This window comes from Phyllostomus discolor, chromosome 12, assembly GCF_004126475.2.
Source record: "Phyllostomus discolor isolate MPI-MPIP mPhyDis1 chromosome 12, mPhyDis1.pri.v3, whole genome shotgun sequence".
Lineage (NCBI taxonomy): Eukaryota > Metazoa > Chordata > Mammalia > Chiroptera > Phyllostomidae > Phyllostomus > Phyllostomus discolor.
In genome coordinates, this window is record NC_040914.2 from 65,332,170 (window position 1) to 65,463,822 (window position 131,653).

Below are 131,653 nucleotides of genomic sequence, written 5' to 3' on the forward strand. Positions count from 1 at the left end.
TTTAGTGCCCTGGCTGGTGTGGCTCAGTGGATTCAGTGCCAGCCTACAAACCAAAGGGTCACGGGTTCAATTCCCAGTCACAGCACATGCCCGGGTTGTGGGCTGGGCCACCCAGTTAGGAGCGTGCAAAAGGCAACCTATTGATGTATCTTTCTCATATTGATGTCTCTCTCCCTCCTTCTCCCTCCCTAACCCCTCTCTAAAAATAAATAAATAAAATCTTTTAAAAAAAGTTTAGTGAGGTTAAAAATTAAGTCATGTAAGGTGCTGACTGTATGTAATAGGATACACTTGTGCAAAAAATAAAACAAAACAAACTTGCATATTTGCTGGTACCTAGTATACAAAATATTAAGATACAAACCGGAAAATAGTGGCTGCTTCTAGTGAGGGACTCTAGAAATCTGGGGTGGGAGAGATTTCATTTTCGTTATGTACACTTGAGCTTCTGAAATGTATGTTCCATGTGCATGGTTTCCTTTTAAAATTGTGAGTATTTCAGACAAACAAGGAAGGGAATGATATAATATAAACGTCTAGGTTCCCACTTCAAGGTTACGAAATAAAACAAGACTCAATTGAAGTCCCCTGTGTATAGCCATCCCAAGAGACAGCAGCTCTCCTGAACTGGGTGCTCATCCTTCTCTAAAGATTTCTGCATATGTTGCTTGTTCTGTTTAAAAAGAAAACTTAGCCCTGACTGGTGTGGCTCAATGGACTGGAGCGCTGGTCTGCGAACCAAATGGAGGCCAGTTTGATTCCCAGTCAGGGTACTGGGAATCAGTACCCTGGGTTGAGGGCCAGGTCCCTGGTTGGAGGCACATGAGAGGCAACCAGTTGGTATTTCTCTCCCTGTGTTTCTCCATTCCTTCCCCCCTCTCCAAAAATAAATAGGTAAAATATATTTTTTAAAAACTTAAAACTAAGCATCAGGATTCTAGGCTCTCGTACCTCCGTCCATTATACCTGCACAATGTATAGACTCCTGCTAAAGGGAGAATACTCCCTTAGTCCCTACACCTTGGTCTCCAAGGTGTAGTATGGAGGCAGGACTTGGGAACAAAGAACATCAGATATGAATTCAGCCTCCCGCAGTTAATCCCACATGACCTTAGGCAGCCTCTTCTCCTCAGAAATCATAGGAAGTACCCATCTCACAGTCCGTGGACTCAACGAGATCATCGGTCCAGTGCCTGGCGAAGGCTCAATAAATATTAGCTATTATTATAGTGGTGATGCAAGAAAGATACCCAAATGTGTGGGGAAAGGTCACGCTTCTACCCTCAGAGATACTCACGGCGCCCACGGGCAGGGAAGCAGAAAGCACCCCAGGACACGACGTTGGCCTCCGCTGCCAGCAGCCCCAGCCATCACCAGGCAGCATGGCGGTTACCTCCATCAACGGCCTCCGGAGTCTCATTGGCTGAGGCGTGGGAGCCAATCAGGGCGCCCAGGTACCGTGGGGCAAAGGGTACCGGCTCCAGCAGGGGCGCCGTTGTGTAAGTTTTGTTCCTTTTTGCTTGATGTATCGCTGTCTGGCTAGACTGGGGACTCCCTGAGGGCAGGGCAGTATCTACCTTCCTTAATGATGATCTTCAGGTCCTAACACATGATAGACACTCGTTTGGTGAATAGATTAGGAATGCCCACCCCTTGGGTAGATCAAACTTTTTCATCTTTGTCTCTGAACAAAAAGGTGAAAAATTCCATTCTGGAGTTTAGGCCCTTGCTACTCCAAGTGTGACCCCCCCGGAAGCATAGGTATCCCCTGGGAGCCTATTAGAAATATAGAATCTCAGGCTCACTACAGACCTACTAAATCAGGATCTACTTTTTAAGATTCCAGCTTATGCCTGTAGCATCTTATGGTCTGAAAACAACTATTCTGTCACTCCCATTTGACCCGATAGCAAATAAATGGACATTCTAAGTCTACTTTATAGATGCTAATAGTAACTTAGATGCCATGAGAGAGTCAGAATCCAGGACTACTCTTTACAAAACCAAGTATTTCACTTGAACTGTCTCAAGCCCCCATTATCTTTCTCATGTGCCAGGATGAGGGTCCACCAACGTTCTGCTTCAGAGCAAGCCGCGAGTACAGACAGCACTCACTCTCACCCACAGGCCTATTTGCTCAGCCCAGAATAAGAAGTTTCCTAAAATACACACGTATTGAGATAGCTTTCCTTCCATTCGGTAGTTGCCATCTACAAGAGAAAAATATCATAGAGAGCCGGGTAATTATCTGAGTAATTCGTGTACAAATTAGTGTTTAGAAGAATGTGACTCTTGGGTCTTCATTGCAATTTCTCCTTGTTGCCACTAGATGTGATGTGTAGGGCAAGTCCCTGTGGGAGAGTCAAATTCTTAGCCAGAAGTTTTCTTTGCTTTGAGCAGGAAAGAATTCAAGGAGCAGCCAGACAAGAAGTTAAAGCAGGAGCAAGTTTATTGAGCAGAGAAGATAAGCAAGGAAAGCCACTCGGAAAGAGTAGCGGACCCTGCTCACAAGAGAAGGAAGAGAGACCCCAATTGTCTCTAGAGGTTGAGTTTATATTAGTTTGTAGTTTCTGTGGAAAACTGCTGATATGGGGAAACAGAGAGTGGGGGAAAAAAGTTGGGATTAACTTTAACCTTTACAAGGTATATTTTTATTCTTGGGTTTTCCTTTTATGTTATGGCTGAGTAGCTATTAATCAATCTTTGCAGGAATTTTCTTTGTTATGGAGGCCCCTTGTGGTCTGCTTGTATCGCTGGTCAGCCAAGTTCCATGTCAGGCAGCCCGTAGCCGGCCCCTGCCTTAACTTTGTTTGACTTTAGTTAATTTATATAGTTATCATGCCCCTTTTCTATATTAGGTGAATAAAAACATTTTTTAAAAAACCTGTCTCTAATTCTTTCATCAGTGAAGGTGCTACCTTAAAATAACAACTCTGGCAGCATAACAAAGTTATGGAGGCGACAGCCTATATTATTTTATTTTGAAAGTGCAACTTGTAAAGTTTTGTTTTTCCTGTTAATTGTGGTGGCATAGAATTCTGACCTATTTCTCAGATCATTTAGGTTAAACATGATCTTTTTGGGCCCATTTGGCTCAGGACAAACACTTGTCTCTCTTGGTTTTGCCCTCTGCTATCTTATGCTCATAGTGCCTCAGTTTCCCGTTAGTATCACCTGTTAAAAGCAGATACTAATAGTAACTCATTACAAGGTTATGATGATCAAAAGCTTAGATCAGTGCATGCTGCATACTATTGCTCAACAAATGTTAGATCCGATGATTATTGATTACTGTGAAGTGGGAAGTTAAGGTGATTTATTTTTACTTCCTTCTGAGTTTTATCTATTTTTATAGGATGCTATTTTACATAAAAGAGTAAAAGTTTCCTTCAATATCTTTAACCCTATTATAGACAGTAGCACAATTTCATACCTAGGTATTTCGATGGATCAGAAGATGCAGGTTTTAGAGTATGGGTTTTGGAGTTAAATATGGGTTTGGACCCTGGCTCTGCACCTCACTCTTCAATGTGAACTTGTGCCAGGTAGTAACCTCATGGATAAAAAAGGGATGCCAGTTGACCAGCCTCATACAGTTTAAAAATCAAATAATCTCTGTGAAATTTTTAATATACCTCGCATATAAACATTAACTATTGTTTCTCAAAGGCAAATCCATGGCCAGATGCCAAATTAATTGTCCTTCAACGATTAAATTACTTTTTTCACACTAAATCCAAGAAGGTCTGACAACGACAAGTGTATTCACAGGCTCATTATATCAGAATCTTTCAGGTCTGCATATCATTCTGCAACTAAAATAAACAGAACTGTACACAAAGAGCTGTGACTGCTAGCAAACACATTGTCACCGTTTCTTATTAACCGTAACGACCGTTTGTTCTTTCATATGGAAACCAAAATGTCAGCCTCCAGGAGTCCGCATCCTACCCTATCAGGTGACGTACTCCTCCTTTCCACGCCATTGCATCAGCCAATTTAGAGCTGCCTTCCCAGAAACCGACTAAGAAGCTCGGATTGATTGGCATGTTTACTGGCCAATAAAGACTCATAGAGGTAGAGCCCTGTGGGGCACTTTTCCTCCGCGCGCTCTGGTTGGACGGGGTGGTGCGCGCTGCGGCTGGTGCTGGCCGGGACCGGGTACCTCTGCGCGTCTGTGAGAACAGGTAGTCGCAGACTACTGGCCGTGGGCTCTGACCTGGGAGTGCGGGACCTCGACCTTCGGCAGAAGTAGGCGGGTTTCGGAAAAGGACGAGAGCAGCTGGGCCCGGGTCTGAAAGCGCAGCGGCCACAGCGGGTCCTTGGCGCAGGCCTCGCGATATCTTCTAGAAGCGGACTCTGGGCTGGAGCCGGGGCTAAGGCAGCTCCCGGGTGCGTAAGGCTGCGGGGCGCTGGGAGTGGGACGGCCTCGCGTGGCCTTGCAGAGGACTACGATCTTGGGAGGATCACGGTTGTCATTGACTACCACCCAAAACTGAGGTGTTATTTCCCCGGGTTTGAATCCCCTGGGGGTGAGGAACGTGGTCAAGGGTGGAATCTCTGTGAGTCATTCTCTAAATGCTTAAAATTAGCTACATAACCGATACTGGTCCAGGCCCCATCATGTTCAACTATTACTTTCTCAGTTTGCGTTTCCTGTTGTGCTTTAAGTTCATTCAGAGTTTGCTCTTAAAAATGTATTAATGCTACTTATGAAATACTTTATTAGCAACCAGTGTACTAGATGGTGAGGCCATACCTGTACTGGTGAGCAAAAAACAGCCATGAGTTCCACTAATATGGAACTTACAGCCTGATGGGGAGATGGACATTAAACAAGCCTTCAAATTAGGAGGGAAGACACCTGGGGTTTGGAGAATAAAATAGGGAGAATCTGATCAAGAAGAAGGCTTCCTTAAATAAGTCTCTGAAATCGAGGTATCAAAAATGAAAAAGTAACTAGGAAAAGGGAAAGAGTGGGAGTAGGGTAGACAGCTTACCTAGCAAATGAAGAGCTTGTTGAAAAGTCCTTAAATCAAAAGGTCAATGTGACTTAAGGTACTCAAGACTTTTACAGCTTCTGAGCAGTGGAATCTGAGGGCCCTCATTTGTGCTACCTCTAAATCCTATAGAGCCTGCCAGCTTATTTATGCATATATTGAATAGGTGAATCAGTGGTGGTGGTGACACCGTTTTTAATAATCCCAGCCTTTATTTGGCTTATTATTGTCAATATATTGGATTCTTTTACATCATCCTACAGTTAATTTCTGTATACGACTCTCTCATCTTAGTTCCTAGTACCATAGTATGCATTCAGGAAGTTGAGTGAATAAGCAACAACAGAAAGTACATGTGTCTCTGAAGTTAATTGCTTGTTTGTCTCAGGTAGTCCAGGTAGAGGTGGAGCAGTGAACGATGTAAAATAACTAAAATAGTGCTGCTCAGAATTACTACCATAAATTCATTTTTGTCACCATTATTGAGATTGAGAGCCATGATGAGAAGGGATAAGGAAGAATGTGGTGTGACCGAGTTTCTAAAAACTCGAGCCTTGACTCCTCGGCATGGGCACAAAGTCCTTATCTGTGGGAATTTCAGTCAGCTACTTGGCCCCATCAGCCAGTGTTTCACCATCTTTTTGCCCAGAGGGCTTTTGTTTGAATAAAAGTTGATTGAGTTGTGAGTAAATCAATTGAAATTTTGGTTGAAACAAAATCTGAGATCTGGCCAGGTGGCTCAGTTGCATGGAGCTTTGTCCCGTATGCCAAAATGTGGCATACTTGATTCCTGGTCAGGGCACATATGTAGGTTGCAGGTTCGATCCCTGGTCGGGGTGCATACAGGAGGCAGGTGAGATGTTTCTTTCTCACTTCCCCTCTCTCTCTGAAGTCAATAAACATATCCTCAAGTGAGGGTTTTTTAAAAATCTGAGAGAGTTTCATGTTCACTGTGTACATCTTTTTTTATCTTCCTCATGTTAAACAAAAAAAATTAACATCCACGACTGAAGGTCTTTAAAAGAAAGGTTTTGTTGGGCCATTGCTAGCAAGAAAAGCAGACCAGGGAGACATGAGGTCTAAACCACCAGTAGCTGTACCAGGTGGAAAAGGCAACGTGCCTACCATCCCGGAGTTGAGGAGGGAGAAAAGGTAGAAGGAGGAAGATGTAAGTTGTTATGGAAGAGTTCACATTGGCTCTAGGTGAAGGGAGTGGGAGAAGGTGAAGCCGGGCTAGTTCTAGGATAGGGGTAGAGTCTGAAAGGCAGTGTTTGTTCCTTTGGATGGGTGGTAACCAACAGTCCGGAAAGTTCATTTGTAAACAAGAAGCAAAGGCTGCTGGAGTATCAATGGCAACTGGCTATTCTTAGATAATTGTGGAAATCACCCCCAGAAGTTAATTCCAAGTTCCAACATACACTCAGGAACATGGGCGGTTCTTACAGATTTAAGTTAGAACAACTCAGACTTCCTTGTTTTCTTTTCACTCATCAACAGGAAGAAAACTTGGAGCTAAGTGACGTACTAACATCCATTCAGTTTCTTCAGGGCTTTCCAGTTTACAAATTGCATCCTAGTGTAGGATGGCTTTTGAGCTTCATACCCCATCCAGGTGGAGTGCACAGAATAGATGTTATTTTTCTATAACAAAGGAAACAAAGAACAAAGTGACTTATTTAAGGTTTAGAGTTGGGTCAAAAATTCTAGAGACTTTTAAATATGTTGTGAATGAGATGGTTCCCATTTCTTTAGACACCCAGTGCTACGTGGTATGGCAGCCCCATGCTAGTGGTTGGTATCCTCCAGCAAAGCCTGTCACTTCTCCCCAGCCTGCCCCAGAGAAATCGTAATATATATGAAAGGGCTTTGAAATTGTAAAGTTGTTTTACTTCCTATTTTCCATCTCTTCTGATTCCCTCTCTTCCACTGACGCTGTGCTCTACCACCTCAGTGTGGCTGCAACATCCTCACTCACTAGTAATCTGATAGCTGGGAAAACAGCAGTTGACCGGTTGTGATTCTGGGGGTGCTCAGGTTGGGTGGAGGTTGGTCCATGACTGATAAACTCTTCCCCAGGTCCACTGCTGCTGACAGCAGCCTCCCAAAGATATCAGGACTCCCTGAGACATTGGCTTTGGAGATAATGGAACTTTTCACAGAATGTGAATTAGCACGGAGGTTAACATAGAGCTAGAAAGGTCCTTAGACTAAGTTATTCTAGTATGGACCCCTCCTTTGTTGGTGAAGTGAAGTAACTCAAGGACTTGGATCTAGGTATCCTGAAACCCTCCCTTACCCCATCCCCAGAGTGGACATCTCCACTGGACTGTAAATTGTGTTTTTCCCACTTCTTAATTCCTGGCCTAGGGCCTGGCACAGAATGGATACTCCTCACATATTTTGGAATGAATGGATACATGCAGAAGAACCGCCTCCTGCTCTACTTGGTGTGATGGTGTATTGACTCTAGTGAATTTGGCATAGGAAGGAAGAACAAATGGGGCTGCTGTCTGCTGGCGCAGCAGGTTTTGCATGTGCCCCAAGTGGGGACCCAACCCGCAATCCGGACATGTGCCCTGACCAGGAATCGAACCTGTCACCTTTTGGTTTGCGGGATGATGCCCAACCAACTGAGCCACTCCAGCCAGGGCTTGTGCTGCAAGTTTTGCTTTGATGATTATTTTAGCTTTGGACATTACAACATAGAGGTTTTAGGGTTGAACGGCTTACCCATGTCCTGCTGTGACTTGGCCTGAAAAGCCAAGAATATTGTGCAATGTCTGGTTATCTCTGAGTTTCAATTCCCCTACTTTTTCTTCATTTTTTCCCTGTAGTTAGTCCTGTAGAGTTACTTTCACGATGGACTCAACCCTCACAGCAAGTGAAATCCGGCAGCGGTTTATAGATTTCTTCAAGAAAAATGAGCACACCTATGTTCACTCATCTGCCACCATCCCATTGGATGATCCCACTTTGCTCTTTGCCAATGCCGGCATGAACCAGGTAAGGTTTTTTCTTTCCTCTTGGCTGTTTGTTCACACAGGAGGCAGCAGAGCAGTGATAAAAGCCAAGCGCCCAGAGTCAGACACTGAGTCCGGGTCTGCCACTCACTGTGTGGTCGTGTGGAACTTATTGTATGTCATTGAACCTGTTTCATTGTCTGTGAATTGAGGAATGATAACAGTGCTTGGGTTGTAGTGAGGAGCAAATAAAGTTAATGCATTAATGTTTAACACAGTATCAGAGTAGGTCCTCAAACATTAGCTATTACTGTTTTTCGTTGTGGTGAGAGACCCTGATATCCACAGATAAAATCTGTATGCCTCTCAAGAAAAATACAACCTGTGTCTAGTCAGTAAAGATTTTTTCCCCCATGGAAAAAGCTCTGTTTTGTTAGAATCTTGCTGAGCCCTGAAGAGTTTTGTTAACTTAGTTATTGCAATTCTCCTTCATATCTTCACTATCTTTGTTTTTTCTTTATAAAACAAGTCAGTTCTTCAGGATTCTTTCAAAGCTTTGCTTTCATTCTCATTCTAGGACATGCAGTTTTATGTTTTGTTTTGTTTTGTTTTGGCTTCTTTCTTGAAGCTTATTACCATCAATGCTGATCTGGATACACTGCTGAAGAAACTTTATTAAAAGTAGGGTTAGTGTTTGGGGCTGTTGAACTATAAAAGATATTTGAAAGTCTTATTGTTAGAGAAAACAGTTTTTTCTTGAAATAATGGGAGTTTTCACTGTGCCTGTGACGGTGAAAACTGTTCACCAGACCAATACCGACTGTGAGTGGATTCAGGTTTGCGGGCGCCCTCGGGCTGTCCTGCACCTGTTCTCTGGGACCCCTGCTTGTGCCCAGCAGACCCACCAGCCCGTGGGAGGCACCATGCTCTGGGATGAGTTAGTGTTTTTTCTCCTCTCAGGTCTCTTTTCTGGTATGGAAAATGAGAGGCAGTGGGGACATTTTCCATCTTGCAGAACATTGACTGTGGAATTACAAAAATGAAAATGTTTTCAGTTATGTTTATGAGTCCTGAGCATACACCCGGAATTGAGGGGTGCCAATTTTAGGTGGACCCATTCAAGGTGATGGGTTTTTTGGAATACTGGAAGGGCTCTATTCCACATAGGTGTACCTAGGCGCATGTGCGGACCATACAGGGTAGAAGAACCATGGGAGTCTGGTGTTTATAAACACTCTCTGAGTAATGATAGCCATCACTCAGCATGCGCTCGCTCTGTGCCAGGCACTGCTCTGTGTCTTTTACATGTAGTAGGTCATTTAATCCTCGCTCTGTAGCTTCCTCCTGAGACATTGAAAGCTCTTGTAAATTACCCAAGCTCACATACCTGGTGAATGCCGCAGTGTGGATTTGAACCCAGGCCGTCATTTGCTTAACTTTTTTGCTATATTGTCTCTTAATCAGAAACATTTTGACTGTTTTGTTTGCTTTTTAAAAAAATTGTATTTATTAGGCATCTGTTTTTTTTTTTTTTTTTTTTTTTCAGTACTATGCTAGGTGCTGGATATACAGAGATACTTAACACATTGCGTACTGCATAGAAATCTCTTAAGACATATGCCAGGGACCGCATGTGTTTGGGCAAACTGCATGTTATTTAAATCATCATAACTACAGATCATAATGCACTTTAGGTGTTGTTTTTTAATAAGTATAACATTTTTATTTACAAAAGCATTAAACAACTAATTAAACAATTAAAGTTCTTTGTACTTTTTAAATGTATGGTACTGAGTAAAACATCTATGAGGAGGGGCCAAACAAAATTTACGTGAGTATCTAGATTCGCTCCTTTTTCCATGGGCGGCACAAACACTGCAGGCTCTCGTAGGAAATTTTTTCTTTCCACTCGCTGGAATACACATAGGTTCATGATGCTTCATATCACCTGACAACCTTTTGGATGGATCTTTATGGGGTGCTCTCCTTGCACCCCCAGGGAAAGGGCTGGACATATTTGTCTCTGGTTCCAGAGTGCCTATCCAGTCTCACCGATAGCAGAAACTGTTCTTCATTTCCTCTTGGCCCTTGTTGATAGTTTCTATTTCCTTTTTCATGTTGATATCATTTGCAGTGAGCTCATTGTAGCTTCCCTGTAGTTTCTGGTAGCTCATTGTGAGCTCATTGAGCTTCCTGACAATCATTGCTTTGAACTCAGTATCTGATAGTTGAGTTGCCTCTATTTCATTTAGCATTCTTTCTGAGGCTTCCTCCTTTCCTTTCATTTGGGAATTGTTTCTTTGTCTTCCCACTGTTTGTAAGATTCTTCTGATAGCAGAAACTGTTTATACTTCATTTTTGCTTGTGGACTGAGGGGCATGAAACACTAGAAAATTTGTGAGCGGTACGAAATGTGCTAAGATGGCTTTTGCTTTTAAGGAATTCATGGTCTAGCACAGGATCATGCGATGATGGAACTTTCTGCAGTGATGGAAATGTTCTGCACCTGTGCTGCCCAATATGCCAGCCACCAGCCATGTGCAACTATGGAGCTGACTGAGGGACAGAGTTTTTCATTTAAAAAAATTATGATTAATCACTGATTATTTCATTTTAATTAATTTAATTTTTCATATTTACAAGTAGCCAGTGGTTATCAAACAAGACAGGTCTAGTGGGAAAAACAAGGCAGAGTTACATGTATAACAGTGATACATCGAAGCAAGGCAGTATGGTTTCCTTACACACGCAGTCATACTGATTTTACTCTGTTAATGGAGGTCTCAGATTTTTTTCTCCCTTACCACCTCTACTGCCAAAGCGAGCACATCAGTCCTAGAATCAGTTCTTCCAGAAAGATGGCGGAAGCCTCGACTGTCAGATTTGTGAGGAAGGACATCTTTCAGCACAGCCACCTTTGGCTGTTGTCTTAGATCTGGCATGCCCTTCCCCCGTGCAGGTGGTGTCACCAGAGGGGACTGTTAGAGAACTAGGACCAGGGAGAGGCTGCTCTGAGACAGGTTGCCTCTGCTGCAGCCCCCAGGGGCCACCTGCCTTGGAGAAGTTTTGTATGCTGTGCTAATTAAATCGTGAGCTGAATGGTTTGCGTGTGGTCTCTTCCTGCCAGTGTGACCACTTGACACATCCACAGCTCTTTAAAAGTTGAAACGCGCCCTTCCTTTTTCAGTTCAAACCCATCTTCCTGAACACCATTGACCCATCCCACCCGATGGCAAGGCTGAGGAGAGCTGCCAACACCCAGAAGTGCATCCGGGCTGGGGGGAAGCACAACGACCTGGACGACGTGGGCAAGGACGTCTATCATCACACCTTCTTCGAGATGCTGGGCTCCTGGTCTTTCGGGGATTACTTCAAGGTGAGCTCGACGCAGGAGATCCGCAGGAGATCCGCAGGAGATCCGCCGGGGTTTTGAGCGAGACACCATCGCCACTGAGGGAAGCGGGTTCTAGTTCAAAAGGATGAAATAGCCCGTAAGAGCAAACCTCCTAAATGATGGTGTTTTAAGACTTCCTGGAAGCAGTACCTATAATTTGATGATTGCCATTCACATGTGGATTTCTTGCATAAATCGATAATCAGTCCTGAATTCCGCCGGGTGTATAATGAAGATACTGTAGTTTTATATCCCTGTTCCCAGGATCTGGACTTTTTGTCCTCATGCTAAATGGTAGAATAAGCCAAACACTGGTTTGGCTATGTTCCAGATCTTTCTTTTTGTTCCTTTTTGTAGGAATTGGCATGTAAGATGGCTCTGGAACTTCTTACCCAGGAGTTTGGCATTCCAGTTGAAAGACTTTACGTTACTTACTTTGGTGGGGATGAAGCAGCTGGCTTAGAAGCAGACTTGGAGTGCAAACAGATCTGGCAAAACTTGGGGTAAGAATGCAACTCCCATTTGGGGAGCATGGAGGAATAAAATGATATTTAAACTTAGTGCCCGAGTGGGCTCTTACGGCTTGGAGTGCGTTGCCATTTCCCATTTTGCAGTGAAGGCGGGGTGACTGGGAGTAGTTATTCTTTGGTACGCACATGGTTTCTTAGTAGGTTTAATTGGTGATTCTGTTTTGGAAAGCCAACATGAGTCTCTGTCACATTTTTTTATTTTTGTATATTTTTAGAAATTGCGTATAATGCATACAGTAAAAACTCAAAACTGCATAGAAATGTGAAAATAGGAAAGAAACATTGATTGATTGCCTCTGGCGCACCCCCTACTGGGGACCTAGCCCGAAACCCAGGCATGTGCCCTGACCAGGAATTGAAGTGGCGACCTTTTGCTTTGCGGGACAATGCCCAGCCCACTGAGCCAGGCTGGTCAAGGCTAATCTTGACATTCTGAATCCTGTTTTATTTGCTTCATCTGTATCTGTGCTTTGTTTATTATGTAAGCACGGGGTTTTTTTTTTTTTGAGTGCTTTATTATCTAGCAACTTTCAGCAGTCAACTACTTTGATGTGTTTTAATCTTACTAAATTCTGGTATCATCTTAAAGGGCAGATGACTAAATTGGGGTATTGGGTGACTTTGATGAGCAGTTTTTCTAACACATATACTGTCACACTACATAGTCATTTTTTAAAACGAGGACCATTTGTCAAGAAAATTTGGTTAAATTCTGGTCCTATTCAGCATAAACATTTTCATTTTTATGTGTCCCTTTCTAGGCTTTATCCATGTGTTTGTGTACGTTTTTAGTTATGATTGGAGCATATGTATATTTTGAAATTCTATTGTGATCAGTCTTGAGGAATCATGTTCTGCCTCCTTAACAGAATCTGTAAGCAATCTTAGCATTAGTAATGGCCAAAGAGTGGCTGTCTTTTTAGAAATTTATAAGGATCTCTTTTTGTGGTGGATGCAAGTCTGTGTTAAATTCTTGCCAGTGGCTGTAGCTGGGCTTACTGTCCCCTCTGTGTGCAGGCTGGATGACTCCAGAATCCTCCCTGGCAACATGAAGGATAACTTCTGGGAGATGGGTGACACAGGCCCGTGTGGGCCCTGCAGTGAGATCCACTATGACCGGATCGGTGGTCGGGATGCTGCACATCTCGTCAACCAGGACGACCCCAACGTGCTGGAGATCTGGAACCTCGTGTTCATCCAGTATAACAGGTGGCCTTGGGGTCCTGAACCGCTCCTACTAGGGGCAGCACCTATGCTTGAGCTGCATTGAGAAGGAGGAATTCAGAGCATGTAGCTGTCTTCTTGTCCTAGGCTTTGGGGACAGTGAAGCAGTGCTAAAGCAGGCACTAAAGGCATCATGGGATCTTATGTCACATTCTTTAAGTTTTATTTTTCAAGTTTTCCCTCTGGTCTCTGGGTCAGGGCTAGGCTTTTATATATGTGTGTGTGTGTGTGTGTGTGTGTGTGTGTGTGTGTATATATATATATAAAATTTATTTATTTCTCCTCATCCGAGGACATTTAGAGAGGGAGGGAGGGAGAGAGAGAAACATCAGTGCTAGAGGAGCATCAGTTGGTTGCCTCTGCGTACATGCCTGGCTCAGGGATCCTGGACTGGAGACCAAACACACAACCTAGGCATGTGCCCTGACCGGGAATTGAACCTGCAACTTTTCAATTATGGGATGACGCTCCAACTAACTGAGCTATACAGGCCAGGGCTTGCTTGCTTATTTTTGGAGGAAGGGAGAAAGAGGGAGAAACATTGACCAGTGGCCTCTTGTACGCACCCCAGCAAGGGACTGAACCTGCAACCCAGGCATGTAACCCTGGCATATATATGCCTTGACCAGGAATCAAACCAGCAACCCTTCTGTTTGTGGGGTGACACCCAGCCAGCTGAGCCACACCAGTCAGGACCGGGCTTATCCTTTTACAAATTAGTTTTATTCCCCTTGATACCTGCTTAAGAGTTATTTCTGTAATGTCATTTTTTGCTGTGATTTGGACTGTTGTTTTAAAGTTTATTTCCTTCTTTTTTATATATATATTTTATTTATTTTTAGAGAGAGGGGAAGAAAGGGAGAAAGAGAGGGAGAGAAATATCGATGTGTGAGAGAGACATTGATTGGTTGCCTCTCACACGCCCCCAGCCCAGGGACCTGGCCCACAACCCAGGCATGGGCCCTGACTGGGACTCAACCAGAGACCTTTTGGTTTGCAGGCCAGTGCTGAATCCACTGAGCCACACCAGCCAGGGCTAAAGTTTATTTCCCTGAATCTTTGCCTCCTTCCTAAAGAAACCCTAGAGGACATCTCATTACCTTTCTCCCTTCATGCCCCTCCTTCCCCCGAACTAGGTGGGGCAAATGGCAAGAAGTCAGTCCACACGCTGCTGTGTAAATGCATGTTAACCAGCAGGGTGGGGCAGCAGCCTGAGTCCCGTTTCAGCTTCCTTTCTCCCTGGGTCACGCAGGGAAGCGGATGGAGTTCTGAAACCTCTTCCTAAGAAAAGCATTGACACAGGGATGGGCCTGGAGCGACTGGTGTCTGTGCTGCAGAATAAGATGTCCAACTATGACACTGACCTTTTTGTGCCTTACTTTGAAGCCATTCAGAAGGTAGGAGTCCTTTTGCAAACAGTGCCAACCTCTTTGGAAGTCGGACTCTTCGCAGTGCTGTCAGATGTAGAACCAGGTGCTTTGCCAGCTGAGGGCAGCTGTGACCATCCGCCACCTTTACTGTTACTAACACAAAGCTCTGGGCACAAGGCACTGTAGTTTGTGGAGGGCACGGGGCGGCTGGAGGCTCTCCCACTGCTCTCACCTTTCTTGGGGTTGTGTGATCGGGTGGGAGGATCGTTCTTTCTCCAGATGCCCCTCAGTCCTCTCAGAACCTTTTCAGGCAAGGCACCACCAGAAAGGCTGTTCCCTCATACACCGCCTCCTGCGTGTTATCTGTAGGGCACAGGTGCCCGGCCGTACACTGGGAAGGTTGGTGCTGACGATGCTGACGGGATCGACATGGCCTACCGGGTGCTGGCTGACCACGCTCGGACCATCACTGTGGCCCTGGCCGACGGCGGCCGTCCTGACAACACGGGGCGGGGGTGAGTATGTTACTCATGGGGCAGTGTTAGGGCTCCGTGGAACTTTAGCGATGCTTTTCTATTGTTTTCTTTGTCTTCTAGCTAGTTGGAGGGAAGCTTTATTATTTTAGGGCGTTTCAGCCCACACTAGAAAGTTGTCACTGTGTCTGTGCTGCCAGGTACAGGTGAGAAGGACTGATGGAGTACTGGCAGCAGCGGGGGTGGGGGCGGGTCTTGGTCTCGACTAGCTCCAGCAGCTTCATTGCTGACAGGCAGGGCCTGGGATCGCGGACGTCAGGCCCACCATTTGGTCTATTTCTTACCTCCATGTTGGGTCAAGAAAACAAACCAGGATTACCCCAGGTCTTCCTTGATGCATATTTGGCATGTTACTGAGTTTTGTGCCAGAATTCATGTAATTGACCTTGGGGAATTCAAAAAGAAGCAATCACAGGATAAAAGAACGTCTTTGCAAGAGACTGCAATCCCAAAGAACTACAAAACGTTCCGCTGGGAACATGTCTGACTGGGCACCGGGTTCTGCCTCCTGCAGGTACGTGTTGAGACGGATTCTCCGCCGGGCCGTACGGTACTCCCATGAAAAACTCGGTGCCAGCAAGGGTTTCTTTGCGACATTAGTAGATGTTGTTGTCCAGTCCCTGGTAGGTCTCCACTTCCCTGCCTGCTGCTTCTGTACTAAAGCACATACCTTAAGAGGGCCAGGGTGGGAGGTAGCATAATGTTCATGAGACCTTTCAAAGGGGTCCTGGAATAGTCGCTGGCTTCACGGGGCCCACATCTGTTTCCCCTTTGCCAGGGAGATGCATTTCCTGAGCTAAAGAAGGACCCAGATATGGTGAAGGACATCATTAATGAAGAGGAAGTACAATTTCTGAAGACTCTCAGCAGAGGGCGTCGCATCCTAGACAGGAAAATTCAGAGCCTGGGAGACAGCAAGACCATTCCTGGTAAGGACCAGTTTCTTCCATTCTCTGCCTAGGCTGTTTCATCTTTCTGGAAGAGGCTAGCGAGCCCTTTTCCCCCAAACTGACAGTGGGCTCCGATATCTGCAGAGGCTGAGCATAGCTTGGTTAAACTGTTTGTGGTATAAAGTGGGGTTTACATTAAAATTGCAAAGTACATTATTATGGTAAAGTATCCCAACAACACAGAAGTAGAAGGGAAAATTCTCTTTTCCAAATAGATTTCTCAGAGGTAACAGCTCTTAAGAGCTTGCTGTATTCAGGACTTTTCTCTATTTGGGTACAAATTTGTGTGTGTGTGTGTGTTTTCAAGCAAAAATGGGACCATATTGTATATACTGGTTTTTGAAACTTGCTTTAATTTTTATCAGACCGGATAAATTCTAAAAGTACTTTTTCTTTTTTATCCCCCCCCCCTTTTTTTGAAGATTGTATTTATTTATTTTTAGACAGAGGGGAAGGGAGGGAGAAAGAGAGGGAGAGAAGCATCAATGTGTGGTTGCCTCTCAAGTGCCCCCTACTGGGGACCTGGCCCGCAACCCGGGAATGTGCCCTGACTGGGAATCAAACCTGTGACCCTGTGGTTTGCAGGCTGATGCTCAATCCACTGAGCCACACCGGCCAGGGCTCCCTTTTCTTATTTTTTATTTTTTTGTTTTCTGAATGTGTTTTTTTCTTACTGAAATATAATGTACAAGGGGAAACCTGGTAAATTTTTACAAACTGAACACACTTGTTTAAATTAAGAAATGGAGCTTTGCTAGGAGACCTCTTGTACCTCCTCCAAGTGATTTCCAAAAGATTTGATGGATTTTTCAAAAAAAAAAATTATTTATTTATTTATTTATTTTCAGAGAGAGGTGAAGGGGGGGAGAGAGGGAGAGAAACATCAATGTGCAATCAGTTGCCTCTTGTGCGCCCTTCCCTGGGGACCTGGCCCACAACTCAGGCATGTGCCCTGACTGGGAATCCAGCTGGCAACCTTTTGGTCCACAGGCTGGCACTCAATCCCCTGAGCCACACCAGCCAGGGCTCTTTGGGGACTTCTAAAGAAAGCAGGGAGTGGGATAAGTGAATGGTGGCCCAGGGCAAGCCAGAGGGGAGTCTGGACAGCTAGGGGTTTAGCCCTTACTGCCCAGCTCTGCCTCCCAGGGTCAGGGACCTACGGTGCTCTTAGCCAGGGCTTGATGGGTTTTTTGGCAAGTGCGCAGAACCAACACTGACCTATGTTTTCTCTATAATCTCTTCTGTCACTGTCACTGTCCTCCTGCGGAGGACTTGGGGTGGAAAAGAAGGGGCTGTTGATGTTACTTGACAGAGTTCCTTTGTACTCTGTAGGGGACACTGCTTGGCTCCTCTACGACACCTACGGCTTTCCAGTGGATCTCACTGGGCTGATTGCTGAAGAGAAGGGCCTGGTGGTGGATATGGATGGCTTTGAAGAGGAGAGGAAACTGGCCCAGGTGAAGAATTTGGGGAGTGAGCAGGAGGCACAGCGCCTACCAAGGCAGAACTTGGCTGCAAACCAAGCAAGAGTTTCCTTTCATTAAAGTCTTTGAAATTCTGGTTTTCCCTAGACAGTGAGTCTCAACAGGGGCATTTTGGCACCTTGGGACATTTGACGGTAAGGTCTGGAGGTATTTTTGGTTGTCACAGCTGGGAGCACAATGCTCCTGGCATGCAGTGGGCAGAGCTCAGGGATGCTGCTCAGCATCCTGCAGGGCACAGGACAGCCCCAGCAACACAGAATTACCTGGCCCTAAATGTCTATTGGACACAGTGTAGCAGTTTTGAGCACTTCAGGGTTCTTTCTCTTTTACATTGGGGGGGGGGGGTAACTGTGCTTGTTTCTCTTTCTGGCAGCTGAAATCACAGGGCAAGGGAGCTGGTGGTGAAGACCACATCATGCTGGACATTTATGCTATCGAAGAGCTCCGGGAAAAGAGCCTGGAAGCCACAGATGATTCTCCCAAGTACAGTTACCTTTCGGACTCCGGTGGGAGCTATAGTACGTCAGCTGGGCCTGGGTGGGGCCTCTCCTGTAGCGCTGCACAGCCCTGCCGTGTGGGTTTCTACTCGTGGAAACTCTTGGCGGTTGATTTTCCTTGACTCTTTATTTTGAAATAATTATAAATTCAGAGGGAGGTAGTTTTTTTTTTTTTTGGTTTGTTTTGAGGTTTACAGGGAGATTCCTTGTATTCTTCACCCAGTTGCCTCTCATTGTAACATCTTCAGGAAATGGACCTTATACGCATCACAGTGGCTGTTGAATGTTGCATTGGGGTTAGTAACAGTCTAAGGTTGTGAAGAATCAAAAGAAGTAAACAGGCACTACATGTTTTTGCTCTTTTGCTCCAGCAGAAATACCTAAATCTATCCAAGCAAGCCCACAAGAGTATATTCTTTGTGAATTGGACTTGAAGTAGGGATTTTACTACTACTCTTGAAGAACTACTGATCAGATTCCCCAGTTTCTGCTCGGTCGCTCAGATCAGGGTGGCCGACCATCCCATTCTCCCAGATCTGTCCCAGTCTCGACACTGAAAGTCTTGCATCCCGGGAAGCCCTTGGGTCCAAGCGACCCAGGACAGTTTGGATGCCCTGCTGAGTGTTGTATTCCTTGGTGGAAAGCCAGCATGTTAAGCCTTTTTCTGGAATCTAGTGTCTCCTTTCTGGAACGAAGTTAGATAGTTAGGCCCTAAGGAGAGTTTGAGTAACAGAAGGCGGCAAACGCCAGGGAAGAAAGAGTGTGTGCGCAGTCACTGACCTGGTGTCCCCCTCTGTGCAGCGTTCGAGAGCACGGTGGCCACAGTGATGGCTCTGCGCAGGGAGAAGAGGTTCGTGCAAGAGGTGTCCACGGGCCAGGAGTGTGGCGTGGTGCTGGACAAGACCTGCTTCTACGCTGAGCAGGGAGGGCAGATCTACGACGAAGGCTACCTGGTGAAGGTTGACGACAGCATTGAAGACGTGAGCCAGCATTCTTCGTTGTGGGCCAGGGAGGGGGTCTGACCAAGGGCCAGGCCCGGGCCAGGGTGGCTTTGCTCGCTCCTCAGCACTCTTGGCCTTGGGGAGCCGACACAACTGACCTCTGGGTTGTGGTCCGTGGGAACCACGGGTTGTGTTCTGAAGCCGTGGGAGCTGCTCGTGGCACCGTGTTGCTTTCACGGCCGTCAGGTGCCCTGCGGCAGGCTGCTCGCAGCCAGGGTGCGTAGGCTGATCCTCGGCTCCTCCACACTGTCCTCACAGTAAGGAGGGGCAGCTCTCTGAAGGGCAGACATCCTTGTCAAAGTCTCAGCCTCCAGCTCTGCCACCGCTGAGACTCGGGATGAGTCCTGGATGAGCGACCTAGTCAAATATGTGTGAGAGTGTCTGAAGTGGCGTGTGTGTGTAATGGTGAATATGCACATTGTGCTGCATGTGCACATATGACACACATAATGGTGTTAATGGTGTGTGTGTGTGTGTACACGTGCCAGTGAGGAATGTCTTAGAGAATGTCTGTGTGTGTAATTTGAATATGTAAAGAGAATTGATTCTATGCGTGTTTATTGGTTTACTTATCAGTCATCTCCTCGACTCCTTGCAGAAAACTGAGTTCACGGTGAAGAACACGCAGGTGCGAGGAGGGTATGTGCTGCACGTGGGGACGATCTATGGCCACCTGAAAGTGGGGGACCAGGTCCGGCTGTTTATTGATGAGGTGAGTTGCATTATGTTGGTCTGCCTGCCAGAACCCAGGCGGTGGCGCCACCTGCTCACCCGGGCTGCACGGCCTGTCGTCGACAGAAACGCCGCTGTGCCGCACGGGACTGTGCATCCTGGTGATTTGACGGACTCACTGGTCGTCCTGAAAAGAATTCCCCTCCTTGGCTTCAAATTGGTCCATCATTGTTACCACTCCAAAGAAAAATTATACGTAGATCATTATAAGTAAATTTTGTGAGGCATGTATCTGAGAGGTAGATCTCTATGTTCCTATGTCACTCCACGGTGATTTCAGCTGAGATCCCTCAGACTGGTCTCACGGATTGCCTTCCTCCAGGTTAACCTCAGATACTCCTTCAGGGGCCCAGGATCCTACATTCATTAAGAAATTGCTTCTACTGCATGTAACAGAACTCCAAAAAACAGTAGCTTGAAACAAGTTAGGAACGTGTTTCTCCCCTGAAAGCCCAGGGGGATGCGGAGGCTGTGCCCGGCAGAGTCGTCGGGCCCGGCTCGTCCTTGCTTACTGCTCTGATGTCATCCCTGAGGTGCAGCCCTTGCCTTCATGGTCCAAGAAGGGGACTCTCAGATTCATTGTCCAGGTCCGGGATTGGCACTGTTTTGGAAAGGGCCAGATTGTAAATATTTGGGGCATTTTGGGACATACGGTCTCTGTCACTGCCACTCAGCTCTGCTGTTGTGGCACAGAAACACCGTAGACCATGTGTGCACATGTGTGTGGCTGTGTTCTACATGACCTAGTCATGAAAATGGATGATAGGCCAGATTTGGCTCATGGGCCACAGTTGCCAACTCCTGTCCTAGGCAGGGAGGAGGAGGAAGGCAAAAGCATGCCTTTTCCCTTTGAGGGTCTGCTTACAGCACATTGAATAGGCCTTAGTCACACTTAGCTGCAAGGGAAGCTAGGAAATGTAGTCTTTATTCTGGGCAGCAGTGTGTCCAACGAAGACTGCTAGCACTTGGGAAGAAGGGGAGAGCGGGTATTAGGGGACAGCGAGCAGTCTGTTGCAGACCCTCCACCAGCCGGCTCTGCCCTTTCCAGCCCCGGCGGAGACCCGTCATGAGCAACCACACAGCCACGCACATTCTGAACTTCGCCCTGCGCTCTGTGCTTGGGGAAGCGGACCAGAGAGGCTCCCTGGTTGCTCCTGACCGCCTTCGATTCGACTTCACTGCCAAGGGAGCCATGTCCACCCAGCAAATCAAGAAGGCCGAGCAGATTGCTAACGAGATGATCGAGGCAGCGAAGGTAGGTGGGATTACGTGTAAGCTCCAGGGTCCTGAACCTTACTCCTTTCTACTCCATCACTTTCTGTCCACGGAGTTTCGGCAGCCTAGGTGCTCTCACTCCGTCCCACCGTATTCTGTGTGCTGTCCTACTGAATTCTGTGTGGCACACAGGTTTGCCTGAAGCAGTGATTCTCAAACCATACTGCATGGTGGGGGGGGGATGTTCCATGGAGGGGCCTTAGGGCCCCTGGGGAGCAGGCAGACAGAGGCCTTTGCTCTACTCCCTGTTCAGACAACCAGAGCTCTTCTTGTTAGCTGTTTTATGTATAGCACATCCCCAGGAGGTCTGGTTCACGGTTTAGCAAAGCATTTGTGGAAAATCCTATTCTGATCCCCTCGACTACACACGGAGCCACCCTTTGGGAGCAGCAGCGCTGGGGTTAGAAGCCCAGAGGCCTGCCTGCAGGACCACACTCTCCCTAGTGCTTCCGGCGGCTCCTCCAGAGGTGGTGTTTCCAGCTTTAGTTTCTGTCTTCGTTCCCTGCAGCCTGTCTATGCCCAGGACTGTCCCCTGGCAGCAGCGAAGGCCATCCAGGGCCTGCGGGCCGTGTTCGATGAAACCTATCCCGACCCCGTGAGGGTAGTCTCCATCGGGGTCCCAGTGTCCGAGCTGTTGGACGACCCCTCTGGCCCTGCTGGCTCACTCACTTCTGTTGAGTTCTGTGGTGGAACGTGAGTACCTTGGGGTGCAGCAGAGCGGGGTCACTGGCATTACCTCTGGAGGCTGTGGGTCCTAGAGCAGCTCCTGTTTATCTTGAGGTTGAATGAAGTCCTCAGGAACGCAGTTGGCAGACAGCGTTCCCGAGAACCTTCACGTCTTAATGCTTGTGTCTGGCATTAACGTGCCCTGGGCTTGTGACGAAACCTTCCTGGGAGAAGGAAGCACTCACCACACGAGTGTTTGAGCTTGTCCCAGCGAGCGTTGGGACCCTTGGCCTGCGAATTCAGGATTCAGCAAGGTCATGCCATGGTTTTCAAGCTCCGGATCCAGTCCCAGCCCTTTTCCTTTCCTGGGGCCTCACTTGACTCCCTTTGCCAGCTTGAACAGCGTCTGAGCAACGAGCCCCGTGGTCCCAGAGCCCGGGTCAGGCCCCACGGCAGGCCCAGCTCAGTTTGGCTTGGGGCAGCCACTGAATACTGCCCACCTGAATTCCTCCATGGCACTTGGGACCTCCATGGGGTCCTCTGGGATGGTATGGTGGCCTGGAAAATTCCTGCTTCCAAAGGAAGCCTGGTAAAAGCCTTCTTAGGGCCACGGCGAGCCCATCCCGCAGGTCTCAGGAAGGCAGGGAACAGGAGGGTGTGTGGAGGGCAGGGTGGGGACCTGGGGACCAGGTTCCAGGCCTGTTGCTGCCACGACACTGTGCACACAGTCTTCAGAGCACAGGGGCACAGCTTCCGCCGGCCCTGCGCCACGCTCACAGAGCGACTGGGAGACAGTGAGCCTTGGAGATTCTCTAAGCAACTGGGGAACAAAACCTGGTTGTGTAAGGGGTTGTGGTAAGATTTTAAAGGTTCTCTCCTGTATTCTCAGCTAGTGAGCTGGGGTAGAAGAACATACTTACGTTCCACCTGAGAGAGCCAAAAACGTGAGTGAACATAGAGCCCGCCAGCAGCGGTGCTGTGTTCGGTGTCAGGGGCTGCACACACGTTCATTTATCTCAGTTGGTTTTTGCAGCAGCCCCAAAATCAAGTGGGTGAGGGGGCATAACACCCATTCATACGTGAGAAAGCGGAGGCTTGGAAAGGTGGTGTCTTGCTCAGTGTCACTGCTGTCAGCCCCAGGCCTTCTCGTCCCCTTCAGGGCTGGAGTCCGATTCAAAAATTCCCTCAAATGTGAAGGGCCTTTTTCCACTGCCCCCCGTGGGAGCTTTGCTGGAAGCAGCTACCTGGGAGGGCTCAGGGCCGTAGAGCCAGGGGGTGCAGCAGGGACCACGGTGTCTCCTCGTGACCATAGACTTTGTGTTCTGCCATCAGTCACCTGCAGAATTCAAGTCATACGGGAGCTTTCGTGATTGTGAGCGAAGAAGCCATTGCCAAGGGCATCCGGAGGATTGTGGCAGTCACAGGTGCCGAAGCCCAGAAGGTGAGCAGATCAGGCCGGGTCATGGCTTGCTTTGAACAAGAGGAGCTTAATCTACAGATGGGTAGTGCGGATGGTTATGTGGCTGCTGCAGTCAGAAGCAGAAGTATAGGGCTACCCCCAAAACATCCTCCAGTTACCCCTCCCTGGCAGAAGAAAGCCACCAGTGCAGAAGACTTGATAGCTATCTTGGGTTTAATCTTTAAAGCATATGCGAATCTTGCCTTCTACCCAGGAACATATCTGTGCCCAGGAGGGTGCGCTGTAGTTCTGTCGTGGCTTCCAGTGGCCCCAGCACTCAGCCACCGCTCCCTGGGCGTGTGTGTCTAGTTCCAGCTGGGGACTGCTGCTTGGGGCGGGGACTGTGGCTTGTGCCTGAAGTGTGCTGCTGCCCGGTGGGGTGAGGAAGGCGCCTGACGTACGAGTTCTCAGCCGCCCCCTGAAGCCAAGTTAGTGTGGCCTTTCTGCTGGTCAGGCACGGGAGGAAGGTGCTGTTGTTTTGGGACAGAGGCTCCCTGAAGGAAGAGAAACTTCTGGTGTCCTGGGTTGTGTCGTTCCATAGCCTCTCATCAGCGTTGGCCACAGTTGTCTACAGACAGAATAGCGAAGCTGAAAGTTACCCAGAGTTTTCACCCCTGACTGTCCCCCCCCCCCCCCCCCCCCCCCCCGCCCAGGCCCTCAGGAAAGCAGAGAGCTTGAAGAAATCCCTCTGTGTCATGGAGGCCAAAGTGAAGGCCCAGACTGCGCCGAACAAGGACGTGCAGAGGGAGGTTGCTGACCTCGGTGAGGTAGGGTGGCTTCCCTCTTTCTGTAGGGCCTGCTCAGGGCTGGGTCCTGGGCCTGATGAATCAGACACACCCTGTTCCGAAAGAACCCTCAAGTCCTGGTTCTCGGTGCATTGGGCCTTTGGACAGGCTTCTGCTGTCATGCAGCCTTGCAATAGGGAGTCCTTGGATCCGGGCCTGTGGAACCCTGGAACCTGCCTGCTGCCCCCATTGCCAGTAGCAGGGGAGCCCATCCCAAGCATGAGTGGGCCCTGGTGTTGGGAGGATTAGGGGAGGTGCTGTGAATGTCCCGTTTCCAGGCCTTTTGGCATTTGTTAATATTGGCAGGACTTCCAGTAAGCCCTTCGTGGGCCGTGTTCACTGCCTGGTAAGGGACCAGGACTTATAGGGTTCCCAGCCCTTTATTCTGCCTCTTCCTCTCCAGCCCTGCTCATTAAAACTGCTGTAATTACTCGTAAAGTGGCTGATCTCAAGGCCAGTGGATACCTTTTTATTTTTTGTTTTCTCTCTCCTTCTGGATACTAATTGGGAGGACTTCAGTGTTCAAAGCCAGAAGAGTGGGTGGGTTGGACTGGGCTGGAGCCTCACATCCTGGCCCTGTGGTTCATACCTGAGTGGCCCTCTGGTTCTGGTTCCAGGCCCTGGCCACCGCAGTCATCCCCCAGTGGCAGAAGGATGAATTCCGGGAGAGTCTCAAATCCCTGAAGAAGATCATGGATGACCTGGACCGGGCTAGTAAAGCCGATGTCCAGAAGCGAGTGAGTCCTGGCGGTGCTGGTGGCTGGCAGGGCCCTGGGGGGCTTTACCAGCAAAGTCTCTGCAGACTGCTGTCTGGGTTGCAGTCCGGGCTGTGGTCCTGAGACCTCTCTTCCGGACTTCCTTCCTCACAGGTGTTGGAGAAGACAAAGCAGCTCATTGACAACAACCCCAACCAGCCCCTCGTCATCCTGGAGATGGAGAGCGGCGCATCAGCCAAGGCAACCCAGGGGCTGGGGCTCCAGGGGCTGGGGCTCCAGGCACTACTCTGCACCCTTCCGCTGCTTGCCTCCTTCTCTCACTGGCCCTCTGGTGGCTGAAGTCTGAGCTTTGTAGCTCTGAGTGGAGTGGTTGCCTGAGGGCCCACACTCTGGGGTTGGGGTGAGGCTGAGCCATGGTGGCTGGAGAGCTGTGGCTCCTGGAGATGGAAGGCAAACCTTAGAGAGTCAGAGTGTGGGTCAGGCCCTGTGCTTGAGTCCCTCTCCGTGCAGGTTCCTAGGACCAGCACCTGCTCCAGGAAGGGGCCAGGGGTGGGGTTCAGGAAGTGCTCTGAGACCTGAGCTCCGCAAACTCGCTGCACTTATGGAGAGCATGGCCCCCTTCCCTGGGGCCGTGGCCTGATGCCAGGTTCTCCCACAGGCCCTGAATGAAGCCTTGAAGCTCTTCAAGACGCATTCCCCACAGACAGCCGCCATGCTCTTCACAGTGGATAACGAGGCCGGCAAGATCACGTGCTTGTGTCAAGTCCCCCAGGTCAGAACAGGCTGCAGCCTTGCTCCGGGCCCTGCAGCCCCATGTCAGTGGGAAGTGGTGTCTGCAGCTTTAATGAGGGAGCTTGGTTCTTACAGTTGTTTGCCCAACCCGGGTTAGAAATGACCCTTCTCCTGCCCACCTGTTGGTCACCTCTAGCACCCCTTAGGCCTTCTCCTTGGTGGATGTGTAACTGTGCTGGCTGATACCTGGCTTTGTCACTCAGGATGCCTTGTCTTAACCATGGTACCCCTTTAGGGTCTGCCTCAGCCTCCAGCAGCATCACCCAGGGCAGGAGTGGGTGTGTGTGGTTCTCCCATCCTTTTTCTTTCCCTCCCCTCTCCATACTTCCCTCAGTCTAGTCCTCTGTCCTGACACCCACATCACCTTCGTGTCTTCCAGAATGCAGCCAACCGGGGTTTGAAAGCCAGTGAGTGGGTGCAGCAGGTGTCAGGCCTGATGGATGGCAAAGGTGGTGGCAAAGATGTGTCTGCTCAGGCCACAGGCAAGAACGTGGGCTGCCTGCAGGAGGCGCTGGAGCTGGCCACTTCCTTTGCCCAGCTCCGCCTCGGAGATGTGAAGAATTAAGGGGAGAGACGGCTTCCACTGGGAAGTGTCTCCCCCAAACCTGGATGTATGTATCCAGCCAGGAGTTCTCCATCTGCCACTCAAACATTTGGATCTTGGGACCTTTAAATAGCCACATCTTTCTAACCCAGAAGTAACTGGAATTCTTTGGGTGCCAGCCTGTGACTCAGTGCCCATGTTACATTTCTGCCTGGAGCCTGCACCTCTGCCTCATCAGTATAGAACCACTGTCCCAGGATCGCTATTTATCACCGTCATGCTCATGTCTGTAAATAGTCCTCTGCCAGCCTGAGGCTCTGGGTCTGCAGGAAGGAATCATTTTTGCTGCAGAAAATAAAAGGACCATGTGCAATAATACTTGATGCTATGTGATTTCTGTTCCTCCCTCTCCCCTGTGCCCCTGTGTGACAGCCCAGGTGGGTCCCTGGGTGAAGAATAAATACTGTGGTTCTTGAGCCAAAGATGGACAGTGAGCATGGGGACCCTACCTGGCCCCAGACCAGTTCACCCAAGCCTGGTGAAGACCCCTGGGTTTGAAGACTTGTGCTGAGAGGTTCAAGGTACTGCATACCTCTGCTGGCTTCAGCTGATTTCATGACCCCTGGGTACAGCAGGCTAGCTGACGTGGAGGAGGTGGGAGAAGAAGGTCTGCTGAGAGAATCAGCAGAGGCCAGCTGTCACAGGCGGAGGGAGGGGGCCAAAGCCCTGGATTCGAGCACATGCCAAATTAGGAGTGTCGGGGAGACAAAGAGCTTGCAATCCAGGCCGGGAGAGGTCATTCTAATCATTCAATGAGCGCTTATGCCAGCCACGGTACTGAGGATACTGGAGTGACCAAGACAAAAACGTCATTGCCCTCTTGGGCAAGGCAGTGGGGAATACATAAAACAGTCACACAAATAATTTTAAAATAAAAATAATTAAAGTTTTCACAGGTGAAAAGAGAAAGACATACGCTCTGGGTCTGCTCTGGTCCAGGAGGTTAGAGGTCAGCCGGGCCGGCTCAGGTCGTACTTAACGCAGACCTGTCCAGGTGAATCCATCCGCGGAGCCCCGGACGTCCTTTGCAGCGGCACTGGAGCTGTGCAGTGCCTGCCGTTCTCCCTCCGGGGTGGTAGGGGGCGCTGCGGCGCCGTTCGCCGCTATCCCGACAGCCCTCGCGAGGGCGCTCAGCGGAAGCGGCCAGCTAGCCAAGCGCCGCCATGCCCGGGGATCACCGCCGCATCCGCGGGCCCGAAGAGTCGCAACCGCCGCAGCTGTACGCGGCGGACGAGGACCAGGAGCCCGACGCCCGTGATCCAACTCGGCTGCGGCCTGTGTACGCGCGCTCTGGGCTGCTAAGCCAGGCCAAGGGCTCGGCCTACCTGGAGGCGGGAGGCACTAAGGTGCTGTGTGCGGTGTCCGGCCCGCGCCAGGTCGAGGGCGGCGAGCGCGGCGGTGGCCCGGCGGGAGCCGGAGGCGAGGCCCCAGCCGCGCTGAGGGGACGTCTGATCTGTGACTTCCGCCGCGCACCCTTTGCGGGTCGCCGGCGCAGCCCTCCCCAGGGCAGCGGTGAGGAACGCGAGCTGGCGTTGGCCCTGCAGGAGGCTTTGGAGCCGGCCGTGCGCCTGTGCCGCTACCCACGTGCGCAGCTCGAAGTGTCAGCTCTGCTGCTGGAAGATGGTGGCTCGGCTCTGGCAGCCGCTCTCACGGCCGCCGCGCTCGCCCTGGCCGACGCGGGCATTGAGATGTACGACCTGGTGGTGGGTTGCGGCCTGAGCCGCGCGCCGGGGCCCTCGCCCACCTGGCTGTTGGATCCCACGCGGCTCGAGGAGGAGCGCGCCGCTGCCGGCCTCACTGTGGCGCTCATGCCCGTGCTCAACCAGGTGGCGGGGCTGCTGGGCAGTGGGGAGGGGGGCCCGACCGAGAGCTGGGTCGAGGCGGTGCGTCTGGGTCTCGAGGGCTGCCAGCGCCTCTATCCTGTACTGCAGCAGTGCCTGGTGCGGGCTGCCCGCCGGAGGGGCGCCGCAGCCCAGTCCTGAACCAGAAGCCAAAGAAGTGACAGACGCCTCCTCTCCCCCAAAGGACCTGCACAGTCGGCTTCCAGACTGCACCGCCTTGAGAACTCAGAACAAGAGGGAGGATTTGGGGAGGCGGGCACAGAACTGATGCACTGGGCCGCTGTGTTGGAACGATATTTTTGCAAACTGTTCTGTTAAAGATGGTTTTCTGCTTGAGCTGGCCCCCAACTGTGACCTAGTTAAGAAACCTACGAATGCAGTCTGACTCCCAAGTTGAAAAGGACTTCAGCTGGTCTTACCTGGAAAACGGGACCTGAAGGTACTGCTGTTTTGTGAGGGATGGACCTTATGCAGGCCGGCCATAACTTCCTCCTATGTAACTGGGCTGCGTTTGAGGGAATGGACAAGGGGGCTGTGCCTCTCACTCATATCTGAGCTAAAACAAAACACAAACCCTTTTATACTTGAAAAAGCCTTCTATTGTGGTTCTTCTTGGTACAGGATTTAAAAGAGCAAGGCTCTCCTGAGTTGGGTAGTGTGTTCTTGTTCTCCTCGTGTCCGGCGTTGTCTAAAGTGTGCCCTGTCTCTTAGTGTAACAGAGGAAGAGACAGGCTGAGACAAAAGAAGCCTCAGGGGCTGATACAGGGAACTGTGCTTTGTAAGAAAAGCTGCTCCACAAGTCCCAGAGTCAGGGCTAATGCTGAGGTGTGACAAGAGCGGGGAGGGTTTTGTGGCCCCAGGAACATGCTGGGTGCACTCCCAGCCCCTGGTTTGGTGCCGGGAAAGACCACAGCTCAGGGTGGGGTAGCTGGGAAGGGTTTGGGGCTCCGTGGAAGCCCGGTCCCCGCTTCCTTGGCCTCGTGGAGAGCGGCACAGCAGAGGCCTCCTCCACTGCTGATGAGAAGTGGGGGTCTGGACGGGCTTCACCATGTGATGTGAAGCCCGTCCAGACCCCCAGTCTCATCCAGTCTCGGCTTCTGGGAGAGGGCCGATAAACTGCCAGGAGTGAGAGCTGGTGCTGCCATTCCGTGGGGCAGAGCCAGCCTGGCTGACTGACCACAGGGCTGGGACCTTCCGGGTGGCTCCTGAGCCCCACAGGTTTGTGCTCAGGTCTGGACTGGAGGAGGGCAGGGCAGCCTGGTCCCCTCTCTCTGCTCTGGGCTGATATGGGCTTCTGAACTTGGGCGTCGGGCCTGCTCAGCTTCTCTAGGAAGGGCTGGCCTGGCGTAGTACAAGGGCCAGAATAAGGCTCAGAGACCACACCAGGAATCCCCGACCAGGGAGAAGAACTACGAATTTTATTTTTCCTCTTCTGACATACATATTTCCAGAGCAGATCTGAAATACAAAATACCACACCAGCAAGAGACAAGATAGAAACAGGACATAAAAATGATACCCTTAGTCTGGAGGATGGATTTGTAGGGTAGGTGGGGCATTTGGAACCAAAAGGTATTATGTGGGGCACAGGCTGAGGACCTTAAAGCTTGGTTTCAGAGGAAGGGGGATGGGAGGGTATATCCTGTACACCACTGTGGCTGGTGAAAGCTGTCTGCACCCACTGCCGTGGAGGCCCCAACCCTGAGAGGACTGGTGGGGCCTCGAGGGGTGGGGGGCACATCTGAGCAGTACCTGTAGTCGGAGGGGGCTGACGGTGCTCCCAGGGCCCCCCCCCGGGGGGTGGGCAGAGTCAGCAGGTGGAGGTGGAGACACAGGGAAGTTCTGCACTGCCAGCTCCCCGGCGGCCGAGGCTGGTGGAGGTAGCCCAAGTGGCAGTGGGGGCTGGCCCAGCTCCCCACATGGGGCCACCAGTGCGGAGGAGGACACGACGGGGCAGGAGGGTACATTGGGCTCTCGAATGCCGCACCGAGGGCTGTTATCAGATCCAGGTTGGGGTGTTCTCCGTACAGGAAGGTGTTTTTCCATGACTTTCCTGGCGAGCGTGGTACCACCACCAACCTACAGACACTGGGGCAGGCTCGGGAAAAGGGCAGACATTGGGGTTTTAACAAGCTTACCAGGTGGTTCTCAGGCCATGGGACTGGGACTGTGAGGCATGCCCGTGACATTTCCTCTACAATACTCAAAGCCTACGCCCCTCTTCTAGGAGGAGATGGCATTTCAGCCCACAAGTGGCCCAGCTGACCAACCAAGCCTGAGTCAGGAGGAGCAGGGCACAGGCCGTATTCTGGGCATTGCTGGTGGCGGGTGATGCCCCATCCACCCCTCCGGGCTCCCACACAAACCCTGGTCCCTCCCTTGCTCACAGAGAGGCCTCAGGACCCAAACACAAGGAGGGTGAGGATGGGGGAGGTGCCAGGCCACTCACTGCCGCCTCTGGGTCTCTGCTGTCCTGGGGGCTGCCTGCCTCCGGATGGGCCCTGGGCTCCTGCTGGGGTTCAGTGGTGCTGCGCGAGGAACCCTTAATTCCAGGGACCCTGTTCTCTTCATCCTCTGTCCCTGTGCAGAGAGAGTCACCAGTTAATGGCTAGGTTTGTCAGCCCCAGCTGGTCCCAGAGAGACCACTGGTTGCCCAGCACTGATGGAGAGTGTCCAGGGCTTGAGGGGACAACATGGGTTTGGGCTGGGACGCTCCTCTGGCTCCAGATGTCTGCAGAGTGGGGGGGGGGGGTCGTAGGACCACCAAGAAGCCACAAGGATCCTCAAGCCACAGGAACGGCCAGAGGGAATGGGGGTGGGGAGAGGTGAAGAGCCCAAGGCAGGACTCCAGGTGCCTCTCACACCTGCAGGAGTGGGCAGAGCTGGACACCACTGAGGGTGTGGGGGGCCTGACCTGGCAGCTGGTCCGTGTGCTCCAGGTGCTCCAGCAGGCGGTCCACCTGGGCTTTGATCCGGCTCAGCTCTGCCCTGATGGAGTGCAGCCCCTCCAGCTGGCCTGCTGCTAGAGGGCCCGGAGTCAGGGTTTCCACCAGGCCCCGGAGGCCCAGCCCCTCCCTAGCCGTGCAGATGAGGGCTGCACCCCTTCGCTCACTCCTTTTCTGTCCTGGGGGCACGTGGCTCTTCCTGGGGGCCTTGTGGGGACTGAGACTTCTCTTGACCCCCATTCCTGTGTGAGTCCTCCTGATCTTGACAGACGTATGGTTGATGAGCGGAGGGACCCGCTGGTATTCACACACCCTATGGGACAGGACAGAGGGTGTTAGGCCAGCCCGCCCCTCCCGTTCGCCCAGAGGACCAAGGAGGCAGGACCCACTCACCTGTGGGGAACATCCTCCCTGTACAGCTTGTAGTCCAGGTCACAGTTACTGCTGCTGCAGCAGAGACAGGTGGGGGAGGATCACTGTCCTGGGCCAGAATCTTCGCCCAACCTGCAGCTTAACTTGGGAAAACAGGTACGAAGCTTTTCCTTGGAATCCCAGGATTCTCCACTGGAAGGGCCCCTAGGGACTTGATCAAGGTCACTTTGGGAGACCATAGCAAACCACCTTCCCCATGTGGCAGGAAGGGGACAATCGCCCGCAGGCTTCTGGCCAGCCAGAGCCAGGCCCAGGCACTGCTGACACTCTGGATCTTACTCTGGCAGGGGATGAAAGGGGAAAGTTAAGTCAGGGCCCAAAGCCATGGTGGGGGTGTGAGAGCCTTTAATCCTTGGATGAAAATCACCAGGATGCTGGGCCCAGCATGGGCGGACAATCCAGGCAGGGTGAGGGTGTGGCCAGGCCCCTTGCCCTTTGCTCCTGGCCCTGGGAGAAAGGACCAGCCCGGAAGGCCCCAGGCTTTCACTGCTGGCCTCATCCCCTTCTCACAATGTACCACCACCTCCTGGGTCCCAGGGGGATGGGGAGACCTATGGAGAGAGACAACTGGGTCCTGTCCTGGGCAAAAGGTCTCCATGGGGACGCAGTGGCTGGAACTTCAGGTGCTGAATTGCGGGGGAAATATGATAAACTGGGGGCAGCAGCTTCTGAAACAACTTACGGTATTGAGTGCCCACAATCCAGCTCAGGCCCAGCCCACGAGGGGCGAAGTCCGTGGGGGCCACTGAGGCAGAATGGAGGACATTAGGGGTGCCTTCCCCTTTATCCCACAGGGTCTCCAGGCCTGCAGGTGAGATTTCTGGCCACTTCCTGCTCTCCACCCCACCCCCACCCCGCCCCGCCATTTCTGGCATCAGGCAGGCTGGGTGGGTGGCCTGAAAACCTCAGGGATGCCAATTCCGGTGGTGGGAGGCCCGTCCTTGGAGAAAGGAGAGTGAGCCCAGAGAGTGTGGGGAGGCCCGCTGCAGGGTCGGGATCTGGGTCCCAGGCAGGAAACGGGCAGCCTCCTGCTGGCTAGAAGTGGCCAGCTGGGACGGAACTGAAGGAGACACGTTTCAGCAGAGCACCATCTTTCCAAGAAAGTACTCGCTTGTCCCGGCCCCCTGGGGCTGGCCGGGGCTCCCTCGCCGGGACTGGGCGGAGACTTCAGCAGACCACCTGAACTGCCACGGCGAAGTTTTCCTCGCTGTAGCCTTGGTGGTGGCTCAGTAGCAGAATTGTCGCCTGCCACCAAGGAGTCCTGGATTTAATTCCTGGCCAATGCAAAGATTAATTCTTTTCCCCCCTTCATTACATTTTTTTCTAAAATGATACTGTACTTGGACGGTAAAGGAATAGCATTTTGCTGACCACCGAGCACAGACTCGGGAGCTGTGCTCCGGAATGGAAACAGACAGAACAGGTTTGGGGTATGGGGTCCAGCCGTGTGAACTGTCACAGCAGCATTTGCTGCACACGGGGGTTGTTTGGACCGGGGGTCTCCCTGCTCTGCCTGCCCCCACCTTCGCTCAGCCATCAGCCAGGGCTGGGGCCTGTGCCCTGGACTCGTGGCCTCGCCCCTCTCTCCCTAAGGGCAGTGGCCCGGTTGCAGGTCTGCAGCCACACCAGTGCCCCTGGTCTGGGCCAGTGGTTGTCGTCTGCAAGCCCGGGCTTCCCACAATAAGATAAATAGAGTGCACCTTCAGAATGGCACAGTGAGCAGAGGTCAAGCCACTTCCTCAGGTGTCCTCAGGGGCAAGGGCGAGGGTAGGGAGAGGGGACCTGGGGCAATCCTTCCACCACACACCTTTCCCTTTAGGTTGACAAGTTTCATTTTGAGGCCAAAATCACATGGCCTGGACTTGACCAGTTCTTATGAAGAGGTCATCTGGCCGCTCAGTGGCCACCAAACCCCACCCTGAATCCGCCCCTCCTCTGGGCAATATCCCAGGGGGCCAGAGCCATAGCTGGCACCCACTGCTCCCCCAAGCCCCAGGGAAGCGTTCATTCTCCCCACTGGAGTCCTCTGGTGACACACAGGTCTTAAGGAGGTCACCCCTGCCCAGGTCTTGACTGCGGGGCCCTCTAAATGGAGTCTGAGCCCCCGTGGGACAACTGTCATCGCTCCCTGCTGCTCCCATTGCTCTGACCTGCGCCTCTCAGAGGCCCAGCAGGGCTGGCTCTGAGCTCGCTGAGCCCGAGGGTGCAGTGCTGGAGGAGCATGAACTCTGAAGACAGCACCTGGGGCTAAAGAACTGACTGAGGGGGTCGCTCAGCCTCCAGCGTGGCCGGCTGGGTTGAAACACATGAGAGCACTGTGGGGCAGAGCCCCTCACCTCCCAGCAGGCGCGTACTCACAAAACCAGACCAACAGACTCCCCCAGCTATGCGTCTCCCGCGGGAGACAGCGAACCAACGCACCAGAGGCGCAGCTCTGCATCGTGGCAGAAATGCAAGTTTAAAGCGCTGGGTTACTCACAAGCACACATCTGTTCATAGCCCGAAACTAATGCAGGGGAAAGCCGCCCACACTGGCATTCACTGGGTGCCACGGACCCCAGGCTGCGCCCGCAGGGAGAGATTGGGCCTGGCCTCTCTCCGGGTCAGCCTGGAGGTGCAGAGACTTGTCGGAGCAGCCCCCCACCTGGCCCTGGCATCCCACTTCCAGACACACAAACAGGGCAAAGTGCGAAGCCGGCACCTTCAGCACCAGCAGGGTGTTTGCACGCGTGCTGTTCCTAAGAGTGAGCACCTGCTCACCGCCTTCCGCCTCCCCTGCTGGCAAGGCAGAAACCCCCCGGTTGCCCACCAGAGGGCCCGGCGCTCAGCACGACCGTCACATACGCACACCAAGGGGCACAGGGCCCGCCACGTTCGCACACACCCCTTATGCCTGTGAAAATGGCACATTGGCTGGCAGAGGTTGGTCGCCTCCTTTCTGAAAATGTTTAAAGGTTTCTTGAATATTTTTTAAGCTTCCCAAGTTACTGTCAAGACTTCATCCAGAAATGTTCTTATTTGTTACTTCCCAAACACCTATACCTGGAAAGTGCCCCCCAAGTGCTCCCCTGGGGGGGCTCCAGGTGGGAGGAGGGTCACCCTTCTCTCCTGCAGGAAGGGGCTGGGTGACATCGGCGAGATGGGGCCTTACAGACAAAACCTGAGGCCCAGGGAGAAAGGACCTCAGGTACCACAGTTACTGGGCCAGGCAGCCTGAGCTGGGGTCCTTGTCCCAACCCAGGAGGACCCAGAGCCCCAAACAAGCCTCCCTCCTCAGCAGACAGACTCACCAGGGGGTGACTGGTTCCCACCGTCTCTTTTGGCCTGGCCGGACCGGGCCGGGGCTGGGCTCCCGAGCCATGTCCAAATCTGAAGAGAGCACAAGGGAGTGGACAGAATGTGAGAGGACAGAGGAAGGGAGGGTGGGAGGAAGGGAGGGCGGGTGCAGGAGGAGGGGCCAAGTGCACGTGGGTTCCTGCTTGTTTCCTGGGCGGCCCTTCCCTGCTCCTCAGCTCTTGAGGTGGGCAGCCCAGCCTGGCCTCCCATGGACCCTGAGTCCACCCACCCAGGGCTGGACTGAAGCTCCAGAAGGACCATCTGCATCCTCAGAGGACCATGGCGCTGAAATGAACCCCCAACCCTGCCACTTTGAGACAGCCATGGGAGAGAACCACCTCTTTCCTATTATACGAATAATTACAGAAGAGACCCTACACTGTGGGTATCACCCCATCTCCCAGGCCCTGGAATCAGGAGTGCCACCGTCAAAATGCAGGGGGGGGGGGGGTGTCTGTAATCCTCGCATCCTCTGAGGAGACACGCAGTCCTGGCCTGGGTTAATTCTTGAGTGCTCTCCCGCTGCCTGTCTGCCCACCCCTGCCGGCCCTGCTGCCAGGTCCACGCCCCACAGCTGCCTCTGGGCTCAGCCCTCGCGCCGGCTGCACCTGAAATGGCCAGCCTGCTCTGAGTGGGAAACCAAGCGAGCGGCCAGCCTGGGCCAGGGGGCTGACACCCCACTGCCCTCTCTGGGTGGGGAGGTCGAGAGCCAGCGGAACCCACTCAGGAGAGGATTGAGGAGGCAAGCGATGTAGCCGTCTGTGCGCCAGCCGGCGGTGGGCAGATTGCCTCGTTGCTGGGTTTCCTCAGTGTCCCCGCCCCAGAGGCGGGGCCTGCTCACTGCTGCAGCCTTGCAGCCCGCTCAGGGCCTGCCGTTCGGTGGGCGTGCAGTTCACGCCTGCCGAACACGTGAATGGAGCGCCACTAGACCAGTTCTGGTTTCTGTCTGTGGGTTCGGGTCAGACCCCAGAGTTTCACCGATGACTCTGAGGCTCCTCCTGGGTCCACCCCTTTCTTTACGAACCTGTGGTCGTAGTCCATGGTCCACTTGGCTGTCAAACAGTACTGGGACTCAGAGGGGCTCCAGCACTGCTCCCCCGGGGAACACGTTCAGGAAAGCCTCGAAGGGGCACTGGAGGAGAGTGCGTGGATCTACACACTTCTGGCTCGTGCAAGGCTGCGCCACTGGACAATGTGTGGCCAATGTAGTAGGTGTCCTGTCAGGTCCAGGACACCTGCTACATTGGCCACACCACCAAGACAGGGAGTCACAGCAGCTCTACCTGATACACAGAGACAGGCACAGGGAGGCTGCCAAAAGTGAAGAGACAAAGAACATGGCCCGAATGAAAGAACAGATCAGAACTCCCGAAAAACAACAACAACAACAACAACAACAACAAAAAACTAGACAAAATGGAGATGAGCAATTTACCAGAGGCACAGTTCAAAACTCTGGTCATAAGGATGCTCGAGGAACTTAGTCTCACAACCGTGTAAAAAGGATCCAGGCAGATATCGTAGGATATACTAATGAAAATAAAGAACAGGGAATCAGTAGTAGATTGGATGAAGCTGAGAATCAAAGCAATGATATGGAAAGCAAGGAAACAAAAAACCAATCAGAACAAGAAGAAGAAAAAGAATCAACTCCCCCCCCCAAAAAAAAAAAAAAAAAAAAACGAGGACCGTGGAAGGAGCCCCTGGGACAACTTTAAGCATTCCAACATTCGCATCATAGTCTGATTCCTGGTCAAGTCACATGCCTGGGCTGAGGGCCAGGTCCCCTGTTGGGGGTATGTAAGAGGCAACTGATTGATGTTTCTTTCCCTCACTTCCCCCCTTCCCCTCTCTCTATAAATAAATAAAATCTTAAAAACAAAACAGAACAGAACAGGAGAGAAGCAGAAGTGGGTGGACACAGCGAGCGAGCCTGGAGCTGACTCCCAGACGTGCCCACCCTGGATTCACCCCACGGACACAAAGCGGTTTACTTTCCTCACCGAGCTTCAGGGAGCGAAGGAAAGGGTTGTCGTGTCAACCCCAGCGTTAAAGACTGCAACCAGCAGCTCTCAGCTACTGAACCGTGACTATTTGCCAGGCATTGTGTGACAGGTTTTACATCCATCATCTCATTTAATCCCCACGACAGCCTCTCGGAGGAGATGTTAGCAGTGCCCCCATCTTAGAGAGGGGCCACGTGGACAGCGAGTTGGGCGGGCGGTGGCATCGCAGTCCCAGCCTCACAACTACTGCAGTGCTCCTGGAAGTTGGAGGACTTACTCGAAGATACTTCGCTCTGACAGAGCCTGGTGCTGCCTGGGCCTCCAGGCCACGCTGCCGTTGCGCAGGGCGGCTCCATCACCTGCTCTGCCGTGCAGAGAACCCAATGGCTGGTGAGGCCCCTGGTTAGAGCGCGGGGCTGGCAAGGCCAGCACAGTAGGCTGGAGTCCGGGGCCCCCGGTGGCTTCTTGCAGTGGATGTGAGTCATCCTTCTGGCCACTCCAGCTCTGAGGTATCCCCAGCTTTGGCACACCTGCCTCCCATGAAAGAAGCTAAAAATGTCCCTTTCCCAGCCTCCCTTGCAGCTAAGGCCTGAGCACATTATTTGACTCCCCTGGTCAGACCTACACACCCAACTTTAAATTAAAGCTGCTGATGGGAAGAAGCACATCTCAGCAATTGATGGTGATGGTGGCAGCCGCTACATCCAGCTTTTGAAGGTGATGGGACCTCCGGCCCGCACTGCGGGGGCCGACTGTGGCGCCCATGCCCAGCAGAGGCTGCAGGCCTCTCTCAGATCCGACCCTTCGACATCCTGGGTGTCCTGGGAGCTCACCAGTCTCGTCAACACTTTCCTTTTCTGCTCAGAGTTGCCAGAATCAGTGCCTGTTGCTTAGAACTAAGAACCTTGATTGATATAGAAATAGAACTAGGAGCCAATGTGGCTCAGCTGGCTGGAACGTCGTCCTGTAAACGGAGAGGTCCCGGGTTCAATTCCTGGTCAGGGCACATGCCTAGGTTGTGGATCCGGTTCCTGGCTGGTCGGGCTCTGTGTGTGCGGCAACTGATCGATGTTTCCCTCCCACATCGATGTTTCTCTCCCTTTCTCTCTCCTTCCTTTCCCCTCTCTCTAAGGTCAGTAAGCATGTCCTAGGGTGAGGATTAAAAAAATAAAGGACCAGGGATGGATGCAACAAGAGGGCTGGAGGGAAACAGGGTGATACAAGGCTGGCAGGTGGTCAGAGGACAGTGAAAACCCAGCGAGTATTAAGGGAGAGGACGCCAGCAGCCCATGGCATGCAGTGGTGACTCCGTGAATTCTGCGGTCGCCCAGAGCCAGGTGCCCATTGGAAATGAGGCTCTGGGGGCCTGAGGGCTCCTGCCATGGACGAATATAAAGAGAACCCTGGAGTCAAGGGCCGCTGGGCAGGGTGTTGTGCCAGTGGCACCACATAGCTTCAAGGGAAAAAAGACAAGCTTGAAGTCCAAGTCCAAATAATCATCAGCTCAAGGCCAGCTTCAGGCGTGGTGAGAAAGCCAGGGGATCTTTGTGACTAGCAACTGCAAGGCTGAGAGAGCAGAGCAAACGTCAAGCTTGATCAGTGGTTACAGGGTGACACTGTCGTCAGATGGCTTCACACCCTCGCTGGGTCTCTGGGAAGACGGGGAGGACTTAGCCCACCCCCTCCCCCACTGAGCTTCCCTTGGTCACAGTGAAGGTCCTGGCGGCAGAAACTCACTAGTTCTGTGTCACAGCCGCACCCCTTTCCTCCTGGGCACACATCCCGCTGGGGCTTCCCGACCTCTGTGGTAGTTCGTGCCCCTCTCGGCCGAGGGGTGGCCAGTGGCTGTGGGTAGGCGGGACATGCACCTCTCCCGGGCTCCTGGCACCCTCCCAGTGTGCGTCCACCCTCCTGCTCCAGGAGCGGGCCACCTGCATGCCTGTGCCCCTGGTGAGCTGGGAAGCCACGTGCTCAGCTGGCAGGGCCTCCCTCAGCCTGGGCTCCCCCGCGCCCTCATGGCACACGTGCAGCCTTGGCCAGCAACAAGCATTTCCTGAAGTGAGGATCTTGTAATGACCTTGGGGTCCCCTTGTGCGCCCTCCCCAACCTCCCTTTATTTTCTCCAGACTGCAGTGACCCCTGCAGGCCCCAGAGGGCCAATGACCTCAAGTCTGGGATGAGGACTGAATCGCCAAAAGAACCGAAAGATTTTGCTAATTTATATTGGCAAAAACCTAGCAAAGTGATCCAGGAGTGGATTCTGAGGGTGGAGACGGGGGGAGGAAGAAAATAATGTCCGTGGGATTGAAGATTTTGGTATTTAGGGTTCTCTGGGGCTTGTCTGAGTAGCTGGGATGGTTCTCACTGTTTGCTGTCATGGTTGCTTAAAACTTGGACTCAGTTGTGGCCAAAAAATATTAGCTAAGAGCTAATAATAAGAAGAATGAGAATAGCTAAGACTTACTGAGCATTTGCTATCCGCCAGGCACAGTTTTAAGCACCGTACTTATTTAAAATGTATTTAGTTAACAAATGCGGTTTAGATGGGATAATGTTGACGAGGGAATAAAGAAGTTAGCTGAGCTAACAGTCGTTGGTGTTTACCAGTCTCAGGAGGCGCTGTCCCGAACACTGTAATGTCCTGACTCGTTTTATTCTCCTCACTTTACAGGAGAAAATGAGGCAGGGAGACGTGTGAGGGCCCGGGCTGCACAGCAGGAGGTGAGCTTCAGTGCGATGCACTTGAACCATCCCGAAACCATCCCCCGCCACCCTGCTGGTCCGTGGAAAAATTGTCTTCTGGGAAACCAGGCCCCCATGCCAGAAAGGTTGAGGGCCGCTGTTTTAGGGTGACCAGCGGTCCTGGCTTGCTGGGGACGGAGGGGTTCCCCAGTGTCAGGTAGGACAGAAGGTAAACCAAGGCAGGGAGGAGGAGTGGGACGTGTCTCGCCCACTGACTCAGCAGTCCAGAGCCTCGTCCGATGATATTGCCAGGTGTTCCAACACCACGAGAAACTCCATGTGAGCACGGGAGGAGGGGACCCCTTGAAATTCTACACGTAATTTCTACTGTCTGGGAAAGAGAGCCTTGACACTGTGTGTTCACCCCGAGGCCTAGAAAGGGAAGGGGAAAGGGTCCATGGTGCCCAGAGAAGCAACCCAGAAAACAACTTTGGTTAATTGCCTACCTCTGGTCACTATCTGTTTTATAGGGAGCCCCTAATGCTTCCAGAAAGAGCCCTTAAATAACTTTGGGTAACTGCCCCAACTTGAATTAACTGTCTCCTGTCATGTATGTGTTTTACAACAAGATGAACAAACAGGGTCTGGAGCAAGATAAGACTTCGGGCAGACAGACCCCCATTCATACCTAAGTTTGGGTTGTCACATCCCCCTGGGAAAGCTGGCAGCACCTTTATCTGTCAATCAATATGTGACTTCTTCACCCCCCATCCGGCCAGCTATGTAAGTCCTTGGGACAGAGGACCTGCCACCCTTACCTTGCCCTGCCCTGAACCTATGCCTTTCACCCCCCAGCTCAGCAAGGCCATTGTCTTCCATGAGACACTGTCCCGGATAGACCCTGCTTGCACAGGGTCTAATAGACACTGACAGACTTGCTGATTGGTAATCCTTCACTGTGTCAGCAAGAAGAACCGAGTTTCTCCTGTAACACCAGCACATGGGACTTTCCTGAAGCTGGGACAGTTCCAGGCAAATTGGGACAACTGGTCCCCCTCTGTGTTAAATAACTTGCCCAAAGTCACACAGTTAGCAAGTGGCAGAGCCTAGCCCCAGAGTCAGGTGGTCTGGCTTTAGACCCAAGCCCTCTGCCTCTCTCTGCCTGCAGTCCTAGAACCAGAGCCTGCCTGTGAAGTAGCCGGAGGCCTTGTTAAAACCCAGCTCACCCGCCTCCCCTTCAGAGTCTCCCCAGGACAAAACTGACTTGGGGGCCGCTGAGAACTTGCTTCTCCAACATGTTCCCAGGTGAAGTCGACGCTACCGGTGCGAGGAGAACCGCAGCACTGTGCTGACTCCAGACGAGGCTGCCATGGGCTGTTCAGGTAGGACCTGCTCACTGCCGCCTCCACCCACGAGCCCTGAGGGGGCTCCGCAGGCGAGCCCTTTGCCGTGGCATCCAGAAATACACGACGAGGGACAAACAGGAGTGGCAGGAATGCTGATAGGAACGCTGCAGCCAAAGGGGGAGCCGGTGCCCAGGCGTCAGAGGCTCCGCAGGGCCCTGGGCTGCCAGCGCTGGCAGCCGGTGGAGGGGGTGGTGCCACGAGGGTGGCGCCTGTGTGGTGGCTGCGGGAGTGCATGTCGCAGTCCCTGCGCCTGCAGCGGGGCGTGGGAGTCCACCCAGGCTGGCTTCACAGCGGGACTCGGGCCGCTGTTTCTGGCCACACAGGTGCCCGGCCCCGCTCTCTGAGTCTCCCCAGGATCCTGTGACCAACCATTGTCCTTTTTCCGTTTTTAAACTGAGGTGAAATTTTCATAACATGAAATCAGTCCATCCACAGTCGTGACTTCTCCAAGTCCCACACGGATCTCTACAACATGTCTGTCATTCCAGAATGAAACCTGCCCTCGGTGAGCAGCTACTCCCACTCTCCTGCTGCCCCTGCCAACGCCAATCTGTTCTATTTCAACAGATTTTCCTGTTCTGAATGTTGCATATAAATGGAATCATACAATATGTGACATCTTATGACTAGCTTTTTTCACTTAAAATAACATTTTCAAGGTTCCTCCACCTTGTGGTATGCATCAGTACTCCATTCTTTTTAGTGGCTGGATGATATGATATGTACGCACCGTGATTTTCCTGCGCACGCATCCGCTGGTGGGCGTTTGGGTTGTTTCTACCTTTTGGCTATTGCGGATGCTGCTTCTGTGAACTTTGTGTATAAGAACTCGCATGCATTCTTGTTTCCAGTTCTCTTGGGCATGTGCCTGTGAGTGGAATTGCTGGGTCACATGGTAGTTGTGTTTAACTTTTTGTGGAATCGCCAAACTGTTTTTAGCAGTGGTGGCACCATGTTACACCCCCGCCAACAGCGCACGAGGGCTCTGGTCGGTCCCCAACCTCATCAACAATTACTGTCTGTTTCTTTGGAAACAGCTGTCCTAATGGCTGTGAAGTGGTGTCCCACTATGCTTTGGTTCGGATTTCCTAGTGACTGGTGATGTTGATCACTTTTCATGTGCTTGCTGGCCACTTGCGAGTCATCTTGGAGAATATCTATTGAACTCTTTTGCCCATTTTATTAATTTTTTTATAGTTTACATATAATAAGATACATTTATTTCAACTGTAAATTTTGATGAGCTTTTTTTAAGGTTTTATTTATTTATTTCTAGAGAACGAGGAAGGGAGGGAGAGAGGGACAGCAACATCAGTGTGTGGTTGCCTCTTGTGTGCCCCTTACCTGGGACCTGGCCCGCAACCCAGGCAGGTGCCCTGACTGGGAATCCAACTGGCAACCCTTTAGTTCAAAGGCTTGTGCTTAATCCACTGAGCCGCACCAGCTGGGCCTTTGTCCCTTTTAAAATCATTGTCCTTAGGATCACTTCCTTTTCTGCTTTGATTAGCCAGAGCTGTTTCTATAGGTTGCTGCTAAGACCTGTGATTGGTACTCTTCCCATCCCTCCCCACCCCCCACCCGTAACCCCAGGCCACACTTCTACCTCCAACCAGCAAAGCAACTCCCCGTGAGCACACAAGGGCATGCGATGCGGCACATTTTGGACAGAGGTAACAGCACCTGCCTGGACCCTCCGGCCACTGCAGGGAGCGGAGGGAGACGGGGCCACAACAGACCCCGGTGTAGATGATCACAAAGAAAGAGGAAACACGTGGAGCAGGCAGACAGCTCAAAGGGACAGCGTGTGAACAGAAACACAAGGCCAACAGAGGCAGTGGTGAGGGGAGCTGGGGCAAGACGTCGGGGATGCAAATGAGGCTTCAGCATCTATGTGTTATTCAGGGCCTGAAGCCTCCAGAGGGCAGCCTGGGTCACGTGGGTGAGCAGGGAGGAGGCTCGGGCGGGCAGGAGGCACTCTGAGCTTCGGGCTCTCTCTGGTCCTCCAGGGTCATCCTGGCTCCTCTGAATTCCCCTTCGAAACGAGCATTCACAAGTTTGTTCCATAACTTAGTTTAATCTTTTGTGGGCTGCATCCTGGGCCACTGGGAACTTCCATCTGCCCCAGAGGGTCCAGCCCAGATGGAGGAGAGCAGTCTCAATCTCGTCTGCCCCTGACCTTGGCTCTTGTTTCACCACCTGACTGAGGCCCATCTCCCGGATCAGAAGCAGACTGAGGGGCCCCAGGCTCCCCTCCCCCTATGCTAGCCTCCCTAATGGCCCCGCCCCCTTCCTGCAAGGTCTGGGACCTCTTCAGATGTTGGGCTTGAGGTCTGGGCCTGGCCCCTGTTCCAGAGACATGGGCAGACAGGCAGGCAGGGCTGGTGCACCCAGGCAGAGGCAAGGGAGAGGAGTGGCTGAGCTTCAGGGCCCTGGGCCCCAGCGGGAAATGTGCTCCTGAGCTGGGAAGGAAGAGAACAGAGCGAGGCTCGATGGCAGCCCAGGGAGTCCTGGGAAGCGGACCTGCACTTGGTCCAGAAGTACCCTTGGCCATGGTCCTGTGTAGCTCCAGACCCTCCCAGCAGGTGCTGCTGGGAGCTGGCTCCAGGCCAGGCTTCCCCTCTGCCTCCGGCCAGAGTTCACTGGGCTCCAGAGAGTCAGGTGACATTGAGGAGCCCAACAGGCCCCCCAGGGAGCAATTTCAGCGACAGGAGGAAGGGACATTGGAGAAAGCCGGGTCAGGCTGCGCATTCAGTTGGGCCACTGGGTGAATGCCACGCTCGGTGAGGCTGTGCTCGCCTCTCTTCATGGGGCCTCAGAGTTGCCCGCCTGGAGCAGGGTGTTCTCAGTGGCCCTGTGGGCCGGAACACTCTCCAGGCCTGTGGACTGGATGTCCTGGCCGACTGGGTGGGGCCTGGCAGCCACCCCAGGGGACAGGGCTGCAGGGGCGGGGGCCGTGGGAGGACCCTCACCGAACTGGCAGATGTAGCGGTTTCGGGTTCTACAGCGCTGGTCGTTCCAGTTGAAGGCGGCCGAGGCCTGCAGCTCCACACAGTTGCCAAACCTGCGGGGCGGAGATGCCAGACCCTCAGAGCGATGACGTCAGGAGTCTGGGAGAGGCTTACTCCTCTGTCCCAGCAGACCCCCTGCATCTAAGAGGCCTCAGTGCCTCCGTCCTGCCCTGCATCCTTTCCTGCGAATGGGGCTTCTGGGAGCCAGACCCAACCCAAGATCCCTCTCCTGCTCCCCAGACCACCGCAGCTCTCCCCTGGGAAGCCGGGAGATCTTGGCACACCCCCTACCTGGGGCGGCAACTCCGCCCACCCACTGCCAGCGCTCAGCCACACCAGCCAATGGGGGGGGGGGGGGTGGCGACCCACAACAGAGAGGCCCAGGTGTTCCCTCCCAGCAGGGAGAGGTGTGCCTGGGTGCCAGAGCAGGCTCACTGCCTCTAGGAGGTGGGCCAGGGGCACAGGCCTGGCTGCTGCCTGGGAGGTAGAGGGAGGGTTGGGTGAGATATTTGGAGTCCTTGGGGGCCACACAGCCTGACCGCCTCGACCCCTGTCACCCCTGCCCTGGGCATTCCTGTGACTGTGAAGACCAGGGCAGGGCTGCCTACGTAACAAGAAGGCCCTTAGCACAGGCTGGCTGGCGGGTGGGCGGATGTTGTGTGAACAGGAGCAGGGGGCCGGACAGCTACAGAATTCGGGAGTTGATGCACTGATACAGACCCAGGGAAGCAGGGGGTGGGGATGGGTAATAGAGGAGGGACCATGGATGAAGCCTTCTTGGGTTCCTTTTTTTACATGAACACCTGGAGGCCTGGGGTGTGCCCCACCTCAGCACCCAGCTGGGCCCTGACTTCCTCCGCACCTGGGTACCAGGTGAGGCTCAGACCCAGGCAGCAGGCTGGGTGGAGGTTCTTCAGTGGCAACTGCAGGCTTAGCGAGCAGACTCAGGGGAGAAGGTGGGCCCAGGGGAGGGGGCACCCCAGACTCACCCCTGGTTGTCAGGCTGCCCAAAGGCAAAACTGGTGAAGGACTGGTGCTCCCCGGTAGACCAGCGGAAGGAGTCCTTGGAGGTCTTGTAGGTGAGCCCTGGGCCGGGGCAGTCGAGGTTGGCCCCACGACCCAGGAAAGGAGGGCCCCGAGCCCCGAGCCTGCTGCCCAAGGCCTGTCTGGCCCCAGCCCCCAAGCCCCCTTCCCTGCCCTTCTGGTCCCCCTTGTGGTGTTCTCTCTCTTGGGCTCTCTCCCCAGGGAGGGGGTTGCAGCCTGACCCCCACGCTGGGCTCCCAGCCCTCTCCACACCCTCCCTGTCAGCTGGGGGTGCTCCGGGTTCCCCCTGCCCCTGGCCCAGACTCCTGGAGCACTGCAGGGCACCCCAGCCCCATACTCACCGATCCAGAAGTTCCTGGTCTCAAAGTCACTGTCGGTCACCTCGTTGGTTGTCTCCAGGCGGCCCAGGTAGAAGGCGAGGATGTCTTGCACCTTCTGGCTCTCGATCTGGGCGAGGACCCCGCCCTTTCCCTGCAACGCCCGCTCTGGGTCATGCCCACGGGGGCCCCAGGTCTCAGGCCAGCCCTCCTGCCACCCCACTGTGGCCACAGACAACAAGCGGGGTGCTGGGTCCTCACTGCCCCACCACAGCCTCCTGCCTCGTAGAGCTGGTCCCCCCTCCCCCTCCCCACCCCAAGGGTCCAGACTGACAGCGTCCTGCCATTGGAAGGGTTTGTTTTACCTGCTTAGTGCCTTAAATACGTTTGATTTGCCTGTCAGCATTAATAAGTCTAGAGATGGCAATGAAAATCTGGATTTCTGGTTCTCCTAAAACGGTCAGTTCTGGCCTCCCCAAACCTGCTCACCACCAGCAGGTGGCGCTGAGTCAGCACAGTTCCTTAGATGGAGGTGGGTGGGGCCTCGTCCCGGGTCCCTCAGCGCATTAAGTGACCTCATGGTTTCTACCGGCCTCTGAGTGAACCCTGCTTTATGCTAATGATGAGAATCGGGTCAGAAGATGTCGAAGGAGCCATCTCTTAGTCCAGCGTCCCTCCATTAAGACCCTTGCTTGAGACCGTGGGGCCACCCCTGGGAAGGCAGGGGTCAGCTGTCACCTGGCATTTCATCTTGGCTCCGTAATAGGTGTCTGCCTCCGAAGACACCATGAAGCAGTCCCCGTCGATCCTCAGGTCACAGGAGTGGAAGGGAAAGTGTACCCTGGCTGGGGAGGGGGGAGCCTGAGTGTGTGTGGGGGATCTCCTGTCAGCGCGGTGAACCCGCCCACCCTGCCAGGGAGCTGAGCTCACGGTGCCACCCGCCGGAGTGTGGGCCGGGTCAGTGGTGTGCGGGTAAAGGTGTGACAACCAGCTCTCTGCCTCAAAGTGAAACTTCTGATTGGTAGCACTTGCCAATTTCTGTGGTGTAGATGCCCACACCCTGGCTGGCTTCAGGCTACCAATGTCACTGAACATGGACTTGGGAAGAGATGTGCACGACGGGCAACCCTGAGCAGGTCTGAACAGGTCTGAGCCGGATCCAGCACACCAGCGAGGGGTCCTGGGAGGGGCCGGCTCTTGGGGCCCTCGGGTCAGGACTCACTGGCGCACTGGGCTCCCCCGTAGCCCACGTCGCAGACGCAGGAGCACTCCTCTTCCCGGAACCGGCCGTGCACGCACTGCACGCTGCACCGCACTGCCGGGAGGGCCAGGGAGAGACCGAGCTGGGCATAGCCCGGGGGCCCCAGGCTGCCCCTCCCAGGCTGTGCACATGCAGGGACTGGCGGCCACAGGGAGACCGCCCTTCTGAGGGAAGGAACGCTGCCCCCGTGGCGCCTTCGGTTTCTCCTCATTGTAGAGAGAAGCACACTGGGGTTTGGGAGGTGACCTGCCTGGGGTCACAGCTGGGGAGGGGAGACAGTGGGAGAAGAATCCACTTCTGAATCCTAATTCTGTCTTCCTCCCCCCATCCAGAGCCTATGGGGCTGGTGGGAGTCCACTCTGAGTCCGCTGCACAGCTCAGGGTCCGGCCCGTGGGCAGCGCTCAGTGCGAGCGTGCTGAATGACTTCATGCCCAGTGAGGACCGGCACGTTCACAGTCAGAGCCCCTCACACACTCGATGCTCCCTGGAAACTCACTCAGTGAGTGCAGTGCAGCCGCTGGACACACTACAGAAGCGTGTGTGTGTGTTTGCGCACAAGAGCGTGCCCATTGCACTCAGGCCCTCTGCCCCCCCTGGGGGCTGCCTGTGTGTGGGGGGCCTGGACTCCCCTCGCTGGGTCCCTCACGCTGTTGTGATCTGGAACCCCAGGAATGCCTCACCTTGGCAATACCTGCCCGTGTAGCCAGGGGGACAGTGGCAGTGGCAGGTGCTGATGTTGAGATGCCCGTGGTTCCGGCAGCTCATGCGGCACGGGTTCCTGGGGACCTCTGGCCAGAGAAGGAGGGAACTCTGGAAGGAGGCCTCCAGGCAGGTCGTCCCTGGGTGCAGAGGCCCAGGGCTCCTGGGACCGCCCCGCAGGATGCAGCCTCCCTCCTCTCGTCACCAGATCAAACTCTCCTACACCCACCACCCAGGAGGAGGCAGGCAAGGTGGGCACTTACCACAGAGCCCCCCTGCGTGGTCCCAGGCTTTGAAGCAGCCTGAGATGCTGGCCGTGCAGAGCGAACACCAGGCACCCTTCTTGTAGGGGACGATAGTCTTCCCGTTGACCTCCCAGTTGCCTCTGTGAGAATAAGCACCAGAGGGCTGGAAGGGCCTGGCCCTCGGCCAGGCAGGGGTGGGCCTTGCTGCCTGCCCCAGCCATCCCTTCAGCTCCTTCTGGCCCTGCCCGGGAGCCAGGGAGCTGGGTGAGACTGGGGGGTTTCCTAGGAAAGAAAAGAGGACCTCCAAACTAATACTGGGTCAGGTCACTCCCTGAAGCCGGTAGTGCTTCCAGAAAGAGGCCTCTGAGGAGACCACATTCTGCACAGCTGCAATCGTGGGTGCTGCCACCTGTGCACCTGATCCCTGACCCCCTTCTGCCCTCTCCCACAGGGTTGGACCAAGAGGTCAAGGCCTTTTGGGTGAGCGGGTGGGCATCTCCCCTAGGGTGAAAGTGTCCTGCCCATGCCAGCCCCGACAGCGCAGCGTGGTGGGGCTTACCCGGGGGAGTAGGCGCAGACAAAGGCTTCCATCTCAGCCTGGTGCCCAGAGCAGGGGTGTCGCCCGCAGCCCAGCTGGCTCGAGGTGGCCCACACAAGCTGCGGGAGACACAGGACTCAGAAATCCTATCAGGCCACCCCCACTGGCAGTCTGGGGCCAGCAGCACAGGTGATGCTCACCTGGGGAGGGAGGATACAGCTTTGGCCCCAAGCCAGGCAGACAGACAGCTCCCTCCCCTCCCCTGGGGCCTCAGGAGTAACCGCCGTGATGGGTGGGGCTATAGGATGGGTGGAAATAGCCTAGGAAGGCTTTCTGGGTGGGGGTGGGGGTGGGGAGCAGGGGGGTGAGGGGCAGCAGATACCTGAAGGGAGGGGAAATTGTGGATTGGTGGAGGAGAGTCAAAAAAGAAGGACTTCGGCATGAAAGGCCTTGTGACAGACTGCAAAAATGGACACACTTCTTGCTTCAGCACCCCTTTAAATGTGGCTTCGAAGCCTTTGCATCAACAGAAGGACTCTTTCCCCAACACTGGCCCTGTGGCTTGCAGCGGAGGTGATATTGGGCCAGTTTTGAACCTAGGCCTCAGGAGACCCTGCAATTTCTACCCTCATAAAACTGCTCAAGCCACCGTGTGAGCAAGGCTCCTGGCGGGTGAGAGCCCTCCTAGGGCAGAGATTGGGGCCACACTAGACAGCCCAGCATCTGGCCAACCCGGCAGCGGATCGCAGCTGCGTGAGTGGGCCCAGCCAAGACCAGAAGAACTTCCCAGCTGCTCCCAACCCAAACTGCCCCTACAGAATGGTGAGATGCTAAATTTGGAGGTAGCGTGGGTTGTGCAACAAAAGCTAATGGATATAGGTCTTTAATAGTTTTCAAAACTTAGATCTAAAATCTTAGAATCAGTGACAACTTGGAAATGAGAACAAGTGGTCAAAACACAGGCAGAGCTCAGCACACTCCGGTAGCCACTTAAAATGATAAGTATGAGACAGGGAGAGGCGAACGTGTGGTCATACGTATGTGCCCAACAATGAAAGAATATACATTCTTTGCAGGAATTCATGGCATCCTTGCCAACACTGACCCCTCACTAAACCTCAGAGCAAGATTCATCCAGCACCAAAGAACCAATGTCCTGCAGGCCATGTTCCAATTCTGTGCAATGAAATCTACAGTAAGGAATTTAGGAGTAAAGAAGAAAGCACAGTTTGGAAGTTTAGACACACATTTCAAAACCGAAGACAGCATCCTGACGAAAAACAGGACACACGGACCCTGAGTGATGCCGGGAACGCTGAGTGCTGGAGCTCACGGGGCACGGGTGGCGAAGTTTAGGGAGAAATCTACAGCCTTAAACCCACAAAGCAGAAACGAAAAAGACAAAACTGATGAGCTGAGAACCCAAATGAAGATTATAAAAAAGAATAACAGTAAATTGAATAAAATCAAAGAAAGAAAATAGTAAAAATGAGAACAGAAATTAATAAAAATTTTTAAATGAAAACAAACAACTAAATTGTTAAAATACAGAAACCTCTGGGAAAATTGGTCAAGAATAAAAGAGAGAAGGCAAAAATAAACTTGGAATTTTAAAAGGACATTCACTACAGACACAGTAAATACTTTTAAAATCTCTGGTAAACAAGGAACAATTATGAAGCTCGATTTTGTTCTCTCGAGGTCACCATCCACCGCTGTTTCACTGTGCGGATTCAAGAAGCTTATATCACATTTGTGGCTGAATGTTAGTGAGAAGCTAGCTACCAACTCATTTTTTCCATTACCAATTCATTTTTTTAAGAATCTGAAATACTAAGAGTTCTAAACATCAAGATAAGAAATGGCTATTGTTTATAACTAGCTCATAAAATAAAATTTGCAACAAAATTTTTAAAAAGGAACAGTTATAACCAATCAATTGGAAAACATAAAATGGACAACTTCCTAGGAAATAAAACTTTCTCTGAAAGAAAGAGAAGAAAATAATCTATGACCATTTCTCAAAGTTGGGTCAGTAATTAAAAATCCACACATACATACACTTACACAAAACAAACAGAAAATAGAACAAGACACAAATAGTTCTAAAGGAGAGTGATAGCAATAGAAAACGAGGCAAAGCTTTCGACCCATTTTATGAGGTCAGGATGACACTGCCATCACCCAGGTAAGGGCAGTACAAGGAAAGAAAATCAGAAGACAATTTCACTATCAAATAATATTTAGCAAACCAAATCCAGCAATGAACAAAGCCAAAACAGCACACACACACCCCCATCACATTATCCCACATCAAACAACGTGCAAAGTGGGCAGATGCTCCAAGTATTTAACAAACAGTAGGCAATCAGAACAGACACTGGGCTGGAGCAGAGAGGAAGGGAAGAAGGGAGAGAGAAACACGGATTTGAGTCACTTAGTTATGCGCTCACCGGTTGGTCTTGTGTGTGCCCTGACCAGGGATGGACCTGCAACCTCGGTGTATCTGGACGATGCTCTAACCAACTGAGCTACCCCGCCAGAGCAGTCATTTTTAGATATATATACTTATTTACAGATAAAATTGCCCTGGCTAGTGTGGCTCAGTGGATTGACTGCTGGCCAGTCTGGGCACATGCCTGAACTGCAGGCCAGGTCCCCGGTGGGGGTGCGTGAGAGGAAGCCACGCATTGATGTTTGTCTCCCTCTCTGTACCTCTCCCTTCCCCCTATCTAAAAATGAATACATAAAATCTTTAAAAAATTGTATGGTATATGAACTTAGTTTAAAAATGATGGGGGAGGGGCCCTGGTTTGCGGCGGGAGTGCAGGTGGGTGATCGATGGGGCAGAGCCTAGCCGGCAGGTAGGCACAAGATCCACATGACCCAGCCCCTCCCCTTCCACGTGTGTCCTAGCGAGACGCCGGGTGCATGCGCACAAGGGGATCGGAACTAAGATGCGTGCATTCCTGCATGACTTTTAATAGCAAGCAAGTAAAAATAACCTAAATGCCTGTAAATTTCAGTGTATTCACAGTGCATCACCCATTTGGTAGCTGGATCATGCAAGGAAATATTATAAGCTGGTCTGGAGTGATAAACATAAATAATGCAAAAGGAGACAGAGAGAGCACTATGTGAGAATTAATAACAAACGACCCACCTGCACAAGTAGAGAGGGTAGAAAAACACTGTCACATGCAGTAAAGGTATGAAAACACGCTGGAGATTTTGCCTGTGTTTTTCGTTGTTTTCCTTAGCACCTAAACAATGCCAGAGATAGAGGAAGAAAAACAGAGGAAGCATGCTTGGGAACAGCCACCGGGGTGTCAGGGGAGTCGCCTCTGTGGAGGGACACAGGGAAGGGCCAGGGCAGGGCTGTAGTTGGGTTTAGATGTCGTCGCTGTTTTACGGAGATGAGAAACAAACACGGGTCATGTCTTCTAGTTCTACGTAGTGGGTAAGAGGGAGCCCGTAATCTAATTTATGTTTGAAATATGTCATATTTAAAGCTGGAAAAAAAGCAAAACCATGCAAATCGGAGGAAAAGCAGCCACTAGTTTTAAGACAAACTAGCCACTCTGAGCCGACCCCCGCAGCTCTGGGGCCTCAGAGCTGGTACCCCGCCTCACCTGGGTGTAGTGGGTACAGGTGGCATTGTGGGCACACTCGGCCGCTGCGTGGCTGTACCACTGGCCCTCCTCGAACCACAGGCCCACCACCTGGACGAAGGATGCGGAGCCCACAGGCAGCAGCTGCACATTCCAGCCCACGTGTGAAGTGGCCAGGCGGGTGGGCCCCAGGCTTGGGGCTGGGCCGCCACAGAGGGCGGCCCTGGCTTGAGCCTGTCGGGCCAGGCTCTCACTCCAGTCCTGGGGGAGGTATAAACAGAGGCATCAGCGGGGCCCTCTCCTGCCATCTCCCGCATGTTCCTAGGGCGGCTAGTCCTGCAAAGAGAGCCCTGGGCCAGGTGTCCTGCTCAGCTGCTCTGGGCGGGGTTTTGCCCACTCTGCCGGGGGCAGGAGAGGCCAGATAGGACCTGCGCGGAGCTCTCCAAGGCCTCCTGGAAAAACCCGGGGCTCTGTGTGGACCCCCAGCCTAGGGCCTGCTCCACCCTGGCTTCAAGCCTCCATCCTCCTGACTCCTGTGGGGGCACCCTGTGGCCCTGACCATGGCACCACCACCCCGAGGGGGACACGGGCTCCTGGGGGCGCAGTGCCAGTCCCGGATGGGATGGGTTTCTGCAACAGTTTTCCCCACCTGGCAGTGTGAGCCCTGGGCAGCGCCCAAGCCTCCCACACGGGCTCTGTGTGTGCTGCCCGCTATGCCTGGCCCTGGCCATTGTCAGAAAGGCTCAGCGGCTCCCCCTCCGCTTCCCCTTGATGCCAAAAGCTGCAGCAGCCCTGCCTCTGTATCCCATCCCCCACCCCGGCCGTGGGGTGTTAGGGTGCCAACAGGAAAGGAGGACCGGTGAGGGTGTTAGAGGCCCTGGGCCCCAGTGCCCTGGCGCCGGACAGCAGAACTCCTCCAGGGCAGGTCTAATCTGCTCTCCCTCCCCAGGCATGAGCTGGCCTTCCCCCGGCTCCGCCCAGCAGCACGCCCTTGGGAAACAAAGCCCTCTGTAGTCAGGATAACATGCTTCGCCCCAACTCCATGCCCCGGGCCTGCCTGGCCACCTCATTACAGCTGTGTGGCCTCCAGCAGTCACCTAATATCCATGAGACTCAATGTCCTCATCTGTAAAATGGGGACACCGAGGTACTAATAATCTAAGATTGCCATGAGGATTAAATGGATACAGGGAGGCGAGTGCTGTGCCTGGGGTCTGACCCAGAGCGGGCCCTGGGCAGGGGCCACAGTGACTCCACAGCTGACGAAGCCTGGAGCTGGGGCCCCCTCGGCAGCCTGAACCACCCCCCCAGGGCCTCGGCCCCTCTGGACAAAAGCCCGAGGAGCTTCCAGGGGTGCCCAGGGGCAAAGTCACAGGTGTGAGGGAGGCCAGCGGGGACTTCATTTACGGGGACTTAATTTGCGCCTTTTATAGAATGCCGTTTTCTAAGGCTTTTGCTGACCAGCTGATTGGGAGCACCCCTGCACCAGAGGCTGGGGCTGGGAGTGTGGGGAGGGAGAGTGGGAGCCAGGACCTGGGCCTGATGGAGGGGCAGGACTGCTGCAGAGCAGGAAGAGGGGGAGAAGTGACCCCCTGCTGTCAGCCTGTCCCGCCCCCACTCGTGGGAAACTGCCCTGGGAGCTCCCAAGGTCACCAGCGCTCAGCCAGCCTCAGAGAAGTTTGTGGGAGGCAGCCATGGGGAACCCTGCCGCCCCAGCCTGTCTCTTCTTCACTTCTTGGCTGTTCACATGGTCTGGGGCCGCTGGGGTCCCACACTACAGGGCCAGAGTTTCTGGGCTTCAGGATGGCACCTCCAGCTGCAAAGCCTCAATCAGGGCTGTTGGGAAACCCACCTGCTCCAGCCCCAGCGCATGAGCAGGGAATTTGGAGGGGCCCCTCCCAGGTGCCCAGACGAACTCATGGAGAAGCACTGGGTCCTGGTCCCACACAGGCCCCCTCCTGGCCCCCAGCCCCTCCATCCTGCTGGGACTCCTTTGTGAAGCTCCTCCTTCCGTGCCTCTGGTCTCCAGGACAACGGGGATGGGATGTGAGGAGAGGCCAAAGGACTGCCTTCTGGGAAGCAGGAGACTGTGGCGCCCCCAGACACCAGGCTGGGTCCCCTCTATGGGCTAGGTGACCTGGCGCCCATGTAGCCTCCTGAGCCCTCTTCAGGGCTGCCCCTCCAGCCACCCGCTCTGGGACCCCGGGCTGGGGCACTCACCATTCTCCGCATGTTGGCCGCAGGGGGCTGCACCCGGCTGCGCAGGCGGTTGTGCAGGGAGAGGATCAGGAAACTCTCCTTCCTGCTCAGGGCTGGGGTGGGAGACAAGGTCAGGCCCACCTGAGCGGTGGGACTTGGGCCCGTCTCCTGGGCAGTGGAGTGGGGGTCACCATGTGAAGATGAGAATGCAATTCTCATCTTAAGAAATAAGACCTGAGGCAGGATAGGAGGATGGCGTGCATGTGTGGGAGGGTCTGGAGCAGAGGGGCGGGGGAGACTAAGAGGTGGAGAGGTCGGGCTGAGACAGGGACAGGTATAAAGGAGCCTGGGCAAGAGCTGGGGTGGGCGAGAGAGCCGGGAACAGGGGCTGGGGGTTCGGTGTGAGGAGGGGGCCAGCCCTGGGCTTGCAGAAGTTCAGGGGCTCCTCTCGTCCAGCCTGCCCTCCGAGGGCCCCAGCTGCAAACCCCAGGCTGTATTCCTTCTTGACCTCCCAGCCCGGGCCCACTCACTCCCTTTCCAGCCCAGCCCACCCTGTCCTCCTCCCCAGCTCAGCCTCCCCAATCAGTCTGGCTCCCAAGACTGTCTAAGGGTCACTCTTTAAACCACACCAGTATGCCCAGGGCTCAGGCCTGGAGCTAGCTTCCAGAAGCCCCCTCGCTCCCCTCTGCAGAGGTCATAGCTCCTCTACCTCTTCTGACCCAGGACCCCTTACCTCCAGACATTGGAGCCTGCTCCTCCCACAGCTGGAGCGGCTGCACCTCTGCCCAGGCCATGCCAAGGAGAGCCAGGAGCACAGGCAGGAGGCCAGGCCAGCGGCCCCCCAGCCCAGGGGAGGGCTCCAGCCGTAGCATGGGGCCTGTAGGGAGATCCGGCAGGAGCGGGCTCAGCCGTCCAGCGTCCAGCTAGCTTCACAGGCTGGATGGAGCTATTCACAATCTCAAGGAGTCAGGCTGGGCTGGCAGACAAAAGGAGGAGGCTGGTGAGTAAGCAGTGCGTCCAAACAGCCTCCCATCCGGGCTGGCATGAAAAAAGACTGATAGCTGCAATCCTGGCTGCCCCCCCCGACAGCCGCCCTGCAAACCAAGTGGTGTGCACTGACCCCGTGGCCCCTGCTAATCATTGCAGGATTATTAGAGCCCTCGGGGAGTCTTGGAGACCTTGCTGATTGGCCCACAAACATTCCAGGGCTGTGGATTAACAAATGGTGGCCATGCCCCGGCTGGGACAGTGTCCTTCAGGCCCATCAGTGGCTTTGACTCCCAGCCCCAAACCCAGGCAGGAGGCGGGAGCCACAGCAGTTTGCCCTGTGGACGGGCAGGAACTGGGCAATACCCCAGGGGAATTCTTCCCTTTCTTGGGAAGCTGGTCCCAACCCCCAGCCATGAATTAAACATGGGCAGGAGGTAACTGCACACCAGACAGGTGCCACCGGTGGGTGTGGGCACTGGGGCCGAGGCTGTAGGGAAGTGGGCAGGGGCTGCCCCTGAGGGAGGAAAAGGGTGTAGGACAGTCTGGCGGGCGTGAGGGGGGCTGGGCCCCACTCCATTCTCTTCCACCCCCTCCCACGGGACTGTAGGCCAGGAGAGGGCTAGACCAGTGGGAGGAGAGCACGTGACACCCTTGGCTGACTCCAGTCCTGCTGAGAACAGGTCGGCTTCCAGACAAACAGGCGGTGTAGTTGGGGGCCGCGAATTGTGGTGGTGCTCTGGGCCTGGCCGTGGCCTACGCAGTCCCACCAGAGTCCGTGGAAGCAGATCTGCGCCGCAGCTCACATCTCTTAGAGAATACGAGGCCGTCCCGCAGGCCACAGGCAAGCATCCGCCCTCCCCACAGGGCAGGTCAGAGGTTGCTCAGCCGTGCCAAAGGACAGCCAGGCAAGCCGCTTTTCCCTGGGTTTGTGTGTCCCCTGACCCCTAGGCTGGCACCCTCTTGGAGCTGGGTGTCAACTTCCTGGAAGCTCTGCTGAGATGCAAAGGGGGCTTGGCTTTCTGAGAAAACACTGATGGAACACAGATGTCACCGTGGGCACTGGGGAGTGGGGCAGAGCCAGGCACAAGGACCCCTGAGCCAGCCTGGGTTGCAAGCCGCGTGCAATAGCCAGGGCCTCGGGGGTTTCTAATTCCTCAAATGCATGGCCAGACAACCTCCAACTTATCCCGTCTGGATCTCAGCAATGCTTAATGATAGCAACCTTTTTCTCCAGGGCTTGCACATCATGTCAGGTGTGTGAGTTCACGTTAGTTGCCACGACAAGCCTGTGCAGTCGTGGTGCCCATTTTGTAGACGAGGAAGCTTAGCATGTCCAAGGGACTTGCCTAGGGCGGTCTGACAAGCACATGGCGCGTGGCAGCTGGTGCAGGGGCCCTGTCCCCGTGCTCCCTGACACTGGTGCTGGCTGCTGCAGTGTCCGTCTCGGCCCCTTGAGTCCCGTTTCCACAGCCCTGCTCTGTGGTAACAAAGGACCCAGCTCCTGCCTCTGGGCTTCGGTGGTGAATGTGGCTAGTTCTTCCGTAACACGATGCAGACACTTGAGACAGGCGGTAAGAAAATGTATTTTTGGGCCTGGAGTGGAGCGACTTTTGAGGGGCCCTGGCTCACACTGCAGGAGGGTCATGGTGAGCTCAGCTTGAGGAGCAGCTGAGTGGATAAAACCCCAGGCCAGACATCTGAGGGCCTAGGTTCTGACCCAGGGTCTGTATGACACTGAAATTGTCCCTTCTGCCCCGGGCCTCAGTGTCCAGTGGTGTAAAGCAGGGATGACAGCCTCTGCTGGGCTCCCTAACCAGGCACCTGGGACAGTGCATCTTGGTTTTCGTGGTGTTTCCTCACGGGTCCAGACTTTTCACAGGAGCCGGCTGTGTGGTCAGGGTGGGTTTTGAGAGTGGGTTTTGAGAGTGGGTATCCCCTTTCTTGCAAGACAAATTTCCCCAATAAGCAACCTCTCTTCTTATTTGTTTTAACAAACAGCACAGATTTGTTTTGTTTGTTCTGAACTTCATGTAAACAGACCCACAGAATACGCATGCTGTCAGGCCTGCATGCCTTTGCTGCACGTGATGTCGGTGAGATTCGCGCATGTTGTTGCCTGTGTCAGCAGGTTGTGTTTGTTTTTCTTGTTCATCTTTCATTGCTGGTAGTATTTCATATTTTCATTCTCCTATTGATGGACATTTGAACTGTTTTAAATTTTAAAAAATATTTATTTATTTATTTAACTTTAGAGAAAGGGGAAGGGAGGGAGAAAGAAAGGGAGAGAAACATCGATGTGTAGAAGATACATTGATCACTTGCCTCTCACATGCCCCCAACTGGGGACCTGGCCCCAAACCAGGCATGTGCCCTGACTGGGAATTGAACCGGCAACCTTTCAGTTCACAGGCTGGCACTCAGTCCACGGAGCCACACCAGCCAGCCCTTAAGCTTTTATTATCAATAAAGTTGCTATAACTATGATTGTACAATTTAAAAAATGTTTTAAATAAACATCTAAAAAAGAAAGAAAAGACGAAATTACCAAATCAGGAAGAAAGAAGGGACATCATCACAACTGACAATACAGACATCAAAAATGTTGTAAGAAAATATTAAGAACAACTTTATATCAAGAAAACAAACAACGTAAGCACAATGACCAAATTTCTAGAAAGATAAATTACCAAAATTGACTCAGGAAGAAATTGAAAATCCGAATAGACATATCATGATAAAATAAATTAAATGAGTGATTAAAAATCTTTCCACAAAGAAAAGCTGAGGTGCAAACGGCTTCTCTGGTGAATTCTATCAAATATTTAAGGAAGGAATAATGCCAATCATACATAAACTTTTTTGGAAAGCAGAAGAGGAGGAGAAGGAGCATTTCCCAACCTGTTCTACAAGGCCAGCATTGTCCTGGCCCCAACTGGACAAAGACATCACAAGAAAAGAAAACTGTAGATCAACATCGCTCATGAATATAGACACAGAAACCTTCAGTGTAATTCTGTAAAACTTAATCTGGCAATGTACAATGAGGATTAAATAGCATGACCAGGCAGGATTTATCCCAGGAATGCAAGGTTGGTTTTAACATTTAAAAATGAATTAATATAATGTACTGTATTCATAAAACGAAGGACAAATGATCACCTCAAAGACACAGAAAAAGCATTTGATAAAATCGCAAACTTTTTCTTTATGAAAATTCTCAACACGCTAGGAATAGAAGAGAAAATCCTCCCCCGACAGAGGGCCCCTGTTATGGGCTCGATTGCCATGCCTCGCCCGCCCAATTCCTTTGTTGAAGCGCTGGTGCCAGTGTCTCCGAATGTGACTACATCTGGAGACAGAGTCTTTAAAGAGGTAAATAAGACCCGGGCTTGTGTGGCTCAGTGGACTGAGTGCTGGCCTGTGAACTAAAATGTCACCAGTTTGATTTCTGGTCAGGGCACATGCCTGTGTTGCGGGCCAGGTCCCTAGTGGGGGCGCGTGAGAGGCAACTGATTCATGTTTCTCTCTCATGTCGGTGTTTCTCTCCCTCTCTTTCTCCCTCCCTTCCTCCCCTCTCTCTAAAAAATAAAATAAATAAATTTTTAAAAAGAAGTAAATAAGGTTAAAAGAGGCCATTGGGTTGGGCTCTAACCCAGCATGACTGGTGCCTTTCTAAGAAAGAAGAAGAGGTGGGACACAGACACACAGAGAGAAGTCCGTGTGCAGACAGACACAGGGAGAGCATGGCCATCTGTAAGCCTAGGATAAAGGCCCTCAGAAGAAACCAACCCTGTTGACACCTCGATCTTGGATATCTGGCCTCCAAGAACTGTGAGTAAATAAAATTCTGTTGTTAAAGCCACCCTGTCTGTCGTAACCTTGTTGTGGCAGCCCTAGAAAGCTAACACAGCCCCTCTTAAAACTCTGCAGCTAACCTCACACCTAAGGGTGAAAGATGAAGGTTAGAAACAGGGTAAGGGTGTCTACTCTCCCCACTTCCACTCAAAAGTGTACTGTGGGATGTGCCATTAGTGCAACAAGTCAAGAAAAATTAAAGACACCCCAATTAGAAAGGAAAAAGTAGAACTGTCTTTGTTTGAGTATGATATGGCCCTGTATACAGAAAATCATAAGGAAATTTTTTCAAAACCTACTAGAACAAAGGACTCAGGATACAAAATAAATGTATGAAAATCAATTGTATTTCTATAAACTAGTAATAAGAAATCTAAAAATGAAATTGAGAAAGCAATTTCATTCACAATGACATCAAAACAAATAAGACATGAATACATAAGACTATAAAACATTACTGAGAGAAATTAAAGAAGATCTAAATAAATGGAGAAACATTCATGATCAGAAGACTCAATATTGTAAAGATGGCAATCATTCCCAGATTCACCTACCAGTTCAGTGCTATTCCTATCAAAATCCCACAGCCTTAAAAAAAACCAACAACAAGTGTATCCTAAAATGTTTGTGGAAAGGCAAAGGAATTAGAATAACCAAAACAATTTTGAAAAAAGAAGAATTGGAAAACTTATTTATACTACCTGATTTCAAAACTTGCATGAAAATATAATAATCACAATCATATGGTATGGAAAAGGATAAATGTATAGACTAAGGGAATAGAAATAAATGGTTAAATTTATGGTCAATTGACTCTTGACAAAGGTTCCATGACAACTCAACGGAGAAAGGATAATCTTTGCAACAAACAGCTCTGGGACAATTGGATGCCCACATGCAAAAGCATGAATTTACACAGTTGCTTCATACCTCCCACAAAACGCATTTCAAATGGGTCCCAGATGTACATATAAGAACTAGAACTATAAGAGATCTAGAGAAAATAATAGGAGAAAATCTTTGTGAACTTGAGTTAGGCAAAGATTTTTTTGGATCTGACATCAAAAGCACAATTCACAAAACAAAAACTTGATAAAATGGATTTCATAAAAATTAAAAACTTTTGGCTGTTAAAAGACACCACTATGAAAATGAAAAGGTAAGTCACATATTGAGGGAAAATACTTACAAATCATATATCTGAAAGAGGATTTACATACACCACACAAAGAACTCTTTCAACTAAATAATAAGACAAACAACCAATTAAAAACAGGCGAAAGATTTTAGTAGACATTTCACAAAAAAAGACATAAGCACATGAAAAGGTGCTATACGTCATTAGTCGCTAAGGAAATGTGAATTAAGCCACAATGAGGCGCCATCCCATACCCAGTGACATGGCTGTAGTCCACAAGACTGACGTCACCAGCTTTAGCGAGAGGTAGCAAACTTGGGATCTGCATACATGCTGGTGACAATGTGGGATTGTACAGCTACTCTGGAAAACAACTTGGCAGTTTTTTTAAAAGTTAAATGTATCCTTACCATAAACCCCAGAAATTCCACTTTCAGTTACCTGCCCAGGAGAAGTAGACACACATGTTCACACAAAGACACGCACAAATGACCATGGCAACACCCTCCATAGCAGCCCAAGGCTGAAAACACCCCCACTGTTCACCGGAACTGATAAATGGTGGTAGATCCATGTCATGGAATGTCATTCGGCAATAGAAAGGAACAAAATTTCCCCCAGCTTTGTTGAGATATAACTGACATGAAGAGGAACAAACTTGATCCATGCTGCATCGTGAATGAACTGCAAATGCCTTTACCTAAGAGCATGAAGTCAGACACAAAAGGTGATGTATTGCATGATTCCATTTGTAGGAAATTTCTAGAAAGGCACATCTCTAGAGCAGAAAGCAGGTCAGTGTTCGGCTGGGGCTGGGAGTAGGACTCCCACTGACTATAAAAATGCGTGAAAGAGCATTTTGAGGTGATAAAAATGTTCTAAACCTGAATTGTGGTGATGGTCTCACAACGCTGCACATTGATGAACAATTATTCAACTGCACATAGACTACGGGTAAATTTCATGGCATGTAAAATATATCCCAATGCAGCTGTTTTCAATACAAACAAACGTAGGAAGCCCTAGCCAACTCACTTCATGAGTCCAGCAGTGCACTCACACCAGAACCAAAAATATTACAAGAAATATTTAGGATTAAGTATACTGATGTCTACTATCTACTTTGAAATGAACTAAAACCAAGAGAGATTAATGAATGGACATGGGGATGAATAGATGAATAAATCTGTGATAACGGATGTTTAGTACAATGGTAGAATCCAATTCTTTCAACTTGGCAGTATATTTGAAATCTTTAAAAATGAAACGGGAGAAAGGCAATGTAATTCTAATGCACGGCGTGGTTCAGTGGAGAGTGACTTTGGTAAAGTCAAACAGTATAAATCATAATGATGTAATCCAAAAAGGAAAATAAAAACAAAATTAAAAAAATATGTGGCAAGTGGGGAACGAGGGAGAGTGTAGTGCGAGAGTGAAATCATCTTCCACTTCAGCAGAGAATATCTGAGCACTCTAATGCTTTCCTGTCGGACCAGGCCGGCTGCAAAGTCACGCTCTTGAGCAGCCGCGACAATTCCCTTCATCTTAAATTCAGGGGCTTGAGTCCAGCGACGCCCCAGATCCAAGTGTCTGAGGGTCCCCACCTCCAGAGCCTCTCATGGGAAGGGCAGTGGGAAAGAAAGGTCACATCCCTGTTTTCAAGGCTGCACCGAAGGAGCTGCTTCTCAATCCTTCCCGTGTCACAGGGGCCACACTGGGTTATCACCTCTCAGGGGAGAGGATTTTATTAGTCTTTTGGAGGTTTCTAACTAATCGTGCCATAGTGCAGTGCGTAGGAGGGGCCCCTAGCCAGGAAACCTCAATTCACATGACACAGCGCCACCTACTGGCCAGTTAATGAGGCCAAAGGCTGTAAATGAACCTGATCACTTGAGGCCAACTAGAGCGTTAGCTCCATCACAGACAGGCAAACAGAGCTTTCGCTTTTCACTTTTCCCAATTCGCTTCATCATCTGTTAAATGCCAGGCATATTGCTAGGTGCTGGGGTTTTAAAGAAGCCAAGTCCTCATCAAAAGGATTTACAGAACCAGTAGGGGAGAAAAACAACACAACATGAAAATGGTGCAGTGGGGACACCAAAAGGAGACCAGCAGTCTCCTGGGAGCAAAAGCCTCATTGACGAGGTGGTAGTGATCTTGGCCCGAGGCTTTGAAATTCTGGAGGCGTCTGCCAGGCCGACGGGAGGAATGGAGTGGGGTCGTTGGATGCGGGACTCAGAATGGTCCCACAAGCGCAGCACAACAGGAAATGGGCAGGGCATCCTGGTGAGCACCGGGTCTGGCACAGATCTCAGCGTGACTAGAGGAAGAGCTGCCCCAGGGGCAGAGGATGACCCGGGCGTCGGGCTCCAGCACCGCGTACTGCATGGACCGTGGCCAGCCTGGAGCCCCCTGCCGGTCCCAAGGTGAAGACTGTGTCTGCCGTGATTAAGATTCCGAGCACGGCCTCCTTCACAAGGGTTCCCGTGAGGGTGAGAAGCCAGTAAATTACCCAATGTGTTTTAGAAAGCACGTGTGGAGTGAGGACAGGGCGACCTGAGCGAGCATGGGGAAAACCATTTAAGAGATTATCATCACAGCAAGGGATGCTGACTCTGAACTCCAGGACGGTTCCTGGTGGGGTGGGGTGGCAGGCAGGGAGCAGAGAAGTCCCAAGAGAAGAGGGAAGTGAAGGAGGCCGGTCTGTCTGTCGGGCTGGGGGAACTGGAGGTAAGGGGAGAGGCCAGCGAGGTGATCAGATGACTCCCAGAATTCTGGGCTCTTCATCAGCTGGAAGTAGTAAAGGGGCAGATTTGGAAGACGAGACTGTTCCTGACATGTTAGCCTGTGGGGCTCCCACAGGTAGCTGCTCAAATATTAGTAGACAAGCAGAATAAAGACCATTGACTTCAAGGTTTGCAGTAGGTGAAAGAATTCCTTAAGGAGATGTAGGCCTTGGTTTCATAATTCCCGTATAACACCATATTAAAGGACCCTTTATGTGAGGCGCACAAAGGCTGCAAAACAAACCAGCCCAAAACCCAGTGCCTTACAACAACCATTTGGTCTCATGCTCACTCGCCTGCCAGTGACTGTGGTTTGGCTGGGCAGCTCTCTTTCAGGGTGTGGGTCAGTGGGCTTGGCTGCAGGCAGATTTTCAGGTCTGTTTCACGCGTCTCTCATCCTCCATGATACAGTGCCCTGAGTATGATGCCCTGATCTTCTTATGGGGGATGGCAAGAGTCCACAGGGCTAATGAAAATGCACAGTGCCTCTTAAGGCCTCGCCCCACACTTGTCCACCTTAAAAAAAGTCGTAGTGGCTTTGGCTGGCGTGGTTCAACGTATTGAGTGCTAGCCTGCGAACCAAAAGGTTGCCAGTTTGATTCCCAATCAGGGCACATGCCTGAGATTCAGGCCCGGTCCCTGGTTGGGGGTGGATCAGAGGAAACGGGTGTTTCTCTCCCTCTCTCCCTACTTCCCCACTTTCTAAGAAATAAAATCTTTTTTAAAAAGTCATAGTAGCTTAGTTGGTGGGGGCTTCATCACGCAAAGTTAAAGGTTGCCAGTTTGATTCCAGGTCAAGGCACATGCCTGGGTTGCAGGTTTGGTTCCCGGTCAGGGCATGTATAAGAGGCATCCGATCAATGCTTCTTGACTTCTTTTTCTCCCTTCCTTCCCCTCTCTCTAAAAATGAATAAATACATATTTTTTTTAAATTGCCATACAGATGGCTGAAGCCGACTGACTGCAGTGAGACAAAAATACACTCCAGCCCTTCCCTGCACTGTGAGGTCACGTGGCAGATGCAATGAGCAACTGAAAACAATTTCAATCTACCACAGGCAGTCCAGCTCCTGCCACTGTTTATTCTTTGTCTCTCTGTTTCTGGTCATTGGGCCACCTCAGCCCCAGAGGCCCTCCTGGCCACCTGTTCTCTGGTAAACTGAAAAGAGCGTTGGGTTCGGATACATGGTCTTGGCTCTGTTTCCAGGCCTTCCCACTAGCTGAGTGATCTTGGGAAAGTCATGTTCCACCTGAGTCCACGTCATCTACTAGAACCTCACCTGGTACGACTGTCGTAAAGATGAAATGGGACACTATGAGGGAAACCCATGTCCTGTGTAAAGCACGCTCTTTGAGAACCAGCTGGAGTCATCCCTCATCCATGTAGCTTTAAATGACTATCATTTCTCCTCCAGACTCTAAATAGTTATCCAGTGGTCTCGAGATACAAGAGAAGTCCCTGGAAAGTCCTTAGAAGTATTGCTCTGTCCTTCAGCTTTGTTGATCTCCCTCCATTCAGAGGGTGTTTTAAATCTCCCAGGTGATTCTATTGCATTAGAGTCTCCACCACACTACTTAGCACTTACATGAATAGTTCACTGTTTTATGTGTTAAAGCCTTAGATGTGAGTCCTTGTTTTTATTACCTGCAACCTGAGAATGCATTTCTCTAAGCCTCATTTTCCTCATCGGTGACTCAGGGATACTCTCATCTCTGTGACACCGTTTTGGTGACGTTTCGGTGAGGTAGTGCAGCCAGGGCACTCGGCACACGCCTGGCACAATAGCCATTGCAGTGTTACTCTGTCTTCCACGGTCTCTGTGAAATAGTTCTGCAGCACCCAGCATGTTATTAAGCCCCCAGCAGGTGTCTCACCGCAGAGATACACTGGTTTGTGGATGTGGTGGCTGTCACAGGAGCACGGGCTGCTTCTTGTGGATAATGTTCTGCAGTCTCCCCACAGGTGTGACCAAGAATGCACACATACCCGCATAAACATGGGCTCACAGGTACATGAGCATCAGGTTTTCAGTAGGAAGTCCGTGTTGAACCCAGTGACGGATAATAACCTCAGAAGGAGGAATGCAGGCTTTCTCTCTCCAGCATGGAGAGTAATGTGATGTCCGTGTCTACTTTAAGTTGGTTTCCACATTCTGCTTTAAACTTGGTAACACAGGAATCAACAATTTTATTTATGAGGTTTTCCTTTTGTGTTGACACATACTAAACTGAGTTACTGCAGACGAAGAATATTTCACAAGCAGGCACAGCAAGAGTCATTAAAGTGTCTGTTTATTCATTCACAGACCTAGTGACATGAAAAGAAAACCTTAACTGAAATCTGCCCTGACAGAAATACAGTGCACAATGTCAATGCCGTGTTCACGGAGGGCAGGAGTACTCAGTCACCCCGTGTGCCTAACGCGTCAGCCTCCAGGGCTCTTGAGAAAAGATCCCATTTACCTAAGTGCCTCACACGTCTTCAGGACCACCAGCTAACGCCACAAAGGGACAGAGAGGGCTGGACAGAAGTGCACATTTACACATGCAAAGAACGCGTTACAGCACTTTACAGTAACTACAGTGGCACTCTGATACATCCCAAGAGTTGACCAGAGAGTAAAGTGTGAACTGTGCTGCTTAGAACACCCTTCACTGAGACGGGCTGTGGCAGCTTTCATGCACCCACACCCACCTGTTCTGGGGAAGGAGAGGCTGAGCAGGATGATGGGAACCCTCAGACTGAAATGGGGTTCTTTTTTTGGCCTTCCTCTCTCCACCCACCATGTGGCAATCTCAAGTATAAGGCATGAGAACCTGATGTGGAGAAAAGATGTGCTTCGAGTCCCAGTTCTTGGTGTGCAAAGGAATTCCTGGCTTAGATCTTTTGAAACAGATGCTAAAAATATCCTTCCCACCTCTTGTATTTACTGTCCTTACAGACAGAAAAAGGAGAAGTCAGAAGGTTTGTAAGAGATAAAAATAGCCGCATCTAGATAGCATGAGAAAAATGGCTCATAGAAATGCGTAAGTCTTCAAGGGATGCTTTGCTCTGAGAAGTCTAGAATTTCACAAGGAATAACTGACATTTTATGGAAAAGAAGAGCCAAAAACGTAATATACTCCATGCCCTTAAAATAGTACACTTGTGGTTATGAGAGCCTATGAAGTATAAGTCAACATTGACAATGAAAGAAGTTTTAGGACTTAGCATTTTAAAGTGGAGGCCAAAATGGTGACAAGTGAGGAAGCAGACAGAAATCTATACTGCTTGTTCAAAACTTATTGCATGTAGCCCTGGCAGGTGTGGCTCAGTGGATTGAGCGCTGGCCTGCAAGCCAGAGCGTCACTAGCTCGATTCCCAATGAGGGCACATGCCCACATTGTGGGCCAGGTCCTGAGTGGAGGGGCATGTGAGAGGCAACCACACATTGGTGTTAAAAAAATAACTTACAGCATGTAAACAGTTGAAATCAACACATTAAATGTCACTTCATTTCATCCACCATTTCCTACAGACAGCTAGGTTTTTCCCAAATTCCTATGCACTGAAATGGCATGGGCCAGCTACCTGACTCACCAAGAAAACTTACGAAGTTTTTCTCCACAGAGTCACATTTGGGCATCAGGGAAGGCTTCCCTAAGAATATACCTCAGGTTCATTGGTCTATCCCTTCTTTTGGGGGACAAATAGGTGACCTCAAGCTTTAAGCCTTTAGCTAAAATATTAAAGTGTTTATGTAGGAGAGAAGCCCAGAATGCCCTGAAGTTTTTGTGACGCAGTTAGCAAGAGGCAGAGTTGCTGCTCTCAGGAAGACAGACCTCATGTGGGCTGTCTTGAGTGAGTTAATTGGCTACTGTGTGGTGTATAAAGTATGCACATTATGGGCTGGCATGGTGACACAGGGTCCCTGGAACTTTACTGACACTTCATAAAAGCAGAAGCCCTTTGTTTCTTGTACACTGCTGAATCCCATCACCCAACAGAGTGCCTGGCCACGAGAGGCAGCGAATAAAACAAGACTGGTTTATGTGGTGAGATGTGCTTGAATCCGAAGAACGGGGACAGAAGAGTGTGGCCCAACACTCAGGCGTGGCTGTACCATTAGACTGCTGTCATTCAAAAAAAGTTTTACTGGACAACGTGCCAAACTGTTTTAAGTGCTGTGAATACAGCCATGCAGTAGATCAAGGTTGTCGGGAGAGGGCAGGGTTTGTAACTAGTCGGAAAATCAGTCAACAAACACATGTATTTTACATAGTGATGAGTCTTTTAAAGGAAAGAAAACAGGGCGGTGTGATAATAAGGGAGGGGTGGATGGGGAGAACTTCTAAAAATGATGGCCTGAAGGGATTCCTCTTTCCCTGGCTAGAAAGGTGCAGAGTAAGATCCTGCCTCCCAGGTGGAGCAAGGCAACAGACTGGATTTCCAATCTGCTCTGCTAGAGTGTCGCCCAGGAAGACTCGAACTACTTCAAGAAACAAACGACTGTCGGTCCAAATAGCCTTTTAACGCCCTGGGCTAGAGTGATTTTGGGCTGAGAGCCCTCGTGGGGCCAGGCCGGGAAAAGCACCCCCACGGTAAAGAGAACCTCTACACACCCCACACTCCAGCGGGGCTGCTACCCCTCTCGGACATCCTTGTTGCCTTTGCAGGAATTAGCAGGTTACGAGGCTCAAGTTCTAAAGACGCCTTGGGAGGTAACGCCTCCAAATGGTTTTCACCTTGGCAGACACAAAGGACAGACTTAACGAGACCCCAACAAGCCCCACGTGCAGGGGCGGGGCTGCAGCTAGCGGTGACTCCACAGCGCGCCTGCGCAAGTGAGATCACGCGCCGACGTACCCTTGCTCCCGGGGACCGTAAAGCGCGGAAGGTCGCGGCCCCCGCTTCCCCGGAACTCTTTATTTCCTCCAACCCGTCCCTTCCCAGTCCCTGTCCCCTCCCCCTTTCCGGACCCCGGACCCCTGGTGACTGTAGTTGCTGCTGCCGGTCTTTCGCCGGCCGTGGCGGAGCGCGGAGCTCGTGGGCGCCCATGAGGTGAGGAGACCGCCGCGGGGCCGCTCTGACGCCCCCGTCCGCGCGGGTCGGCCGTAGCGCCCCGGGAACCCCAGTGTCCCGTGTTTCCCCTTGGGTCAGGCTCAGGGGTGGTCCCGGCCGTCCCTCGTTTTCCGTGGGTTCTGCCTGCTTGTCCCGAGAAGGCGCGTCCTGGCCCCGGGACTCCGCCGGCCCGGGCCGAGAGTGGGTCCGCCTGACCTCCCTCGGCCTCGCGGCGGCCGTGCCCCGCCGGGCGGAGGTTATCCCGAGCTCGGGGACCCGTGCCCGGCCGCCGCGCACCGGCTCTTCAGGCGTTCGGGGTGACCTGGCTTCTGGCTCCCCGCCTGGGGCTTGCTCAGCCCCGCAGCGCGATGAGGCTTGTCTAGCCCCGTCTCCCTCCTCTGCAGGTGGAATCAGTTTCCCGCGTTGAAACGTGCGGTGCACCTAGTGGGGCTGATGCAGAGTCCGGCGGTGAATTGCCTGGAAAAACCTAGGCTAGGGCGGTGTCTTAGTGTTTGTCCCCTTGGGTCCGACGTGAATGACACTCAGATTTGATTCAGGAATCTTGAAGTGCATTTTGCCCGAGCGTGTAAGCTTGACACACTGGAGGAGGACGCGGGGTGGGGCTGGGAGGTGGGGTGAGGCGGGCCCAGAGGCACCCTTTTCCGGTGCTAGGGATTTATTGACAAACAGGATGCCTGGCGGGCGGCGTGATGGTGGCAGAGGTTGATGGAGGGGACACACTGGGCCCAAGGGCACAGTTTTCCGGTGCTAGGGATGTATAATAATTTCTTAAACTGTGTCTGGTCATCTGGTCCACTTGTTGAAAAATACAGCACCATGAACCAGCAGGATCAGAATGTACAGAGAGGAAGCCTGAGAGTGTTGTTTTTTCAAGAGGTGTCCCAGGTGGTGCTTATGCTGAGGCAGGTGTGGGAAATGTTCCCTTAATCCGTCCGTGGTAGCCCAGTCTTCCCTGGGGCTGGCGGCGCAGGCGTACACAGCGTTGTGTTATTAGAGGAACAGCTCAGAGGGGGTTAGAGCTGTCTGTCCTCTTGCTCTTGTTGGTGTGAGCCGATCTGAGCACAACCAGCCCCAGTATTGAGGTTGTTTAGCAGAAATTCTTCTTAGAGAATATTACACAGCCATTTTATTCATTTAAAATACAGTTTATTTTGAACCAGGTTATGTGTTTTCTTTCTTTGTCTTTGACATCTTCAGTTTCTTCTCTACTGGCTTTGCCACCTTTGCTGTCAAACTTTGCTTTTGCTATTGGGCTGGCCAAAAAGTTTGTTTAGTGTTTTTTTTTCCCCACAATGGCTCGAGTAGTGCTAAGTTGTCTTCAACTTCATTCACAACAATTTTGTTAGATTGTATTGTGACATTTATCATATCAGCGTGCATTTAAAAATTCTAAGTTGGTGAATTTTTGTGCAGTTATTTCAGCATTGAAGATGGAAGAAAATATGTAACATTTTTGGTGTATTTTGCTTTATTATTTCTTTTTCTATTTTTTTTAAAAGATTTTATTTTTAGAGAGGAGAAAGGAAGAAGAGAGGGAGAGGAACATCAGTGTATGGTTGCCTCTCGCATGCCCCCTTACTGGGAACCTGGTCCACAACCCAGGCATGTGTCCTGACTGGGAATCCAACCAGCAACCCTTTGGTTTGCAGGCCAGTGCTCAATCCATTGATCCACACAAGCCAGGGCAATGCTTTATTATTTCAAGAAAGGTAAAAACAACTGAAACGCAAAAATAAATAAATTAATTAATTTATGTGGTGTGTGGAGAAGGTGCTGTGGCTGGTCTAATGTGTCAAAAGTGGTTTGTGCGGTTTCTTTGTACTATTGACATTTGGCCAAATAATTCTTTGCTGTGGAGCCGTCTTATGCATTAGAAGATGTTTAGCAGTATGCCTGGACTCTACCTACCAGAAACCAGTAGCAGGAGATAGCTGACATACTCAAGATATCCAGATAAATAAAGTTACTGGTGAAAATGATAATGTGTCTTTTATTTTACAGAAAAAAATCATATGGACTTTTTGGCTAACCCAATTCCAAGGCTACTAGAATAGACTCTGGTTTCTTCCTTTCCTTCATTTTTTGCCTGTTGTTTGAATCAATCACATTCTCCCCCCTCCCCTCCCCTCCCCTCCCCTCCCCTCCCCTCCCCTCCCCTCCCCTCCCCTCCCCTCCCCTCCCCTCCCCTCCCCTCCCCTCCCCTCCCCTTCCCTCCCCCATCCTTTCTAGCTCCTCCCTTTCCCTCTCCTCCCCTCCCTCACACTTCACTGACTCTGTTGAAGGTCATGATGAACACAAGTCACAAAGCCTTTTATTGATTTGTCACACTTTGATCATTTAGCATTGTTTAGTTCATCTTGAAACTTATCTGTTGTTATGTCTCTTCTGCCACTTTTGCAATTCTCTTTGTTAGGGCATGTGCCTTGTGGTTCTGTGCCTTGTTTCTTAGATTCCACATATAAGTGAAGTCACTCGTGTTTGTCTCTGTCTGACTGACTGACTTCACGTAGCATAATGCGCTGTAGGTCCATCCATGTTGTCACAAATGGTGAGATGTCATTCTTCTTTTGTGGCTGAGTCACATCCTATTGTGTATGTGTGTGTGTGTGTGTGTGTGTGTGTTGCAGCTTTTTATCCACTCGTCTATCAGTGGGCACTTGGGTGGCTTCCATATGCTGGCTTCTGTAAATAATGCTGCAGTGAACATAGGGGCTCATGTTATCTTTTCGAACTAGTGTTTTGGATTTCTTTGTATAAATACCCTGAAATGGAACTCCTGGGTCAATATGGCAGTTCTGTTTTTAATTTTTTCAGGAACTGCCATACTGTTTTCCACAGCGGCTGCACCAGTTTACAATCCCACCAGCAGTGCACAAGGGTTCCATTTTCTCCATTTCTTTGCCAACACTTGTTTATTCATTTATTGATGATGGCCATTCTGACAGGTGTGAAGTGATACCTCATTGTGGTTTTAATGTGCATTTTGCTGATGATTAGTGATGCGGAGCATCTTTTCATGTGTCTGTTGGCCATCTGTGTGTCCTCTTTGGAGAAATGTCTATTGAGGTCCTCTGCCCATTTTTTAATCAGATTGTTTGTTTTTTCTTTTTGGTGTTAAGTTGTTTAAGTTCCTTAAATATTTTGGGTATTAACCCCTTATCAGATACATCATTGGTGGGTATCTTTTCCCAGTCAGTAGGGTGTCTTTTAATTTCATTGATGGTTTCTTTCACTGTGCAAAAACATTTTAGTTTTAAGTAATCCCATTAGTTTATGTCCTGTTTTTCTTCTCGGAGTTTTATGGTTTTGGACCTTACGTTGAAGTGTTTAATCTGTTTGGAATTGATTTTTATAGAAGCTATAAGAAGGTGATCCAGTTTCATTCTTTTTCACAAATCTGTCCAGCTTTCTGAACATGATTTATTGAAGGGACTATTTATTCCATTGTATGTTTTTGACTCCTTTGTTGTAGATTAATTGATCATATAGATGTGGAGTTATTTCTGTGTTCTCTATTCTGTTCCATCGATCTATATGTATGCCTATTTTTATGCTATTACTAGATTATTTTATGGCTATAGCCTTATAGTATAGTTTGATATCAGGTAGCGTGATACCTCCAACTTTGTTGTTCTTTTGCAACATTGCTTTGGCTATTCATTGTCTTCTGTAGTTCCATATAAATTTTAGGATTTTATAGTTCTCTGCAGAATGCTATTGTCATTTGGATAGGAACTGTATTGATTCTGTTGATTGCTTTGGGTAGTATGGACATTTTAACTCTTCCTATCCACAAGCATGGTATGTCCTTCTATTTGTTTGTATCTTCTTCAGCTACTTTCTTCATTGTCTTATAGTTTTCTGAGTACAAGTCTTTTATCTCCTTGGTTAAAATATTCCTAGGTACTTTAGTCTTCTTGATGCAATTGTAAATGGGATTGTTTTCTTAATGTCCCTTTTTTATAGTTCATTACTGGTGTATAAAAATGCAAATATTTCTGAATATTAATTTTGTATCTTGCGGCTTTACTGAATTTACTAGTTCTAATGGTTTTTTGGTGGATTCTTTATGTTTCTCTATATAATATCATGCTATCTGCAAATAATGACAGTTTTACTTCTTTCCAATTCAAATGCCTTCTGTTTCTTTTTCTTGTCTGATTGCTGTGGCTAGAACTTCCAATACCATATTGAATAGAAATGGTCAAAGTGGCCCTGACTGGTGTGGCTTGGTTGGGCATTGTTCTGCAAAGGGAAAGGTCACCGGTTCAGTTCCTGCGCAGGGCACATGCCTGGGTTGTGAGCCAGTCCCCAGTCAGGGTGTGTACAAAAAGCAACTGATTGATGTTTCTCTCCCACATCGATGTTTCTCTCCCTGTATTCCCCTTTCTCTAAAACTAAACAAATAAATTAAATCTTTTTAAAAAATGGTCAAAGTGGACAACTTTGTTTTATTCCTGATCTTAAAGAAAAAGCTTTCAGCTTTTCACTCTTGAATATGGTGTTGGTTTGTCATATTTGGACTTTATTATGTTGAAGTATGTTCCCTCTATTCCCACTTTGCCGAGAGGGCTTTTTAAAAAAAATCATAAATAGATGTTGGATTGTGTCAAATGCTTTTTCTGTATCTACTGACGTGATCGTATAGTTTTTATTCCTCATTTTGTTCATGTGGTATGTCATGTTAATTGATTTGCAGATATTGAACCTACCTTGCATTCTGGGAATAAATCCCACTCGATCTTGGTGGATGGTCTTTGTAACGTGTTGCTGAATTCAGCTTGCCGATATTTTCCTGAGGAATTTTGTCTCAAGGTAGCTTTGGATTTCTTCTTTGATCTTGTTGCGGACCCATTCACTGTCTGGCAGCATGTCAGTTAGCCTCCTTGTGTTCGTGTGTTTTTCAGTTTCTTCTTGTCGTTGGTTTCCAGTTTCATGCCCTGGTGGTGGGAGAAGGTGCTTGACATGATTTCAGTTGTCTTAAATTTAGCGAGACTTGTTTTGTGGGCTAACGTGTGGTCTGTCCTGGAAAGTGTTTCACGTGCACTCAAAAAGAATGTTCATTCTGTTGCTTTGGGTGAAATGTCCTAAAAATATCAATTATGTCCATCTGGTCTAAAATTTCATTTAAGGCCACTGTTTCCTTGTTAATTTTCTGCCTGGATGACGTGGACATATCCATTAATGTCAGTGGGGTGTTGAAATCCCCAATTATAACTGTATTGTTGTTGCTCTTTCTGTTTATGTCTGTCAGTATTTGCTTTACATATTTAGGTGCTCTTACAGTGAGTGTGTAGATGTTTGAGTTATAATCTCTTATTAGAGTGATTGCTTTACCATTATGAAATGTCCTTTGTCTGTTGTTACATCCCTTGCTTGAAAGTCTATGTTGTCCAAAATAAGTATTGTCAAATCAGGGTTTTTTTCCATTTTCCATTTGCATGAAATATCATTTTCCTTCCCTTTCAGTCTGTGTGTTTCTATCTGAAGTGGGTCTCTTCTAGGCAGCATATGTACAAGTCTTGCTTTTTTAAGATTTTTTTTTGTCTTTAACCTTCAGCATTTTAATTATGATGTGTCTTGGTGTGGGCCTCTTTGGGTTCATCTTTTTTGGAACTCTTTGCACTTCCTGGACTTGTATGTCTTTTTCCTTCAAGTTAGGGAATGTTTTCTATCATTTTTCAAACAGGCTTTCAGTTCCTTGCTCTCTCTCCTCCTTCTGGTATTCTTGTGATGTGAAGGTTGGTATGTTTGAGGTTGTCCCAGATTACAGGTGAGAGGGAGATTGGGTATGTGGGGAAGCTTCTATCCTGAGACTGTTTCATAGACACCAAGGATGGGAGCCGTGGTGGCAATCACAAGTTGGCCAAAATAATTAGTGCTAAGTTGGATGAGGGTTTTTTTGGGACACCGTCTGTGCCTGCATTGGTCTCAGTTCTGAGAGTCCTCTCTGACGGATGGGTGTCCAACAATTCGGGCTGTTGTGGAGCCAGTGGGGGTGTGGGGGGTGGGGGAGGTGAGGCTGGTATGGAAGACGGTGGTGGTGACTTACTAGCTGTGTGCTGCCCTGCTGTCCACTTGTCAGCCCCCACTGTTGTCTTATGTTCTCATCTTACACTTCAGTGACCACACGGTTTGCCAGCAGCTCTTACTTCAGTCCCTTTTTGCTGTTAGATTAGTTTTGCTCAAACCCTGCCCTTGTCCCACTCAGCCTGTAGTAATTCATTAGGGCACAGTGGCCCAAGTCAGACCAAGTCTTCACAGCCTCCCGTGGTGTGGCCCCACACTCCTGCGGTTCCTGCTGCCGGCACTCAGAGACTGAGGCCTCCCCGCGCAGCCCCTCACTGTCATCCACAGACACACGTGGTCAGACTTGCCTGTAACTTTATTGTGTGTGTTTCCCATCTCTCTCTGTCCAGTTTTACCCCTTCAAGGCTCAGCGTAAGTCCTGTCCTGTTTCCTGTGTGACACCTCCCGATGCCCACGGTCATGCTTTTCCTTCTCTACCTTATATTTATTGTTCTGTAGAAGAGTGTGGTTGGTTACACCCTGTGACTCGTGTGTGCGAGTGATCAGCCTAAGCATCCTCTGCTCTTCTAGAAGAAACGTCTTGTGTCCTAAGTCTCCCTCCCCCACATGACCTCTGGAAACACGAGGCCATCCTTCACTTAGGCCTGTAACCCTGTGTCTCTGTCCTTCCCTGGGACACCCGTCTTTGTGGATCGCCTCCCCTTGCTCGCCCGTCTCTTTGCCTTTACTGGGTCATCCCATGGCAGTGAAATATCCTGATCAGCTCCCGCCTTTGAAAACAACCAGCTCACTTTGCTCTGCCCCGCACTCTTCCCTCGCTTCCGTCCCCCTTCTCTGCTCCCCATCAGAGCAGACTGTGATGGAGCTGTCCGCACCTCTGTGTCTCACTTATCTTCAGTTTGCTCTCGCCCATATCTCATCCCTCCGTCTCCCCGGAAACTGTTCTTGAGGACACCAGGACCTCTGTGCTGTCAAATCCTGGTGGACACGTGGGCGCCCAGCTCCACCCCTCAGGCCCCCCTGCAGTTGGCCGCCTCTTGGAACCCTTTCCACTCTTGGCTTCTGTGATACCTCTGCCTGGTTTTCTTTCTGTTGTGCCGACTGCTCCTCCTCCTTCTCTTCGGCCACTTGACTTTATCTGTACACTCTGCCTGGGCTGCAGCATTCAGTCCTGTCTCCAGCCTTCCCTTTCTGCTCCCAATCTGTAATGCCAGGAGAGCGTCAGAGTTCTTGTTCCTCAGAATGCCAGGGCTTTAAATATTGGGCATGTGCCGATGACTCCCGCAGCTCCTTCCCAGTCACAGGTGCGCACATCCAGCTGCTGTGCAGTGTTTCCACGTGCATGCTGAGTGGTGTATTGTACTTAACACCTACAAGTTGGACATTCAGAGAACCTATAGCATGACCCATGGACATGAACAGTGGTGGGGGATTGCCTGAAAGAGTGGGGGTTGCTGGGTGGAGGGGGACAAAAGAGGGAAATCAGGACAACTGTAATAGCATGTTCAATAAAATATAAGTTGGACATTCAAATGCATACACACACACACTCACACACACTGCCCTTTAGCCTCCCAGCCTCATTCCCTGTTCCTTCCTTCTCCTTCACACTACAGTGAGTGGCCCCAGTTGCTTAAGCCAGAAACACAACCATCATCCTTATTTCTGCCTTCTACTTCCAAGACCATCCAGTTACACCTCTGCACCGTCCTTGTCTAAGCTACCCCGAAGTACTGCTGTAGCTTCCTAACCCAGCTCTGCCTTCCCTCTTGTTCCACAACCCGGTCTGAACCTGGGGCAGACTGCTCTTGGAGAATAGATCAGATCGTTTCATTCCTCCTCAGTATTTTCCTTGGCACTTAGAACAAAGTCCCCACTTTCAAGGACAGTGTGTAACAGCTCTCTGCCTGTGCCTCCAGCCTTATCTTAGAGTGTTTCCCCCACTCCTCATGCCGGGGACACTCTGGCCTTGTTGCTGTGCTTCAGTTCACCAAGGTCTGTCTCACTGCCGGGCCTTTGACATGCTCATTCCTCTGTCGGGAGCACTCAGCCGGTTCCATTTCCTCCATCAAATGTCATATTTCCTGACCAGGGTATTAATCATGCCCCTAGTTACTCCTTGTGACTCGTTTATATGTGTATTGCTGACCCCCCTGCCCGCACATACACAGCTCTCCTTTCTCTCAAAGCTACTAAAGGCAGGGGCCTCTTCATTATTGCTTGCAGTTGTAGCGAACCTAGCACAGTGTCTGAGACTCAGTTAATCCTCACATGTTTGCTGAATGATGATTGCTTTTCGTTGCAACTTTTCCTCATGAATTTTGTGCGCTCAGTGCAGTGGAACAAAATATGTTTGCTTTTTTCTGTCTAGTTCGAATGCTTGGAATCTCCCGAGCTGAGCGAGAGCACGTCTCCTGGTGCTGACTGACGTGATGTTTTACCGGTGGCTCTCAGTGGTCCACAGACACAGAGCCAGCCGAGGATGGCGGAACTGGTCCTCAGCCCGAAGCAGTGCGTCGGTGGCCACGGAACATTCTGTTGCCCTGCCTGCCCAGGCACAGGTGGTCATCTGTGGTGGGGGAATCATGGGCACGTCCGTGGCCTATCACCTGTCCAAGATGGGGTGGAAGGACATTGTCCTTTTGGAGCAGGGCAGGTAAGGATTCAGCCAGACATGGGTTCCCTCTTCCCTCCCCTTCCCCTGACCTTGTCCCATCAGAAGCTAATCAGCGTTGCTAAGTAGTGTGAGAAGAATCACAGGGGGGAACACTATACTTGTTTTATTTTGGCAGTGTCTAAAAGTCATGTTTTCTGGTTTCAGAGAGCTGGCAGATTCTGACGAAACAAGTCTCTGAAACACGTATTTATTTCAGGTTCACAAGACACCTTGTTCCCCTTTCTGTAGTCGGGCAGCAGCGTAAACCCTGTGGGCAGAGGCCTTCCTCTAGGAGTCACATTGCCTATATTCTGCTCCATTTCTGTTTTTTTCATTTAAGTAATTTATTTTGAAACAGTTTGAGATTTACAGAACAATTGAGAAGGTAGGAGGGAGTTCCCATAAGACTCGCCCCCAGTTTCACTTGTTATTAACATCTTATATTAGCATTACTGTCTCACAACATTGTCACATTATTACCAACTACAGTTCATTGTTTATTTGAATATCTTCATTTTTCCCTAATGTTCCTTATTTAAGACTTTTGTGTTCTATTGCCTACAGCTAACTGGACTTTTTAATTTTTAATTTAAAATTTATTTCTTAAAAGGCAGTGCATTCACATGAGCCAGCATAGAAAATTGTCGAAGAGTGTATAGGGAATGTCTCTCTCCTGCCCCTGACCTCTGGCCTCAAGTTCTCCTTGCTGGAGGCCAGGCAAGTTCCTGCTGTGTCGAACCCGATGCTCTCCATTTATAAGCACATGTATATTCATCAGTATGTATCGGTGTATATGGGTGTTCATTTATTTTTCCTTGTTTTATACAAGTGGTAGCATTCCCTAAACACTGTTCCTCGCTTTGCTTTTGCTTTTCTCAATAGGATTGTTCCACATTGTTGCATAAAAGCCTTCTCATTCCTTTTTTATGGCTGTATACTATCCCATTGGCGGGTGAATTCTAATTTTGAAATCAGTGTCGTGTTGACGAACATGTAGGTCATTTCCATCCTTTGATAGGATTAAACAGTGCTACAGTGTGGAAGTTGAATGTGCTGCATTCACAGACATGTGAACCCAACTAATAGCTTTTTGGATCCGTGCTGCAGGCTGGCTGCCGGCTCCACGAGGTTCTGTGCTGGCATCGTGAGCACCGCCAGGCACTTGAGCATCGAGCAGAAGATGGCAGACTATTCAAACAAACTGTACCATCAGTTAGAGCAAGAAACAGGGATCCAAACAGGTAAGCAGGTAGTCAGCCATGTACTGGCCTCTGCGCCCCGGACCCTCACTCGGTGCTGTGGCTGGTCCCCCGTGAGCTGGCCTGGGGACCGGTGACTCAGACCTGACTCCTAGCCCTGGCACTGCTGCCTCTGGGTAGAGGATTACCTTGGGCAAGTCTCTTCACTTCTGTGCTGTCTTCGGTTCCCTGTTTTTAAAATGAGGGCATTCAGTCAGTATTCCACATCCCTTTCAGGCAATGCAATTCTTCTATGGTAAGAAAGTTTTCTGAGCCATTTCCGGTGTAGTTCACTCACTGAAGTGTGGTAAGTGGCAGCACTGGCTCTGACAGCAGGAGGAAGGGGAACGTAAGTTGAGGTGCTGATGGGCACAGTTCGGCCCATTGGACTTCAGAAAATTGCTGGTGAGGATGTTCCTGACTGAGAGCGTTCACACATGTCTCCTTCCTTGTGGGATGGGGCGGATGGGCCCAGGGGGTTGTAAGCTAACCGGCACTGGGGCGAGTAGGAGCTGTCCCGAGGAGAGGAAGACTGACCCACGCTGGTGCCCCATGCGGTCGAAGGGGGACAGGCGGTCAGTTTGGTGTGCGGTGGCGGATCAGCCAGAAGCCCGGAGCTGAGCTTGCTCGCCTGGCCGACGGAGCCGTGTGGGGAGCTCACTAGTTGTCCTGAGCGAGTAGCCACACCTTGTGATGAGGTTCCAGATACTTGTGTATGCCAGGGTTTCTCTTCTGAAGACATTGTGTAAGTCACATCACGGGTAATTTAAGACTAATCCCAACAAAGGATCGTAGCTTTGCTTTTTTTGCCAACTGAAGCGGCTCTGTCGTGTGATCAGAGTGTGAGCTCGGTGTGTGGTGTGCCTCGCCGGCCCGTTTAGAAATTATATGACATGTGACAGTGTTTTCATCAGGGAAAGAGAGATCTGAATTATTTGAAATTTGGGGTTTATAACATTTCTACTTGATATAGTTCATACTTCCATGAAGTGTACCCTTATTTGTAAACTGTAGAGCAAGCCCATCTGCCCACTAACTGGGGTTTCCTAGCCATGGAGTTGGAGAGAGGAGATGCCAGGAGAGGAACAGGAGGCCTGGGAGGAAGAGGTGGTATATTCTCAGGCATGCCACAGGGCCAGGACTGGGGTGAGGATAGCACGCACCCGAGGGTGACCCTGTACATCACAGCACTGAGATCGAGTGCCTCCTTACCCAGCATGCCCTGGGCGCCTCGTCTCCCCGTGCTGTCATTGGACCAGACCAGGCCTCCTGTGGAAAGGCAGGGCTTGCAAGTGAACACAGTAAAAGTATCTCCTGCTACCTCGCTGTCTCAGGCGTTTTATTAGGGAAGATGCCTGCAACAGGCAGGAGAGGCAGGAAACAGTCCCTTTGGTTGGATTTAATGATGACAACAAGATACTCAAATCAGGTATTATCCAGGGTTTAGTCAGAAGAGTGTCCACATACCGGGCCCAGAGGTGGATCCGCTGGGTCAGATACTGGTGGTTGCTGAGCCTTACATCACTCAGCTGGTTGGATTCCGGAGGGATGAGGGTCATGGGCTTCTTTTCTGTAAGGTAAGTTAGCTTAGCATTCTTTGTAGGCCACCGTCTGGAGCCCTCATTGGCCCTGACTGCTCCCTGATGCCTGTGGGGCAGTGAAGAAGTCTGGTGAGCGGGAGTAGGGGGATCACCCTCAGGCTCGCGCCCCCCCAGTGGTTCACCTGCGGCGGCACGGTGACAGGTAGCCAGAGGCCTCCAGGGAGAGGCCTCCCATCTTGCATTTGTGCGGGCGTGCCCTGCTGTGGTCGCTTCCTTCAGCGGACTGCCATTGAGCCATCGATACAGGTGAAGTGACCATGTGCAACCCGCTTAGATGACCCTCATAGTCCACTTACTTGGGGTGTGCGTTAGCTACCTGTCGGTCAGAGTGCCATGTGACTCTGAGGCCTTGTCTCAGCCGTGAGTGTTGGTGTCCGCAGGGCTGCGGCGTGAGTGTGGCCATGTGAAAGTTTATAATCTTTGAGAGTATTTCATGTATTACTGCACCTTATGATGAGGGTCATTCTTTTGCAGTTGAAGAAACCTAGATTTAGGGAGATTGAGCCAATTTTTTAACTCAGTGATAATGCAATTTAAAAAAATAGTGGGTTAAAAGGAACATATACAGTTGTACTTTCCTATATCTAATAGTAGTGAGTATAAAATAACTCTGAACCCTTTCTCTCTCTCAATGTGAAATCCAGAGTGTGATCAGCCCGCAAATCATTGGAGTAGTCTGGTAAATTGACTGTTTTTAAACACCCTTCTCTGAAATTTCATTCTTCTAAACTGAGACATTCTTGTCATGTCAGTGAAGGGTATATTTATATGAGGATTTCAACAAAAATTAAGAAAATAAACTGTTCTCACTGTACTTCCTTTGAAAAGAAACTGGTTGATTCAACTCTTTCTTCATGAAAAGTGAGTTGTTACAGTTTAGGAGGATTGCCGTTGACCCAGGTATAATAGTGGTGGTGTCAGGAATGTTGATTACAAACCAGCTGGAGGCAGCGTAGAGGCCAGGGCCCCACAGGCAGCACCTCAGGTGGAACAGAGCCTTCTGGCCTGGGTGCTCTGCACTTGAAATTCAAGTGACCTCCCACCATTCACCTGCTTGCCAAGGCTGAGTATCCCAGGGATCTCATTGGCTGAGCTTAGGTCACATGCCTACTGGCTGTCCTGGGGAAGGAGGTGGGGTTCCAACACCCTGGGGGCTGATATCAGGGGCTGTCTTCACCAAGGGCTGTCTTCACCAAGCGCTACACTCGCACCAAAACTAGGGGGAGAAAATCTAAAAAGAGTGAAGAATATAATGGAACCTGGGTTCCCTTCCTCCCCAAGAGTTTTTGAGTAATGGAATCTTTTATTTTTATTTTAAGAATGACTTTATGTGCATTAAAGTCTCATTTGATCCTCACACAGCTCTGAGCTGAGAATGTCTGGAGGGTGGCCTCCCAGGGCTCATCACAGGCCTTCTCCCTCACAGTCTCACGGGCTCGCCCGCACCACCCTGCGTCTGTCCTGGTCTGAGTCTGGGCTGGTTTTCCTACAGGTTACATAAGGACCGGCTCCATCTTTTTGGCCCAGACTCAGGACCGCCTGATCTCCCTGAAGCGCATCAACTCAAGGCTGAAGTACGTATGAGGCTAGAAGCCAGTCCTGGATTTACTGTCACACTGACCTCTGCCAGGGGGCCAGTGAATGTCATTGTCCCCTTGTGTTCTGTGGCAGTGTCATAGGCATCCCTTCCGAGATCATCTCCCTCAAGAAAGTGGCTGAACTTCACCCTCTCCTCAATGTGCACGACCTGGTGGGGGCCATGCACGTCCCCGAGGATGCAGTGGTGTCCTCTGCCGATGTGGCTCTTGCCCTGGCGAGTGCTGCCTCCCAGAATGGTAAGCAGGTTTGGGATCAGGACACAGAGGTTGTGCAAGGGCGCGTCTCTCAGTAGGCAGCAATGCCCACGCAGCTACCAGTTTGTGTGCTGGCTCCTTTTGTTTTAATATACTGTCTGTTAGTATTTTTCCTTGGGGCCACGTTTTTCTTATTGAAGTTCTAAGGAACTGCTCTTACTACTGATTTAGTGCACTTCAGACTTAGGGAACTCCTTTCAGCCACTGAACTTGAGAAGCCCCAAGGTTAGAACACACCTTGGGGATTTAACCAACAGCTTGGACCGTGTCCCGGGTTTGGAGTGAATGAGGGGAAGACACACGCCACTGTCCGTGGCGTTGTGCGCTCTGAATGGACTGATTCATGATATGGGCGTTTTGGGGTTTCAGGTGCTCTATTTGCACTCCCTCCCACCCCTCTTACCATTCCTGGAATGTAATTGTGCACTCAGGTCGGTTACTGAATTTGCCTGCTGCTTTTAACCTTGGGAAAGTCTCATTTACAGTCTCAGGATGTGGCTCCTGGAGTTGTTTGTTTTCTGAAATTAAAGCACTGACCCGGCCTTTGCAGTGTTCCCTGAGAATTGAGAATCGGCTGCGGATGCCTTGATTCTGGAACACGAGAGGTTCGATTTCGATGCCCCCACTCTTTCTTTGCCTTCGAACAGGGGTTCAGATCTACGACCGGACGAGTGTTCTTCACGTGATGGTCAAAAAAGGTGAAGTTACTGGCGTGGAGACAGATAAAGGGCAGATCGAATGCCAGTATTTTGTCAACTGTGCTGGTCAGGTGGGTTAGCAACAAGAGGGGGTCTCTGGTTTTCTTTCTTACCTTTTATCTCCGGGACTTTTTTGGCGTAGAGACTTAAGACTGTCTGGTGACAAGCCAGACAGATGTCGGGGCCCACACCGTTTCCTGTGTGGGCTGGAAGACTCGGGGTTCTCGTCCTCCCCGTTGGAAGCCCGTACCGTCCCTCCAGCAGAGAGTGTGACCTTGTGCTTCCTCCCTGGGGGCACGGCGCTCTCCTGCCAGGAGGGCCGGGAAGCACTTGGGTATCGCCATAAATTTTTGGCATTGGATTTTTCCATGGTGTTTTATTTCAATCTTTAATATAGCAAATAAAGTGTTAGGCTGTTTTATTGTGTCAGGAGCATGGGTTCAATTTCCAGAACACTAAGCTGCTTCTGCTTTTAAGACACATTAGTCCTTTCCGTTCACTCTACAGTTCAAGGTGATGTAGGAATACTTCCTGCCTTGGGAAGTTCCTCGTGATTGGTGCTTGGGGATTGTAGTTGAGGCCAGGCATTTTGTTAAAAGGCCTCATTTGCTCTCCACGAGCTCCTGTTACTAGCTGGTAAGTCTGTCTACCTTTGATCCAAAAGTAAGTTTTATGGTTGGAAAAGTCTAGTATTGGTCCCCATCCAAATAATTAAACTACCTCAGGCTGAATCTTGGTTTCCCACACTAGATGTTGTAGCAAGAGCACATGCAAGCCACTTGAAATTAAACTCTTTTCAAGCGGCTGAACTTGCTCATTTGTCTTCTTGTTCCTCTCCACCCACAATCAATCTGTCCATTTGTAGTGGGCATACGAGCTGGGTCTGGCCAACGAGGAGCCGATTAGTATCCCGTTACATGCCTGCGAACACTTCTACCTCCTGACTCGCCCCTGGGAGACCCCTCTGCACAGCAGCATGCCAAGTGAGGACCCGTGCTTTGTTTTCAGTCTTGTTCCCTTGCCCTGCTCTGTCCTCTGGAGAGGAAGACTTTCTGCTGAGGACGGACCGTGCCCGAAAGAGTCTTGGCTTTTCTAGGGCATGTCACGGGGTGGCCCAGTTCTGACTTTTCTTTAAGAACTCTTTATGAAAGGATGGCCGAAATGGGCATTCCACTTAAGCAATTTTCCCCCCTTTAAGCTAATTGTAGTCCCAGACAGAAGTCTATTAAATTGATAATATTTGGAATTAACCTGGAGTGTTAGACTTGAATGCTGGACATTGTAGGAATGTCATGGGTGAGCTATAAACTCAGGATACTCAGTGACCCTGTGTGTGGAGGAGAGGGTCTGGTTCATTTCGAAGGTCTGAGCCCCTGGAATGGGCTCGGCAGTTCCCGTCTCAGGCTTTATGTGGCGCAGGGGCCGTTGCTAGTCTGGTGGTGGGGACTAGGCAAAGCTTCTAAACACCTGACCTGTGAGGGGTAATCAGAGAGGCAGTCTCTGCTGTCAGTCTGAGGGGGAGAACCTCCCAGATGACCTGGAAGGATGTTTTAAAGCTACGGTGTCCACTGTGCTCACGGGATGCTGCTTGGTTGAGAAAGCCAATAGCGGGTGTTTCTGCTTCGCTATTTTCTGTCCATTTAGAAAGATGGCTTACCTCTAACCCCGGTTTTTCTCTTCTCCCCACTCCCTTGTCATTTCTCTTTCTCAGCTGTCATGGATGCTGATGGCAGAATTTATATTCGGAACTGGCAGGGTGGCATCTTGTCTGGAGGCTTTGAGAAAACCCCGAAACCAATTTTCACCGAGGGCAAGAACCAGCTGGAGATTCAGAATCTGCAGGAGGACTGGGATCACTTCGGTGTGTGAATTAAATAGTAAAAATGCCCTGTGCTCATCTAAGATGGTACATTTTTCAAAGCATTTTCAAGAATAGCACGCTCTTTGATCCTTATAACAGCCCAGTGTGGAGGTTACGGAGGGCAGGCTGCAGAGTTCGCCTGGGCTCAGGGCGGTTACTGGGCAGCAGAGTCAGAAGACTAAGTCTTGGTTAGTGACTTGTGGCTCATTACTTATTCATCTAAAATTGCTGAAAATTTTAGGCTAGGAGGAAACATTTTCATAGGGTTTCTTATAAAATTAAAGATATTTTTAGAAAAATTATCAATGTGGTTGTTTACTCAGTTGTATCATTTTAATTTTATTTATTGAATAGTTAATATAGTCACATGGTTCCAAATTTAAAAGATACGAAAGGGTCTATAATGATGAGTTTCCTTCCCACCCTTAATAGATTTTTTTCAAAATCTTTTTATTGTGGGAAACTTCAAACTTTTACAAGTGGACAGCATAGCATAAGGAAACCCCACCACCAGCCAGCTTTGGTCTGGTGTCACCTGTGTCACTGCCCCACCAGACCCCTCCCAAGTGACGGAGTGCGGACCGGCTGAGCGTCTGACTTTGCAGCTATTCCCGCTTCGGGAACCCGCCCTGTCATGGCGTCTTTCTCGGTGCCACGTGGGAGCCTCAGCACTGAGCCCCTCGAGATCCTTATCTGTGCCCACATGTGTCATCTGCTCTTCCACGGCACCTTGCCTCTCCAGAGAGTACCTTCCTTCTCAGTCTTCAAGCCAAGCACCTCGTAGGTGTGTTCCGTGGTCCCAGTGAGGTTTCTGCTTTCCGGGAAATGGCCCAGCTGGCTCTTCTAGAAGACCTCTTCCAAGAGATTCTGTGGCAGGAGAGGGAGTTGGAAGTTTTGAATCCCCTGAAGCTGAGGACTCGTTTGGCTTTGTTTTTATTGCTCAGAGCCCCTGCTGAGTTCTCTCCTGCGTAGGATGCCAGAGTTGGAGACCCTGGAGATCGTGAAGTTGGTGAACTGCCCCGAGACCTTCACACCAGACATGAGGTGCATCATGGGCGAGTCCCCTTTGGTGCAGGGCTACTTTGTCCTGGCGGGAATGAACTCTGCTGGCCTTTCGTTCGGTGGCGGAGCTGGCAAGTAAGTCTTTCTCACTCACACTGAGCTGAGTGGGCTTCTTCCTTTCTGGAATCACTTGTTAGAATGGCATGTAATGCATTTCACCTGGTATGTTAGTAAGACGAAGATACATGTAATTTTAGTGTCCTTCAGGATAATTACCAGGGAAGGGCTGTCCTGATACTCCTGAAATGTCTTGTTCAAAATGTCAGGGTTGGGACTCCTCCTTTGGAGGTGGCCACGGAGACCTCAGGAGGGGTGTTTCTGTGCACCCTCTCAGCTGTAAGAAATGTGGGTCCTTTGAGTGTGTATTTGAATTTGGAAATATCCAGGTGAGGTGAGATAGAGGATCATGCTGAATATTAGAAGTTTTTATTTAAAAAGCAGGTACTAATAAAAATTAAATAGGTGGCTCATGAAAGGACACATGCTGTGTGATTCACTTGCATGAGAGACTTACACTCGTCTAGTTCAGAGAGAGGGACGGTAGACAGGCGGATGCCGGGAGCTGGGCAGGGAGGGAGTGGGGAGTGACTGCTTCATGGACGCAGAGGCTCAGTCTGGGAAGGTGAGAAGAAATTGGGAGATGGACGGTGGTGAAGATCGCACAGTAATGTGAATATACTTAATGCCATTGAACTTTACACCTGAAAGTGGTTAAGGTAGTCCATTTTTGTTATGTATATTTCCACAATTAAAAGTTGTGGTTTTTTTTAAACTAATGTGATCTTTTTGAATTGTAGAATGGCTCTGAAAACAGTTACGGAAGTGGAGTTCCCAAAGCCTTTGGTGCAGAGGAGGTGTGGTCAGATAGCATACACCTTCCTGAGCAGAGTGTTTCACAGAAAAAAACGCACTGGATGTGTGAAGGAGAATGCATTTGTTTTTATTTTAGTTTTATGTCTTCCTAGATGGGCCTGTGTCTTAAACATTTTCTAGGGAACCTTATCATTAGGGCTGAAACCCTTGTAGTGGTCTTGTGAGAGCGGTCGTAGCGGGGTCCAGGTTTGTCTCTTCTGGAGCAGGTGGGTGAGTTACCCAGAATTGCTGAACCGGCTCCTGGCAAGATAGGACTTTTGATCCTGTTGCTTCTTGATTCCTGGCTCAGTGCTGAGGAGAGTATCACACGTGCGGCCCAACAACTCATCCCGCCCCCCCAAACAGGTACCTCGCCGAATGGATGGTGCATGGCTATCCCTCAGAAAGCGTCTGGGAGTTGGATCTGAAGCGTTTTGGAGCCCTGCAGAGCAGCCGCACCTTTCTGCGCCACCGGGTCATGGAAGTCATGCGTAAGTGAAGCTTTATTCCAGTCTCACCTGCCTGCAGGTGCGTTACTTGGTTCTGTTCTCATTCAAAGAGACAGGTTTTGCCTCAGTTCTTAATAATTGCTTCAAGCTGAGCTTCCAGTGTTTGACTCTTTTGGGCCCGTGTTGGGACGTTGTGTTCCACGTGATATTTACAGACCATTTTCTCTTGCGTGCAGTGTAGCTGTTCACTTCCGGGGGCAGGGCAGGGGAATAGGACTTACAGGTGGGGATTCCTGTTGGGTTCCGGCAGCAGCTTCTTTCACGTTCCCAGCCTTGCCTGCTCCCCACTGTACCTGGGAAGATTCCCTTTGCCACCGTGAGTGCCTGCGGTCCCCACCGGGTCTTTGGGACCATGGTTTGCCCTCCAAGGCAGAGAACTTGCCAAGTTATTCTCAAAGCTTCAAGCTTCTCTGAGTGACTTTTGTCATGAATCCGTGGTATGCTGATAAGATAGGAAACCGCTTCTCATGTACGTACAAAGCATACATTCCTGCCGTCTTTTTCTGTGTTTTTACTTCCCTCCATCTTGAAAGGATCGGTCTCTTTATTTCAAGGCTACTCTGCCTTGTTTCTCATTTACTTTCTACCTTTTGTATCAGGAGTTGAGCCAAATCAGATTGTCATTTCATTTTTCTTATACTGAGGAACTATTTTCAGACTTCACCAAAATATGTCTAAATATTTTGGGCACATTTATGCTCAGAGCCAAGTCTCTGTATTGGCTGTGACCACTGTTCTTTATTAAGAATGAGCTGCTGGTTTAGTAGCTGGAGGTTCCCTTCACGATGGGCACTCGGCTGACCTTTAACACCAGTGTGGCCCGAGTTGGAACGCTGGGCTGTGGGGGACAGAGGCCTTGGCAGCAGTGCATGTGACTGCTGAGCCTCTTTAATTATTAGCAAGTACTCTGGTTAAAATGTTGAACTGTCATAAGTCTAGATGTCCCCACCCACAGTTACTATAGAACCTGTGCAAATCATAACTGAGCTTGAATTTCTCCTTGATAATATGATGTGTTTGGTGGCATTTTCTGATTCTCATAAAACAGAAATTGCAGGCATGATAGAAAGTGGGGAGGGGGGAAGCAGAACCTAAAAATACCAGAGATTGACAGATCGTCACAGTGTCAGAAAACCTGCGTGGTGTCCTGATTATTAATCTCCCAGCCTCCCCACAGCCCCGATGCTCTTCCTGTGTGAAATGGGTGAGGTCAGGTCTTCTCTTTGGAAGGGACTAGATATCATACTCTTTCTGGCTGTTTTTACTCATTGCTGTTACAGATTGGACATTAGGAGAAATGAATTCTGACTCTAGCTTTGCTATGTGAATAATGTCACTGGGGCAATACTATGCAGCGTGTCACATTTCAGAGCCACCAATTCAAGGTATGCTCTGTGCCCGATCACTTCAAAAATGGGTTAAACATTGGAGAGGAGATGTCTGTATGGGTCTGAGACCCCGACAACAGAAGCACTGTAGAGAAGCAAGTGCTATTTTTTCACACTTTGTAAACACCTGTGACCCCGCAATATCACCTTATCTCTTTTATGGAGCTTAGCAAAGTTTAAAACTGTGACCTTTCTCCCATTGTTTCTCCCTATTAATTTGGAACCATAACTGTGCACAGAGACGTAGAGTCATCGTGTGACTTATAGCTGTGTAACTGGAGGGTGACACCGACTCTTGCAACATTGTCCTTGTCTTCTGGAGCACGCCTGTGGTACTGGGTCCTGTTCGGCAAATTTTGCTGCATTAGCCTGGAAAGAATGCTCTGTTGAAAAGAGCAACTCCCGAGTCTAGTGGATAGTGGGTGCTCAGCTCTGTGGTTGGGCTTTCACAGACTATTCTGATCTGTTCTAGCTCTGCTGTATGATTTGAAGGTTCCCCGTTGGGACTTCCAGACGGGGAGGCAGTTACGCACATCTCCTCTCTATGACCGACTGGACGCACAAGGAGCCAGATGGATGGAAAAACACGGATTCGAGAGGCCAAAGTACTTTGTGCCACCAGACAAGGGTAAACAGCACATTTTTATTTTTGCTCACATTTTTTTGCCCTGAGAATTAATAAAACTTATTTTTTAAGATAGATTTTATTTTTATTTTTAGACACAGGGTAATGGAGGGAGAAAGACAGGGAGAGAAACATAAATGTGTGGTTGTCTTTTCTGTGTTCTCTACTGGGGACCTGGCCCACAACCCAGGCATGTGCCCTGACTGGGAATCAAACTGGCAACCCTTTGGCTCACAGGCTGGCACTTAATCCACTGAGCCACTCCAGCCAGGGCTAATAAAACTTATTTTTAAATATTTATAGCTAGAATGTATTCCTGGAAGAAAAATAATAAAAACCTGTTATATTAAACTAGATAGGGAGATCCCCCTCACCCCCAGTATAAATCCCCTTCTTTTCTCTCCCCCTTTTGTTTTTCTGTTCTGTAGACCTCCTGGCATTGGAGCAGAGCAAGACTTTCTATAAGCCAGACTGGTTTGACATTGTGGAGTCTGAAGTCAAGTGCTGTAAGGAAGCCGTGTGTGTCATTGACATGTCCTCTTTCACAAAGTTTGAAATAACAGTAAGTATTTGGAGACCAATATAACAGATTAGGAAACGGTACATATTTATTGAATGCCTCCTTTTTTCATCTATCTCCTCAAAACTGATTCTTTAAGAACTCGTATATTTTAATGTCTTATCTTTTTATTTTTTAAAAGATTTTATTTATTTTTAGAGAGAGGGGAAGGAGAGAGAGGGAGAGAAGCATTAGGGTGGTTGCCTCTTGTGTGCCCGCAAACCAGGCATGTGCTCTGACTGGGAATTGAAGTGGCAACCATTTGCAGGTTGGCACTCAGTCCACGGAGGCACACCAGCCAGGGCTAACTGAATTTTCTTAGTAAGTCGCATTGCCCATCGGACCGTGTTACCAGCCAAATGATCTTGTGCTCTCTCTGCTTTGTTTCTTAACCCTACAGTCCACTGGAGATCAGGCATTGGAAATCCTACAGTACCTCTTCTCCAACGACCTTGATGTGCCCGTGGGCCACATCGTGCACACTGGCATGCTCAACGAGGGTGGAGGCTACGAGAATGACTGCAGCATAGCACGCCTGAACAAGCGCAGGTGAGGTCAGCTGCTGCCGCCAGCACCCTTCAGCACTGGCTCCCTGAGGGTGCTGTGGCAGAGCAAACCGCCCAGCTCACTTTTCCAGGAAACCAGAATCATACCAAAGATGAACATATTTCATTATCTCATCACCAGTTCATTAGCAGCCCAATACAAAAAGAAATCACTAGGGAAGAAAAAGAAAAAAACACAACAGATTATGTAAAACTCGGTGTGAAAACTTAGTTGCCCTACTGGGAGATGTCTTGTCTTGCATCAGTAGGGCTGTATAGTAACAGAAGCCAGCCTCCTGTTTCTCCTTATGTGGTGTGTATCCTTATGTTCTGTGCTGCTGGCGCTCTCTGAAAGCTAAGAGCTCATTTGCCAGTGTTCTACTTACTGATTTGAAACTAGCTGAGAACTTGATTGCTTCCTGATCCTTTTTCCTGCTGCCTGGTTTTGATGACTTGTGGGTCTCACTTTCAGCTTCTTCATGATTTCTCCAACTGACCAGCAGGTCCACTGTTGGGCCTGGCTTAAGAAACACATGCCGCGGGACAGCGATCTGCTTCTGGAGGACGTCACCTGGAAATATACTGGTATTTCCCTCTGGGGGTCCTCTGGGGTCACTGTGTGAGGACAGGCCAGGTGATCCGCTTTGTCAGAACTAGAAGCATGGAGGAGGCTCTCTGGTGATGGAAGTTGATCTCTGATACTGCCCTGTGTCTTTCCAGTGAAGCATGGGATGAGTTCTTGAATCACTATTTTGTTCACCGTTGTGTCCCCTGCAGACAGCGTGTAGGAGTACAAATATTGGTTGAATGTGTAAATAATTTTTACTTTTTCTTTTTTATTTCATTGTTTTGTTTTCTAGAGTTTAAAGCATTTTTATGTCATCTATTATTTTTTTCAAAATTTCCCTTTAGCTTTTATTAAAAAATTCTCTCCCAAGAACACGCTTATTGACTTTAGAGAGAGAGAGGGAGAAAAACATCGACGTGAGAGAGAAACATCAATCAGCTGCCCCATACGCACCTCGACCAGGGACCAAATCCATAACCTAAGCATGTACCCTGACTGGGAATCAAACCTGTGACCTTTAGGTTTACAGCACAGTGCACCAACCAACTGGGCCACATTAGTCAGGGCAGCTTTACTTTTGATTTTATTTATTTTAGAAGGGAAGGGAGGAAGAAAGGGAGAGAAACATCATTCTGTGGTTGCCTCCTGCGTACCCCCCTACCAGGGATCTGACCTGGCCTGCAACCCAGGCGTGTGCCCTGACCGGGAATTGATCCGGTGACCCTTTGATTCACAGGCCGGCGCTCAATCTACTGAGCCACACCAGCCAGAGCTTTTTAGTGAATAATTTTTAAGGATGACCTTAATTTCCTATCTCAGTGGTTCTGTTAGGGGAGCAGCCCTCCTCTAATGCCACCCCATTCCATGTCTAGCCCCTCCATCTGCTCTCCTTAATCTATTCCTGCCGCTCACCCCACCAGGCCCTCATTCTCAACCCATCATATCAGCAAATATGATAAACTCTTGCTACCAGATCGGCAAACTATAGAATCATCTTGAACCAAAGCTGTGTTCAGGCCCGTAGGAGGGTAGCTGGTGTGCAGGTAGCACAAGCTGCTGTCACAAACGTGACAAAGTCCAGAGAGGCTGGGCAGCTCCTCTCAGGGCTCTCCTCCTGGTCCCGATTTGGGATTGGGGCTTTTTCCATCGTGTAGTCACACTGGGAAGGTGAGGGGAAGGGAATTGTGCAGGGCGGTTATGGCTGGCCCTGTAAGTGGGCTCCTGTCCCATTGGTCAGGGCTTGGTCTCATGACCCCATCTGACTGCAAAGGAAGCTATGGAATGAATGTGGCCTTCCTGTGTCCCCAGGAAGAGGAAACTCTAGTCAGGCAGACCCTCTCCTGCCCGTAGTCAGCATTTAGCAGGCCTGTCGAGAGAGGTGTATCTGCCAAAATCAGGTACCCCTTGGCTTGCCTAAGCAAAGAGACATATTTGTGGTCCTGCCACCTGGACCTGGTCATAGGTGAGCAAGTGTACAACAGACCTTTCTCATTAGCTCGGCTGTTCACCTGGAACAGCCATACATCTCTTGTTCTTCTCTGTTTAGCCCTCAATCTGATTGGTCCTCGAGCCGTGGATGTGCTGTCCGAGCTGTCCTATGCACCGATGACTCCAGACCACTTCCCAAGTCTCTTTTGCAAGGTAGGTGCTAGTGAAGTTCCGGTTTCTAAGTGGGTGGGGAGCGTCTTTTATAGATGGCAATCACATGTTCTTACTGTGTTGGTAACACCCCCAAAGTGTGTTGACGTTTATTAAGTAAATAAAATGACAGAATAAATTCTTTTATTTTTCACCCTTCCAGGTCTCTTTTTAGTAAGCGTTAGGATATATTTGAAGTGGATTTAACTTCTGAGAATATCAGTTCTGTATATTTATTGCTTTCTGTAGCAGTAGATTAAAATTCTAAGATATAGGATTACGCCTAAGACGTCTGGGTCAGGTCCCTCTCTCCGTGCGGGGCCTCCTCTCTTTCACACGCAGCGGTGGAGGAGCGTCTGTGTTTGCGGCATCTTCAGGTACCAATGGTATGGGTGAATCCCTGAACAGTCTACATAATTTTCTTTCTTATATTCAACAACTATAACTGAGTGAACAAATTGTAACTGAATGAAAGAAATAACTGAATACTCTAGGCAGTGGCTGATTGAAAGTCCTAACAGACAGGTGTTTTTGTCAACCTGTCACAAGCAGCTTGGCAGTTACTGAGAAGGGGCTCTTTGCAATTCAGACCGAAGCTGGGATCCACCTACTAATTGATTTTATAGTTTTCCTTTTTCTCCATGGCAGAGCGAAAGCAACAGAAAACTCCCTGGTAGCCATTAGTGACTCCTTCACAGCACATGCTTGGCGTCTGGGGGGAGCGATGCGCGTGTGTGTTCTGCAGAGTGCCATTTGACGCTGGGCGTCCCGTGGCAGCTGTTTGCTTTAGTGCCATCTGGGACTTGGCTCCCTCCTCTGTGGGAACAGTAACTGAGACAGAGGTAACCGAGCTGCTGTGAACAGGTTTTGAACATCAGAAGCACGGTCTCGGACCCCAGGGCAGCCGGTGAACCACGTTCTATGCATATCAGGCATCACCTTTTGTGGGCAGGTGCCCAGGATGGAGTGCCGAGATCCCCTGAGGCATCATTTGCCCCCTGACACACCTGACTAAAACAGATCTCAAACAGGACTTTGCAAAAAGTACTGTTTCATGCTCGTCAAAGACTTTGCCTCCATTGCCCCGCAGCAGCTTGGCTGGCGCTCCTGAAACGGAGGGTAGTCACGAGGAGAGACCTTGTAGAGGCCGTGCTCCTCTCCTGATGACCTGCCCCCAGAAGCAGACCACTCTTGAGGATGAAATTCTTTCACTCACATGTCTCTCCTTTAGGGTTGAAGGGTGCAGAGCTGAGAGAAGGGTTTACCTCAGGCATCCATCCCACTTCCATCAGAATTTTGACACTGACTCTCCCTTTATTTCCACAGGAGATGAGCGTGGGCTATGCCAATGGGATCCGGGTGATGAGCATGACTCACACGGGAGAGCCGGGCTTCATGCTTTACATCCCCATAGAGGTGAGCAGCCCCGAAGGAAGGGGCGCCGGCTACCCCACACCTTGCCGAGCACTGGCTGGGCTACAGAGCCGTGTGTCATTGCACCTTGGTAATTGAACAGGCTGTGCTAAAGAAATTTTAACGTTGTAAAATTATTTACTTTTTGTTTTATATATTTGTTTTCAGACAGAGGGAAAAAGAGAAGGAGAGAAACACCAATGTGTGGCTGCCTCTTGCACACCCCTACTGGGGACCTGGCCCACGACCCAGGCTTGTGCCCTGACTGGGAATCGAACTGGCAACCCTTTGGTTTGCAGGCTGGCACTCAATCTACCGATACACACCAGCCAGGGCTAAGTTACTTACTTTTTTTTGAATAGGTAATACATTCACATGGTTTAAAAATAAAAATCCAAAAGACTCAGTTGTACTTGACCAGTTCCCACCAACTACCACCAGCGATCTTAGTTTTTATGTCATGTCAGAGATTTCTGAGCATATAGAAGTTTAAGACATATTTTAACCCTGTTTTTAGAATCACAAACAGAAACATACTGTTATTTCTTTTATTTCCTTAACAATTTATCTTAGAGATCTTTTCCTAGGAGTACCTAAAAAGAGCTTCTTCTTTTTTCTTTCCTTTATTTTTTAATAGTGGCATAGTATTCTATTACATAGTTGAATCAATTTATTTCACCAGTCTGGTACTAGTAAACATTTATGTTTCTAGTCCTTTGCTATTATAAAATTGTTCAGTGTACAAGAGTGTCTTTTTGCCTTGGCCAGTGTGGCTCACCTGGTTGGCGTGTTGTCCCATGAACCAAAGGGTCACAGGTTTGATTCCCAGTTGGGGCATATGCCTAGGTTATGGTTTTGGTCCCTGGTTGGGGTGAGTACAAGAGGCAACCAATTGATGTTTCTCTCTTACTTCAATGCTTCTTTCCCTCTCTCTCCCCTTTCCTTCCCTTCTCTCTAAAATCAAAAAGCATGTCCTCAGGAGAGAAAAAAAAAACATGTCTTGTTCCTCATTACATGTACCAACACGTGGAGATGCCAAACTTTAGGCTGATAGGTACAAAATAGTTCATCAGTGCAGTTTTTTAAAAAAATACTTACTTTTAGAGAGGGAGAGAGAAACATTGATGTGTGAGAGATCCATCAGTCGGTTGCCTCTCTCACACCTCCAAATGGGGACCTTCCCTGCAACCAAGGCATGTGACCTGACTGGGAATAGAACCAGCAAACTTTCAGTCCACAGGCTGGGGCTCAGTCCACTGAGCCACACCAGCCAGGGTGTCAGTGCAGTTTTTTTTTTTTTTAAAGATTTTATTTATTTATTGGTAGAGGGGAAAGGAGGGAGAAAGAAGGAAAGAACATCAATGTTCAGCTGTCTCTCATGTGCCCCCAGTTGAGGACCTGGCCCAAACCCAGGCATGTGCCCTGACTGGGAATCGAACCCACGACCCTTTGGTTCGCAGGCTGGCACCATCTACAGAGCCTACACAGTTCTGTCCACCCATTCTCCACTTGTTCTCTCCTGATCTTATCTGACCTGTCCTCTCTGCCTCTCACTTCCTGGTAGTCTTTGAACATGGTAGACTCCTTTCCACTTGCTGTTCCCCTTCCCCCGGTGCATCCTTTTCTCCCTCCAGACGGATACTTCAAGCTCACAGCCATACCTCATCACCTTCTTGATGACACTATTTAAACTTGCAACCTGACACCGAGTTCTCCCCATTCACCTTCCTAGTGTTTTATTTTTCTCCATGGTGCTTACCATTGTCTGATATATTTTCTTTTGTTTTTTGGATTACACATTTAAATGTAAGTTCCCTGAGGGCAGATATATTTGTCTGTTTTAACTTTTATATGCCCAGGACGTTAGAGAAGTAAGTACTGGGCATAGAGAAATGCTTAACACATGTTGTATGATGAATGTTCTGGCCCCATCCATTGTCTGTTTCTGTATAGAATTATCGATCTTTTTATGAGTTTTTAGGCATTCTCTCAGTCCTTGCCATTGAGTTGTACATTTTTTAAAAATGTTTTATTGATTATGCTATTACAGTTGTCCCATTTCTTTTCTCTCCTTTATTCCCCTCTGCCCTGCACCCCCCTCCCACCAGCACTCCCCCACCCTTAGTTCATGTCCATGGGGCGTACACAGAAGTTCTTTGGCTTCTCCGTTTCCCATACTCTTCTTAACCTCCTCCTCTGACTTGTTTTGTACCTACCATTTATACTTCTTATTCCCTGTACCTTTTCCCCCATACTCCCCTCTCCACCTCCACACTGGTAACCCTCCATGTGATCTCCATTTCTGTGACTCTGTTCCTGTTTAGTTGTTTGCTTAGTTTGTTTTTGTTAGGTTCAATTGTTGACAGTTGTGAGTTTTTAATTCCTATTTTTGGTCATCTTTTCCTTAGATAAGTCCCTTTAACATTTCATATAATAAGGGCTTGGTGATGGTGAACTCCTTTACCTTGCCTTTATCTGGGAAGCACTTTCTCTGCTCTTCCATTCTAAATGATAGCTCTGCTGGATAGAGCAATCTTGGATGTAGGTCCTTGCCTTTTATGATTTCGGATACTTCTTTCCGGCCCCTTCTTGCCTGCAAGGTTTCTTTTGAGAAACCAGCTGATAGTCTTATGGGAACTCCTTTGTAGGTAACTGTTTTTTCTTCTCTTGCTGCTTTTAAGATTCCTTACCTTTATCGTTGGGTAATGTAATTGTGGTGTACCTTGGTGTGTGCTTCCTTGGGTCCAACTTCTTTGGGACTCTCTGAGCTTCCTGGACCGCCTGGAAGTCTATTTCCTTTGCCAGATTGGGGAAGTTCTTCATTATTTTTTCAAATAAGTTTTCCATTTCTTGCTCCTCTTTTGGTGCTTCTGGCACCCTTATGATTCGGATGGTGGAACATTTAAAGATGTCCTGGAGGTTCCTAAGCCTCTCATTTTTTTTGAATTCTTTCTTCATTCTGTTCTGGTTGAATGTTTATTTCTTCCTTCTGGTCCAAACCATTGATTCAAGTCCCGGTTTCCTTCCCATCACTGTTGGTTCCCTGTACATTTTCCTTTATTTCACTTTTCAAAGCCTTCACTTCTTCCTCTATTTTGTGTTCATACTCAACTATTTCTGAGAGTATCCTGATTACCAGTGTTTTGACCTCTGTATCAGGTAGATTGGCTCTCTCTTCATTGCTTAGTTGTCTTTTTTGTGGAGCTTTGATCTGCTCTTTCATTTGGTCCATGTGTGTCTGTTAAGTAGTAAGGGGCAGAGCCTTAGGTATTTACCAGGGCTGGGTAACCCACATTGCTGTGTTGTGGTGAGGGGTCCAAGAGGGAACAGTGCTGTTTACATGGCTCTCGGCCCCCTTTCAGTCACTTCCCCTGCTGCCCACAAGCAAATTTGGCCCTCCTGGTGCTGATTCCCTGGTGGGTGGGTCTCTCCAGTGAGTCTGGGAATTTCTTCTGCCACCCCAACCCCCACAGATTTTTACTGTCAGAGGTTCTGAGGCTTTATTTCCTGGCACTGGAACCCTGGGTTGTGCGGCCTGTCTCACTCCCCACTTGCTTCTCCCAGTTTACCCACATCCGAATGTGGGACCGTCCTGGTCTTCCAGCCGCCACCTTGCTGCACCTCCTCTCTCCATCTCTGCCCCTTCTACCAGTCTGGATGAATGTTTCTTCTTTTACTCCTTGGTTTTCAGACTTCTATACAGTTCGATTTTCTGGCATTTCTGATTAGTTTTGTTTTTAAATTTATTGTCCTGTTGTGCGAGGAGGCAAAGTATATCTACTTATGCCTCCATCTTGGCCAGAAGTCTGAGTTGTAAATTTGTTTTGCCAATTTTCCATTTGTCTTTTGATTTGCTGTATTTGCCATTATATATATATTTTAATATTTGTAAGTGCTTGTCCTCCGTCATAGCTTAGAACACTCTGGAAAAGAAAAACGATTCCTGTTTCCTTCTTTTCCTCTGTGAACTTTATAATCATTTAGTTAATACCCTATGTTTTGGGTTGTGTTACATTTATAAATTACAGAGAATTGACATTTTTTTTCTTTTTAAAGACTGTATTTTTAGAGAAAGGGGAAGGGAAGGAGAGAGAAACATCAATGTGTGGTTGCCTCTTGCATGCCCCCTACTGGGGACCTGGTCTGCAAGCCAAGCATGTGTCCAGACTGGGAAAGGGTCGAACCCACAACCCTTTGCTTCACAGGCCCACACTCAATCCACTGAGCTATACCAGCCAGGGTGAGAACTGACATTCTTATGTGTTGAATCTCACAATCAAAGTATGTTTTATTTTTTATTCACTTTTTTTGGGGTAGCCTTTGGAGGTATTTTGAAGTTTTCTTCATGTAGATGTTTTATGTTTCTTGTTTATTTGAATAATATTTTGTTGTTGCTATTGCGAATGGGAAAGATGTCTTTGTTACATTACCTTCTAAGTAATTACGATATATGAAAGCTGTTTTTCCCCGTATATTGATTGTTTAACCTAAGTCTTCACTAAATTGTTTATAGTTGTTTTTTTTAGTTGATTCTCTGGAATTTCCAGGGTTCAGTCTTACCATATAAAGACAGTTTTTCTTTAACAGCTTCTTTTCCTACACGTTCCCTCCCTGTCCAGTTGTGATAGGTAGCAGTGATTGTGGGCGTCCTTGGCCTGTTCGTAACATCAGTCCTGTTACTCCCAGTGTTGGTTTTTTTTTTTTTTAACAGTTCAGTTTTTACTGTATTTCCCCCCATTACCGTTATCCCCTCTGCAACCTCTTCTACCTCCTTCTACTCCCCCTTCCTGCTACCCTAGTGTTAGGTTTTAATCATTGAATAAAGCACAGATTTAGCTGCCCATGAAATCGCATCTGCTTTTCTACACTCAGAAATATTATAAAAATATTGAGGGGATTATTCATGATTTAATTAGAGTTGATCCAGATGTAGCTGGTACCTTTTGCCTGTATGGACAGGGATTGATTCCGAAGAGCCATACCACCTGGGTTCCCAAAGTCACTGATTGGCCAAACCCCATCTGGAGGAGCGGCTCTGTGGAAGGCCCTGGTTTCTGCCTTATGATTTTCCTGGACTGGTCCCACTCTTGTGGCTTTCCCAGCATTTAGTGAGGAAACAAGTCAACGATGGGGACCCACTTTTCCCTCTGCTCCACTTGTCTAGCAAGAACTAATCACCTGCTTAAATCTTTCTTCCTTTGCTGTCCTCTTAACTCAAGTATTCAGCTTGAGATGGTAAAGCACCAAGCCCACGAGGGATAATGGCTCTTTATTCACCTTTTCCTGCCAGTCTCCACTGGTCTCCTCCCCCGCTTTGCTAATTCAGGTGTTGCCCCTGTTCCCACACTTAAAGTCGTCTTGACCACAGTGGTTTGTTTAGCTTGTTCAGCTGCAGTAGTGAAGTTTACAGAGCAGAGTACATTGCCAAGATAAAGTACAACAATACCAAAGCAGCTGATATTTTTGTCTTGCTCCCCTGTCCCGTTTCATTGAGATATAGTTGGCATACATCACTATAGAGGTTTACAAAGGTGTACAGTGTAACAGATTGACTTAGTAGATTGTGAAATGATTACTGCTGTTTAGTTAGAACCCATCATCCCATGTAGATACAATAAAGAAAAAGCAAAAAAGAAAACCCAATTATTTTTACTTGTGATGAGAACTCGTAGGACTTTTAACTCTCCTGTGTACCATACAGCAGTGGTGTTAACTAGTCATGAGGGTGTACATTGCATTCCTACTACTTCTTCGCTTACAACCGGAAGCTTGCATCTTTTGACCACCGTCTTCCAATTCCCCCTCCCTCCACTCCCTGCCACTGGTAATCACAAGTCTGATTGCTGCTTCTATGGGTTTTTTTTTTATTCCACATGTGAGATCATATAGTGTTTGTCTTTCTCTGACTTAATTCTGTGTCTTGTTTTGTCTTCTGTTTTACAGTTTTTAAAGTAAACAGCATAGTCTGTTATTGGGCTTTAGACTTAACAGAGTATATTTAGATAGGGATTGAAAATTTTGCTTTCAATTTGGAAAACTTAACTTTCATTTAAGTTATCATACTTAACACTTTCCTGGAACCAAGAAAAGAGCAATGTGAGAGGCAGGATGTTGTGGGACTCGGGCTGGAGAGCTCTGCTGTCCTGGCTCCTTCCCTGGTGCCTCATCTGGGGTCTCTATGAGCCGCTGTAATCTGCGTGAAAAACCAGATGTCAGGTGCACACATCCAGAGTGATGTGTAACATGTTTCATAGCGTGACCAGTGCAAAAGGGGACTGGGGCAAGAAAACAGAGCCGGTGGCGGGTGAGCGGGCTATTTGTGAAGCAGTTCTGAGACTGATCATTTACTGGGCAGTGAGAATGCATCTATGAGTTACTTAATAATTGCGATATATAAATATATATATTTAATATCTGCTATGAGTTACTCCCCTAGACGTGAAGACACATGGTTGCTGCTTTCATGGAGCTTAAGTCCGGGCCAAGGGTGGCCTTGGCTCCTACTTCTGGGTTGTAGCACTCTGGTTTGTGAATGAGACATCGTGAGAATTTTACAGAACCCGCCCCCTTGTCCAGGTTAACAGTGTCGGCCACCAGGCTCACCAGACACACGCCTTCTTGAAATCCGAAGGTCTGCTGCTCACTAACCTCTCTCCCTGTAGTACGCCCTGCACGTCTACAATGAAGTGATGAGTGTTGGACAGAAGTATGGAATCCGGAATGCTGGGTATTATGCTCTCCGTAGTCTCCGAATCGAGAAGTTTTTTGCCTTCTGGGGTCAGGATTTGAATACCCTCACCACCCCCCTGGAATGTGGACGAGAGTCTCGGGTGAAATTAGACAAGGTACGGGGTCTGCGCTGTCCCTCACCTCCCCGGGCAGGACACCTGCGTTAGAGCAGGAAGAGGAGCTGATGTGGAAGGAAAGTGTCGAGGCATCTAGACCTCGGTGGCAGCATCAGGTGGACGACTAGGGTGTCCTTAGACTGAAAAGTATATCTGTGGGATGAGCCGACACCCCTCGTTTTCAGGACTTTGCTCTTTTAGACTGCCTGCCTTCTGGGGAAGTTTTTCTGAGTGGGTTATGGTGATACAGTAGCATGCCATGATTATTTGTGTAAGTTAGTCATCTTCCATTCCACTGCCTAATTTTTTATCGAAGTAATATATGAACATGAGTTTTTAAAAAATCATAATCCAAGAGGATGTGCAGTGAGTCTCTTTTCCACCCCTGAGCCCCACCCATCTCACTGCCCTCTTCCCCAGAAGCAGCGGTTTCTCGTCCCTCCTTTCAGAGCTTCCGCGTGGCGCCCACGCAGGAGCGAGGTTTCCCCTCCCCCCTCCGTGACCTGCGCCGTGGTGCTGCGCGGTCGCCGTGTCTAGCACTGCATGCCCTGTCGGTGTTCTTCCCGAGAAATGATGCGCCACTTTTTTTCTGTTATAAAAGTAATGAATGCTCATTTTGGAAAATGGGAAAATATAAAATTAGTATCATTCATAATATGCATATTTTATTGAGAACCACTATTGAGTTTATTTTATCCTGCCCTTGTTTTTGTACATACGCACATATAAACATAGGCATGGAACTTTTTGTTCAGATTATACAGAAGTGCTGTTTTTCTAAAAATTCTAGCAAATGTTTTTGAGTACTGATGTTTCTAAGTATTTTTGTTCTGTGTGGTCTTGTGATGGAAATCTGTGTGTATAAAATAGGAAAAAGAAACATGGGTACCTGTGATGTTACAAAAATACTCTGAAGGCAATTTGTAAATGCAGTTTTTCATCTGGTGGGAAACACATGTCCCCAAAGCTTGCCCAGGGGTGGGGGAAGAGTGTCGCACCCCACCGTAGCGACACGGGACGGCTCCCAGTGTGCTGTTCACGGGCAGAGTGTAGATGATGATTCTGGGTTGCCTTTCTTTCCTAGGGGATGGACTTCATTGGTCGAGACGCCCTGCTGCAGCAGAGGCAGAATGGGGTGTATAAACGCCTCACTATGTTCATCCTGGACGACCACGACACAGACCTGGACCTCTGGCCTTGGTGGGGGGAGCCCATTTACCGAAACGGGCAGTATGCTGGCAAGACCACCAGCAGTGCCTACAGCTACACACTGGAGCGCCACGTCTGCCTGGGCTTTGTGCACAACTTCTCTGAGGACACTGGGGAAGAGCAGGTGGTGACAGCAGATTTCATCAACCGGGGCGAGTATGAGATTGACATCGCGGGACACCGATTCCAGGCCAAGGCCAAGCTCTACCCAGTCACCTCCCTCTTTACACATAAGCGCCGCAAGGAGGACGTGGAGCTAAGTGACTTGCAGGGGAAGTAACATCAGGCAGTTTCACCACCTCCCCTGATCCTGTTCCTCTTCTTGATTTAACCTTTGCCTCCCATCTCTTACCTCCTTGATATAATTTTAAATTTTTTGCTTTGCACCCTCTCTTGTCCTTTCATCTCCTCCCTGGTGCAGCTCCCCATCTCCTGACACTCACTCTGGGCTGTTTGTCCGTCCCCCCACCCCTCAGATTGCCATGGTGACAGGAAGCATGTCTGACAGGCAGCACAGGAGCAGACCCCGTCTGTGGGAGGGAGTTACAGTGACAGATTTCTAATGCTGTGCCGGGAAGCTGCTGCGTGCGTGGCCTTGGAGCAAGAATCCAACACCGTGGGGCCAAGTGTTGAGGGAGTAAGTAGCCTATTAGCTGGGGGTTGCTGGGTTTGTGACAGCCCAGATCCTCTGTGCTGTGGGTCGGCACCCTGATACCTCTAGCAAGATGACCATCTACCTCACTGATGAGAGGCATCGTGTGGGTGTTACTGGGCTGCAGCAGAGACAGCCTGGCACTGTCCCCAGCCCCCTACCACACTAGTTATCAGACTGTAAGGCCAGGGCCACCTGCCTGCCATTTTTATCATCTCTATCACGAGGGGCCCTGTTTGTTTAGCTGAGTAAACAAGTAAGCCACAGTATTTGAAAGGGAAAAACAATGTTGCCTTTTGCTTTTATTTTTCCAAATGAAAGAGTCTTAACCTCAGAAAGCACCAACACCAAACCATGCTGAATTTTCTGCTGTTAAAACAGTGCTGCTGCTCTCTTAGCTACTCCAGGTTCAGGCACCCTACCTTGACTGTCCTCATGTGTGTCCTGGACTGTCCCTTCTGCAGTAGACCCACTAACTCAGCAACTGTTTCTCTCCCCTAAAGGGAGGGCATGGTGGGGCGTGTCATCCTGGTCAAGCACCGCATTTTTTGAACCATAAGACTCACCTAGCTTTTAGAGGAAAATAGGGGAAAAAATTTGGAAGCAAAAAGTATAAAATATTTAATAACATAAATAACATATTTACCAATGTAAATGTAAACACAACTCAGCAGCAGCATTAACAACCATTATTCCTCCCAAATTTGGGCAGGGGGGTGGAGAAAGAGGTATATCTTAGTCTGAAAAACACAGTAACCAAACCTTGCTGGCTCTCCTGCTTCCTCCCGCACAGAAGAGACAGAGCCACAGATGACCTACGTGGGCCCAGAGAGTTCTGAGTGTGGAGGGTGCATGCCATGTGAGCCTAGCAGAATGCTTTCCATCTTTTCTTTCCCTGTCCAGCCATTTCTCTGTACCTTCTGACTAGAAAATGACCTGGAGCGACCCCCAGAGGGCCATGCACAGTTAAGTAGTGTGTCTTTTCCCAGTGGTGCGACTCGAGTGACATCGGACTGTGTTCTTTCTCCCAACACTTAATTTTCCCTTGCTCCTAAGCTGCCCTAATCTGATTTTTAGTATAAACTGCTGTTAGAGATGTAACTAATTAAACTCTAGCCTTTGTTTTCTTGGCATCCTAGAAGCATTAGCTCTGACAGGTCTCAAAGTTTTGTAGAGAAGAAGCTTTCAGGTGCTGGCCAGCTCTGGGTTTTCTTTTACCCACCTGATCAGGCTGCCTTCTTCCAGACATTTCTTGCCATTTTCCCAGCCAGGCAACATCTACTTGATTAGTGTCCAGCTTTTTAGGAGGTCTCAGATGATTTATTAAGGGAACATGGGATAGAATCACTTGGATGGCCTTGCTATTTTGGTGCAAATGTGCACATAACTAGCTGAGAGATGCTGCTCCTACGCAAAGAAGAGGGAAGACGCTGCCCGGCTGGAGAGCAGTGACCGGGAGCTGAGCCAGAGCAGATGGGAGCAGCAGGCCCAAGACAGAAACAGGTGATACAGAGCTGAAGGTATCACATGCTCCGCGCCGTTCCAAAGTGACCTTTTCTAGGGTTATGCATGAAATTCATCTTGTCACAGACTGCCAAGATGATGCTCTTCTAGGGCGTCACTTGTTTACTGAGTACCCCAAAGCACACATTTTTGGCACTTTAAAATTCTTCCTTGAAGTCTTTTTGTTTGTTCAAACATAGGCATGTGAATCTGGTAGTCTTCTGTATTTGGTCCTAAATCTGAAGGGATGACTTTCCCACCTCTATTCTAGCACAACTGACAATCAAGACATCTAATTCACGTGTCATTTCCATCTCAGGGGCAGTGGTGCCACATGTGTTTGTGTTGTGTGACAACTCACCTCTTTCTAGGGGTGCGAGCGGTTCTGGACTCTTCTGAGGGGCTGGGCTTTAGTTTTAGGTGGTTGGTACTTTTTTTCTCAGAAATGATCCATTACCTCCTGTGCTCTCTTGGGGAGGGCTCTGCACACTTCCTGCTTGTCCACATGTTCAATTGAAGAACATTTTTGAACCTAGAAACGCAAAGTGTGTTAGCCACAAACTGATGGAGCCCCAGGGTTTCCAGTCTCCTACACACCTGTTTCCTCCCTTGACATAGCTTCTAAGCCCCTTGTCACGCCTGCCACACATACGTCCTGTTTCTTGGCACTGCCACGGTTCATTTGACATAAATTGAGGCTTGCATCAGGAAGATTTCCCATCTGTGATGTCACTGAAGTCAGAAAACCTCGGAGCAAAAAGGGACAGCAACTACCTGCTTGGGTGGCCCATCTGGTGTCCTTTAACTCGCGTATCAGGCACCTGCGCTGCACGGGCAGGACACGCTCCAGGGGAGACCAGGGGGCAACTTGCACTACAGTGCTAGTGCTTTTCTGGGGAGACCCTGCACCCCCAAATGTGAGCAACGCCATTCAGGCTAGGGACCCAAAGACCATTTAGCTCAGTGATTACCCCATTCCGGCAGTAGAGCCCAATCACTAAGGGATAACTCCCCGTATGGACTTCTGGCTCTGGCGTCGGACACTTGCTGGCGTCTGCCTGAGCCTTCACCGCCCTTTCAGAACCCAAGGCCTATAAAAGGGCATCTTCTGTGACCTGTGGTCTCGGTTCTGAGCTAGAAGGCTGTTCCTGGTAGAACAGTTGCACTGGCTTGCTTTAAGGGGTAGCTACAAGGTTCATTTTCCTCTTTGTTTTTTCTTGGGTAACAGAGATCCTGAGGATCCTCATTAGTATCTAATGTAGAGGTTGGGTCGCAGTGCTTAATACTGAAGATAACCTGTTTTCATTTTCTCCCCCTGTACCGCACCCCCTGTCCTTCTAGTCCCTCACAAACTTTGACCTAAGAGACATATCAACATGACACGGGAAATTTCTTGTGAGGGAAGGATTTTCGTTTCAAGCAGCATTTCTAGGCACATGGATTCAGAAGCACAGTTGAGCTGAGAAACGGCAGGTGAAACAGTGAGACGTTGAGGCACTGACGACGCCGTCCAGCAGTAACTCGGGAGAAGCTGTGCGACTGCCGCTCAGCACCTCCCCACGCCTCCACTTTCAGGTGCTGAGTTGTAAGGCTCCTTCATTTTCAGTGTGGGGCTCCCATTTGCAGTCCCCCATCACTGACAAATGCACTATTTTTCAAGAGGACTGAGTATTTTTGTATGTTTGCCTTCTCTTTGTCCATTCAATACTGTTGTTCCTTGTATAATATGATTGACTTCTTTCAGCAGAGTGTCTGTTCCTTGGAAAACTGCACATTTCACATGGCCATTATTCTCATGATAGTTAGATGCAGTTACTTTTATCTTTTGCAAACATTCCACCTTCTTGTTTTCCTGTCTCTCAAGGACAGTAATTACAAGAGGTGGGAAGAATATTTTTAACATCTGTTTCAAAAACTCTAAGCCAGGAATTCCATTGCACACCAAGAACTGGGGCTTGGAGCACATCTTTTCTCCACGCCAGGTTCTCGTGCCTTACACTCGAGAATGTCAATGGTGGGCAGAGAGAGGAAGGCCAAAAAAGGAACTCCATTTCAGTCTGAGGGTTCCCATCGTCCTGCTCAGCCTCTCCTTCCCCAGAACAGGTGGGTGTGGGGGCGTGAAAGCTGCCCCAGCCCATCTCAGTGAAGGTGTTCTAAGCGGCACAGTTCACACTTTACTCTCTGGTCAACTCTTGGGATGTATCAGAGTGCCACTGTAGTTACTGTAAAGTGCTGTAATGTGTTCTTTGCATGTGTAAATGCGCACTTCTGTCCAGCCCTCTCTGTCCCTGTGCGGCGTTAGCTGGTGGTCCTGAAGACGTGCAAGGCACTTAGGTAAATGGGATCTTTTCTCAAGAGCCCTGGAGGCTGACGCGTTAGGCACACGGGGTGACCGAACACTCCTGCCTTCTGTGAACATGGCATTGACATTGTGCGCTGTATTTCTGTCGGCAGATTTCAGTTAAGGTTTTCTTTTCATATCACTAGGTTTGTAAATGAATAAAGAGACATTTTACGTACTCTTACCTTGTCTGTGAAATACTCTTTTCTCTCTCTTATCTGTTTGCCATTACAAAAGATAAACAATGCACATAAAACTGTTGATTGCTGTGTTACCAAGTAAACAATGTGGAAACTGAGGCGAAGCAGACATGGGCATCACACTACCCCCTGTGCAGTCAGTGGTGGCCTGGCTGGTGAGAGCGAGCCCCCATGCCTCCTCTTGAAGTCTCTGTCACCGACTTTGACATCCTGCCTTACGACTGACTTCGTATCACGAACCTGGTTCTTGACTTGCTCCTGACGTACCTGTGAGCCAGTGTCTGTGTGGGAAACAGGAGTGCGTGCATTCTTGGCCACACCTATGGGGCGAGAGGCAGCCAGCGGTCTCCTATACTGAGCTACCACCCACAAACTAGCGCACCGGAGTTGTTACTCCATTGATCCAACCATTTTTTGAGGAACTACATCTGGGAATCCATGGGTGGATTAATGTGTCTGTAAGAATTTTACCTTGTATTCTAAATCTACATCTTTAATTTCCAGTTTCACTACTGACCCACATCTGTTACAGCTGAGAGGGTGCACAGAAACACCCCTCTTGAGGTCTCCATGGCCACCTCCAAAGGAGGAGTCCCAACCCTGACATTTTGAACAAGACATTTCAGGAGTATCAGGACAGCCCTTCCCTGGTAATTATCCTGAAGGACACTAAAATTAGATGCATCTGCATCTTACTAACATACCAGGTGAAATGCATTACATGCCATTCTAACAAGTGATTCCAGAAAGGAAGAAGCCCACTCAGCTCAGTGTGAGTGAGAAAGACTTACTTGCCAGCTCTGCCACCGAACCAGAGGCCAGCGGAGTTCATTCCCGCCAGGACGAAGTATCCCTGCACCAAAGGGGACTCGCCCATGATGCACCTCATGTCCGGTGTGAAGGTCTCGGGGCAGTTCACCAACTTCACGATCTCCAGGGTCTCCAACTCTGGCATCCTACGCAGGAGAGAACTCAGCAGGGGCTCTGAGCAATAAAAACAAAGCCAAACGAGTCCTCAGCTTCAGGGGATTCAAAACTTCCCACTCCCTCTCCTGCCACAGAATCTCTTGAAAGGGGTCTTCTAGAAGAGCCAGCTGGGCCATTTCCCGGAAAGCAGAAACCTCACTGGGACCACGGAACACACCTACGAGGTGCTTGGCTTGAAGACTGAGAAGGAAGGTACTCTCTGGAGAGGCAAGGTGCTGTGGAAGAGCAGATGACACCTGTGGGCACAGATAAGGATCTCGAGGGGCTCAGTGCTGAGGCTCCCACGTGGCACCGAGAGAGATGCCATGACAGGGCGGGTTCCCGAAGCAGGAATAGCTGCAAAGTCAGACGCTCAGCCCGTCCGCACTCCGTCACCGGGGAGCAGTCTGGTGGGGCAGTGACACAGGTGACACTAGACCAAAGCTGACTGGTGGTGGGGTTTCCTTATGCTATGCTGTCCACTTGTAAAAGTTTGAAGTTTCCCATAGTAAAGTAGGTTTACAGTTGTGAGTGTGCAAAACAGAAGAGTTTATCCTTGCTGTGGCTAGTGTAGCTCAGTGGATTGAGCACAGGCCTGTAAACCAATGGGTCGCCAGTTTGATTCCCAGTCAGGGCACATGCCTGGGTTGCAGGCCAGGTCCCCAGTTGAGGGCAAAGGAGAGGCAACCACACATTGATGTTTCTCTCCCTCCTTCCCTTCCCCTCTAAAGAATTTATCCTTGTATTACTTATTAATTATGGTATTTGTATTATAACTATAAACCTACTTTTGCCCACATCTATATTTTTTACAATTCGAATGGGAGGCAAACTCATTTTAGACTCTTAAACTTTTTAAATTTGTGAATGCTCAAGTGCTTCCCGGCCCTCCTGGCAGGAGAGCGCCGTGCCCCCAGGGAGGAAGCACAAGGTCACACTCTCTGCTGGAGGGACGGTATGGGCTTCCAACGGGGAGGACGAGAACCCCGAGTCTTCCAGCCCACACAGGAAACGGTGTGGGCCCCGACATCTGTCTGGCTTGTCACCAGACAGTCTTAAGTCTCTACGCCAAAAAAGTCCCGGAGATAAAAGGTAAGAAAGAAAACCAGAGACCCCCTCTTGTTGCTAACCCACCTGACCAGCACAGTTGACAAAATACTGGCATTCGATCTGCCCTTTATCTGTCTCCACGCCAGTAACTTCACCTTTTTTGACCATCACGTGAAGAACACTCGTCCGGTCGTAGATCTGAACCCCTGTTCGAAGGCAAAGAAAGAGTGGGGGCATCGAAATCGAACCTCTCGTGTTCCAGAATCAAGGCATCCGCAGCCGATTCTCAATTCTCAGGGAACACTGCAAAGGCCGGGTCAGTGCTTTAATTTCAGAAAACAAACAACTCCAGGAGCCACATCCTGAGACTGTAAATGAGACTTTCCCAAGGTTAAAAGCAGCGGGCAAATTCAGTAACCGACCTGAGTGCACAATTACATTCCAGGAATGGTAAGAGGGGTGGGAGGGAGTGCAAATAGAGCACCTGAAACCCCAAAACACCCGCATTCTGAATCCATGGCACTGCTCTTCTCCTGACCTTTGACCCCATCTCCTTCCTTTTTTCTGAGCCGATACCTGTCTCACTTCATTCCTCCACTCTCCACCTACAAAACCACGGGGCGTCTACAACCACCTCTTCCTTCTTTCATAGGGTTGATACTGTCTTGAGCCCAGCACTGTCGCCTGTCCTCTTGCATGCACCTTCAGTGTTTCTTCTCCTTCTCCGCATGTAATATGCTCAGGTCCTTCTCAACTGATTAAGAAATGAACAAAGCTTCACAACTGCCTTCAATTAGTGATTTTTAATTTTAAAAAATCTAAACTGTAAAACTAGTCTTTGCAAAAACTCAAATACAGGAGAAAATTAGGTTTTCATGCCACACAAAAATGATGGTATTGGATACTAGTGTTAATGATACTTTCCCAGAGACGTAAGAGTAGACACTAAATAGATTGGTTTCAGGGCCCAGGCTGGAGAGGCAGAGGTCAGAAGTGCCGGCAGGTACCATTTGTTCCTTTTTTGTCCTCTCCTACCACCCAGCCGGCTGGGCTCACGGCTCACTGCAGGCAGGGGTCAAATCTGAGCTCTCCATTAACACTGCTAACACCACTCCCCGCCCTGGTGGGTCCCTGAGACTCACTCAACTTGAACACCCCGTATGGGCTGCTTCGAGCAGCTTTTCCACAAAAGTGGACAGCTTTGGCTCACACTGTGGACTTCTCTAAAAATCTCTCCAAGATCCACAAACCCCAAACGAGCAGCAGTTGGCAGCTGGCCTCAGTGTGCCATGTACTTCTTGCTGAGCAGCCCCAAGCCAGGCACAAGTGGGGACCGGTCACAACTTGCATCAGGTGGCCCCAAGCCTGGCATAAGCTGTGGCCAGTGCTGGCCTGGATCCTAGCTTCAGCAAAGCAGCACAAACCGGGCACAAGTGATGGCTGGCCTCAGCTCACATTGCAGTGGCCACCAAAGGGTCTCATGCTCAGCACGCCTGGCGGCTGACCTTGGTTCACATCATAGCCTCTCCCAGGCACCTCTAAGCCCAGCACAAGCAGTGACCAACCACAGATCACTTTGTAGCTCCCACCAGGTGGCCCCATGCTAGGCACAAATGGTGGGTGACCTTGACCTACACCAGAGCTCCTCCCAAGGGGCTCAAGAACCAACATACCCAGTGGTCAACTTCACAGCAGAGCACCACCTAACCAGCTCCACAAATGAGACACTCCCACAGCAGACTGGGTTGGTACCAGAGACCTGCTGAAGTGATTTGCATAGTGCCCACACAACAGCTTGTCCACTGTAGTCACAACCATCCCTCACAGCCAGTCGGCCTGAGGCTCAACCTCCCCAGTGACGTGCCAACAGCAATCAGCACAACAACAACAGGAGTACACGGCCCACATGAAGGACACCACTAGAGCACCTGGCTAAGGTGATAGGGGAGACTGCAGCACTGGGCCTCACAGGACACTTAGTATTCTTCCAAGACATAGAGACATAACAGACACCTACTACACAGAAATGAAGAGAGCCAGAATGAGGAGTCGAAGAAACACACACCCCAAACGAAAGAACAGGACAAAACTAGGAAAAAAGGAACTAAATGAAATGCACATAAGCAATCTACGAGATACAGAGTTTAAAACACTGGTTACAAGGATGCTCAATGAATTTAGGGGAAAAAGAGATGAACTCAGTGAGAACTTGAACAGAGATAGAAAACATAAAAATAACCAGTCAGCTCTGGCTGGTGTGGCTCAGTGAACAGAGTGCCAGCATGCAAACCAAAGGGTCACTGGTTTGATTCCCAGTCAGGGAACATGCCTGAGTTGCAGGCCAGGTCCCAGGTAGGGGGCACATGAGAGGCAGCCACACACTGATGTTTCTCTACCTCTCTTTCCCCCTCCCCCTCTGTCTAAAAATAAAAATAAAATCTCAAAAAAAGTAGTGAGCAAAACCCAACAACATTTTTAAAAATAACCAGTCAGATGTGAGGAATATAATAAATGAAATCAAGGATACATTAGAGGGAATCAATAGCAGATTAGATAACACAGAGGAACAAAGTAGCTGTCTGGAAGACAGGCAGAAAGCACACAATCAAAACAGCAAAAAGAAAACAATTTAAATGAGCATAGTTTAAATGAGACAACATTCAGTGGGACCAACATTCATATCACAGGAGTACCAGAAAAAGGAGAGAGCAAGGAATTGAAAACCTATTTTCAGAAATGACTTAATTAACCTAACCTGGTAAAGGAAACAAACACACAAGTCCAGGAAGCACAGACAGTCCCCCCAAAAAGAGGCCCACACCAAGACACATCATAATTAAAACACCAAAGATTAAAGACAAAGAGAGCACTTTAAAGGTAGCAAGAGAAAAGCAGTTAGTTACATACCAGGGAGCTCTCATAAGACAGTCACCTGATTTCTCAACAGAAACTTTGCAGGCTGGGAAGGACTGGCACAAAATATTCAAAGTGATGAAAAGCAAACACCGAAACTTAGATTACTTGACCCAGCAAGGATATTTAGAGTAGAAGGAGAAAAAGATTCTTAGACAAGATAAAGCTAAAGGAGCCCATCATCACTTTACCAGTAATACAAAAAATGTTAAAGGCACTTCTTTAAGTAGAAAAGATAAAAATGAGTAAGAAAATACAGGAAAGAAAGAACTCCTCACTGACAAAGGCAGCCACGTAATAAAAGCAGTCCATCAACCATGAAAGTAATATCAAGGTTAAAAGGCAAAAAGCAGAAGGATCACGTGTAATTACAACAATAAATCAAGTGACTTAGACAAGCACACAAGTAGTAAAAAGTAACGACAAAAACGAGTAAAAATTGTAGTGATTTTAGAATCTCTGGACTTAAGTAACCATCAACTTAAAATAGACTGCTATAAACACAGCTTGCCATATAGGAAGTACAAGGTAACCACAAAGCAAAAACCCCACAAGATGTATATAATAAAGAAACGAATACAAACACAACACTATAGAAAGTCACCTTATAAGAATAAGAAACAGAAAACTACAAAACAATAAGAAAACAGTTAAAAATATGGCAATAACTACATCGTTACCCATAATTACTTTTGGCCCTGGCCGGGCAATTTAGTTGGTTAGATCATTGTCCCAACACACCTAGGCTGTGGGTTTGATCTTCAATCAGGGCACATGCAAGAAATAACCAACATGCCCGGACTGGTGTGGCTCAGTAGACTGGGCATCATCCTGCAAACAAAAAGGTCACAGGTTCAATGACTGGTCAGGGCATATGTCTGGGCTGCGGGCCATGTCCCCAGTTGGGGGCGTACAAGAGGCCACTGATCAATGTTTTGCACTCCTTCCCTTCTCCTCTAAGTAAATATTTTTTTAAAAAAGAAACCAACAAATGCATAAATAAGTGGAACAAATTGATGTTTCTATCTCTCTCCAAAAATCAATTATTACAAATTACATATCAATGGAGAAGACTTTCAGTCAAAATGGAGCCATAGGTAAACATGGCTCACCTCCTCACACAACCACATTAAAATTACAACTAAACTATAAAACAGTTATCACTCAGACCCATCAGTAATCAAGTTCAATAGAAGTCTGACAAGTGCAGAATTAAAGAAACCCCACCCATCCAGACTGGCAGGAGAGGCAGAGACGTGGAATGGGATGGTCCCATATCCAGGTGTGATGGATAAAAATTTGGGAGGGATACCTTATGAACAAGGAGTCCCAGCCCCACACCAGGCCCCCCAGCCCAGGGTTCCAGTACCAGGAAGGTAAGTCTGCACAACTTATGGCTGCAAAAGAACAGTGGGGATTGAGTCAGTAGAAGAAACTTCTAGAGTCCCAAGCAGTTCCTCTTGAAGAACCCACGCACGAACTTACTCAGACTTACTCCCTCTGAGCTCCAGCACTGGGGCAGCAGCTTGAAAAGCACCAGACGCATACAGGGAGGAACTGAAGTGTCTGGCGAGAGCTAGGGGACAGCCTTCTCCCAGAGAGAAAGATGGGAAGGGACCACTGTCCCTTTTCTGAACCCTCCCCACGCAGAGATACAGAGCTGGCAGGTTGGTACCATATGGGAGACTCCATCGACCTGGCTAACACTGTTTGCCCCACCCTGGAGACCCCTACAGGCTCTGCCCCACCCAACTTATAGGCCCATCCAAGCTGTTAACAGTGGCTTTTCCATATGAATGGCTGGTCTTGGCTCATGCTTCACAACTCCCTAAAGCCTATCAAATAAGTAACAGCTAGTCTCAGTGACCCACCAGCCCTAGTACCTCCTGCTAAGTGGCCTCAGGCCAGACACTAGCAGCAGCTAGCTTTGGATATCAGTTTGGCTTTGCCTGGGAATCTCCAAGCCTAGCACAAGTAGCAGCCATCTGCAGATTGCTTTCTAGTTCATGCAGGGTGGTCCTGGATAGAACACAGGTGGAGACTGACCTTGGCCCGCACCACCTGGAAAACCCCAGTGGCTGTGAACCCAGTGGACAGCTACAACCATGCTGGAGCACCACTACCCTGCCCCTGCACAGATGTTCCTCCACGGAGGGCAGAGGGTAGTGGTCAGTGGTCATAGCCAGTCGTTGCAGCTGACTGGCAATGGGGGTAAACTCCTCCCATTTGACATGCCAATAGCAATCAAGGCTCAACTATAAGAGGAGGTGTACTCAGCCCACACGAAGGGCACACCTCAAGTGCACAGCTTGGGTGATAGGGGAGGTTGTGCCACTGGACCCTATAGGGCACCTACTACATTGGCTACACTACCAAGACAGGGAGTCATAACAGCTCTACTTAATACATAGAAACAAACACAGGGAGGCTGCCAAATAAGGAGACAAAGAAACATGGCCCAAATGAAAGGACAGATCAAAATTCCAGAAAAAAAGCTAAATGAAATGGAGATAAGCAATCTATCAGAAGCAGAGTTCAAAACACTGGTTATAAGGATGCTCAAGGAACTCAGTGAGAACCTCAACAGCATAAAAAGATCCAGTCAGAAACAAAGAATACTCTAACTGAAATAAAGACAATTTTCAGGGAAACTAGAGTGATGAAGCCAGAATCAAATCAATGATCTGAAACATAAGGAAGCAAAAACCAAGCAATCAACAATAACAAAAAGGAATTTAAAAAAGAATAAGAATAGAGTAAGCAACCTCTGGGACAACAAGTGTTCCAACACTGGTATCATTGGGGTACCAGAAAGATAAGAGAAAAAACAAGAAATTGGAAATCTATTTGAAAAAATAACAAAAGAAAACTTCCCTAATTTGGTAAGGGAAGTAGACATGCAAGTCAGGAAGCACAGAGAGTCCCAAACAAGATGGATGCAAACAGGCCCACTCCCAGGCACATCATAATTAAAATGCCAAAATTTAAAAATAAAGAGAGAATCTTAAAAGCAGCAAGTGAAAGAAAACCTGTTAGTTACCTGCAGGGTAGTTTCCATAACACTGTCAGCTGATTTCTCCAAAGAAACTTTGCAGTCTAGAGGGATTTGCAAGAAAAATTCAAAGTCATGAAAACCAGGGACCTATAGCTAAGATTGCTCAACCCAGGAAAAATATCATTTAGAATCGAAGGGCAGATGAAGAGCTTCCCAGACAAAGAGAAATTACAGGAGTTCATCATCACCAAACCATTATCATATGAAATGTTAAAAGGGACTTATTTAAGAAAAAGATCAACACTCTGAACAATAAAATTGCAATAAATACGCATCTATCAACAATTGAATCTAAAAAACAAACTGAGCAAACAAGAATGGAGACAGAAGCATGGATACGGAGAGCATTTTGATGGTTGCCAGATGGGAGGGGGACATGTGGGGATATGACTGATGAGGAGAGGGGATTAAGAAGTGCAAATAGGTAGTTACAGAATAGCCTTGGGGATGTAAAGTACAGCATAGGAAATGGAGTAGCTAAAGAACTTACACACATGACCTGTGGACATGAATAAGAGTGGGGGATTGCCTGAAGGGGGGTGCTGGGTGGAGGGGGGCAAAGGGGAAAAAATCAGGACAATTCTAATAGCATAATCAATAAAATATAATTTTAAAAAATGACAACAGCCAATACACAGACAAAAAATGTCTTTGGACTACATGCTCCACTCAAAAGACACAGGGTGCCAGAATAGATTAAAAACCATAAACCAAAAACATGACCCATACATACTAGAGACCCACTCACATCTCCAATATTAAAATGGCTGCACAAAATTCACCAATTTTGATAAGTTTTTCTTTAAATGCATGCTGATATGACAGCTGTCACAATACAATCTAATAGAATTGTTTCCAATGACGTTAAAGACAACTAAGTGCTACTAGAGCCATCTTACGGGGGAAGGAAACACACTTTTTGGCCAATCCAATACTGTATGATTCAGCAATTCCACTTCTGGGTATTTACACAAAGAAATCCAAAATACTTACATGAAAAGATACATGCACTCCCATGTTCACTGCAGCATTATTTACAAGAGCCAAGAGACAAATTAAAAAGCTGTGGTACATGCATACAACAGAACGAGAGCCATAAAAAGGAACAAAATTTTCTCATTGTAACATGTACAGACCTAGCGGTGTTATGCTGATAAGTAAAATAAGTCAGACAGAAAAACAAATACCATATGATTGTACTTATATGTGGAGTCTAAAAAAACCACACAAAATAAACTCATAGGTACAGAGAAAAAAAAACTGATAGGAAAGGGACTAAGAAGCACAAATTGCCAGCGACAAGAACAGTCACAGGGATGTCAAGTACAACACAGGGAACACAGTCGGTAACATTGTAATAATCATGTGCGATATCACAGGGGTACTAGGCTTCTGGGGTGATCACTCCCTAAGTTATAGGTCTAATCACTATGTTGTACACCTGAAACTAATATACTGTATATAAAAAAATGCTTTAATTTTCTTTTCAAAAAGTACCAGACAGAAAGCAAAGGAGGGTGATATTATATTTGCTGGTGGGGAAAAAAACGTCGGTAAGCGGTGAAGCTTTTTAAAAAAATTTAAAGTGGATGCAAACTGTGAAAGGAAGGAAGGGGCTACAGTCTATTCTTGTAGGTTTGGCAGCAAAACCAAGGCAGAACTTGATAGCAGAAAAGGTAAAGCCTTTAGAGAAGAAACTTAAGGAAAAAAATATAATCTTGTTTAAAATAAATTACATATATATATTTTAATTTGTATTGTTAACACTATTACAGAAGTCCCCATTTTCTTGGCCCCCCTCCTCCCGGCACTCACTCCATCTTCCCTGTGGCAAAATAAATTATATTTTTAAAAAATAAAGTGACCATAATATTCTCTCCTAAGAAGAATTTCTGCTAAACAACCTCAATACTGGGGTGGGGCTGGTTGTGCTCAGATCGGCTCACACCAACAAGAGCAAGAGGACAGACAGCTCTAACCCCCTCTGAGCTGTTCCTCTAATAACACAACGCTGTGTACGCCTGCGCCGCCAGCCCCAGGGAAGACTGGGCTACCACGGACGGATTAAGGGAACATTTCCCACACCTGCCTCAGCATAAGCACCACCTGGGACACCTCTTGAAAAAACAACACTCAGGCTTCCTCTCTGTACATTCTGATCCTGCTGGTTCATGGTGCTGTATTTTTCAACAAGTGGACCAGATGACCAGACAAGTTTAAGAAATTATTATACATCCCTAGCACCGGAAAACTGTGCCCTTGGGCCCAGCGCGTCCCCTCCATCAACCTCTGCCACCATCACGCCGCCCGCCAGGCATCCTGTTTGTCAATAAATCCCTAGCACCGGAAAAGGGTGCCTCTGGGCCCGCCTCACCCCACCTCCCAGCCCCACCCCGCGTCCTCCTCCAGTGTGTCAAGCTTACACGCTTGGGCAAAATGCACTTCGAGATTCCTGAATCAAATCTGAGTGTCATTCACGTCGGACCCAAGGGGACAAACACTAAGACACCGCCCTAGCCTAGGTTTTTCCAGGCAATTCACCGCCGGACTCTGCATCAGCCCCACTAGGTGCACCGCACGTTTCAACGCGGGAAACTGATTCCACCTGCAGAGGAGGGAGACCGGGCTAGACAAGCCTCATCGCACTGCGGGGCTGAGCAAGCCCCAGGCGGGGAGCCAGAAGCCAGGTCACCCCGAACGCCTGAAGAGCCGGTGCGCGGCGGCCGGGCACGGGTCCCCGAGCTCGGGACAACCTCCGCCCGGCGGGGCACGGCCGCCGGGAGGCGGAGGGAGGTCAGGCGGACCCACTCTCGGCCCGGGCCGGCGGAGTCCCGGAGCCAGGACGCGCCTTCTCGGGACAAGCAGGCAGAACCCACGGGAAACGAGGGACGGCCGGGACCACCCCTGAGCCTGACCCAAGGGGAATGACGGGACACTGGGGGTCCCGGGGCGCTACGGCCGACCCGCGCGGACGGGGGCGTCAGAGCGGCCCCGCGGCGGTCTCCTCACCTCATGGGCGCCCACGAGCTCCGCGCTCCGCCACGGCCGGCGAAAGACCCGCAGCAGCAACTACAGTCACCAGGGGTCCGGGGTCCGGAAAGGGGGAAGGGACAGGGACTGGGAAGGGACGGGTTGGAGGAAATAAAGAGTTCCGGGGAAGCGGGGGCCGCGACCGTCCGCGCTTTGTGGCTCCCGCAGGTCTGCGCGTAATCTCACTCGCGCATGCGTGCTGTGGCGTCACCGCTGCAGCCCCGCCCCTGCACGTGGAGCTTGTTGGGGTCTACTCAGCGAAAATGAAGGTTGTTTGGAGACATCAACCCTCGAGGCCTCTTTGGAACTTGAGCCTCGTAACCTGTTAATTTCTGAAAGTGCAACAAAAATGTTTGAGGTGGGCAGCAGCCCCGCTGGAGTGTGGGGTGCGCGGGGGGGGGGGGGGGGGGGTGTTCTTTACTGTCTTCTCTCGAGGGCTGGATCTGAGTTCCGGGCGGTATAAAGAACCAATCAGAAGATCTTTTAAGAAGTCACCCGCTCACCTCTCGCTTACTATCAAATCGCCCTGTTTCCTTCCTTTATAGAACTCATCACTATGTAAAGTATTTAAGTGTTTATTTTCTGCTTTTCCCAATGGATGCAAACGCTGCCCCTCTCACGACAGAACCTTAATCTAATGCACGGCAGTATTCTCAACACTTGGAACAGTGTTTGCCGCATTGCCCCACAAATACTTATTTGAATGAATAGCATCACACATAGCTGTCCCTGAGAACACTCAAGTTCTCATTGTTTTGGATTCAAGCACATCTCACCACAAAAGCCAATCTTGTATCCACAGCCTCTTGTGGCCAGGCACTCTGTTGGGTGATGGCATTCAGCAGTGCACAAGAAACACGGCTTCTGCCTTTATGAAGTGGCAATGAAGTTCTTGCGACCCCTGTGCACCATGCCAGCCCACAACATGCATACTTTACACACCACACACTAGCCAATTAACTACAAGACAGTCCACATGAGGTCTGGTTGCTTGAGAACAGAAACTCTGCCTCTTGACGCTCTGTTTCATGAAAAGTTCAAAGCATTCTGGACTTCTGTTTTAAATACTTTAATATTTTAGCTAAAGACTTAAAGTTTGGGGTCAACTACCTGCTCCCCCAAAAGAGGCAATAAACTTACAAATCTGAGGTATATTCTTGGGAAAGCCTTTCCTGATGCCCAAAAGTGTCTTTGGTGAAAAATTTCACAAGTTTTCTTGATGGGTCAGGTAGCTGGCCCATGCCATTTCAGCACACAGAAATTTGGGAGAAACCGAGTTGTCTGTAGGAAATGGTGGATGAAATGAAGTGACATTTAATGTGTTGATTTCATCTGTTTACCTGCAGTAAGTTTTGAACAAGCTGCATAGATTTCTGTCTGTTTCCTCACCATTTCTGGTCTCTGCTTTAAAACACTAAGTCCTAGAGCTTCTTTCGTGGTCAATGATGACCTATACTTTGTAGGTTCTCGTAACCACCAGTGCGCTATTTTTCAAGAGGATTGAGTGTTTTTGACTTCTCTTTTCCTATAAAATGTTAGAGTTATACCTTGTGTGATTCTTGACTTCTTAGATATAGAGCAGAATTGCACATTTCAAGGGCCATTTTTCTCATGATATTTTGATGCAGCTGTTTCTATCCTTCACAAACCTTCTTTCTGCCTTTTCTTTTTTCTGTTTTTCAAGGACAGTAATTACAAGAGGTGGGAAGAATATTTTTAGCATCTGTTTCAAAAACTCTAAGCCAAGAATTCCATTGCACACCAGGAACTGGAGCTTGAAGCACATCTTTTTTCTATGCCTTATACTCATGCCTTATACTTGAGATTGTCACATGGTGGGCGGAGAGAGGAAGGCCAAAAAAGGAACTCCATTTCAGTCTGAGGGTTCCCATCATCCTGCTCAGCTCTCCTTCCCCAGAACAGGTGGGTGTGGGGGCGTGAAAGCTGCCACAGCCCGTCTCAGTGAAGGGTGTTCTAAGCAGCACAGTTCACACTTTACTCTCTGGTCAACTCTTGGGATGTATCAGAGTACCACTATAGTTACTGAAAAGTGCTGTAATGCGTTCTTTGCATGTGTAAATGTGCACTTCTGTCCAGCCCTCTCTGTCCCTGTGCAGTGTTAGCTGGTGGTCCTGAAGATGTGCGAGGCACTTAGGTAAATGGGATCTTTTCTCAAGAGCCCTGGAGGCTGACGCATTAGGCACACGGGGTGACCGAGCACTCCTGCCTTCTGTGAACACAGCATTGACATTGTGCGCTGTATTTCTGTCGGCAGATTTCAGTTAAGGTTTTCTTTTCATATCACTAGGTTTGTGAATGAATAAAGAGACATTTTAATTACTGTTGCCATGTTTGCTTGTGAAATATTCTTTATCTGTAGTGACTCGGTGTAATAATTTGCCTGCGCAAAAGATAAACATGATACATAAAATTGTACCTTTGCTACCAAGTGTAAAACAGAATTTGGAAACTGAGGTAAAGTAGACACAGGCATCATGCAGTGATGGTTTGGCTGGAGAGAGAAAGCCACTGTCCCTCCTTCTTAATTTGCTGTTGCTGCCACTGGAGTTGACATCCTGCCATGTTAGGGGAACAGCCTCGCACACCTCACGTCTCAGACCCTGGGACTGTTAAAACAGGGCGAAATAACACATGGACTGGGCCTAAAGAGACCTTGTTTTCCAAAGAATTGTTTGCAAACATAAAGCAGTTATGATGACCACTGCACTGTAAATTTAAAACATTATTTAGAATTAACATCACTATGTTATCTGCACCAACAGCAGCACCTTCCTTCTACAGATTACCCTCCTAAAGGGTAATTGTTTCCCTTTGACTCCTAAATGGAAAACTGTTAAAAGTTTCTGCTTGATTCAGTGTATCCTGAATTATACTTTTTGATCTTAAATGTTTGATGCATCTCATTTTGAAAGACCTTTTTTAATTTTTATGTTATTAAATGGATTGGAAAGGGCAGAAAGCAAAAGCTCTGTTTGCCTGTCTGTGATGGAGCTAACGCTCTAGTGGCCTCAAGTGATCAGGTTCATTTATGGACTTTGGCCTCATTAACTGACCAGTAGGTGGCGCTGTGTCATGTGAATTGAGGTTTCCTGGGCTACGGGGCCCCTCCCACGCAGTGCACTATGGCACGATTAGTTAGAAACCTCCATCAGACTAATAAAACCCTCTCCCCTGAGAGGCGATAACCCAGTGTGTCCCCTGTGACACCGGAAGGACTGAGAAGCAGCTCCTTTGGTGCAGCCTTGAAAACAGGGACATGACCTTTCCTTCCCACTGTCCTTCCCATGAGAGGCTCTGCAGGTGGGGACCCTCAGACACTTGGATCTGGGGCATCACTGGACGCAAGCCCCTGAGTCCAAGATGAAGGGGATTGTCGTGGCTGCTCAAGAGCGTGACTTTGCAGCCGGCCTGGTCCGACAGGAATGGCAGCCTTGCCTCTTACTTGGCATATGACCCTGGCAGGTTGTCTTTCCTGACCTTTCTGCATTAGTTGCCAGGAGAGACTACTTACGAGTGAACCAATAGGATGTGTGTGTGTGCGTGTGTGTGCACGTGTGTGTGCGCAGAGAGAGGTTATTTTAAAGAATTTTTGAACTTTCGGTCAAGATGGTAGAGTAGAAAATAATGGGAATACTGAAATTGTAAAAATAAAAGTTAAACTTCCCTTAAAAATGAGTTAATACAGAAAAAAGTTTACTCACGGGATTGTGGGAGCTGGCACGTCTGACATGTGCGGGTGCTCGGGCAGGCTGGAAGCCCAGGGAAAGGGCTGGTGATGTGGTCTCGCATGTCAAAGCAGCCTGCAGGCTGAGGTCCTTCTTCCTCTGGAGGAGTTCAGTCTTTTCTCTTAAGGCCTTCAACTAAATGTCTGAGGTCCACTGACGTTACGGGAGATGATCTGCTTTATTCAGTCTGCTGATTTAAATGCTAATCACATTTAGAAAACACCCTTACAGCAGTATCTAGACTGGCCTTTGACCAAACATCTGAGCACCGTAGCTTAGCCAATGTGACACACAAAATTAGTAATCACAGCTCCTATTTACTTGCCTGTCAATTGGCAATGATACCTTTTTGTGTGCAAGATTTAAGTGGCCCATTTCAAAATTTTTCAGTGCACAACAGGGGCTTTTTTTCCTCTCATGAGAACTGCGAGGCCTGGGACCGGAGGTTTCCAGACTGGGGGAGGTGGTGGGAGAGGAGCAAAACTGACTGATCAAGGAAGCTGAGGGACATGTAGCTTGAGGAGCAAAGGAGTTGTGCCAGACCTGTTGGCCAGATGCCTGTGACAGGAGGTGGGCTGGAGTCCCTAAGTACCACTGGGGCTGTCGTCTTTTAACTGAGCTCATTCTGACTTGTTTGCTAGCTGCCTGGGCTTGGTCTAAACTTACCCTGGGGAGTTCAGTGCAATTGCCTGAGCTCACTGAACTGTTTCCATGTGCGGGACGAGCACCTGAGTGGGTGATCTGTGAGCAGCGCTTGCCCAGGCCTCTGGTGACCTTGGTTGACTTGGCCTCTGGGCTTTCCCTCTCCTTCAGGGCTCTGCATGGAGCTGGATGTTTGCACTTCATGGCCTCTTCGGGCCAGTCAGCCCCCGTCTCCACTGAGGGGCCAGTTTGGACCCCCAACCTCTGCCCCCACAGGCTGTGAGTGGGCATGTAACAGCAGCCTCCCAGGGAGACTGGGTCCCGTCTCCCCAGAGGAGAAAGTGCACATGGGAGAGCCTGGCCAGCATGTCATCCAGTGACCTGCTCCCCTTCTCCCGGTGGCTTTTTCAAACTGAAGTTCGGCAGAGTCATGGGAGAGAGAGCACCAGTGGCAACAAGCATAGAGGACTTGAGTGTGAAAAAGCGTTTCTTTCTCCTCTCCCACCCACTCAGTGCGGGTCTCCAGGCCGGTCAACACACATGTTCTTGGCGCCACTTTTTCTTCTCAAAATGCTGTAGAAGTGTCTGGTGTCACACTTAGTAAGGGCTATGTGCACACTGTCTCCATATTAGCTGGTGCCACACTTCATCCTAGATGTGACATTCTCTTTACTGCCCTGGCTGGTGTGGCTCAGGGGATTGAATGCTGGTCTGCGAATCAACAGGTCACAGGTTCAACTCCCAGTCAGGGCACTTGCCTGGGGTGCAGGTCAGGTCCCCAGTTGGGTGTGTGTGAGAGGCAACCACACATTATGTTTCTCTCCCTTTCTCCTTCCCTTCCCTTCTCTCTAAAAATAAAAAAAAATAAAATAAAATCTAAAAAAATGCCCATTTAAAAAATAAAAGCTCTTGCTTTTCTTCCCCTCCTCCCCCGTGGGGTTAGGGTTCAGGCCCTCTAATCGTCGCCTGCCATCAGGGTGTTGACATCACACCACACGGCTGTTTCTGCTGACAGATCCGCTAGAACAGCCCGGCTGGGCTCTGGTTTCCTGCGTCACACCCAGCTGTGGTCACTTCTCAGAATCTTCTTCTTCCTTCCAAGTGCAGCCGAATCCACTGTGCTGCTGCTCCTGCGAACACTCTGGGGCACCGGCAGAGACGCTGATGGTGTGCCGTCGGCAAAATCTGCCATGTCTTCACTCTGAAGATGCCTGCCCTCCCCAGACACTAGGATGCCCCACACTGAGTGTTTTTGTTTGTTTGTTTGTTTGCTTAAACAGCAGGAATGTGTTTTTTCACAGTTGTGGAAAGACAGGGTGTTGTCACGCCGGTCTGTGGCAAGGCCTCTCGCCGCAGCTTGTGCACGTCCACCTTCTTCAGCGTCTCACACGGCCTTTCCTTCATGCTCACAGATAGCCTCCTCGAGCTCTTATGTCAGAGGCAGAGGGGCACTCTCTCTCTGTTCCCTGCGTCTCTTACCTGCTCGGAGTAGCGTCCAGCACACGCGAGAACCAATATCGGAGACTTTCAGGGGTTCAAAGATGTTACTTTATTGGCCAAGTTTAACCTGCGCAGGGGCGAACTCTCCAAGTGTCCAGCGACACAGTGCCCACAAGGAGCTGCAAACGAGAGCCGCCCCGAGCGCGTACAACTACTTTCTTATATAGGGGCGGGCAAGCAAGCGTTATACAGAAGCAGATGTGGCAGTTAGCAATTCGCTTACAGAGACTGCGCGCTCGGGAATTTCAAACCAAGCATTTTTGCAGAAGGCGGGAAGGCAGGCTGTTTGTTCATTAACCTAGTAATCTCCTGGCTCTAGCTAGCTAGTTTTCTATTTTCTCATTAAAAACTACCAAGCACTGCTTATCTAGCCTACTCAGGGGAGAGCGTCTGCTAGACACAGGATGTTTGCTTAACCGTACTTTGTCTCTTTTATCATTTCCTTTTAGCTACAATGTGGTTCTTGTCTATTAGAGGAAATTTAGTTCTTAATTTCCTTATTCCCAACACTCGGCTAAGTGGCTGCACCTCACCTTTCTGGGAAGACTCAGATACCCCGCGGTGCTCTCCCTTCCTTCACCACCGCTGGCTGAGGCGCAGCACATCCTCGAGTTGGCTCCTGATCTTCACCGAGCCCCAGGGAAGGCCTGCCGGCCGTCCATCAATTTCTGCTTAGTGACCTGTTCTCCAATCAGGGGACTTGATAGACCTTTTCTTTCCTCTAAGTTGCAACAAGAGCTGAGTGATGAATTGTAACTGAATAAAAGACAGGATAACTGAGTGCCCTCTAGAAAGCAGCTGCCCTTTCTTTGAGCAACTAGGAGACAGTTACGCATGGAGGCTCCCTGAAGTTCAAACCAACATTGGAATCCACCATAAACTGTTTTTACACTTTTCCTTTTTCTCCGCAGCAGAGGGAGAGCAACAGAAAATTCTCCCCTGTCAGTCGTCAGCGGCCCCATCGCAACTCGCATGGCTGCGCTGAAGCAGCAGCGATCCACCCCCACTCCTCTCTAGGAGTCGGGTACCTAGAGAGCACCCCGCTGTGACAGGCTTCCTCTGGCCATGGTTTGCTTTAGTCACAGCTGGAATATCTAGTAGAGGTTAATGAGGGGCATTGAGAAGTGATTTCGGGACTTGCCTTGAAGCTGTTTCATTCTTTCTAGGGAAGAGTTGATAGAGATTATGGGGGGTCCAGAGCCCTCCCAAGTGCCATCACTTGGGTTCTGGGAATGGGACTGCTGCCCAGGTAAGACTGGGGGTTTGTGGGCCTGGGAGAGCGGGGTTTCAGGCAGCTGCCTGCACCTCTGAAGGGGCCTGCTCAGTCTTAGACACAGCTGCTGTCCGAGGGGAGGGGACCCCATGGGACAAATGTGGGAGGGCCAGGGGGCCTGGCCACCTCCCTAGACGACTTCCGGAGGAGACATCCAATCTTCAGAAGTCTGAGGAGGACTGGGCCTGGGCCAGCTCCTCACTGGAAGCCAATTTCAGGATGCTACTCCTATCCATCAAGCTGTTTGACCACCAAAGTGCCGCTTACCCAGAAACTGGACAGTGAACCCTGGGAAAGGCCACGGGAGCTGGAAACAGACAGACCCGGCTTCTAATTCTGGCTCCGGTTCTGGCTGGCTGCTTGATTCCCGGGCAAGTTATTCCATTCTTTGAGACTCAGTTTCTTCATCTACAAGATGGGGTAAAAGTAGTTATCTGGCATACAGTGTAGTATACTGTATTTAACTTTTTAATGTATTAATAATTTGAATTTTTGATTTTATTAAAATTTGGGTTTTGGTTTTAAAACAATTTACATCATACAAAAAATATACACTAAAAATCATTCTGCCACTCTCGTTCTCCTTCCTGAGTGACCTGTTACTTTCTGCATCATGAGGTGCAGGTATTAGTGTTAACAGCTAACATTTACCAGGGGCTCACTTTGTGTTCGGACGGTGCCTTATACAACATCACTGCATCCACCCCTGTTTTGTGCACAGTGTCACGCCTGTTCCGGGGGGCAGGAAGTAGGCTCACAGGGCTGGAACATTTTGCCTGGCGATACACAAGCAGTCAGGAGAGAAGCCAGGATTTAAAAGCCCAAGTGACCCCTGACTGGTGTGGCCCAGTTGGCTGGGTGTCTTTCCACGAAGTGAAAGTTTGCTGGTTCGATTCTAGGTCAAGGCTCAAGCCTGAGTTTCGGGTTTGGTCCCATCAGGGTGCACACTGGAGGCAGCTGATCAGTGTTTCTCTCTTGCATTGGTATTTCTCTCCCCCTCTTCCCTTCTCTACAAATAAAAAAATAAATCTTTTTAAAAAATCCAGGTGATTCCATGCTTGCAAATCTCCCAGAGGAATCAATATTAACTCCTCCCACCCACACACCTGATGCGCTCCTGTCAGGAGCTGGGCAGCCGAGCTCCCAGGAGAGAGGGCGGGAGGGTGTTTTTACCTCCGCACAGATACCAGACGGCACCACAGTAGGTAGAAACAACAGCAAGCAGGTGTCGGGCTAAGTCTGCTAAGTTCTCTATCCACAGGGACCCTCTCATTTAAGCCTCACAGTCCCCTTCTTAGGTGGGCACTACGCTCCCATTTGGTAGAAGATAAAATTGAGGCTCAGAGAGGTTTAAGAAGTTGGTTAACTTCTCACAGCTTAGAAAAGGAGCAGCAGAGACAAGATTCCAGCCCGGGCAGTACAACGGGACAGCCTAAGCTCTTCAACGCTCTGTTCATTCCCCCGGGGAGGTGGGGAGGAGAGGGTGAAGGGCTGGAGGCTGGAGGAGCGAGAGGGAGCTCGTGCTGGGCCTGGGGGCGTGAGGAGGAGGTGGGGCTGGACCTGAAAGGGTGAGATCTGACTCCAGTCAGGGGCAGGGTTCTGGGGCTGGGACTCCGGAAATGAAGGAGATGATGTCTGCCCTCTAGGAGCTGAGGGCTGATTGAGAGAACAGATATAAACCGCACATGGATGAACGGAACTAGGTCCGCGGTGATGACATCACCGCCAGTGTGAGACTCCCTGCACCAGTCATCTGCTGCTGCCCAGCGCCACCCGCGGACACAGTGGTTTAAAACACCAATCATCTACTTCGCCTCGGACTCTGCGGTTTGGGCAGGGCCTGGGGTTTGGGGGTCCGCCCGAATCTGCTCCACGTGGCATCGGCAGAGGGGGCTTGAAGGCTGGGGGTCGGAACGACCTGAGGGTCTGTTCACTTACGGGTCCAGCCGTGGAAGCTGGCGGTCGGTGGAACACCCACGCGCCGTCCTCTCTGCATCGCTGCTTGGCCTCATCCCAGCACGGTGACTGGGTGACACCGTCAGTCGTTAGCGAATGCAAATCAAAACCACAATGATATGCAGCTACAGACTTAGTGAGTAGAATGTCTAAAATAAGAAAGACTGGCTGTACCCAGCGTTGTCGAAGATGCTCACACAACCACTGTGGACAACGGCTCGGCGATTTCTCAGGCGGTTAAACACACACCACAGGACGCAGCCAGGCAGCTCCCGGTGTTTGCCCAGGAGGAATGAAAGCACACGCCCATTACGGAGACGTACGCAGGGATGTTCGCAGCAGCTTTATTGAACCAGCCCAAAATGAGAGACAACTCAAATGTCCACCACCAGGCGGCTGGGTAAGTCAACCAGGGCAAAGCTATACAATGAAATACAGTTCAGCAACAAGAACGAATTAGCTATTATACATGCAACAACATGGATGGCTCTCAAAATTGTTATGCTGAGTGAAGTCGGACAGAACTGAATGTGCAGTACTGTTCACTTTACACAAAAGTCTGGAAAACGCAAACGAACCGGCAGTGGCAGGAAGCACAAGGGCTGCCTGGAGTGCCAAGGGTGGGGTGGGGGGCGGGACGCCAAAGGGGCACAGGGACACTGTTGGAGGTGATGGACGTGCTCGATCTTTTGATAGTGGCGATGGTTCAACATGGTATGCACATCAAAATGTACCAAACTGGACACTTCCAATGTGTGCGGTTCACTGTGTGTCAGATATGTCTTTTCCAAGGAACAGATACGAGGATGGAAAAGAAAGGCGGTCACGTGGGACGGGAAGTGCCGTGGCGGCCACCTCGGAAAACACAACCCACCTCGTTCCCCATGTGTTCCCAACACGCCAGGTGCTGGGTGCGCCGAGTGCCTTACAGGACTGCCACCGGTTTGCCCGACTCCCCCACCTGAGGGGCAGAGGAGCAGGTGGCCAGTTCTCTATCATCATCCCGACTGTCATCGAAGAGCCGTGAGGTCTTGGTCTGCAGGCAGGAAGGGAGTCACGGGCTCCGGTGACCGGGACCTCAGGGCTTTTCTATCTGAGCGGCAAAGGAAACTGCTGCCAACTGCTTGGGACCACAGTGAAACAGAGCCACCCTGTACGGAGCAGCACGGAGAGGCAGTGAGGAGGGGGCTGCGGGCAGAGGTCACCTCTCTTCAGCAGGGGCGAGCCCCCCTATTCTGCTCTATGAGTCCCTCTGGACGGCAGGTACCTGCCCAGAATCTTTCGGTAACTGAATCCACCTTTCCTCTGGGAACCACCACATTGAGACCTGAAATCCTCAAGGATGAGCCGACACTGCCTTCCCTCTAGCAGCCCCCACCCGCTCAGCTTCCAGAGGGGCACGAGGGGCTCCGGCCTGGCCGGCCTCCTGCCCACAGTGGCTGGTTTGGGCAGTCACATTCTGCAGGCTCTGGTCAGCCAGCCTCGGCCCTGGACCGGTGCTCTAGGCAACAGGTCCCTTTCCCCTGGGGTGGCTAATCTGGCGGACTCGAGTCTTGCGTGCCTGGCGGACACCTGTCCATCACACGCGGACAGCCTGCCTGAGAACCAAACCGAAACAGGGAGGAAGAGCAGAGAGAAGGAAAGGGATGCGTTTCTGACGTCACAGCTGACGTCCAAGGATCCAGCCATGCCTGAAGCTGGGACCTCCCCAGGACTTCTGTTTCACGGGCTAATGAACTGCCTCCTCTGCTTAAATCAACTGCAGTTGCGTTTTCTGTTCCTTGCAAATGAAGTGGTCCCCTGCCCTTCACCCCAGGACTGACGTGTCCCACCCCCTCACCTCCAGAGCCCAGACTAGGGGCTTTCTGAGACCTGGACATTGGGGTTGGCCCACAACTGCACTGCATCCGTGCTTGCCCCAACCCCCCACACCTAGGCAGGGAGCAGACACCAAGCCTTTGGTTCCGGGGCCATAAGGAGGCCCGTGGGAGAAGAGCTACACCCCTGTGCCGGAGCCGATGAGATGTTAGCCCAACCAAGGCCTCAGAGAGGAACCAGATGTCCCCGCCTGGCTGGGCCCTGCCGCTCTAGCTGCTGCTCCCTGCCTGGGGTGAGGCCCCCCCTTTTCCCTCCCGCAGGTTTAGAGCCTCTCTTTCTCCTTTTTAAAAGGGGTGGGGGGCTGCCCTAGATGCATTCTGGTTTAGGAGTGCATGAAGGAGAGGCCTCTTAGGCTGGGGGAACACTGGAGGCCACGGGCCAGAGCAGCTGGTGCACAGTCCTGTGGTCTCTCACCTCCATCTGGTGACCACGGCCCGAGTGATGGGAGAGCACCGAGACAGGCAGGGGTCACTGGAGAAAGCACCATCTGCCAGGTGTTTGGGCTGCACCTGCAAGACAGGTGGGGCTTGGGAAGGGCAGCTGAGGGATACGGGGAAGGGCACTGGGCAGAGAGGTAGTGCTTCGATGGGTCACCTGTGCATAACAAACACCGTCCAACTAAGCTTAACAGAAATAGAAATAGGCGACATTGATTAAACGCCGTGTGCTGGACTTTTACCTCACTGAATCCTTACAATTCTGTGAGGCAGGTGCTACGGTCCCCACTTTACCCCCTTTACAGTTGAAACTGGGGCTTAAATAACTTGTCCCCAGTCACACAGCCAGGGCCGGCAGGACTGACCTGGGCAGTGGGGGGGGGGGGGGGGCGGTGCGGATGGGAGGACTGTTGCGCCCCAGGAAAGTGCAGGACCAGGAGGTGGAGGCTGGTCTGCCGGCTGATGGAGAAGGGGGCGGCAGCCTGCTCCCCACTCTAACTGTGGAAAGGAGACCAGAGACACTGAGGAGTCCCCAGCAAGTGGCTTCCCTAGGAGCGCTTGCACTGGGGACAGGAGCGAGGCGGTGAGGGAGAAAGATGCCAAAGACTAGGACAGCAGGCACCAGAGGGGCTGCCCGCACAGGAGGGAGGAGGAGGAGAAGCCCAGGGGGGTGGGCCGAGGAGCCGCCTTCGGGACAGAAGTGGGCGGGGCTAAGTCTGCAGCCTCCGGAGAGACGGAGGGGAGGAGACGCCGGGGAGGAGACGCCATCAGGCCCTGGGCCTTGGTGTTCGTGCGTGCGCGGTGGGGGAGAGGCGCTTGTTCTTCTCAAAACGTAAAACGTGTCATTTCTGTCTGACTGTGATAGTAAAACATGGAAAACACAACGAAATAGGAGTAAAATATTAAAAGGTATAAGACCTCCCATAATCCTAAACCCACACACGCTACCACTAGTGACTTCAAATATTACCTTCAGATTTTGAAATATGAGCCAAAAAAGAGAAAATCCATATGTATGAGGATTCCAATTGATGCAAATCTTTGACAAATATGACCTGGTTGTGGTTTTTTTTGGTTTGTTTTCATTTTTTTCTTCTCATTTTAGCTATTCAGGGGTGTGTGCAGTTTCCCTGACGACTGAAGAGACTGAGCTGTTTCACATGCTGATTTTTTCGGATGTCCTGTTTAGTGATCCTGTTCAAGTCTTTTGCCCATTTTCTACTGGTTGGTTTAACCTTTTCTTACTGATTTGTAGGTCTTCATATAATCTAAATAGGGCTGCTCTGTTGGTTACGTGTGTTGTGAAATATCCTGTTCTTATAGAGATTTTAAGCCAATATGTATTTTAAAGACATTTTTCTTCCTTTGTACGGACATTATTTACTTATATTTAACGAATACCCTTTCTAGTACTCTTCATGTATTCCTTCGTATGTTTCAGTATTTTCAGCCAGTGTCATTTCTCCTTTGTCCAGATTTTCCTTTAGGATTCCTCTTGTACAAGTCTGATGGTGACAAATTCTCTCAGTTTTTATTAACTGAGAACATCTTTAACGGCCATCTGCACTAGGTAAAAAAAAATCTACAGGGGCCGTTTTTCTTCACACCAGAACTTTAAATGTATCTTTTCATTGTCTTCTGGCTTCTATCATTTCTGATGAGAAATCAACCATCGGCCTTAGTTTTTATAACTCAGTACAACAATCAACATCAGCAAATGAACAATAAAATATTATTTAATCTATTAATCTTCAAAGTTCACCTACTCTCTCACCAATATTCTTTAGAGCAAAATTTCAAACATTTCTGGCCTGGGACCCACACACTGCATTTGGTTTTCGTGTCTCTCTGGTGCCCTCTGACCTGGAGCAGCCCCACCGTCCGCATCTTTCACGGAGCCGTGCCCGCCGGCCGCGGCACAGAAAGTCCCTCCGTCGGGGTTCGTCTGGTGTCTCCTCCGGTTAGATTCAGGCTACGCACTTCTGACGGGATCGCCCCAGAAGGGGTGCTGTGCCTTTTCCTGTGCGTTCTGGCAAGGGCACATGGGATCCATCAGGCCCATTCCCTGTGGCTATTCCGTGTCTGCCGGGTTTCTCCTGGCAAATGACTATTTTCTTCCTCTTTGTAGTTAACAAGTAATTCGGGGGGAGGTACCTTGAGAATATCTGAGCACTCTGTTCTCAACACACACACACACACAAACCAGAATAAAATCCCCAAATGTTCACCCATGAGTTTGTTTTATCACCTGCCGATGCTTCGTGCCTGGGCAGTCATTACTACGGTGGCCCTCAAACGGCTCCTCGGGCGTGGCCTTGCAGGGCTTTCAACGGAAAGCCTGGGGTACTCACTGGGGTGTCTCCTTCTGAGAGAGCTTGAACTCTGATCTTTATCTTCTTGGCACTGTGATTCTGCAAAGTTCTGGCCTGCTTTACACATGTTTGGGCTTAGCTTTTTAGGTTCCCATGTTGTAAAATTTCCAGGTTCAGTAAATAGCGTGAAACCTGAACCTATTTTTAAGGCCCCTGAAAGTCTTCAATTTTGTCACTCTAGGCTGCGAGACTATAAAAAACCTGCTAATTTCTCTTGTCCTACCTGACGCCTTCTGCTTGGGGGGAAACCTGGATCCCCAGCCTCTTGCCAAAACTGGCCAATGCGAGCGGCTGCAGAGGGCCCACCTGCCCCTCGTGGTTCTCCCCTCTCCACAATCTTCACTTCTTGCTTACTGCTGCTGCTGCAGCTCCCTCAAACCACAGAAATCACCTGCTTCACTAGCTTTTCTCAGTGTTCTTACTGGGAGCAGTATTCAGGGGCGAACTACTCCATACTATCCAGAAGTAGAAGCCCTACATTTTCCTTTTGGGGGGCTGCATAGTATTGCATGATATGGGTGTTTCACTTTAAAATTTACCCTATGCTCTAACCCTCTGCTCTAATTGTAGTTGTTTAGTTTCTCATTACTATAAAGAGTATAATAATATCTTTGTGGGCAAACCAACATGCATGGGTTCAATTATTTTTATAGGATACATTTATGCAAATAGAATTGCTAGATCAGGAGGTATGATGAATTACAGTTCTCATCGGTATTGCCAAATGGCTCTCTACAAAAGACCTCACACTAGCCGAGCTGAGAGTAAATGCCTAAGGAATGGCCATGGGGCGATTTCCAGTCCTCTCTGCCTCCTCAGGGTGCACGGCTGCTTCCAGCCTCAGCCCGCTGTGCCGAGCGGGCAAGGGAAGCCGCAGATCTGGTGTGCGGTGCAGGCAGCCCTGCCAGGGCCCATGTCTTGTCTGGGGACCAGCAGCTGAACTGATGAGTCAGCTTCCTGTTGAGTCACTGAGAAGGGGCAACGGTTTGGGCATGAGTCCCGCTCCTTGGCCGACACAGGCCAGGCCCAGAATGCCACACCCTACCGTGGGCAATGCCAGCCCTGCTGACGAGGGCAGCTACCACTGTGTCATGCGGTTTCCAGGCCAGAATATCGTTGGGGAAGGTACTCATCTGCTTTGTCAGGGTGAGTCTAAGGGTGTGGTGGGGCCCCGGGGGCCCCTGGAGTGTAGGATTGCAATGGAGCGGGTGGCAGTGGCCTTGATATGAAAGGTGTAGCTGGAGGAGGCCCCTTGGAGGAAGCTTGGGTCCATAGTGATGGGGGAAGAGAAGGCAGTCCCAGAGGAGTGGACAGTTGGCAGGGCAGGAGTTCACGCCTCTTGATGGAACTGACCGGGAGCATTTGAGGATGGACCCAGATACCTTAACCCAGACATTCACGCCCAGGAAAGAAGGTCTAATAAAAACTATGAAATCGGCCCTAGCTGGTGTGGCTCAGTGGACTGAGCGCCAGCCTATGAATCAAAAGGTCACCGGTTCGATCCCCAGTCAGGGCATGTGGCTGGGTTGCAGGATAGGCAGAGCCTCAGAGGTTGTGCTGTCCCTGTCCCGGGGCCAAGGCAAGCACAGAGGACCTGAGGGTTTTGCTCTTCCTC

The 131,653-nt window shown here is 49.7% G+C and overlaps 5 protein-coding genes and 2 long non-coding RNA genes across 20 annotated transcripts; 3 read left to right on the forward strand and 4 right to left on the reverse strand.

Annotated features, from left to right (window-relative positions):
- The first annotated feature begins 3,934 nt into the window (after positions 1 to 3,934).
- AARS1 (alanyl-tRNA synthetase 1) lies at positions 3,935 to 26,290 on the forward strand. 5 transcript variants are annotated; one of them, XM_028534782.2, is made up of 21 exons: positions 3,935 to 4,077; positions 7,835 to 8,003; positions 11,148 to 11,336; positions 11,712 to 11,857; positions 12,902 to 13,093; positions 14,361 to 14,505; positions 14,848 to 14,993; positions 15,526 to 15,634; positions 15,790 to 15,940; positions 17,294 to 17,418; positions 17,819 to 17,963; positions 18,744 to 18,922; positions 19,542 to 19,655; positions 20,724 to 20,930; positions 21,459 to 21,643; positions 22,949 to 23,057; positions 23,729 to 23,842; positions 24,478 to 24,597; positions 24,730 to 24,816; positions 25,235 to 25,348; positions 25,748 to 26,290. In XM_028534782.2, exons 2-21 carry the CDS (start codon positions 7,860 to 7,862, stop codon positions 25,931 to 25,933), a joined length of 2,907 nt encoding a protein of 968 aa, XP_028390583.1. In that variant the 5' UTR covers positions 3,935 to 4,077; positions 7,835 to 7,859; the 3' UTR covers positions 25,934 to 26,290. The 5 variants fall into 5 exon arrangements, with proteins under 5 accessions (XP_028390583.1, XP_028390581.1, XP_028390582.1 ...); XM_028534780.1 differs by lacking the exon at positions 3,935 to 4,077 and adding an exon at positions 4,080 to 4,392; XM_028534781.2 differs by lacking the exon at positions 3,935 to 4,077 and adding an exon at positions 4,093 to 4,187.
- Positions 26,291 to 27,003: 713 nt separating this feature from the next.
- Positions 27,004 to 28,405, forward strand: EXOSC6 (exosome component 6). Its single transcript, XM_028501856.2, has one exon. The coding sequence runs from the start codon at positions 27,136 to 27,138 to the stop codon at positions 27,952 to 27,954; it is 819 nt and encodes a 272-aa protein (XP_028357657.1). The 5' UTR covers positions 27,004 to 27,135; the 3' UTR covers positions 27,955 to 28,405.
- A 1,504-nt stretch (positions 28,406 to 29,909) lies between these two features.
- Positions 29,910 to 34,590, reverse strand: LOC114488390. Its single transcript, XM_036012199.1, has 4 exons — positions 34,481 to 34,590; positions 31,152 to 31,205; positions 30,728 to 31,071; positions 29,910 to 30,393 (listed from the first exon to the last, which is right to left on the reverse strand). Exons 1-4 carry the CDS (start codon positions 34,549 to 34,551, stop codon positions 30,197 to 30,199), a joined length of 666 nt encoding a protein of 221 aa, XP_035868092.1. The 5' UTR covers positions 34,552 to 34,590; the 3' UTR covers positions 29,910 to 30,196.
- Positions 34,591 to 42,429: 7,839 nt separating this feature from the next.
- Positions 42,430 to 54,657, reverse strand: LOC114488221 (C-type lectin domain family 18 member A-like). 3 transcript variants are annotated; one of them, XM_028501899.2, is made up of 12 exons: positions 54,277 to 54,654; positions 53,565 to 53,656; positions 51,366 to 51,605; positions 47,755 to 47,852; positions 47,214 to 47,335; positions 46,932 to 47,039; positions 46,212 to 46,304; positions 45,728 to 45,834; positions 45,014 to 45,143; positions 44,618 to 44,714; positions 43,590 to 43,681; positions 42,929 to 43,079 (listed from the first exon to the last, which is right to left on the reverse strand). In XM_028501899.2, the coding sequence occupies exons 1-12, from the start codon at positions 54,413 to 54,415 to the stop codon at positions 43,042 to 43,044; spliced, it is 1,356 nt and encodes a 451-aa protein (XP_028357700.1). In that variant the 5' UTR covers positions 54,416 to 54,654; the 3' UTR covers positions 42,929 to 43,041. The 3 variants fall into 3 exon arrangements, with proteins under 3 accessions (XP_035868093.1, XP_035868094.1, XP_028357700.1); XM_036012200.1 differs by lacking the exon at positions 44,618 to 44,714 and having other exon boundaries at positions 42,430 to 43,079; positions 54,277 to 54,655; XM_036012201.1 differs by lacking the exons at positions 44,618 to 44,714; positions 46,212 to 46,304 and having other exon boundaries at positions 42,430 to 43,079; positions 54,277 to 54,657.
- A 12,487-nt stretch (positions 54,658 to 67,144) lies between these two features.
- On the forward strand, positions 67,145 to 105,204 carry PDPR (pyruvate dehydrogenase phosphatase regulatory subunit). Of its 8 annotated transcripts, XM_028501766.2 has the most exons (18): positions 67,145 to 67,353; positions 75,776 to 76,060; positions 77,168 to 77,301; positions 80,392 to 80,473; positions 80,571 to 80,734; positions 81,400 to 81,521; positions 82,316 to 82,433; positions 83,162 to 83,311; positions 84,256 to 84,448; positions 85,592 to 85,716; positions 87,595 to 87,750; positions 88,176 to 88,309; positions 88,707 to 88,855; positions 89,324 to 89,436; positions 90,966 to 91,060; positions 92,384 to 92,473; positions 99,133 to 99,315; positions 100,400 to 105,204. In XM_028501766.2, the coding sequence occupies exons 2-18, from the start codon at positions 75,837 to 75,839 to the stop codon at positions 100,802 to 100,804; spliced, it is 2,637 nt and encodes an 878-aa protein (XP_028357567.1). In that variant the 5' UTR covers positions 67,145 to 67,353; positions 75,776 to 75,836; the 3' UTR covers positions 100,805 to 105,204. The 8 variants fall into 8 exon arrangements, with proteins under 8 accessions (XP_028357567.1, XP_035868095.1, XP_035868098.1 ...); XM_036012202.1 differs by lacking the exons at positions 75,776 to 76,060; positions 77,168 to 77,301; positions 80,392 to 80,473; positions 80,571 to 80,734 and having other exon boundaries at positions 67,146 to 67,353; XM_036012203.1 differs by lacking the exons at positions 67,145 to 67,353; positions 75,776 to 76,060; positions 77,168 to 77,301; positions 80,571 to 80,734.
- On the reverse strand, positions 97,675 to 99,469 carry LOC118497541. The gene is made up of 2 exons (XR_004900061.1): positions 99,341 to 99,469; positions 97,675 to 98,663 (listed from the first exon to the last, which is right to left on the reverse strand). It is a non-coding gene; the product is annotated as an uncharacterized LOC118497541 (long non-coding RNA).
- A 712-nt stretch (positions 105,205 to 105,916) lies between the features above and the next one.
- Positions 105,917 to 116,578, reverse strand: LOC118497540. Its single transcript, XR_004900060.1, has 3 exons — positions 116,214 to 116,578; positions 107,321 to 107,442; positions 105,917 to 106,204 (listed from the first exon to the last, which is right to left on the reverse strand). It is a non-coding gene; the product is annotated as an uncharacterized LOC118497540 (long non-coding RNA).
- Between the last annotated feature and the right edge of the window lie 15,075 nt (positions 116,579 to 131,653).

Excerpts from the sequence above, each read along its gene's own strand:
- AARS1 (XM_028534782.2), top strand. The coding sequence starts at position 7,860 with ATGGACTCAACCCTCACAGCAAGTGAAATCCGGCAGCGGTTTATAGAT. Across the intron at positions 11,858-12,901 it reads CAGATCTGGCAAAACTTGGG|GCTGGATGACTCCAGAATCC; the intron begins GTAAGAATGCAA and ends CTCTGTGTGCAG. Across the intron at positions 23,058-23,728 it reads CAGGTGCCGAAGCCCAGAAG|GCCCTCAGGAAAGCAGAGAG; the intron begins GTGAGCAGATCA and ends CCCCCCGCCCAG.
- EXOSC6 (XM_028501856.2), top strand. The coding sequence starts at position 27,136 with ATGCCCGGGGATCACCGCCGCATCCGCGGGCCCGAAGAGTCGCAACCG.
- LOC114488390 (XM_036012199.1), bottom strand. The coding sequence starts at position 34,551 with ATGGCTCGGGAGCCCAGCCCCGGCCCGGTCCGGCCAGGCCAAAAGAGA. Across the intron at positions 31,206-34,480 it reads TGGGAACCAGTCACCCCCTG|CAGCAGTAACTGTGACCTGG; the intron begins GTGAGTCTGTCT and ends TCTCTGCTGCAG. Across the intron at positions 31,072-31,151 it reads AGGGAGGATGTTCCCCACAG|GGTGTGTGAATACCAGCGGG; the intron begins GTGAGTGGGTCC and ends CCTGTCCCATAG.
- LOC114488221 (XM_036012200.1), bottom strand. The coding sequence starts at position 54,415 with ATGCTACGGCTGGAGCCCTCCCCTGGGCTGGGGGGCCGCTGGCCTGGC. Across the intron at positions 53,657-54,276 it reads GCAGGCTCCAATGTCTGGAG|CCCTGAGCAGGAAGGAGAGT; the intron begins GTAAGGGGTCCT and ends CTCCCACCCCAG. Across the intron at positions 47,040-47,213 it reads CCACGCAGGGGGGCTCTGTG|AGGTCCCCAGGAACCCGTGC; the intron begins GTAAGTGCCCAC and ends TTCTCTGGCCAG.
- PDPR (XM_028501766.2), top strand. The coding sequence starts at position 75,837 with ATGTTTTACCGGTGGCTCTCAGTGGTCCACAGACACAGAGCCAGCCGA. Across the intron at positions 77,302-80,391 it reads AGAAACAGGGATCCAAACAG|GTTACATAAGGACCGGCTCC; the intron begins GTAAGCAGGTAG and ends GTTTTCCTACAG. Across the intron at positions 92,474-99,132 it reads TGCTTTACATCCCCATAGAG|TACGCCCTGCACGTCTACAA; the intron begins GTGAGCAGCCCC and ends CTCTCCCTGTAG.